This window comes from Taudactylus pleione, unplaced genomic scaffold (genome assembly GCF_031769625.1).
Source record: "Taudactylus pleione unplaced genomic scaffold, aTauple2 ptg001908l, whole genome shotgun sequence".
NCBI lineage: Eukaryota > Metazoa > Chordata > Amphibia > Anura > Myobatrachidae > Taudactylus > Taudactylus pleione.
In genome coordinates, this window is record NW_028286305.1 from 1 (window position 1) to 113,537 (window position 113,537).

At 40.8% G+C, this 113,537-nt stretch overlaps 1 protein-coding gene across 1 annotated transcript; it reads right to left on the minus strand.

Annotated features, from left to right (window-relative positions):
- Positions 1–20,767: 20,767 nt before the first annotated feature.
- LOC148436209 (teneurin-1-like) lies at positions 20,768–93,414 on the minus strand (the record flags this gene model as incomplete). Its single annotated transcript, XM_088465210.1, has 9 exons — positions 20,768–22,200; positions 31,522–31,664; positions 34,957–36,177; positions 39,680–40,067; positions 41,793–42,089; positions 56,167–56,402; positions 61,470–61,642; positions 78,257–78,767; positions 93,048–93,414. Coding segments are annotated over 9 exons (4,095 nt in total), but the record flags the coding sequence as incomplete, so codon positions are not given.
- Between the last annotated feature and the right edge of the window lie 20,123 nt (positions 93,415–113,537).

Below are 113,537 nucleotides of genomic sequence, written 5' to 3' on the forward strand. Positions count from 1 at the left end.
CTTGAGTGGCCATAGCATTAAGAGGTGGAGTCCCCCAGATGTCCTGGTTGTATACTTGGGGTCAATGACTTAGGCTTGATGAAGGGCGTGGAATTTAACTTAGCTATTAAGGCTTACTTGACTTTTTGTCTCGCTGGCCTCAAGTTAAACTGATTTTGTCTGAGATAGTTCCTCGTCGGTTTGGGAGGGTCACCAAGGTGGGGAAACTATGGATGAGGTTCACAAAAGGTCAATAAAGTAATTGCAAAGTTCATCCTTTTGGGCAGTGGTAAGGTTATTCGGCACCCAGGAATCTTGTTTGACCCGGAACATTTGTACCATACAGACAGGTTTCACCTGAGTTCCACTGCCCTAAACATTTTAATCTTGCTGCTATTTTCAGTACTTTAGTTTGTCCCCTTGTCTAGTCGGCTTAGTTCCAATTTTTGTTTTGTGAGGTTATCAGCTGTTTTAGGCTGCGGTTTTGCAGCCTGACTTTAGCAGGAAGGGTCTGCTCACCAGCTGTAAAATAGGGCACAAGGGTGACTAACAGGCATTTACCCTTTGAAATTGGTGAGAATGACATTACCTTAGGGATGGGTCTGATCTCTAACTTGGCGACAGAGCCAGTACTGGCCATGTAAGTGGAGATGGTACCTGTATGGTCCTGGTTGCATCGGGGGCAGGGTTTTGACCCACCATTTTAGTGGTACAGTACATTGATTTTATAGAAACATAGAATTTTATGGCAGATAAGAACCACTTGGCCCATCTAGTCTTCCCCATTTTTAAACATATTGTTACCTCAACCCTTATTGATCCTTACTTCTTCTGAAGGATATCCTTATGTCTATCCAATGTATGTTTAAATTGCTCTACTGTTTTAGTCTCTACCACCTCTGATGGGAGGCTATTCCACTTGTCCACTACCCTTTCTGTGAAGTAATTTTTCCTCAAATTTCCCCTGAAGCTACCACCATCCAGTTTCAGAACATGTCCTCTTATTCTAATACTTCTCTTTCTTTGAAGAATGTCTCCTTCCTTTACCTTGTTAAGACCCTTTATATATTTGAACGTTTCAATCATGTCCCCCCTTTCCCTTCTCTGCTCCAAATTATACATATTAAGATCTGTTAGTCTTTCCTGCTACATTTTGTGGTGTAGACCTTGCACCATTTTAGTTGCCCTTCTTTGTACAGTCTCTAATGTATTAATATCCTTCTGGAGCTATGGCCTCCAGAACTGAACACAGTATTCGAGATGAGGACGTTCAGTGGTATTATCACTTCTTTCTTTCTTCTACTGATTCCTCTCCCTATGCAACCAAGCATCTGACTTGCCTTCCTCGCTGCTTTGTTACAATGTTTGCTTGCCTTTAAGTCACCTGAAATGTGACTCCTAGATCTCTTTCCTCTTCAGTAGTTTCCAGTATAGTGCCATTAATACTATATTTAGCCTTTGGATTTTTGAGACCCAAGTGCATGATCTTGCATTTTTGGGCATTAAACTGTAGTTGCCACGTTCTTGACCATTCCTCTAGTCTACCTAGATCATAAATCATTTGTTTCACCCCTCCTGGTGTGTCTACCCTGTTGCTTACCTATGAGTCATCTGCAAAAAGGCATAGTTTCCCTTCAATATCATTTGCAATGTCACAAATAAAGATATTAAAAGCACTGGTCCAAGTACAGATCCCTGAGGTACTCTACTGATAACATTTCCATCTTGAGACTACACTCCATTTACTACAACTCTCTGTTTCCTATCCTGCAGCCATGATCTTATCCATTCAATTATCTTTGTATCCAATCCCATGCTTTCCAGTTTATATTATTGCTGCTGCAAGTAGGCAGTGCCTTCCTTATAATTGTGAGGATCTAATCAGAAACTCAGTTTCTGGTGTTTCAAAGCCAACCACTATAGGCGGCATAACAACTTTCTCAAAGAATGAGCTATGTAATTTATTTTTGTTAAGCATCATTTACAAGGAAGAAGTACGACACTCATATGTAATTATTTATCAAATTAAAAAACAAAACGCCATCATGTGCCAGGCATTTGTATTGTTTTGGTTGAAGCTATATACCTCTTGCAAATATTTATTCAGTACAAATTTTCCAGACTTTCATTTTGCTTTCTAAGAACATTTTGAACTTCGTATGGCGAAGAGAGTCAAAAAGGATGCAACTACTGAGATGGCCTGTCACCCATTCATTCCAATACTGGTAATTCATGCTGCTTCATTTATACCTGCACTGCATGGACTTTGCTCCATGTGCAGGCAATCCTGTTGTCATGTTTGGACTATAGAGTTCTTGTGCTGAGGGATTAGAAGTCGACTGTTCCAGGTTTGGAAATGAACCGAAGGGCGAATGCCTGGATGTATGTCCTACTCATCCATAAGTACCGGATACTGGTGAGACCTGACCAAAGGCACAGAGTCTAACCTACTGGGAGGTGTTCACCAGTGACCCCTCCAAGAGGGATTTGGGTGCAAGCTGCACCCAGTAAGCAAGTTGTGGCCCTTTGGTCAGGTATCTGGCACAAGTGGTAAACAGAGGAACACAATCCATGTAAATCACTGGAGAAAGGCAGTAGGAGTCAATACTTGGATGACGTACTGAGCACGCACACTGTTGATCCAGACGCAGAGCTGATACAGAAGAATGGCACTTAGGAAAAATACTCAGATGACATCCTGAGTACACAAACTGTGGCTCCAGATGCAGAACTGGCATAGGAAGATGACACTTAGGAGATTGTACTCGTATGATGTACTGAGTACACACACTGACGATAACACTAGGAATAAATCACTAGTAGAAAGGAGCATGGAATCTGGAATGCTGCAACAGCAAGTATTCACTGGAAGAAGCAAAGTTATACAGGCAACTTTCATAACCCAAGGTAGTGGTCCATTGGAGGACAGTATCAGCTGAGAGCAACCAATGCTATCATTGGGTGAAGGGCTATTCAGGTGATGTAGACTGTCATAGCTGTGTCCATGACAGTAACCACAGAAACCAAGTCACGTAACAACACATGGATGTCCTAGCGGACCCCAGGCATAGTCCTCAGCGCGTTACTCGCCACCACACCTAGCATCTGGCGGTTCCAGAGGTCAGGGGAAGTCGGCGCTGAGGTGAGTAATGGCTGATCCTAGCCCGCAATCTGACACCTGTCTACTGAGTCATCCAGGGGTGTTACTTGGTATTTGAAGGCCCCATAGGAAAAGTCTATAAGGGCCCCAATGTACCACCCAACTGTGAAAAATGTATAAACATAATAGAGACTGATTTAGTCAAAAGGGGCTGATCCAAAGTGATCCAGAGAGGTAGTGGTCATGGAGATACATACCTACATTACCCTCCAGGCAGACGGGATCACATGCGAGATAAAACAAATGGAGAGGAGGGAGGGAGGGAGAGGTACTTACATCATACGGAGAGTGTCTGCAGTTTACTAAGGAACCCCTAAACATAGATTTTATTTTAATTGTTAAAGCATTAAAAACCACATAAAGTATTTTAGAAAAGATCTTAACACATGTAGGCTGATTTCTCTTGCACTGCAGGATTCCTAGGACTAATCATGATTTGGGCACTTTTACACCCATCAAAAACATGCAATTACAAATATATGCACAGTTATCATTTAAGCGCAATTGTGTGTGAATATATTAAGTATGATGATAAGCTTTAAGGGTATATCAACATGCTGATGAGAATCTATTTTGATGATGATCAGGGTCTAATTAAGGCTTCCATCTGGCCTAAGACAATACACTCATGGTGCCCTTCTTCCCTACCACCAAGAGATGGGTGAAACTATGGTAGAATTAGAAGCAACAGCATGCCCTGCTTCCAGTACCCTCTGGGACCTGTAATATAACATAAAAAGACTGTTAAAAAACAACATTAACACAGAGAAAAAATACTTTATTTAGCCCTTTCACTTCTAAGGGTTTTCTCAATTTGTCCTGTGGTCATTTTCAGACGTTAGTGCTCGTCACATTCCAACATCAACATAGAATTTTTTTAGTGGCGCCCACACAAATTATACATTGTTTTTTTTTCAAAAGACTTTGTATTTTAAGAAAATTTCCCCAGTCTTTCTACATATGTTACCACATAAATTTTTTTTAACTTAAATGGCCAAAAAAAGGTATTTTCTTATTGAAATTTTATAAAAGCAAACCTAAAGCAAACGTGATTTAGTTGCATCTTATAAACACCACAAGGAAATACTTTCTGGTTCTTGGTTTGCCAATAATCCACCTTTCCAAAATAGTAAAAGCAGGATCCTATGTGTAAGTTTTTACAAATAAAATCTGCACTTGAAATGAAAGCTTTTTTTTAAAAAAAACTACAGAAATTGACTATCTCAATTTAAACGCATTCTACAGTATGTGTAGGAAGAATTTGGTAGCCCAACAAAGCCTACTATTTTATCAACTAGACAAACTACCGCATTAAATGAGGAATCACTTTATTGGGGGAAGATGTGGGTTTAAGATCCCCTTAACTGTGGAAAATTTTATTTTTTGTATACTGTATCAGTTATTGTCTGGTGATCACCAGAAAATAACTGCTAAGGGTAAACATAATTTAAAACAGGAGTCTCTTTCAAGACAGACAGCCCCCATTGTTTCTGAGCCAATATGTGGGAAATAAGGCACAACGTACCCTTCCCCATTTTATGGATGGTATGGCGATATTTTCTGATCATCACATCATTTGAAAGAGAGAATTGCCCTCTTTCTTTTGTGAGCGACCCACATTTACAAGTGTGATTATGGACATGATATGGCACTAAGGGGTCTATTCATGGAGCAGAGAAAAGTCCTGTTTTATGGTAAACAGGTCTTTTCTCTATTTCTACAGTGGCACCCCGGCTCCGTGGCTGAATCGCATCACCATAATTTAGTATGGTGAGTGCGATTCATTAAAGGATGGAAAGCTCTGCTTTCGGCTTCTCCTGTGTGTTCAAAATCGCCATCTCAGGATAGCGTAATCTGAATCTTGATGTACCAGCAGCTACTGCAGTCTCCCCTGAGCTCAGCGCCGGTGCATGGGCAGGAAGGAGCTGCCTTCTCCTCCCAGCTACTCACCCTGAACCACAGCCAAAGACAGGACCGCCGGAGCCCTGGATACCAGATCTCATCGCATCGCTACTTAACAAAACTATATATCGCATCAGTTTGATGTGATATATAGTGAGAAGTAACAATTCAGCTTTCATTTTCTTTATGAATAGACCCCATAGTACCTTCACTGCCTAAAGCTGCTCAATGGAAGCACCGGCCCTGTGGATCGGTGCACCCAAAGTTGTCGATGTCTTTTTGAGGGTGAGAGAGAGAGCACATAATACCCTTCCCCCATATACAGAAAACATATATTTTCTGTAGTGTAGCGTAACCTTGTCTGGTGATAATAGGTGATCACCAGACAATAAGGGATCCATCATTTCAAAGAGGGTAAATGTAGATGATGACCACCACTTGTCCTAAGCAGTGAAGGGGTTAAATAAAGACACTATCATCTACCAATTTATTGTTCACCTAAATCCATAGAGAGGATCCTCTTCTTTCTTAGTTAATTTAATCCATGTGGAATAGAAAAAAAGAACTGTATAGGTGCCGCATGCTGATCCTTGCAGATGCCTGAACACGAGTCGGTCATGATGACTGGCGTCTTGAAAACATTATGATAGGCTTAAAGAACATCATTTACTTTTTACATCTGTGTTGTGGACACAAATACAGTATGTGCAAGATCAGCATCAGCCCCTGTATCTCTATAAACGAACAACTATCTCTATTTGTTTACATCTCAATAGCTGATGCTTGCATTGACATTATGACATCTAATTTCAACAGACTAATAAAACTACAGTAGGAGCACAATACACAAATTTCAAACACCTTGAGCCAAGCCACTGCACATATAGACTACACAATTTGATACTAATAGGTATAAAGAACTAGAAAAAATTTTATGAAAGAAACAAAAAACTGGTGGGACATGAACACGTTCAATAAAAACATTGAAATCAAAATAATATGAAGAATACATTCTATATATGCTACAAATATAATAGAGTATTAATGGACACCTGGTTCACTGAACGAGAAAGCTATAATGAGATTACTACTGAAGCAAAATGAAAAACAAACAAAAAACAAACTAGACCTACATTAGAAAGTAAATAAATCTTCAAAACCTAATGATAAGCAAATACAGATTAACATGAACCAAAAACAATGAGATAGACAAGATAGCTAAACTATTAACCACACACTTAAACGTTTCTAAAAAAATTGTATCAGGAGACGGTGGCAACTATAAAAAGAGGTACACACAGAAAACTAATCATAGACACATCAAATCAAAGTGGAAAAAAAGAAGAAATACTAAAAGCACTTACAGTATTCCACTTATGTGCTACCAACATTACAGGAGAGCACTGCATAATGAAAGACCATACAAGAGACACAAATCTGAACATGAGCCATATAAACCACAACAAGGCAAATATTTTTACCCTTTCCCTCAAAATTACCACCAAGTCCACCATGGTAACTAATACAATTACCAAATTACAATCACTGTCAGTTTCATCCACAATACCTTCACACACTCTAACCAGGGAGAAGGGCCAACTCATTGAACTAAATAAATAAGCTACATTATAAGACCAAAACCTAAGCCAAATACAACAGAAAACATTAGATCAATGTATGCAGAAAGTAAAATAAAGGAAAACCAAAAGAGAAAAACAAATTAAAATAAAGTAAGAGAATTTCAATAATTGTACATGTATCATACTTAAATTAACTTTTAGATTTTTTACAAACAAGTGGATAACTATATAGTAAAAACAGTTGACAGAAAAACTTATGCTAATCAATGCTTAATCAATTCAACATGTTCCGTATTCAATTAGCGGCGAAAATGGGAATTTTCTTCATAAAAACCAATGAAATTTTCACAAAGCAAATTGGCAAAAACGGAAAACATGCGAAAATGGAGAAAAAAAAGAAGAGTTTTCTCCATCCCTGACCAGGGGAAAAAAATACAAAATCCCTATTTTGGGCTAAAAATGTGGGGATTTCTTTAAGAACCCTTTTGAAACCCCCCCCAATGATAAATTGCCCCAAAAATGTATCGTAAATTGCGTACTTCGGCAAAAAACGACTGTGCAAATTTTAATTAAACACAAGATGTCTCAACCATTGTGATTTGACTGGTCGACAGATATCATGTCAACATGCATCAGGTCAACATGAGAATATTGACATGGTTGAACTATCCACATGCAGCATGTTGACATTCATAATGTGTACACGGATTATATGTCAACATGATGAACTGTTCCTGTTGGTCTATATTTTACCTTCTCCCAGCGGCAGTGTCAGCTCTAGCTTCTTCTTCCGGGTCCCGGTGGTCACATTTGTAGCAGTTCTAGTGGAAACATCTCAGCATCGGTGTTCTGGTGAGTATTCTACTCCCTATCCCTAAATCTAATCCCTACAACTAACTCTACCCCTAGTGACTAACCCTAACATCCCAATCCTCACAGCCTAACCCTAACGTCCCCCCCGCATCTTAACCCTAACCCTCCAAACGGTTCCTAACCATGTCCTTCGGCATCCTCAGAATGTTGATATTTCTCATAGCGACATTTCAGATTTTGACATTGTGAACATGTTGACATTCTGACGATATTGACACGTTGAGCCATGTTGACATTGAGATAGTTGGAATGGAAACTTTACTTTAATTTGCTAGGTGCCATGATCTTGTGTGACAAGTGACTGCAGAGGTAATAAGAAGTGTGGCCATAATCTTTGATAGCCATCAGTTAGTGATCTTCAGCAACTTGGTCCATGCTTGATATTTGTACAGGTACTGTGGCAACAACTAATATTCAGACTTCATAATTACAATTAAGGTTGTTTATTTTTGTCCTTTTATTCTCTGCACAGGATGCTAAGAGTCACATTTCTCAGTAGTGTACAGTTCTAGACACATAATGCTAATTATTGTAAACCTATAATATAACCCTTACTTTCTGCACCCAGGAAGCTCTTCATTGGGTTAGCCAAGGTCATCACAGTATAAAAACATACAGGTCTTTGGTATGTAGATCTGTAGGCCAATTAAGTGATTATTTTATTTATTTGTTTTTTTGTTGACTAAATAGCTTTAAATTCAACTTAGGATGTGTTTGTCTGAAACAGATGACCATATCAGGAAATGTAGTAATTAATGCTGTATAGCTGCCAGGGAGTTGGCAAGGTTCACAGTTCTATTCAATGGAATAAGAGATTTTACAAATGCAAACATAGCACAGTTATTATGAGCCCTAATTAGCAGCATAATGAGTGTTACGTTTCCTAATTAGCTGTATGATAAACATTAAATGTAGGTTTGCCCATTGGCTCATTAAAGACTTATTTTTGCAAACAGCACACTAGTTGAAATTTTTCCCTTAAGTATCAAGAGTAGAGATTTGCTAAAACATTGTTAGTTTGTTTCCATAGAATACAATATGCCAGTGATTCTAAATCTGCCCTTACCAATCTTTCACATCTCTCACTCGAGAGGAACAAATCACTTTAATTGTCTTGTGTGCAAAACAAGACTTTAAAGATTATAAAGTCAGTTATTCAGTTAATTATAAAAGACAAACCCATACTGTCTAAACAAATGTTGATTGGAATCTTCTTGTAACAACAACTGGGAAAGGTGGACTTTGATCCACTGAAGTATTACATTTTATAATTAATATAATTGCTACATTTAGAAAGTCCATTAGAATTGAGATGAGTTTGACAATTAATTGAATGAATTAATTTGAAATAAAGATTAGTTTCCTCTATTGGAGAGCACTTGTTGTTTTGGTTTATTTGGAAGCCTTCAAAGTCCATGACTCTCTTGACTCTCATGACTCTCGTTGTTCCCATTAGACTTTGCAACTCAGATTTAGTCAAAGCCAGTCTCTACCAGCATAATATTTTCACATACAGGTTTGTTTGTTGCAGTTTGTTTTATGATAAAGTCTTGCCTCTTGTTATGCTTCCAAAGGTTTATAGATAAAGTTTAAAAATCAGTCGACACAAAGTAGAATATATACCTTGATGGTGTCAAAATAGAAAGTTCACATTAAAGTGCTCCGCTAAGGCTGTTTTATATTCCCTATCAAAAATTAAAAGCAGTGCTCATGTGGTCTAGAAGAATCAAAGAACAAGGAATAGGATGTGGCTTAATGAAACTTCAAGTAAGTAAATCTGGCCTTGACCTGTGACTAAGACATTATGAAGACATCTCTGAGCAATATCTGGATAACATAGGTGGCAAAAAGTGAGAGGTTTGCGCCAGCCAATATTAATTCATCCTGACTTTTAAGAGGAATTTACAACCCAGACTTGAGACAATGGACTTAGGGCCTGATTCATCATGAATCGCAACTGCATCCGCATCCGCAGATCAGTCGATGGTATGTACTGCGCATGTTTATGCTCCGCAGTGTATGTGTGCGAGTTAGCATAGCGATCATACAGCGATCGCTTACACAGATACAAAGCCATCGCAGACAGAGGGACGGGACATCAGCATTTGGGGGTGGTGATAGGGGTGTGGTTGGAAAAATGCAGGCGTAACAGTCTGTTTGAACACCGTTGCATGAGCGTGCATAAATTAGCCATTGCGACAGCATACACAGCTTTAGTACTCACTGCGTGGGACGAGGTTAGCAATTTCTGGGTAAGGTCAGACATGTTGTAATTGTGCATGAGGGGCCGATGTTACTCGATGTTTCTCGTGTATACACAGGACTGCAAGGTATTACGGATGTGCGAAAGCGGTAGTGGGCATCTCTGTGCTGGCTTTGGGCATCTCAATTATAGCTTTGCAATTGCAGTTATTATAATATATTTGCACAACGGACCTGCATGTGTAATCGTAGCTGTGATCACAATAGCAAACCTTAGTGAATCAGGCCCTTAATCCCTACCTTGCTGGTAGAGCAGTGAAGATACATTCTTATTTAAGGTTGCCTCTGGGCAAACCAGCCAGTTGATGTTGCAAAAAAGTCTAATATTTGTTATCCTACTACGATAAGGTAAGATGCAATTAGTGACCAATACATGCTAAACATTTGCTGGGTCAAATAAAAATGAAAAACTCATAAATGGGTAAACATTATGTAGTGCAACATTAGCACAAGTCATTGATCTGAACAACCTCAAAGCTTTAAATCTAGGCTACAACAAACCCACAACCTAATCCAATTATAAATCCTGCCCAGCAATCTAACAGAACTTTTATACTTTGTATAAAAACACTCAAACCAGATGTTGGTAATGACTTCTATATTAACTGGTTTTTGCTACAATGTATAGCCTGGATGCAATGCCAGAATAACAACATCAGAATCTTGTATCTCGTATCCACACACAGCCTCCCCTCCCCACATAGCTACATCATCAGTGGGGGGACACTATGGCATATGTGAACTGGGGTTTCAATGTGGCATAATGTGAACTTGGGGCACTACAATGCATTTATCACATTGGTGGTGATAGGAGTATTTACCCATTATACTTTCTAAAAACATCATCAACATCATATTGACAATTTTATTGGTAGGGACCCCCACAAGTTTGTTGCCCAGGGGCTCCCATAAATCTTAATGCAGCCCTGCCTGGATGATAAAAAGTTCTCTAAAGGAAATGTGCTATAAAAGAGGAATCAAAATTCACCTTTAACTTGGCTTTAGGGTTGTCCTTCTTTGCATTCCATTTTATATAATGTTATTTTGCCATTTTTCCTCCTCTCTTTATACTAATCAGTAAAAAGTGGAAGAAATTCTAAATATATGTTTGCCCTGTGAAAGGTGTAGCAGATGTGTAGTTGAAGTGAGCAAATGCTGTGTTTTATTTGGATGTGTCTTTTTTCTGGACTTTTAACTGTTAGATGATTTCTACAAATAGTCATATTATGTTATATTATTATTATATTATGATTTCTACAAATAGTTATATTATCACTTTTAAAACAAAATAACTATAAGAGGGGTGAGCATATTTCTCTTTGTTTTCTTGGTCCTCTTGTGCCAGGCAATCTCTTTGCCATTCTATGTAGTTTTTTTAATGCTACAATAAAACTTCACTTTTGCAGAAAATAAACTTTTAACTGCATTCCTTGGGACTGCTCCACCCAAAGGGGACATGACCATAACTTGTTGTCTAGCATTTCTGAAGTGCTACACTATCCCAACTTACTCTACAGTACCTAAAATCACCTGGTCAGTACTGTGTAGATGAGTGGAATACACCTCCCAATAGTCTCAAATTGTGGGATAAAAGTTGCTATTGTCTAGATGGTGACACAATGGTCCTCATTCAGACCCGGTCGCAAGCGCTGAGCGCTCGCAACTGGGTCGATGTTTATCTCCTGCGCACGTGCAGCGGCTGCACTGCGCGTGCGCAAGCCCTGGAGCGAGAGAAAACTCTCTCGCTCTGGAGCTCACTACAAAAGGGCTGGCTGTCAACATTGATCAACAGCTCGGCCCGTTTTGTAGGCGGGGCGGGGGGGGGGTGGTTTCACAAACGGAGGTGTTCCTTAAGGAACGTCTGCCGTTTTGTGGGCGGCCGCACTGACATCAGCAGTGATGTCAGTGGGGAGCTTCCTGCTCGATCAGAGCAGGAAGATCCCTGGGGCATGTGGCTGCCGAGACCCAACCTTAGGGTCTCGTCGCAAGCCCCGATGGTCGCGATGGTCTTGACCATCGCGACCATCAACCTGGTTGGTCGCTAAAGCTGTGGATGGTAACCGACAGCTTAGATAGCGACCAGGAGGCCGCACTTAAAAAAAGAAGCGGCCGCCCACATTCAGAACGAGCGCTCGCTTCTTGCGAGCGCCTCTGAATGAAGGCCAATGTCCTAAATTTGTGACTGTCTCACAAAATCGGGACAGTTGGGGTGTATTGTGTCAGAACGCAGATATCTTTTATTTGTAGTGAAAGCCCCATCTTATCTGCTTAGTTGCAAATCTCATAAAAAATATAATACATAAATAAAAACATAAGTAACACAATTTTTTAGTTTGTTACTTTATTTCTTAAAAATGAAATATTCAAAGTACTTTCTCTTTCAAATATCGACACAATATATTAATTTATTTGTATATATTTACAGCATGATGCTTCTGTATAAAAAGCATGCTTCTGGCATAAAGACCAGAGCAGAATGCAACAAGAGCATTTAACTGCAGCCATATCACAAAACCTGTATAGTTTCCAATGGTAGCACATGAATTTAAACAGAATACAAAATTGTGTATGTTGTTCTCTAGCAACACAGCATAGGTCAAAGCAACACAATGGTATACGTGGTCAAAACGACTGTCATACTAAAAAAAAGAGACCTGACAGCATAGCCAAGAAACACTGTTACTGCTGATGATTAAGCAAACATACTACAGAGATTATTTACCAGTAAATATTGGATAGGTTCATCTCACTGATTTACTTTGAACACACTTGTATTATTGTTATTCATTTCACAGTTGCTCATATATCACTAAGAACACGATCTGTAACGCTAACATTTATTAATAATGTCAAGCTCACCATTTGCTCTAAGAATCGGAATCTTATGTGTAAACGGATCAGAGTTGGGGAAAGTAAGTAAACACGAATAATGTTTGTACATCACCATATTATGCTACATTGTATCAGAATTTTCTTGGATTAAGAAGAACATACTAAAAACTAACATTACATATTACCCATAAAACCTGTCTTTTACTATTTTTGACTCATAACAAATGTATAATATGTGTATATGAAATGCCATACTATACATGTTTAACATATTCTCCTGGACTGACAACTATTGAACATATATATGGTGTAATGCATTCCCTCCTATGAGATGGATTTTAGATAGCACCAACTAGGTGCGCTGGTAACCTAAAGAGCTCAGTGCTATAGGCATTGTGCTTTTACATACAGGAGCTAACAGGCCAGACATCCACTGTGACTTTTAATATCCATAATAATTTACAGTAGTGGTGCATTATTCTTTATAATATGCAAGTTTTCCTAATAAACATTGAAAGAATGATATCAGAACTCACCGTTTATACAGATAATATTTAAAGGAGTTTGTAAATGAATCAATGTTACTTGTGTATTATAAGCAAATAACAGAAGAATAGACATTGTCTCATTAGTACTATTTTGATCAGCTAGACCAGGGGTGGGGATCCTTCTTTCTGCCGAGGGCCACTTTGATACATATAACATTATTTGCGGGCCTGGTGCAGGCCATGCCCCCTCAGTGTGATGCCAAACGGGGGCGGAGCCACAATCACCGGTGATTACAGCAATATCCGGAGCATCCTGAGGATACTCTGAGGAGCTGTAAGGGCAGCGGTGTGACCATCTGAAGCATCCTAAGGAAGCTCCAGGTGGCACTGCTGTACAGATTCTGGCTGCAGGGTGTCATTCTAGGCACCCTGCCAGCCAGATGAGGCTAGCAGAAAAAAGCTCAGAGGGCCTGACCAAATGTTTCCAGGGGACTTACATACCTGAGCTAGACTAACCCAAACCCCATCAGCTCTTCTAAATATCATAGAAATTATACCCTATGTTAGAACAGTACTGCTTAAATTGCAGAGTTAATGACTTGTGTTTAGATTGCAATATTTATATACATGATTCACATTTTACATTTTATTTAAAAAAAATGTTAATTGTTGAAATAGACAAGAAACAATGGCAGTATTCCAATTTTACATATTTATGGGCCTATGTGTTAATAATCGCAGAACTTCAGCGATTATGAAAGTTCCATATCGCGGCAGATATTTTCATATCTGAAGATGGTGTAAACTCACAAAGCCAAACTCCGAAAAATGTCACTGTTTGGAGTTTGGTACATTTGGCTGAGATCGTGTCCCCATTGACAATAATGGGGACTGCGATCTGCTGGGCTAATTAGCACTCAACCACAATTATCTGGGAAATCTCCTGCATTGTGCTATTAGCAGATAGCAACAATTCATAAAATTATGCAGAAACTGCATTTTCTACTTAATTTATTTTAAAAAAAAGATTGATACATGGGCCCCTTAGTTTTTTTTATCACGTACTTACTAATACTTTGAAGATAAATATTTTTTTTTTTGTAGAATATACAGTACATTATCAGTTGAGCTCTAGTCTCTGGAAAAGAGGGGCACCAGTGAAAGAGTTCTGTCACCAAATTCACATGACAGAAATCCTGAATGTCTTCTAATAAATATATTATTCATGGTATAGAATGCAAAAGTATGTTTACTTTATATATACCCATCAATAGTGGCAAATAACCATTTATTGGGCTGCTGCCCCATGTTTTAGAACCTACTTCTACATTACTGGCATAAAGATGTTTGCCATGTGTTTTATTTATATTTGATGTCTGCTTCCATTTCAAGCATGTAATTTTAAAGCCTTTAATTGATTAACCAGGTGGTTCTATTGATTGAAGTGTTTCATATTGTGTGTTTTTTTCTACACATTGCACTGCTATTATTCTGCGGTCAAATTCAGTAAAACAGATTTATCTTTTGTACTGTTACTAATTTCGATGCATTACAAGAATAAATTCCATAAAAACCAACATTCTTAGTAAAACAACAGTGGTAAAAATCTGGATTGTCTACTGTCTAGGTAAATTAAGTGCACACGGACTTCCAGGATCTATCTGACTTTTGGGAAAGAACTGTGGACAATTTTAATCTTGAAATTATCAATTTACCAAATATTTAATCTGCAAATCTGTCCCCCCTGCCAAACACTATAGTCCTGTTAGCTAAAGGAGATGATGATGGAAGCTGGATGGGTGATAACCCCACCTAAGTGCTCTATTAGAAGGACCCAAATAGAGGTGGGAAAGATTCTCTCAAGAAAAAGTGCCTCCAATTGCACTAAGTAGCTGAGAATGGATATAAGGAGAACATATAAAACGACCAAACTTGTATATGCTGTTTTAGAATAATACTGTATACTGTATATTTGAAATATATAAAACTATTGTACAAAGCCATGAAACTCAATGCTGTCTTATAGCAATACACACATTATAAGTGTAGGTTTGTGGGCTAGATTCTAAGTACTGTATATATACTTGTCATATATTGGAGGCAATTAAATGTGTCTGTGAAAAGTCATCACTACTTTAGCATTAATGTATAAATGTACCATTTGCAAAGAGCTCTTTATCTTTCTAACAGTTTTTAAATTCTTTTAGTTTGCTGTAAAGCACTGCTAGAAATGACAGCCAGATCCTGATTGGATGCATGGTAGAAAGGTGGAAACCCATGTAATATACGTTACAAAATGTTATTTCACTTCTAGTTGCTTTATCGGTTTTACACTCATTCAGAGAAAATTGCAAATTGCAGAAAATTTAAATTAAATATCAGTATCAGGTTCTAGTAAATCACATATGAATGTCAACAGTTTTCTGGGCATGCAAAGAGCCATTATTCGAATATTACAAATTGCAATGAATATTACAAATTGCCCCAAGTATATACTGTATTTCCTTTATTTTGTAAATAAATCCTTATCTTTACATGTGTGTTTATGAGCAAAATAGCTTTTAGTCAGCAGAAATAGTTTAGTACAATTTCTACGCCCATGTACACACATTTGTCCTTGAAGTTGTTTCCTTAGCCCACAGAGCCTTTACCCTGTTGAAGAGGATTTTTGTTCTTGACAGCTTGTCTTATGTGCGGAGTCTGAACTTGCACCGTTTGATCCTCAACCTACTGAGACTTCGTAAGATAGGAAGATCAAAGTAACTCAGTGGGAAGGAAACAGCCCAGCAGCATAATTTCCTTTTCAAGCATCCCAAATTGGTCAGATGAGTGTATAAGAAAGATATGTAGCTAATTAGGCCTGCAATTATTGTGGTTAAAAAAAAATACTTGTATACTTTTCATTTCAGCATACAATTAAAGAACTGAGATATGCATGTCCTCAGCTAGGTTACATTAGCTCGTTGAAGAAGATCTAGACAGGACAGTTAATCATCCATATTTAGTGGCATTGCCATAGGAAGAATAATTACTTAACAAGAGAACAGGTGGCTTTACAATATTGACACTGGGCAGAAATGGTATAGGTTGCCCCTCAGGGGAAATTATAAAAGATTATTACTGATTAGCAAGCAGGGCCAAGTGCCACAGGTATGCTTTAAAGCGATATTAGAATTAATTCAGTTATTTGTTTAACATGTTGTTCCAGAATATCTACTTTATTTTTGTATTTATATTTAATTCTTGATATTTTTAAGTATATGTTGTGAAAAGCACGTATTAAAGGGGTTATATTGCTGTTTTGAATTATACCTAATGAAGGTTAACTATAAAGATTCCAAAATACTGTACTGCCTGTTTGACCCTCCTTTATGTTTTAAATAACTCATGAGAATAAAGGAAGAGTGTTTTTTTTTGTCTCCTGTGCGCATATAAAATGTTCAAGTTTTTATTAGAATAGTATTTGTGTATATAAAATATTGGTTTCCCAATATAAAGAACATCTGGTTAAAGCATCCTACTGAAAGTATAGACCAGGATCCAATCTCAGGCTGCTCCAAGAGTGTTACTTTGCGGCAGGGGGAGAATAGATGTAGACACATTGATACGCTTCCTATTTCCTCCCCTTGAAGTTTATTTAAATATCTTGCCCTGCAACACAAAATCTTCTTCTTTTGCACATGGGAACATACTGTAGTAATCTTACATTCAGCAACAAGCCACACCTCTCCCCCATTCTGACCACTTCCTCTATTCAAACAGAGCAAAATCTTGCACCCTGTGACAGTGTAATGCATTAAGCCATGCTTTAATCTGCGAAAATATGCAATATAGTGTCACATCATCATCTGTTTAGCCACACTTTTACAACTGTGTAGATGACCATTAATGTATTTATTATTATTCTGTGTTTTGTATTTTTACTGACAATAGCTAGAATTTAATATACCTGTCTAGGTACGGTGACTAGTTTCTAATAACCAATATTGATAAAAATGGCAATTTATTTATGCCCACATAATGCCAACTTGCTGCATAACATCAGTGCAACCAATTAGATATAGCTGATCACTCAGATCAGATGAGGGATGTGGGATGTACTCTCTAAATCAACTGACAGTGAAGAAGCACCGATTGTAAGAGCTATCTGCTCATTCAGCTAAGAATACCCTATGTTCTACTCAGATATACTATGAGCTGGACTGACCATTTCACCATTACTCTCTGAGAACAAAGAGTTTTATGTGTGGTCATTTTATCTAGTGAAGTTACTTTGTTCTAATGTAGGCAAAGAGGAAGACAATGAAATCTAGACTGCATTATATTGCAATGTCTTAACTTCATAATCTAATAGCAGCATAATACATATCACATATAGTGGAAGTACTACAAAAGTACATGACCTCAATCCAGAATGCAAAAACTGACATGAGCCATGTCTACTGGCTTCAATTGTCATTATTAATAATAATGGTATTATACATTCAAATTTCACATGAACACATATTTCTATGACAAATAAAGTGAACAAAGATTTACTATATAAATGTAAACACTGAAAAACATACTGTATTAGCGAGATATTACCGTTATTTAAACAAATAAAAATGAAATCTAATTTTATTTAAATAGGGGTTTTTTAGGCTAATCTAACTAAGCATTGGGTTTCTCTACTAAAGACATGATTTGCACTTCCTGTCTTCTCAATTAGATGCCCATTTCTGTTTGAAATGACAATACGATTTTTGGTGGTAGAGCCTAAGGGAAAAGCTCCCTTTTAAAGGTGAACTATAACAAACATAAAATGATTAATATGTTGTGTACAATCATATATAACTGACCTTTGCAATTCATTTCCTTAGGAAGAATTGCTTAGTTATTATTTTATTTGGTATAGCATGATGTCCATTCTCTCTACTGTATTGCTATTTGTAGAGAATTAAAACACTAATATTTCTTATTAATAGCAACAGTAACATCTGCAGTTATTCTAATCATAATGAAGAAAAAGAGTGATAAAACATCATACAGAATGACATAATCTGCCTATTTTTTTTAATTGTGGTTTAATTATATTTAGGGTTACTGCTATCTGATATATATATATATATAAATATATATATATACATACAATTATACATACAGTATATATATAAATATATATATATATATATATATATTTAAAGTGCAAAAATTGTGTTATTTAAAGTTATTGAATAAATATACCATGAAAATATATATAATATATATATAGATAATATTTCAAACAAGGGTGAGGGAAGGGTCAGAGAACAGGATATTAGAGGAAAGGATAGTGAGCTAGAGGTAAAAGGAAGGTGTCAAACGGCATGAAGAGAATTCATGGGACTGGGTCCCAGATGAGAAAAGAGAGATGGAAAGGATTCTGAGGAGAAAACTGTGCCATCTGAAAGGGAGGGCTGCCAAGGAATAGGAACTTAAAAGCTTGGTGCCAGGGGAGAGGATCAAGTAAAATAAAACATTCCAATGGGAGGAACTCTGTTCGAGTGGACAGAATACTAGGGGAAGGGAAAGAGTAACAGGGGAGAAGGGAAAGTGGCAGGGGATGGGAGAGGTCCAAGTGGACTGGGTGGACAGGAGAGGCTGTTACTAGGCTAGATCCCAGGGTTGGGGATGGGATAGGTACCAGGGATAAATAAATGGTATCAGAGGACAAAGAGAAGATCCAAGCAGACTGGTTGTTGAGAAGAAAGGTGGAAGGGAGACTGGACCTCACGGATAAGGAATGGGTTTCAGGAAATAGAGAGTTTTGAGGGTAAAGGTGGAAGGTGCCAGGGCAGAGGAGTTGAATGTCTGGGTGACAGGTGACAGTGAAACATGTCAAGATGAGGTTTCAAAGAAAAAGAAGAAAGGGAGTCAGAGGAAAAGATCCCTGGGGCAGAAACATGTTGTTAGGAGAAAAGTGGAAGGGGATTGGATCACGTGGAAAAGGAATGCCAGTTCAAAGGGAGTATCGGGGTAAAGGTAGAGGGTCACTGTATCCTGGTGACAGGGAAGAGGAAAGGGTGCCTGGATATGAATCGAGGGTTGGGACTTGGTGTCAGTTGAATGCGAAAGATGCCAAGGTGAGGATCCCAGGGCACTATGGCCCTCATTCAGAGGCGGTCATTAGATGCAAGTGGTCGCACTGAATCAGGACGGCCGCTTGCATCCTGAATCGCCGCCTCCTTGTCGATCGTTAAGCTATGGGTTACCACCCACAGCTTAATGACCGACCAGGTTGATGGTCGCGATGGTGATCACCATCGCGACCATCGGGGCTTACGACCAGACCCTAAGGTTGGGTCTGGGCACTCGTAAGCCCCAGGGAGCTTTCTGCTCTGATGGAGCAGGAAGCTCCCCATTGACATCACTGATGATGTCAGTGCGACCGCCCACAAAACGGTAGGCGTTCGTAAAGGAACGCCTCTGTTTTGGAAACCACCCCCCCGGCCCGCCTACCAAACGGGGCTAGCTGTCGATCAACATCGACAGCATCCCCTTTGGTAACGAGCTTCAGAGCGCACGCACGCGCAGTGCGGCCGCTGCGCGTGCGCAGGCCTAACCATCAAGTTGGTTACGAGCTCATCGGCGCTTGCGACCGACTCTGAATAAGGTCCTATGTCCCTAATACTATCGCAGTGATGATGAATCAGGAAGAGGGATATGCTAAATGACTGTGGATAGTGTGAAAATTCTGCCAAAGGATTATGAGGACCATGACTGGCAATTACATGTTGTTTAACAAGTTTTGTGAAAAAGCTTGACAACACCAGTTACAGTATTGGTTAGTTTGTCTTGCTTTTCTGTTAAAATAAAAAAAACAATATCCCTAGTTATACTTAACTTCACATAATATATTTAAACATATATTTTCCTATTGTTATTCTTGAAATAAAGAGTTAGGTTGTGTTTGTGATGCTAAAAATGCAGAAGAGAAAATGAAAACCATCAGTATGCTGTATGTAATCTAAAATATTATGGGAAGGATATAATAAACACTGTACACCTATACCCTTGGCCATATATCACTACATGCAATCAACTGTTCTGAAATGTTTCAATATTATTTAAACTTCTGGCTCCATGAAAAAGAGTTTTTTTTTCTATATACATAGGATAACCTACTGCCTAGTGTAAAATATATAGAAATTAGAAGTCACCCATGAACTCTGTCACAAGATAAAAGCCCATGGCTGTAAATATCTTTTCTACAGGTCACACATATCCAAAGTGGCATCTAATATTCATAATACTCTGCAGTAAGCTGTGCATTATTCGTAATAATTCACTAGATTCCTACTGAACACTGAAGTTATGACATCAGAACTCACTGATTATAAGTGATGACCTCAGAACTCACAATTTCTACAGATAGCTTTGTAGAGGAGTTTATGAATGTAGTGTTGTACTTGTGTATAATTAACAGATAATAGATGACCAAAACAGTGTGTCATTAGCAATACTGTAGTTTGATGATCAGCTGGAATTACCCAAAACTCATTAGCACTTCTAAGCCTAGGAGTGATATCTAATAATAGAACAGCACTGCTTGAATTGTGGAGATAATGGGTTATGTTTAGAGTCCAATATGAGTATACATGACTCACAACATTTTATTTTTTATTTGAAAGAATGTTAATTTATGAAAAAATAAGAAACAATGACAGGATTTTAGTATTACATATTTAGTTTTTATCATATACTTACTAATACTCTTTAGGATTTTTTTTTTCTTCTAGAAGCTATATCATCACATAAGCTCTAGTTTCCAGAAAACAGTGGCAACTTTGTAGTGGTTAATATGCAAGCGAAAATGCTGAATACTGCCACACAAGATATAAGAAGCTTTACGGTCATTTTAAACCCCATGAGCACTTGAGAGGCCTTAAAATGCGCCTGTCCATTACACAGAGGTGGTAGCCATTTAGTGGGATGTACCGATATTCATGAGAATGCAGCCCATGAATACACTACACACTGTGTATCTCACTTCCTGTTTCTGTGATGTCACTTATTCATAGTGACTCAATAGGCTGCTTTCTCACTATATTGCTTCAGCCCACAAAGTAATTGCCACCACACCACTGTATGCAGGTAACAAGTGTACTTTAAATATCGCTCAGCATTGTGATAAAAGACCTCACTGGTGCTACCAGAATTACATTGTTCAACTAACAATATTAAAATACCATCTTCTGTCACATTTAAAGGCAGTTGGATATGTTTTCTTTATATTTACATATACAGAGATCTGATCTAAAAAATTGTTACAATAAACCATTTTATGTTTTAAAAACAGGCAGTCTTTGGTGACGCAAAGGCAAAGAACGTCTTTTGTTTTTTGTTACCTCCTGCCTACTTCACTCTGTCTCATGAAGTGAATATTGTTGGCACTATCAGAAAGTTCTAGATACTGATCCACTGAATGAACAAAATATCCATCATAGCCTTGGACTTTCCCTGTGCTTAAAAGTTGTTGTTTCTCTCCTTCTGTCCACATTCTTATGCCTTCCTCTCCTTCCTGCAATCTCTTCTGCTCCTTAGTCCAAGCCTGGGCCACCGCTCTTTGCCTTGCCAATTCCAGAACATGATCCCCCTCTTCTTCAATAGTTGTTCCATAGCGAACATTAAAGCACAAGGTGCCATGTTGGAGCTGTATATCAGCAAACCGTCTAGTCCTCCCATTGACCATTGAAGTCATTTGAGACACAGTAACATTGACTCCATTCTCCAGAATACGACCACCACCGCTGTTTCCAATGACAGTAAGGTCTTCTTCCAAGGAACCCAACTTAATGAAGTAGTGAGTATCTTTACCTTCTATAGTAAAATGCAGGTTTTCCAGGTAGTGGGCATTATTCAAAATGGCAGCAATGCGGCGACTGTCTTCATTAGCCACACCGATGACATCTGCAGTCACAACTCCATCTTTGATGGCGAATTTGATGCCTTTCCCAAAAAGTGATGACACAGCTGCAAATCTGGGATATTTTATGGTTTCGTGGCATTTCCGGCCATTTTGTTTTGGAGCCATTGGAAGTTGATCTAAGGAAATGAAGTTTCTCAACTGCTTCTGTAGCTCACACTGAATACCAAGAATTGTCTAAAAAGACATTAATAATTGCAATTAATTTCAATTATTACAATTGTATTAAAAATGTGTATTAATTTACTAAAGTGGAATGATCATTGCATATTTATTTTTTCAAGTACTGCAGTCAGCCATATCCATGAACTACGTTGCTCACAGATATACTGGGTGTACACAACCTCTGATGCACTATCATTCATCAATCAAACAAACAATATATATCGACAAGTGTGTGCCCAGATTTACAATTAGCATACTGAAACGAGTTTCATAATTTTTTTTCTACTTTTGCAGATGAATCTGATTCATCATTGGACTTATAATGAGTTATAATGTTGCAATTGAAGGCAAATGCAACTATCATAAGATACCTACTACTGGTGCCTGTTTGCACCAGTAGCATATGTCTCAGATATCAATTATGCATATTCCACACACTTATACCCATCTTTAGCCATTTTTTATGTTGGCGAATTATGCATTTGCTATTGGGCTTTGATAAAACACAAAACATCTATCTAATACAGCAAGTACAACTCCATCCAATAAAACATGGATACGAACACATAATAAATGAGCAAATGTGTGAGCAAATATATTAGCATCAGAGTGTGTTTGTAATCAGCCAATTACAAGTGCTTTGCTATTGCTGATGACCCCATAATCATCATCATCACCAGTGGCGTAACTAGGGCAGGGCGGGCGGGGTTCGTGCCCTGGGCGCCGTTGGACCGGCGGTGCGGGGAGCGCCGCCGGCCACGGTACCGGCCCGCCCGCCCTAGTTAGCCAGTGTAGCACCAACTGCAATGAGTGCGGTCAGCGCTACACATTTACACAGGACCGGCGCTAGGCTTCCAGCGCCGGTCCTGTGCTGCACGCCTGAGCCCGTTCCCTCCCCCAGGAGGCGGGATCAGGCTGTGCATAACACATGCATCGCCGCCAGCGCTGGCAGCGATGCGTGTGTTAAACAGCAGCCAATGAGAGTCAGATAGACTCTCATTGACTGCTGCAGCACCCACTGCAAGAGCCGGACTCTGCAGTGGGTAATGGGACTGACGTCATGACTTCTGTCCCATAATGCTGAGCGCGCCCGCCCGGGCGGGAGCGGTGTCGCGATCAGGACCAGGAGCAGGAGCAGGAGCAGAGATTCAGGTAAGTATATTTTTATAGATATATATATATTTTTTTTTGTAACCTATCTGCACAACGGGGGAGGGGGGTGGCTACTACCGGGGGACCTCTACTGGGGGAGGGGTGACTACTACTGGGGGGACCTCTACTGGGGGAGGGGTGGCTACTACTGGGGGGACCTCTACTGGGGGAGGGGTGGCTACTACTGGGGGGACCTCTACTGGGGGAGGGGTGGCTACTACTGGGGGCACCATTGGGAGCACCTACTCTACTGGGGACTACTACTTGGGGGGGACCTACCACTGGGGGCATTATGAAAGGGGCCTACTAGAGGCACTGCACTCGGGGGACCACTACTGGGGGCAATAATAGGAAGGGCCACTACAGGGGGCACTGGATAGGGGGGATCACTACAGGGTGCCTGCATAAGGGGACCACTACTGGGAAAACTGCATGGGGGGGACTACTGCTGGGGGCACTATATAAAGGGCACTGCATAGGGGGGGGACTACTACTGGGGGCACCATATAAAGGGCACTGCATAAGGGGATACTGCTACTGGGCGCACTGCATTGTGGGGACTGCTACTGGGGGCACTGCATAAGGGGAACACTACGTGGGGCACTGCATTTGGGGGGGCCACTACTGGGGGTACTGTATAAGGGGCACTACTATGGGCCTGCATAAGAGGGACCACAACTGCATACTGGGGGCACTGTATAAGGGGTACTACTGAGGTTAAGGTGCATATGGATAGGAATGTTCAGCGTGAAAATAAAGGGGTGTGTCATGTTGACACGCCCCATTTTTAAGTGACCACGCCCATTTTTTTCCCGCGCGCGCATATAGGTGTGTTAGGGGGCGCTTCGTTTTCAAATTTGCCCTGGGCTCCAAATACCCTAGTTACGCCACTGATCATCACTAATTACATATTGAATATGAAATATCTCATCCTTAAAAAAAGAAAACAATCTATATTCAATAATAATTTAATGACACTTGAAGTAAAATATATTTTAAAATGGAGATATGTAAATTTTAGTTGTGAACTGTTCGGAGAAAATGGAAATCAGTGAGATATGAAGGTGTCATATATTAAAGTTCTGCTCTACTGTACTTAATGGTGTAACTACCGCACTGACACTGTAATGTTTTATGCTTGCATGATGTGTGTGATATATCAGTATTTGTGTTATGTTATGTTGTGTTGCATGCTTCTCTCTATTTAATCACTCCATGGCAGTAATGATAGGTGTAGGATTAATCCTTGCTGAAGACTAGACAAGTTTGCACTACAAATACAAAAGGTTTTTCTCCTGGGGTTTCTTTCCAGTCTGTCTGTATTCTGCAGCAAGCAGTAGGTGCAGGGCCGGATTAACGTGGGTGGTGACAGGTGGCAGTCATTCCAGGGGCCCCCACAGACCTTAATCTGGCCCTGAGTAGCTGGACAGGATACCTTTCTATTTCTGGCAGGTGGGAATGCCTAGCTAGCAGTACAGCAGCTGGCCAAGATTTATATTGGACAAGTGATGGCTTAGGCTCTATGTACAGACCCAGAGAGCAGGATTGGCAGGATGTGGCAAATACAGTGGGAGGGTGCCATGCTTTTGAGGTTGCATGGCAGGCCAACAAGCTCATCCACCACCCAGCCATTGAAGGAGGACTTGAACACAGCATAGGCCAACATAGGACACCCCACCCACCGGATAGCTCACCAGCTTACCAACAATTATGCCATGACATGGGTATTCCAGATCAGCCTATCATTACCTGGAGCTGGTTGCAGCTTGTGCTGTTTATTCCATCACTTTAGCAGTGATCACCACAGGCTATTAGTACTGGTGCGTAGTTAACCCTTGGCTCTGCATATATTCATGTGATCTAAAGGTATTCTGAAGCAGCCCCATTGTAACACACTTCATCCCAATATACATTGGAAATACAACATAAACATGCAAAAATGCACTTTCATGGCCCACATTAACGTATACATTTGGGCTACACATTGCATCTAATCCTATGTGTGTCCTATGCAGTCTGTAATAGGTGAGTACAGGCTCTGGAGTAGTACTTGCAGGAATCTGATGCAGGAGTTACAGCACAATTAAGATTTTTATTGCTCATTCAGGTTTACATTACATTCTTGTCACTTAATACTGTAAGCACAATTTTTGTATAGAAGAAATGGGATTGGAGTTAAAGTAATATATTTATCTGAATAAACATCTGGGCTAAATCTGATGCATCTCCTGCTGCCAATTATATTAGAAAAAGTGATCCAGTCTTAACCCAATGTTACATTTATAATCCCATAATATTCCATGAATAAGTGTTTGTTACAATGTGCTTTGTATTGTATGTAGATTATGAATGTACATTGTGTTTGTGAAGAATCACAGCTATCAAAACAATGGTGAGGTGAGAAACTACATGAACCAATAGTTTGGAAATCTGTCAAAATGGTCATATTCATATGAGGAATGGGGTAAGTGGTGTGTGGGTGGGGAGTGCTTGGATAAGTGATTCTCAATACAGATTTCTACACCCCAGAGAAGACAAATCTGTCGCTGTTGTGTGCAGTCCCCAGTTTTTAGGTTTCAATAAATATTATTAACTTATAAGGTTTGTTGGCGGGTGCCAAATATTCCAGAATCGGTCTTGTCCTGAAGATTTCAATGGGGAAGTCTTTGGTTCACGGAAACTTCTTTTTAAATATTTATCAGGCCAGGTCACAGGACTGTACGAGTGGGTGTGGCCTTGTCACCAAATTTAAAATCAACTCTGCTTATTTCTACCTACTTTGTAGTAAACACTCAGCAGCCATACTGTAGATAATAAACTGGAGCAGTAGCAGCAATTGAAATGCCACTCAACACCACGACATGGTAAGCCATAAATGTTCTCTTATTTTATCTTATTTATCTTTCATTGTTTTCCTTTTTCTGTTTTGCTCAGAATAGTTTTGTTTTCTCTTTTTATTAGACTTAATCCTGGGTTTGATTTTCAGAAAACTGCCAAAGTTAAAAGATACTGCGTGCTATTCCGTTGGTGGATGAGATCCTCTTAAGAACCCTATGGATTGTAAAATGTAGAGTGGCTTAGAGAAAGTGGAATTTAATGCAGGAGCAAGCAGCAAGAATTCTGAGAGTGTGGTTGCGTATCCTGGAGAGAGATATTCAGGAAGGTGTTGGGCATTCTCTACTGTTAAGAACAACAGAAAAGCAGGGAGTTATAGATATTCATCTGTGATGGTTTGCTAGGCTCTAGTAGCATGTCATCATGGAGAGATTTATGACTTGAGCTATGGGCAGCAGATCCTAAGGGGGGTATCCAATAAGCAGCGTTAAGTAGCACTGCTAATTGAGTGCAACTGAGCTATCCAATTAGCTCCGATGTGCTGCCTGACGCCGGCACTTATTGTGGATATTTTTTAGGACCTGATGTGTCCCGAAAAATAATCCACGATAAGTGCCGTTTTCTTCACCACTTAAATGGCAAATTATAGTAAGCCAGAACTTACAGGCCAGACAGAGCAAAGGAGCCTACAGAATATGAGACAAGTATGATTACAGCAAATTATCAGCAGTGGTTATTCACTACAATTTTTAGTAGTCCCAAACAAGAACCTGAAGAGGAAGAAAAGAAGTCAGCTATATTAGAGGGCATGGAAGTGATCTTGAACAATACAGTACATAACTTCAGAGATGCTTTTAGTGGAAAGAGGGAACAAGTATTTATTCCTGTTGTTCCTAATGAAAAAAGATTACAAAGGGTTTCAGATTGATCTTGGTTGTGCAGTATATCAACAGCTCCAATAAGGCAAAGAAGTTCCAGATGGAGTCACTGAGGTCTTTACTGGCAGTCATAGATCTACTATATGACCTCTATAGATCTAAAAAACGCATAAAAGGCCAACAGAAGTTTCTCATTTTAAGTGTCCTGAATCACCACTTTCAGGGCTTGATTCACTACCGTCTGCAACTGCGATTACGAATGCAATCGGGCGATTTTTGCGTTCTGTGCATGTGTATGCATCACAGTGCGCATGTGCGAACTGTCCGCTGCGATCAGGACTACGATCGCAGTGACTATGCAGATCCATCGCAGAGTGATTGACAGGAAGTGTAGTTTATAGGAGGTGACGGGGTGGTCTGTGACACGCAGGCATCCCAGTGCGTTCGCACTCCATTGCAGGGGCGGCATAAATTAGCCCCTGCTACGCAGTCTGAGGTCTCGTAGCGTGTGTGGAAGTTACCAATTTCTGAGTAAGGTCAGAGCTTGTGCAAGTGTGTGTGAGGCTGCAATTGTACTCAATTGTACTGATGGTTTTGCAGTCTTGTTAAAGAGTACATACGTATGCTAAGTAAAATGGGTGTCCCTGTGTAGTACTGCGACGGGTTAGTGATCGCAATGGATTAGCTTACTATCGCAGATGAACTGCATGCGTAATCGCAATTGCATAAGCAGTTGCGATCCGTAGTGAATCAGGCCCTCAATTCACAGTGGGTGACATCCTTTATTTACAGGGGAGATACCCCTGTTCTCACCACTTAAGCTAGTAGCTAGGGTGTATTAAGAGAGGAGGGGGCCTGTGTGCCCTCTCCATCTGGGCCCCCTCCTCTCTAGCCGGTGGCGCAAGTGAGTAGACTCTGGCGCAGGTGCAAGTCTCTGGTAAAATGGTGGGCCAGACATTTTTTCTGCAATGTTTTTACTGCACATGCACAAATTGCAAGGAAAATGGCTGCCGCATCATTTTCCTGATGGTTTGTGAAATGCTGCCACTACTGAGGCAGGACTCCAGAGAGATAATATTATTGTAGAACTTTAGTGCAAGGTGTACAGTATGTTGTGGGCCCTCCTGGACCCAGGGGCTTGTGTGCACCATACACTCTGCACCCATTATAGATACACCACTGGTAGTAGCTACAGTTTATCTGAGGCTGCAAGGAACCTAACTATACCCTTACCTAGATGACATTCTAGTGAAAGGCAGGTTTCAGCTTCAAGCCCATAGTTTGTTGTAATAACTTCTTAAAAAGTTCATATACTTCATAAAAAGCTACACCCAAGGGAATGGGAACTTCATATGGATATTTTTCAGTTTACAGTGGCAGATACGGGGCCTGTTTCTTCCAGAAGAGAAAGTGGCTAGCAGAGCCCAGGAGTTCAGACTGGGATATGTCTTCTCTTCAGGTCCTCTAAATTCAAAACCATTTAACAAAAAATAAATATAGAAAAGAGACAGTTGCAATATTATCCTTTTGTGGTTGGTACCCCTAAGTTAAGGTCACCCCTTGTTCTTATCTAGCACACTGCAGTTTTTTTGGTGGTGAAAATGCTGCTCCCATTAAGCCCTATAGTAGCTGTCAGGATGAACTTTCAGTGACCCTTCTCTCCTGGCCTGTACTGAGCATGTACAGGAGAGTCTGGCAGATCCCTGGCAGGCCAGTAACAACTATTTCCTGGGAAAAATTCCCTGCACTTGTTGGAAGCCTGAGTTGAGGGGTAGAGGAGCCCTGGGGCAGTCTGTGGCTAGTGGACCTTGACCAATAGTATACAGGGTCTTCAAGCAGCGGAGGCAGTACTACCCAGCAGGAGATGATAAAAGTATGACAGCCAGATAGACAGGGAAGGCACAGATGGGAGAGAGTTGTGCAGCAGCATCAGCCATGTAGCCCAGGGAAGAGTCTATGTGGTCTGGCAGGGGACTTGGAGGATGGCACTAGCTGCGCTCCTGCAGCTGCAGAGCAGGAATTCAGGGATCAGCAGTGGGCACAGTCAAGGGGATGATGTCCAGCGGGTTCTGCTAGGGCCTGGGTCTGGAGACCGGTCAGAGGATTGACAGCGGAGCATATTGCCCAAAGCCCCCTGCTATGGATGGTGTACGCTACTTGTTTCTGCGGGTTCTGTTCTTGCCGCCAGGGAGCCGTGGCTAGAAGAGGTGCGTCCATGGGATGGCCCTTCGCCATTTGCCCCATTCACCAGGGAATTCAGTGCTGCATGGAGGAAGGACTTCTACTGCCATTGTGGGTGAGATCAACTGTGAACCCTCCTTTAGCTGTAGTGGAAGAGGGGGCTGATTATTTCTGGAAGGATAGGGTGGAGAGAGCAAGAGCTAGGGCTAGTGATTAGTTGGACTGTGCATAAAGTTTTTTGTAAAGATAAGCCCTTTTAGTGTGAAAGCATTTAGTCTGTTTAAAGCTTACTATTGCCACAAGTTAAAGCAAAAGAACTATGTGTGCACCTGCTGGCCACTTTGACTTCACATACATCACCTGATTGCAGCTCATATTGTCTTTTCATACTGTGGGACTGGTTGAAACTGTTTATTGTCAGCAGTTAAAGCAATAAGGACTTTGTGTGTGCTCACTTGCCACATTTACTGCTAATTCTCAATTTTATATTTGCCCGTTCTGTCACACTATGCCTTGTTAACCTTTTAGTTGTAAATTTCCCTTGCCAATTTGTCAACTTATTTCTTCATCATTGTTGTATTAATGTGTATTGATCTGGTACATCTGTTATGTCTTTGCATGGCAACTCTCATATTGAATGGCTAATTCTGTGGTTTAAAATAAAATAGCGTTGTACCTGATAATATGTGTCTGTCACTGTGTCTGAACACTTCACATCAGGCTTGCCTCTCTGATCTATTCAAACCTGGTCCTTAGTAAAAATGGGACATTACACTTTTAGCCAGGATGAATATGCTTCTCTCTAAGTTTAGCAGTAAAACTCCTGTCCACAGCCTGTCAGGCCAGACATGTCAGGTAGTGGTTGTATGATGTCACCTTCTCCTGAAGGCCAGGGAACCCACCAATTCAGTATGTTAGGACCTAGGAACAATTTTCTTTCTTGTACATTAAGAAAGGATAAAAACCAATATTAGCACGGACAGTTTTGATTCTTCATTTATTGCAGGATGGGTGAGATAAAGGTCAGCTCTCAGATTGTTTTAAAGTTCAAGGCTCAGCACTAAGCTCCATTTTCAGAGGTAATCCTGACATTTTTTTCAGCTAGGAGGACTAGAGTGCTTCTTGATTGATGGTGCCAGGTCTGGCCCTATTAAAACATATCTGTGTTGTTTTAAGAGCTCATAGTCAGTTATTATCGAAAATGGTTTCTAAATGAACTTGCACTTTTGTCCTTTTACTCCACTCTAAAGAAAGTTTTTGGCATTCTGAATAGGATTAATTCACAGAGGCAGACAACAAAAAATGGTTGTTTTTTCAGAAGGCACTGGTGACAGCCAACCAAGAAAGATGATTTAGTGATTGTATTGTTAAACGGACACAGTCACCAGAGATCCTGAAACTCACTCTCCTAGGACCATAACTTCTTTATGGCATAGAGGGCTCAGGATACATGCTGTAAGTGGAGTTATGTAGAATAGGATGAAGCTCCTTGCATACTTATGCTAAACATTACAGGCTTGACATAGCAGTTTTGAGTTTGAAAAAAAATATATAAAATTTTTTAGATACCCCAACCCAGCAGTGATTTTAGCTGCATGTGTTCTGATCATATAGTTACAACTGCCATGGGGAGATTAAGTGGAAATGCAACAATAATATTCTGTTCCTTCATACCTCATCCCCTTTTTTTTACCGTAGTATTACTCTTTTGTTGTTTTGCATGGTTTGCTATTTTCTCATTATTTATATTGTTTAATGTTGGAGAAAGTCAGTAGACAATGGAGGGAGTGAAGATGTAGCTAAAGATGAAAGTATGAGCCTTAACCCTAATGTTACGGAAGTTATGGACAGACTCAAGGAAATTCCACTAACAGGTAATTGTTGTTATATTTTCTCCAGTTAACTGATTTGTCAACACAAGTATCTGTTTGTTAAAGTGTACCTATTTTATAAAAAATGGTGGAAGCTGGACTTAATCATTAGGCATGAAAACACCGCCTATTAATGCCTTGTGCCACAGTGATGACACCAATTCGTAGTAAATTGATAGGCTACATTCTCATGAGTATTGGTCCAAACAACAAAATGGCAGCTAACTTTGCATGCAGGAGACAGGTGAACTTTGACATATCTTTTTCATAACTATTCAGTTCTTGCTCATGCAAGCTTGATATGAAGTGAGAAATTGACAAAAGTAGGTGTGGCATGCTGAGTAACTGATTAGTTGGAATTGTTCAAATTAATGGGAAGGTCCAGGGACTAGAAATATTTGAGACAAAATACCAACCTTTCCAGGATCCCACTCCTGGGTTTTGGTTTGTAGTTGCAGTAACTCATATGTTGACTCAAAGCCCTTTGCTTCTGGTTTTGGAAATCCAGGGAGTACATTATGTAGTTGAAAACCAAACAGCTCCAACCAACTTCCAATGTCTAAATAAGAGAATAATATATTTTGTTACAATGTATTTATTTTCATTTGCTTAATATCATTTACTTTAATTATCAATTATATTGCACTGTAAGCTCTATCTTACAATATAATTGATGAGTAATTCCCAATGTATTATTATGCCTGCAGTTATTTCTTAATAACTTTTGTGTCTTGCCTAATGAGTATATTTTGTGGCACCATAAAGACTTACACATTAGATTGAGGTTACAGAACTCATTTTAGCAAGATACAAATTCATTAGTTATTGCAGGTGAAGACAGATAAAAATGTAAACCCCTGCTAGACACGTTGATTGTTTTCTTCTTGTATTTGTTATATCTTTATATCCTGCTGTAACAACACTGCTGAGAGTGACATCCTGTGTTAAGAACATTGTTTAGTTGAAGGTAAAACACACACTGATGCTTGTTTGAACATAGGGCCTGATTCAGAGCCACTTGTAAGTGGCAGCTCGTTCGCTCCGAGCGATGTTTGCCCAACTGCGCATGCGTACGGATCGTTATACGCATGCGCGAACCAGTCAGTGCGGCCGAAATTCATGTGCTCGCAAAATAGCGAATGCCTGCTAATTTGAGTGACAGGATGAGGCATATGTGGGTGGTAACAGGGGAAGGTGCTTGAAAACGGGGAGTGGAGATCCGATCGCAGGCGTGCTTAAAGGTCAAAACGGGCATTTTATGGGTGTGCATATTTAAAACAGCAGTGTCATTGACCACGTCACTGGGTTATTTTATAGCCAGAACTGCTCGCAAAATTGTGGTAGCAAAAACCAACCACAAGAATAGCGAGCAGCTCATACCGTTTGATGTACTCGATTAATCTAATAAATAGCGGACATGACGTAGGATGCGAGCGGACAGGGGGCATAGTTTCCCAAAAAACGACCGCAAGTTTTGTTTGCTCGTTCAGACCTAGAGGCGTGAACAGACTGCAAACAGCGAACGGTTCATTTGAATAGCCACCCCTATTTTCTGGACGAGCGAGCGCAAATAGCGACCGGCTCTGAATCAGGCCCATAATTTTGAGTGTTCCTCCCTATTGGACAAAGCACAGACACAATGACACGCACGCACACATTCGCATGTGCGCACTCACACACACCTGTTATGTTACTGTTTTCCTGATTCAGAGATGGACGGTACTGCAGAGACGCACAGAAGCGGCTGTGTAACAAAATGTAAATGCAGCAGGAGGTGTCTGGAGGAAATAGACACCTTCTGTTTGCATCTGAGAGATCTGAGTGCAGCGTCTGTAGACGCTGCCACAGGTGATAACTGCAACCATTGTAATAGTTGCCCCTTTGGCCAGGCTGCATAAGCTGGGACTTACTCAGACTGGACATTTCCTGGCCACTTGCGAGGCCAGCGCATCTGCATCCACAGACACAGACCCAGGCCTCGCCCCTCCCGGAAGACGGAGGCAACAAGACCGTTTCCTAAAATGCGTGCCAGGGACGCCCCCGCTCCACCTCCCATAAATGCCACAGCCTGTCAATCAGAGACACCATGAGTGGACTCGTAGCTGGAGGGCTGCACATGCGCGGTGTACATCCTACACATACCTAGTCCTCCCACCATCGGAGAAGTGTGATAACCATCAGTTCAGCATACATCTCTGAATCAGACCTAGTGTAATTAAATATATAAGAAAAATATTTGCAACCTATGTAGTGTATATAGATAAAATTAATTTAGGTATTTGTTACATAAAGAAATAATCTGTATAATCAAGGAAAAATGTAAAGTAAAGATGTTTTGATGACTAGTTAGGTCATATTAGCCCAATTGGCAGCAGACCACAGCCAGGGGTACCGAGAGGGGGGGGGAGGGGCACTAATTACCCGGGCCCGAGCTTGCTGGAGGGACTTGGCGGGGGCCGGGTCTGACAACACCCCTCCACCTCCCTCTTACCTGTCAGATGAGCAGCACAGCACATGCTGCAGTGTGCTGGGCTGCAAAGGGATCATCCTGATCATGCCCCCCCTGAATTTACGCTGGGATTAGGGGCTCACTGCTCCCCTCTCCCCAACACACAGAGCCGCTTTGCTGTGCTGCAACTAGGTTTTTTCTTTTTATGTTATTAAGGGGCATGGCCATGCCTCCCGCAATTAGGCCACGCCCCCTTCACCCATGTTGGCTCTTAACAGCCCTGACCACTGCACACCTGAGCCTGACAGTTTGCAGGCAATGCTGGGACAAAGAGGAAAAGGCTTAGAAAGTGTGTGCATTTGGAGAATATGGGCAAAATTTACTTTAAAAGGCAGTTTTACCAGGGGTTTGAAACTGTTGCATATCCCTGGCGGTTTTGACTTTCAAACCACTGGATTGACTAATTCGCGATTTGGACAGTCATTATCAACCTGCCAGTGATGTCCAGGCATTTACAAATTGATGAACCACTGTTAAAATCTGCCACAAAACTGCCATAAACCACTGCATCAATCTGGCCAATCAGAAGGAGAGGATTTACAATACTCCTATAATGAGGGCAATCATTATGTATTAAAAAAGGAAACAGATAAAATTATGATTTATCTTAAAGGGGCAATAATATTTTAGGAACAACATTAATTTTAATTGTTAAGTTGTGTTAAAAAATGTTTTTATGACCAGGCAACATTCATTTTTTTCAGTCTATATGAATGGAGCCCACATCATAAAATAATAAATGTTGCCCTGTCATTAAAATACATTTTTACCACCATTTGACTATTAATTACTAATTCCCCTTTAATATAATGAATAATATTGATTTTATAATAAAAGTAAAGAATAATTTTGCTAATACATTAATTAAATAAAATGACCCATATAAAATAATTATTCATCAATCTGCTTCCTTATTCAAGCCATAATGATTGCCTTATTATAAGTACTGTAAACTGTGATTCTTCTTCTGATAGGTCACAGCATGCTTTTGAGCTATCTCACCTGTTTGAAGCTACTCATTTATTTGGGTACTTTTGACAGATGTTTCCGAAACCACCACTTAGTAAGAAGGATGGTTCTTATCTTATCCATTGTAAAAATTGGTGATGTGTAGCAGGTGGAAAATAAAACATGGTGGATTTACAGCAGTTTGGCAGATCACTAAAGCACCAGGAAAACCAGTAAATATAGACGTCTGACCAAACTGACATTTAGTAAATGTCCCCCTACTGTATGTGTTAATGTGAAGTGTTTGCTGTGATTGGATGAAGATGATGTTAGAGAAGTACACAGCCTTTTAGAAATTCATTTTAGGATTTAAAATAATGAAACCATGCTGTACCTGTGGTATACTGTGCCACATCCAGGGTCTTGCCAACTGGATAGTTGTTTTCAAATGCATACAAGTTAAAAGGCCTTGGTTCGGTGTTTAATTTTTTCCAAATATGATGGTTGGGTGTAGTCCATCTTCCAGCAACAACATCATAATCTCTTTGACCAAGGTGTAAAAGTTTAGTTAGGGAATCATACAGTCCTCCATAAAACCCAGTGATAATCTCAAAATCTGGATTGGTGTCTTCATAGATGTCACCATATGGTGTGTATAGAATTTCTTTTATCACTTGGCCCCGACTACTAAATACTGCCAGGGGTGTCCCTGTATTCTCACAGGCAACATAATACTCCTCTCCGCTGCTTAATTCCATGGCTATAAGGTGGCCTTGAAGGTCATAATAGAGTGATGTTATTTCAGAGCTACTGTGATTGTACAAATGAGTAACTCTTATTGGATTGGCTAGATCTGCATAAAAGAACTGCAGGTGAGAGCCTGTACTTAATTTGCTTGCAACACGTCTTCCAAGTCCATCATATCGGTATTGAACATTCCATCCAGCAACCTTATTATATGCCTTGATCAAAAGACCATTGGAATTGTACTCAAATATATCATTGCCTCTCTGCCTTAGGAATCCATCTTCATCCATTCTATACTGAATTTCTCCCAGTCGAGTAATGCGGTCTCCAATGTCATATCTGAGTGGAGTTAGGCGAACACTATTTCCATGGCTTAGCAGGTTGATGTTTCCATTGAGATCATAGCTGTAACGCCACTGAAGTTTATCATTAACAGACACAGCCTGAAGCTGACCATCTGGATCATATTCATAAGAATATCTTGTTAAGTTAGCATCTACACCTACTCGTATGCCACACATAATCATCCGACCCATGTTGTCATACTGAATAGTCATCCAATAAGAAATAGCCTTTAAAATTTCATACTGAACTTCAATGACTTGTCCACTAGAGCTAAATATTTTAGTATGTTTCATCATTGAAGTTGTGATAACTTGATTCAGATCATAATTGATCACACTAAATTTTCCAAATTGTTCAGTCCTCCCGGAGACATCAACATAACGGTACAAGTCTATGGGAAGAGGAATCTCATTTATCATGGCTTGCATACTGGTAACTCGGAAGTTGTTATAACTGTAGTCAAACCTGGCATTAACAAGACCTTCTTCGCTGAACCTAAAGATCTGTCGCCCAATCAGAGGACCTGTTGTGAAGATTAACACATTTTATTAATTACAGTGAAAAAAAAGCTGTTGCTGCAAACACATATTGTTAGAAATGATCTGAAAAGTCACCAATAACTCAAAACAAAACTTTTTTTTGTGAAATATTAAGTTAAATAAATAGAAAGTGTAAATCCAAAGATAATGAAAACATGATTACAAGGTTGACACAACAACCACTACAGTCCTCAACACGTGGTCCATGTATTGGGGATCAATCCTTTTTATACAGTATACAGAATACAGTTTACAGTATCTTTGTTATATCAGAAATGATCTGTATTCTACTGTAAAAGGAATAACCTTCAGGAAACAAAATAGTTATATTCTAAACACATATTCATGTGACCTTTAAATTGAATAATTGACAATTTTCATAATCACCACTCTTATTATCTGGCACTTGTTTTCACTGTCTATATAATAACATATTGCTTCAGTAAAGTATAGTGATTAAGAATATTGCAACTCCTTAATCTTGGTGTCTGACACTTACTTTACTGTCTCTGTAAAATGCTAGATCTATATAATTGATCTAGCTACAAACACATAATATGTATTCCCAAAGGAATTTACTGTTTATTCACTTTGCCTCAATACTACAGTATTTGCAGCATTACTAGTCGTATTATGTGTTAATAATTATTCATGGCCTCTATCGAATTAGCTCAAATGTATTTCCTTCAATAGAGTTATTGGTACATCTATTGTCTCATAAATGTGTCCAATCATAGTTGTTTTAAATTAAAACTTCCAATCTTGCAGTGCAAAAACACATATGAAACATCTTACAAGATATTACTAAATACTTTAGAGTGACCACTGTTAAGATGTGTTTATCCTTCAACTGAATCTTACTCAGTTTCTCTTATCTCATAGGCAATCTGACAATTTCACACAGTTGATTAACACTACATACACTATGATTCCCCACTAGCCCTAAAACAGAGATATTGATATTACTGTCAGCCCCTGTATTTGGCTGTCTTGTGAATCTATGTGAATAAGACAGTATATTGGTAGTCTAACTTATTTTGATCTCTATTTTTGGACAGTGCAACATATCATTTTGACACCTCTGCTGCTGTGTTGTGTTAATACCTAGCACTCACAGAGTTTACTGTCCATCAGCTACGTCCACCTGAGAATATTGTTTTCCCCTTTTTAAACAGTTGTGTAATATCCCCTTTTTACCATACATTTAAATATACACAAACTCACACATATATTACAACAGGTAGGTCCTGGGTGAAAGTCAACACAGTACGCAATGGTCATTGCAACCGACTGCTTTGATGCTTTCTGTGAAAAAAGAACATTTATTTATTGGATGCTGATGTTCATCCTTCCTTTTGCAATATATTGGTGAGTTTGTATTTATTTATTTCCTTATGGATAGTGTATAACTGCAATGAAGCCTATGAGTGCTGCCTTTCTATACATAGACTTCTATATATTCTGATAACAGTGTGGCTGATTATAATTAGCATATAAGTCACAATGCACATGGATATTGTGTATTTCAGCAGAGTGCGCATGCACCAAAGAAAGACATTGGCTTCTGCTTGTGCACTGAATCAGATATCCTCACATATAGATTGTAAGCTTGTGAGCAGGACCCTCTTACCATTATGTATGTACAGTATGTATGTATGTATGTATGTATGTCTTTTACAACCCAGTATAATGTTAATGTTGATTCAAATTGTAAAGCGCAACAGAATTTGCTGCACTATATAAGAAACTGTTAATAAATAATAAATAATGGATGGAGATTGCTAGAGATTATTGATTCATCCGTCCATTGACGGAATACTCTTGCCATGAAATGAGAGTTCTGGGCCATAACTGGGGGCGGCAACTATGTGATTGCAAGGAACTCTCTGTCTCTTCTGTGAGTGTTACTGTAGTGCCATGGGAGCGTTTTGGGTTTGTAAGCCACCTTACTTTCTCCATCATATTGTGCAGATGGAGATGGGATGATTGGATCTTTTCCACCCAGCATTGGACGATAGATCGTACAGTGTGTACCCAGATTAAAAAGGTCAGTTATTAAGAGCACAATAATCAAGTCGCAGTGTACAACTGTCTCTGGTGCTGCCATGTACCTCCATTTGTCCAAGTGTGCGCAGGATTACACCAAAATGCATAGGTTTACAGGGTAAGGCGGCGCATATGTGAAAGAGCATAATGTTGCATTGGCAGACTGGAGGAGTTTTGTATTGTGTTTACAATACAATTATCCTTATGAGGGGCCTTGTTGAAAGCTCCTGCTGTTCCTGGCTGCATTATGAGTCTATCACTAGACTTCACAGGGAATGTAGCGCCAGCCACTTACATCTGTATCTCAAGATAGGAGGAGCTGGTTAGAGTGAAAATGCTCCTTGCAAAGTGCAGTGTAGGAGCATCAGAGCAGTCCAATAATAAGATTGAGCATGATTATTGGAATGAGGGAAAGTGGTGGAGAGCATGTTATATAGGTATTCCTCACTGTGTGGAGGGGCACATGCCCATTTGTACTCCACAGATTAGATCTGTGAACCGGCAGAGACCAGGGACACAATTTGCTTCTTACAACTGCACTGTGGAGTAGTTGTGCATTTGCCCAATATTAAACAAAGCTTTAAATGCACAAAAGTGCAGTCCCAATATCCAATAATGTTCGCTGTCATGATTAATATTGGTAAAACAAACAGTATATTTTGGAGAAAAACGGAAAAGCTAAATTTGCAGTATGGAATAGGATAGTGCCAGGAGGCTGATGTGCTGTATACGCCTAACACAGTGCCATACTTGCCAACTCTCCCTGATTGTTAGGGAGACTCTCTGAAATAGTAGTAATCTCCCTGAAGAGTCTAGCAATCTCCCTGATTGCACTTTACCACTATTATGAAACTGTTTATATATATATATATATATATATATAAACAGAGACATATACATTTATATTGGATCATTAGTATAATTTACCTGCGTTGGTTATAAGGCACAGTGATCCCTATGGCTACATGCATTTTCTGAAAAGTATCAGTGTGTTTTCATCAAAAATAGATCTTACTAACTGCTTTTGGCTCATTTACAATTGGATGTTGGGCAATTTTATGACATACCTCTCAGATGTAGCAGTACACGTCCACTTTACCGCCGCGCTCATAGGTACTGATTTCACAATCTCCCTGCAGACATCAAACTCTCTGCACACCACGGCCTACAGCACTTCTATCTGTGCGACAAGTGCTCTTTGTAAATGACTGCCTAAGTATTTCAATGTCAGGATTATTCAGGATCATTCTAACACTCTTGCAATCTACTGTAAGTGCGTACTCTATATTATTCCTTGCAATATGAAGGCGTTCTGATCATTTCTGATGTTACTGCATTTCTAACTAATGGTTGAAGAGATAAGTTTAACTAGATAATTCAATTTGTTTATTTAAAAAAGCACTTATTATCCATATGTACAATAGGTGCTGTATTACGTACCTGTTTGTCTGTATCTAATAGTACACACAAATCCCTCATGCATTAGGTGAATTGTTTTAATGACTCCGCTGGATTCTTCATAGGTAAATGTAACCTGAGTAGTGTCATATAGAATTTCGGAGAGCCTTGTTTGCTTGGTGTATTTATAAAAAACTCTCCGTCCTGTTCCAAGATGTAATGTCATCAGAAGTCGCCCGTCCCCACTGTAATCTTGAATGAAAGCACCAACGTTGTCTGGCGGGCTATAAATATTTCGGAAATAACCAACAGATAGCATTGTCTGCAGACTATGGCGGACCATGTTAGGCATCGTTACAGAGGCAAGGTAATCTGAATGATCGTATTCAAAGATGTAACGCCGTTGGCTATGCAGAAAGAGGCTTATAGTCTGAAACAAGATAGCATAAACATAAAAGTTATTATTTGCATCATAAACATCATAAACACTAACCGGCTAAATAGAATCTGAAAATGCATTAAAACACTTTTAATTGGTTTTACAATTACTCTAGACTATTTTTTACCTTTTAATTGGGACTTTAAAGCGACAATTTCTCCAGCACTTGTTTTGCTCAAGTACATGCATATCTTGTGTTACTATGCATCTTTATTAATTTTTCTTAGTTTATTAATTCAATTCGTTTTTTTAGTCCTTCTAGTTATATTTATTAGTAAACTGGGAGTTATTGAATTTTAAACTATTGTTCTGATTGTAAGATCTATTAATATTATTATCTGTTTATTCATAAAGTGCTAACAATCACACAGCATTGAAAATTGAGGGGATCATTACGTAATCAGCATGACAAATTAGTCAGCTTACCTTGGCACAATGATTTTTTTTGCGTGAGTTTGATCTCATTTGGTTTACAATGCATAGAGTGAGGGGAGGGCTAAAGGAGACAACAGGATCTGGAGATCAATTTGGCCACGCACAGGGATAATGAATAGATCTGGTCATGTTTTGCAGGAGTTTGATTTAGAATCCAAATTACAGTCAGGGCTGACGTTTCCATTAGGCAGCTTTAGGCATCTGCCTGAGGGTGCCGGGACCTGAGGGGCGGCATGCTGAAGCTGCCTTGCAGAGGGCAGTACAATGCTTCATAAGGCATCTTTACTTCCAGGTCAATTGGCAAATTCACAAATGTGACAAAGGTTATTGGTGTCAAACTGTATTCTGTCATATGCAATCAATTCCAATCTGACCAAATTAGGTTAGGCAAATTCATATGGTATGCTGAAAATCACGTTAACCGAATTGACCAACTAAAATGGCACTATCTGCAAGCATCTTAAAAAATTACCCTTTTATAATGTGCTATGCAAGTGGTTCCCAAACTGTGCGCCGTGGCACCCTGGGGTGCCACGGGACACTTGCAGGGGTGCCTCAGGTTGGTGGTCCAGCACCAAATCAAATTATTTAAGGACAATGTAATGTAAATATGTGGACAAACAGTGGCGCAAACCTGTCCACCACCACATAACTGAACCTAAGGATGACAGGTAAACACAATTTACTTCACTTTACTAGTTTACTACATTATTTCTGAATCTTTCAATAACAAACTTAAACTAAGGGGTGCCGTGAAAACAATGCTGATACTTTAGGGTACCATGATTCAAAACGTTTGGGAACCACTGTGCTATGCACTTATTATCCAAAGAAATTTATTTATTGGTGAGTCAAAAATGTCACTTGCTATTTAAAAACATAATAAAATTCCAGATATTTTTTTTTCACAGATTGTTTTAAGGAGTTTTTTTTATGTCTAAAATGTAACACATGACTTCTGCTTTTCTTTAAATCCCATTAAAGTGTTGTGATAATGTGACTTTCTCAGTCATGCAGAAATAAAAGTGAATCATTCAATCACAAAAGATAGATGAAACTCAATGTAATAGCTTTTCTTTGCTTTCTATTGTGTTAGTAAGGTGATTGGTAATTATTATTGAGTGAAATAATAAATAGGGCTTCAGTCAGTTAAAGTTAGGAACAAGGTATTCCTTCCAACACACTCAGCTATTAATCATTGTTAATGGGATTGTGTAATGACACTGCATTGTAAGGTGTAGCATAAAACAGATGAATCATTTTGAAACTTGAAACATTTACCTTTTCCTCATAAGCATAACTCCATATTTTACCATTGGCCCAAATTCTTGACAACATCTTTCCATTTTCATCATATTCTATTTTCTCAGTCCATGTTCCTCTTTGAATAGAAGTTACTCGCCCAGTAGGGGAATATGTGATGTTTACTTCATGATACTTGCTGTTTGGTGACCATAGGATGGGATTTCCAGTTTTATCATATAGAATTCGAAGAGTAAATTTTCGGTGGTCATCATAGATTTTTCCTGTTCTGGTGATGTGATCAAAATCAATGGATAATAAATTTCTGTTATGAGCCTAAAAAGGAACATAGAACAGTCAGAAGATACAGACTCGGATAAAGTAGTTAACAAATATTCTATGGTCATCATATGCCTGAACTGAATAAGTTTTAATGCAAAGTGAATAGAAATTACATTTTATAAGAGCAGAGATAGGAAATGTGGCTTGAATCTACAGCTACTTATTAACATGGTCTGTCAGATGCTGTGTAAAATGCCATGCTGAGACTTGTACATCCAATTACCACTGTCTGCTCAACAGTGTGAATTGGAAATGTCTGTTTTACTGTAGAATTTGAGATTGTCAGAGTCTAGTACAGTATTTTCATATTGAGGATCCAAGACTCTCATATACTGTAGAAATAAGTAAACTCTTTATATATGCATAGCATACATAATGTATAATATAGACATGAACACACAGCAGATAACAAAAACAATGTCACACGGCATATTAATCAGCTATATTTATTTTTATTCAAATTTATTTAGCAAAGATGTGCAGCAAGCAATTAGCAATCCAAGACTACCAAGCAGGCAGCAGCCCACTAGGTGCACATATATATGTACCCATGTGCATTACATGTCCAACAGTGGGAATGTTGCTGGCAGTCTCTGTAAGTAATGTACATCTTAACATTTACAAAAACATTTTCATGCATATCTTTTGGATGCAGAGAGCACAGCATAAAATAAAGGGACTTTTCATTACATGTTGCAAATATCAATGTGTTGTAAGCTGCAGCAATTAGATATCATCGGATTGTTCTCTGTAGTCTAGCTAATAAAAGCTAGCATCATATTGGCTGCTCTGTTGTATAGTACATCACTACTCCTTGTACCATTTTAATAAATAAGGCCCAAAGATATGGCAGATATGGTACATGACCCTAATAATTTCTTGCTGAACTTCTATTTACTGTAGTCATGGAGCAAAACCTTTAAAATTAAGTTAAATGTCTGTGAAGCACAGATACGAAAAAAGTAGCTGCAATAGATTTCTGGTGTCATCCTGCAATCCTACACACGGAACCCAAAATCTCAGTATTATGGGTATTAAAAAGCATTGTATTTACTCAGTGTGGATTTGATAAAGCATTCTATTTATTTATTGGTAGGTTATTATACTATAGGTGTATTTTGGGTGCTATCCTAGTGTATTTAATATGTGGACAAGGCATATTAATTCAAACTCACTGAAGTAGGTGCAACCTTGACAAGAACTAGTGACCTTGGAGTGACAGTCTTCTAGTATGTTGCTGTAAATATGGGGAGGGCAGGTGTCCTTTTTCTTTGTAGCTAGGAATTCCCTGAGATTTGGTATTCACTATAAATAAGCAAAACACTGTTCCACAACAAGTGTTTAGCATATTATATATTGTACACTGTCATTTCCTTTAAACATAATAAGCTTTCTCTAAGACGAAAAATTATAGACTTGAGTAAACTATATTTTCTAGACGACTGAATTTAGACAAAAAGAATTAGAAAAAATATGGACTCATCATAACTGACCAAAATGAACCTGTCACCTACATTCAGTAGAGACAGGTAGCTGATTGTTTGCTTCAGAGCTCTGTGATGGGACTGGCTCCTAATGAATTTAGTGTTGCAATCATTAACAGTGGGTTCAGCCCAGGAAACATCTGCTTCAACTATGTGTATATGACAAGTCCACTATTTAAACCTAACATTGACTGACATTTTAGGTTAAAGGTTTGCTAGAATTCAGTATTTTAATTGGAAGAAATTCTAAGGCCTGAACTTCATGACACACACCTGAGGAGAAATTCCCACATGCCATTCAGCATAGGTTAATTCGATAATTATGTCTCTGAAAACATTGGAGAGACAGATATTAGTGGCTCTTGAGAGGTTAACCCACAACATTACAATGATTTGACGTTGGACTCTGAGGGATATATTAACCAAGAATCATGTCTGTCCGAGATTACATTTCTGGGCCTGTTTTGCCTGATTTTCTAACACAGAGATTTACCAAAGGCATACACAGGTGTATAAACACATTTCTATCTGCATAACATGGCCAAACACACAAATAGAGGTCAATACACCATCGAACCAACTCAAAAGTACTTTCCATAGACAGGAATACAACAAAGGGATTTACTAAGAATCCTATTGCAAACAAAATCATACATGGAACAAACTCGGGCCAAAATAGAAGTTTGAAATACACCAACATACAGCCCTAGACCTCTGTGCCCATTCTGGGACTGGAAAATCAGGGAAAAAAATGTGTGGGGTTCCCCCTATTTTGCTATAACCAGCAGCTGGCTGAACCAGCTGGGGTGCTAATACCACAGCAGGGAGACACAGAGTATGGGGTCTCCATGCCAAAGCATTCTCCAGCCCCAAACAGATCATCCTAGGGCTAACAGTAAGTCTTCAGATGACAAAATATCAAACTAACCTGAGCAAACAAGCTTCAAAAATGGAGAACAAGAAAGCTATAATATTGTATCTATCTATTACTTTTGTAAGTGTTTGTATATTTTGTAATGGTGGCACTCCAGCAAATTTATGGGTCTTGAAATTTGAACATCTAGCACCCAAGAGAAAAACATTGCCTACACCTGCTTTAAACTACAGCCCTAGCAGTAATATATATTGTAGCATAATGTTACTTTCTTTATGTTTGTCTATTTTTAACCATAATGTAATCAGAACTGAGGGTTTTTATTTTTTGTTATTGTTTTACACAAATAATAATGGTACAGCATTATTTTGTACATCGAACCAAAAAGTACAAAGAGCTAACTGTGTATATATGGAGGGCAGGCCTCAAATCAAAGGTTAGTTATGTAGAGCTGAGGTTTTTTTTTTTATCATATAATTACATTTTTTATTATCATATATAGAATTGGTGAATCCATTTTTTTGGCTTCTCATAATTTTTAAACAATTATTCTGGACATCGTTAATTACATATGCAATAAAATGTGCTCTCTCTAATCATGCTTTCCCCAACAATACAGTGGATTTTATAGAAATTCATTAAACCAGTATGCCGTCACATGTATAAATAAATTCCATTTATACTGATTGTTCTAGTAACATTGATAGAATTTAAAAATTTTACATTCTGAACAAGGGTTATTCAACCGTTAAGGAATAGGAGGCAACCTTTGCCTCAATATAATTACTGTGATCATCTTCCAGCAAAATTGATAATAGATAAAGCTTACAACCAAAGGGAAGTTCACTGCTTGGAAAGAACAGGCAGACCCTTTTGGGGCAAATTAATATTTCAAACAACAACAACAACAACATGACAGAACACATAGCTAAAAGCAGTTATAATATTTTCTATCACTTTTCCATCTAATATCCCGTGCACATATTAGCAGCTTAAAAATCATTCTCAAAAGCTGTGTCCAACAAAGTTCCATATTATAGCAAAACCAGGAAATAATTGCTGGATAAATACACAATATATAGAATCTAGTCAATGCGCAGGAAGCTGCAGGTGGACAATGTAGAGTGTGGATCACCGACCACCCAAAAATCAGATAAACAAAAACAAGAAACACTGTCCTCACTTGCGCTCCAAGAAGAACGATTTCAATAGTTCAAACTGTTCACAAGACCTTTGGGATATGGTTCTTACGTCGCTGGATGTAAATCAAATGGTAATTAATTCTTCTCTAAAATGTGTCCTCACGTTGAGATGTTAAAAATAAAAGGAGAGAAGACAAACGTATTTTCAGAGATGTTGTTCCTATGACGGGTATTCTTGCATGAAGCATAAGAATCCCCGACTAAATTATGTGTATAAATAAATATCGATGTTTCGTACCGTACTCACACTGGTTAAGTATGAGTACTACCTATAAAGGTATCTTTATAGATATTTTTGTATAGAAGGTTTGATAAAACCTGTTATTTTAAGACAGGTGATGTGTTTTCAAATATTTTGACTGTACATTCTACTATATTATAATGTGCTGTTTCTATGACCTTTCTATGCTGGTACTGAAATCAGTGCGAATATTCTTAAAGATGTCCGTAAGATTAATTCTGCTACTGTATCACGCAGATTCCACTTACATCCCTATCATCTGGAATATGGTTATATCATCAAAGTGTAGTTCCACTACTAGAAGCTTGAAATGCATCAAATACTGTAGCACAAAATGGCAGTAAGCAACATATAAGATGGTACAGAAAACATCTGACAATAGCCGATGTAAGACAAGAAAACACACATCAAATGAACGAATTAGGGACTTGCAAAGTAAACAGAAAATAACGCACATGATCTCTGGTACAAACATAATTTTTTGGCTTTTCATCTTTTAAAGCAAAGCCTGAGAAAGGTGAAATGAAACCGTTTGTTTTATCAATAATCGCACATAAGCTAGAAATGTGCCAAGTTCCTGTTCTGCTGCTGAACATGCTGCATTCAGTTTCTAACATACATTTGCATGAATCTTGTTTTTAAAACCTTTTTTTATTAAATCACTCATTTATCCCCACTCCAGTCACAGTTACAATTTATGATCCAATTACACCCAGAGATGTTATGTTTTAAGAAATTCACAACTCAACAGCATGTGCTAATACACAGACACATATATGCATAAGCAGCAGATACAATTTATCACAAATGATAGGTCTGGGCTGCAAAGCACTATAGGGACATAAATCCATCCTTGACACTTGTACTCTTTTATGTTGCAAATAATAAGCTACATCATAAACTGTCTGATCGCTGATATTACGAGCACTGACCTCTGAAAAATACAGAAATACAGGCTATGAATAGTGCAGAAGGCACAAGAAGTGTACTGATAAAATCTGTGATTCAAAATGAAACGCTTATTGGAAAAAAATGTGCCTGCTATTTTCTTATTGTCACAGATGTCAGCAAATGTACGGTTTGTCTGTGTCTCAGATATTCTGTCAGGGTACTGGTAAAATCGTTATATTTTCCAGCAGCTGAATATAAAGCCATGATGTTTGTCAGCCTTGTAGGGGCTGTAGCATTTCGGTTTATTATGGGCTGATTCACACCTATCCACTATCGCTTACATCTGAAAACAACATGTAAATTAGGATGAATTGTTTATTATGTGTTCATTGCTAGTGTTCAAAGATTTTAACTCTGCACTTGTGTTATTATTAATATACTGTAGACTGTATTGGTAAATAGGCAAATTATCATAAGCACATAGAAAACTTGTTAAAAACACATACAAAGCACATTTTCCCTGGGCAACAAGCCCTAAAAAAATTGGCAAAATACACCAGAATTGCTTTAAACTATTTCCCAAAGTCACTTGTTTTGGCAGCCAAAGGGCAAAGAACCTTTTGTTGGGGTGTGGGAGTGTGTTTCGGGGAGTTTGGGAATATGTTTGAGTGGATTGAGGACTGCATGGACCAATACATGTCCTATTTACTGTATGTCCCAGATCTTTCCTCAATGTTTGAGAGTTTTTTGTGTACATCTAGTTGCAAACTGCCAATTTTGGAAATGGAAAATAAAGAGAGCCCTTGGATGATGGTTCCCTTAAGCCAAATAAAGCATTTCACCTAAATCTCTGCAGGCTTAATGGTAACCTGAGTTATATGAACTTATCTAGTCATTTACAGTGACAAAAGTCCACATGGACTTTTAATAAGAGAATGCAGAAATTCTTATCTTGGTTGGTCCCAGCGTCGTGGCTGCCAAAAATGAGAAATTGCAACAAAAAAACGAGTGTCCTGATAGTCAAAAAACACTGCCTTATCCGCACAAAAATGCCCACTGTTTGATGAAACATTCCCCACTTTAGAGGTCTAGAATAGGTTTGTCAAAATCGTAACAGTTGAGGGGTAAAGCCCACTGTGGTTTGGACTTTTCAGTAAGATTTCTGATTCTGGTGGGAGTAAAGGAAAAAAAGAACAAGTAATGCTGGGTACAAACTGCACAATGCAGTGTCATATATATTATGCCTAATAAATGCTGGTTGTGATGTTTATCAGCGATGTAACTGGTTCTTAGGCTGTAATCTAATGAATGTTACTTCTGGCTACAAAACGGCTGTACCTCCTGGACATTGGTAAGTGTGTTCCACTTACCAGTGAAGGTAGGATACACAAATAAGACATACTACATATTAATACTTTAAATCAGTAAAAACTTTACGCCAAGTTCCTACATACAGATAAAATAATTTGAAATGTACCCATCTCCTTGTAACTAATTGGGATGCATGTACAAGGTGTATACAAACTAGTACTATATTGTGGGTTAAATGTAATAGCCTGCAACTTGTAGACATCGGTGAGTTTCTGGCGAGTTTGCCTGATGTTTTGAAGGGGTAATAATTTAATAGGCAAAAACAATTGGTTTTGCCTTTTTAATGATAGCCTCTTTAACCACTTTGCTATGGAAGACAAGTTGGGCTCCTCCTCTGTATATACAGTCAGCCTGCGAAGGACAAGTGGGGCTTGTCCACAGCAGTGAGGAGCTGCACAAATAAAGAGGCCCTAGTCTAGTGATAAAATGTATGTGTTGGTAAGAGGGGTAACTTTAATTTGTCACTGAACAGTAAGAGGACATGGTAAAGAAAGAGAAAGAAATGTGTATATGTATTTGCTGAAGAAACTAACCAAATTTTGTATGTTCTACAGCTAGATCTGCCACCAACAGGGCATTTAAACAGACTTTCAGCATCCAGCTTTGCTTTGTTATTGTTATCTGCTGCAGCCTGGAATGAGGGCCTGATACAGTAAGGGTAGCTATTGCATACGCAGCTGCAAATGCACACGAAACGCAGCTGCAAAAATATGCTAATGCCTGCCACAGCTCAGCTGGCATAGAGACGCCCACTGCTGCTTTCTGACATCCATAATATCTCGCGCTCCTGCATATACATTGGTACCATCGACGCACATCGGCCATCATGCAATATTTACACAAGTTCTGACAAGCCGCAGAAACTGTCTCGTCGCACGCAGTGAGCACTCAAGCTGTGTATGCAATCGCAGTGGCTTTCATGTTAGTCCATGAAACTGAGTTCAAACAAACACACAACCACGCCCCTGTCACCACCCCCAAATGTTCACATCCCATTACTCACTCTGTGATGGATTCCTCAGTGCGTTTGTAATCGCAGTGCACATGCAGTGCAGTGCATACGCATGCGCAGTGGTTAACAATCGCTCGATCTGCGTACGTAATTGCCATTGCATACGCTGCATGAATCAGACCCTCAGTCTGGTCCCAATCTGCTATACATTAAAATTGTTTCTTAAACTTCTGCTGCAATCTTCCCCGTGACCTGCCAGTGTTTCAGCCTATTTTCCAGCTGACCTCTACTACTGTATGTTTCCAGCTCTCTGTCCTTGAAATTGCTGTCTTTATCTTATCTCTACTCTGTCTCATTATTGCCTTATCCTCTGCTATGGACTTTTGATCAGTTCCAGTGACCTTCATCTTTATGCTTTTTATATACCTCACCAGCTATTGGTGTCCACCGACCTGTTATCACTAATGCAGGGAAATAAGATTTGAGGCTTTTCATTACTACTACTCAGTTCCTGTGTTTATGCCTGAGTCACCAACAATTATTCTTTTAAGCAGGGCAGAAGACATAAGCAAAATCAGCAGCTGACTTACAGGTTACTGTTCAAAGAAAACAACATTGCAAAAGTATATGTTGACCTAAAAGTGTTTCTTCTAACATTCATGTAATTGCAAACTACTGTATTAAATTTCAGATCCCTAACTTGTCTTTTACTAGATTTATATAGGGGAAGTCCAGACCACTCGTTATGATTTACTTTTGTGAATCTTTATTTTAATAATATTCATATGATGCTTCATCTTAGTGATGTCCCTATTTCCTAGTGAATTGATAGATAGAACGTTAAAATGCCACCTCCATGATGTAGATGACTGTTCCATTTCAGAAGTGCTCTTTGTACACCATAGACGGCCTGATTTAGGTGGATGCAGTAGCAGCTTTGGCTGCAATTTATTTATTTATTCACCATTGACACTTGCACAAGCTTATGGCTGGCGAACTGTCTCCTTCTGAACTCCAGCTAGACATGGCCTCTGTTGCTGTGGCTCTACGTCTGGGAATGCAGCCGTGTTCACTGCCATGCCCGTGACATGCCCATGAGACAGACTTTTTTTTGCTTTCACTTCAGGCCATCTTCTAGATACCACCATGGAAAGCCCATGGTTTTGCATCACCAGTTCTAATGCCAGTGCCTAAATACACAACAGCAGACTCTGCTTATACTTAGGGGAATGCATGCGCCATTGGGGTTTTCAGGACTTTTTGAGCATGCGCAGCAGCAAACAATTGGTTAACTGCACAAACATCGGTATTACATCCACTTCTGAAATAGGCCCAGATTCTTTGTGTTTAAAATATTAGCAGTCCTACAAATGTGGCAGACTCTACAGGTCAAAGGTGTTAAGTAGATGTTAAAAAAACTGCTAAAAGTTGTTCTTAGCCTGTTCCCCTTGGTACATGTTGATATCTTTGGATTGAAGTGTGGGATGGCCTTCAACATCGACGATTAACAACCAGTGAAAGTTTACCACTAATGGTCGACGGTTTTTGCGATCTATGGTGGAGATCTTATGATTTTCCATCATCGACGGCAATCAGTCAGCAATGCTTTTTGACCCTGTGTAGCGAAGTTCAGCCCCTGCATCATGTCATTAGGCTCAGCTCCCAGACATGATTGACCCGTGGCCCACTGTTCTATCCAGTCAGGATGGCCATCGATGGAGTTGCTAATGCTTTCCAAGAGTGAAAATAATGGACTGTGGGCCTGATTCAGCAAGGTACGCACGGATGCAGACACACACAATTGGCTGCTGTGAGAATATGCTAATGAATGCATACGCACGGCAATCGGAGCACAAAGATGCAGACGCCCAGCACTACATAATGCCGCCCCCTTTATCCTCCGCTAACGTCCATACTGATGCGCAAGGCTGAGAAAACATTGGGAACATCGAGTAACATGGGAGCAGCATGCAGACTAAAGGTAGACCTGACCCTGCCGCAAGAGTTGATAGACTTCCTGCACGCAGCGGGACACCAAGTTTAGTCTGGCATCTCAGTGGCTTATTTAAGCACACCCCTATAACAGGGAGCAAATGCACTGGCATGCCTGCATTCGGCCGGCCACTCCCTGTATCCACCCACAAACGGCACTTCCTGTCAATCACTTTGCCCTGGGTCTGCGTACATTCACTGCGCTCGCTTTTGCAGACGCAGTGAGCGGTTTGCGCACTGCGACCCAGATGCTTGTGCAGACTGTGAAACATTGGCCAATTGCGTGCGTCTGCATCCGTGCGTTCCTTCCTGACTCACGCCCTGTGTGTATAGGGTGTACATATGTAATTGTATTTAATATTATACAGGAAGACATCAGGGATAAATTTTACACCATTTCAATGAAATGAGCACACAAATCTAAATACAACTTATTATATGGCTGATTTTGTGCTAAGATGTTTCTTGAAAGTTTAACCATGTCAAGGTTGATGTCACTAGGATCAAAAATGATAAAACAACTTGTTATAATTTTATCTTATTTATGTTTTTCCTTAGATTGAAAGCATGCACTGCTAAACAACTATAATAATGTATTCAGTCATCATTTATATTTTTATCTAGAAAAAAGAGTAGAGGAAATTACAACACAAATGTTCTTTGGAGAAATTTGGTGATTCTGAGTCTGAAGCAGGGAAAGCATTGGGAGCAAGCAATTATGACGGGTGGCTAACAGACAGGGGTGTGTCACGAGCATGTCACTATCAGCAACTGCATCTAAAGACACAATTCCACTGACACCAGTGGCCACGGATCCTCGTATATTCTACGCCAGCAATAGGCAAGTCTTAACAGGACGCCCATCGCTCACGGCATTAACATAAAGACGCAGTGTAACAGCTTCTATTGCAACTGCATCCACCTCTGATTACCCCCAAAGGCAGAAATTGTGGTGAGAAAGAATGGTCGGGATAGAGTAAGGGAAAAAATTTATCAGAGAGAGAGTTTAAGAGAAAGGGTTCTGACAGCTGAGAAAGAGGGGATAGTCTAAAAGGGCAGAGAGACAGGGAAAGTGGATAGAGATGGAAGGTTATGAGATATTCACTTTATACTGTAGGTTGTAAAGAATTATTGCATCTGAAATGCAGAAACCCTATGCAGAATTCATAAAGATGCATAAGTATTTAATTTCAAAAGGGTCAAAAATATGAAGACCGAGTATCGGGTTTGATGGCATTGATTTATGACTTTACACTTGAGTCATAATTCAGAGTCAAATGCCTAGGGAGGGGAATTTATCTAATCTGCCACATTTGGTGTGCAGTGCTTGGAATTTAAAGCAAACTAATGTTAATGTCTGTTGCCTTCACTTTATATTCCTGCTGAAGCGTCAGTTCAACTATCCCTGTCATAAGTAGTTTAACCAAGCTGATGCTTATGTGTGCTTTAGTAAAAAAAAAAATACTATTATTCTGGGTATCACCTCATTGGAAAAGCATTTACCGCAAGCTAAATAGGACATGTACAGAAGGCACAACTGAAGAAATTGCAGTTTAAAAAAAAACACAAATAACTACTGTATGACCTTATTTTCTCAATATCAAAATAAAAGAGGTTTCTGTTATTCTAGATTCATACACATAATTGTCTAACTATGTATAGCATCCACATCTCTATAGGTCCCTGGAAATCTCAAATCCTGAAATCCTGTTTTATATACTGTGCAGTAATTGTCGTCGCCCCCCCCACACACACACATCTCATGTTCAGTTATCCGAATTTTGTGTCAAATTGCAGCCACTGGCTCTGAGTAAAACAAATTTAAATATACAGTGTAATAAAAATGTAAAACTATCTATACCTCAACATTTTGAAATAGTAATGAGGATATTAAAACATGTTTGTTTGATATACTGTATATGTAACATGCAACCCCATTATCCTATATACACTACATAGCTAAAAATATGTGAACACTCAGACTACACAACCATTTGTGTTTGTTGAACATCTCATTCAGTTAACATGGACATTAATATGGAGTTGAGCTCAAGGCTCTGTGCACACTGAATAAAGCTCTTCCACACCAAACCTGGCAAATCATTTTTGATGGACATCGCTGTGCCAAGGGCTTTGTAATACTGAAACAAGAGAGGGCCTTCCCCAAATTGTTGTCCCAAAGTTGGAAGCATACATAATATCATAATGTGCATAATGTCATAGTATGCCATAGCATTAAAATTTCCCCTAACTGGAAATAGTTGGGTCCATTCATGGGCAGATTGACCATAGGCCATACCAGAACTTTCCGGGTTGGCCGGTGGCTTAATAGAACCACCTGCTGCAATTTATATTGTACCATTTTTTTCTCACTAGGTGGGTAGCAGACTGCTGCTCAGCTGCAACGTTGCCCTGCCCCAGACTCTCCAAAAGGTTGTGACCATGGCAGTGGGAAAGCCGTGACAGGAAACCATTGAGATGAGGTAATCTCTTGAGACTTCAGCACTTTGCAATATCCCAGAATAAAGCTGGGTACACACTGAACAGATATATCTGCTGCTGATGGTTGTTCATACACACTTAACACCATTATCTGTCTTCTGCCGCGGGTCCCGCTGGCTGGGGGCATGTCGCGCCTCTCCCCGCGGCCTCTGCTGCAAGTGTATGGGTGGTCAGTAGGCCCGTACACACTGCACAATGCCCCAATATGTCTGCAGATATATTAGGCATCGGCTGTGCAGCAGAGCCAACACAATAGGTCTGTGAATGACGTTGTTCACAGATATATCCCTGGTACACACAGGCTGACGGGCACCCAATTGATCGGCCAATATATCTGCCATTGTGTACCCAGCATAAAGCAGATAGAAAAACAGCAAGTACCATCTATATAATAAATCCGTGGTGAAGATGGACCAGTAGAGGGCAGAACCATACATGCAGGGACCAACACAAGCTAAGGTGGGTCTGCGTGTCCACAGTACTGGTATCAGAATGAATTAGTTTGCAATGCATGTACAGTGTATGCTTCTGTAGGAGGTTCATATTAACTGTAGAAGAACTGTTAAATTGAACTATTTTCTGGGGTAGCCAAGGAAACAAAGAGCAGCAGGATTTCAAATAAGATTGTTATGTGTAAGCATAGAGAAGTTAACTATATCAGCAGAAAATCATTTGCATTGTAAAACATATATGAATTATTGTGTATACTGTGTATACTATCATCCAATAATTAATATAAAAATGTCGGGCATAAGCAATGTGATTTATTTTTTCTTTTACACTGCTAGTGACAATGTTTTTAGCCCTGCTATTTAGTGTCGCCTACATGAGGCCACTTTGAGAATTTTTTCCATGTCTACTTTAAATTCTCAATCCACCTTTCAGTTCAGGCAAAACCATTAAAAACAGCCCCAGACCACTATTCTTCCTTCACCAACATTACATATGTGGGTATGCAATCAGATAGGAATTGTTCTCCTGGCATGAGCCAAATCCAATTTCAAACAACTTTTATGCTGATGTTGCTTCCAGAGGCAGATTGGAAATTGGTAGTGATTGTTATAAATGAGGAAAGACAATGTTTATGAGCTACATGTTTCAACACTAAAGCAGGGTACACATTTAACGATATGTACCTAGCCGACCTATCGTGCGATGAGACCCGGCAGGGGTCCCGGCATCGGGAAGTGCATACACACTTGCCGATGTCGGGAGCGGCATCGTGACGTGGGGGCCATGCTGCATTCGGCAGCATGAGCCTCGTTGACAATGTTGCCCATCGGACCTGCATGCAGGTCCAATGGGCGACGTCGCTGGTGATGTGCGGGAGGGCGCGTCATCAGTGACATTGAGAGTACACACGAGACGATGTGCCCGATATGTCGGACGACGTATAGTCTAGTGTGTAACTGGCATTAGACACCCTGGGGGAGATGTATGATGTAGCGCTCTCTGCTTGAGCAGGTTATGTGCTGCAGATAGCAATTCCCTGAATGTGTCATGGCCGCAGTGTGTGCCAAATGCCGGAGGTACTATGCGCCCCCATCATTATCAGCACTGCTGTCTACAAGATAGAGCGCCGATGTGCCAGGCAATATATGAACGATCAGTGGCAATGACCGTTCCGAAAGCTATGGCTATCGATTTTCGAAAGCTGCAGTTGTCGTTGCCCGACCACAGCAGTGACTACACTGTCACTGGCTGTGGCGGCTGCTGGTTTCTGGGCTGATGCTTGCAAGATCTCGCGCATGCCTTGCCCAGTGGAGCTGGCCGGGAGGTGAGACAAAGTGCAGCAGCACTAGGCTGATGCACTGTCGGCTCTGGCAGGGTTTTCACTATCCCACACCGGCAGACAATATGTTCATACATCTCATCGGTACTGCTTCCTTCTTCACATTGGTACAGAGGTGTAGCAGGGAGGGTTATAGTGGCACGATCCGTGTCACTATAATACATCCTCCCCCCCTCTGTTCTGTGAGCTTGTGGCCTATAGCTCCATGGTTGAACTGTAGTTTCTCCTAGATGTTTCCACTTCACAATAATAGCATTTACAGTGTGCTGGTAGAGCACTAGAAGGGCAGACACTTGATGAACTCATTTGTTAGAAAGGTGGCACAAAATAACATTGCAATATTAAAGATTGCTGAGCTCTTCAATATGACCCATTCTACTGCTAATGTTTAGCTGAGGAGATTACATGGTTGTATGATTCAGTCTATGCGCCTAATGGCATTGAGTGTGGCTGAAATGTCAAAACACTCTAATAAGAACAGGTATCTATCTACATACCTATGGCCAAGTATTGTACATCAATTTGCTTCAATCAAGCAAGCACCATGTTAAAAAGGGGAAATATGAAAAAATCTGATCCTATGTGCTTATGAAAAGGGCTGTTTCCCTGTAAGCTCTTAAACTGAATTCAGGATGTGAAACTGCTCTAAGATTTCTGCTTTACAATTACAGTACATGAAACGAATTGGCTCTTCCCACACAGCAAGAACGTACAAGAAGCATTGTAATTTATTACAGGAAGGTAGTAATATGACAGTGAAAAAGCCTTACCCTTAAGCGTCTTTCAAAAGAGGAGATATTGCCTTTGTGCTGCTCCTTACGTTGTCGCCACTCAATAAGATTTGGACTGTGCTCCCCAGGTAATGAGATATTACATTTACCCAGAGTTGGACTGACCACTCCTGCTAGTATGTGGGGCTCTGCATTAAGGCTGATTTCCATTCCACTGGCAAAGGTGACCCGAAGAGAGCCATCAGGGTTAACGCGATAGGTGTTAAGAGTGTTTTCTGCCAATAGATAGGGAAAATATCATTAGCTATTGATCATGTTATGATTAGTGTTTTGTATAAGGTCATGCTTATAGAACATACCTTATTTCTTACAGTTACACAGCTTTGCATTAACATTAGGCCAATTCACACAAATAAATAGGGCAAAAATCTATATGATTACAGACATCCTATTTAGCTTGTCCTGTATTATATAAGGCTAATTAATTTCCAGGTCAAACCTCATCACTACATGACTGACACTCAGATAGTTGGCTATGAGAATAACCACAGTAATAATACAAATTTTAAATTTGTTATCTATGTATGTATAGCCAGTTGGTGTCCTTCTGTATGTATAATCAAGGCTTATTGTTATAGTTAAGGATGAAAGCAGTGATAGTAATAACTTTAGCCAGCTACAGTGCTTTAGGAATTTAGGGGTATATTTTGTAAAGTGCAGGTTTTTAGAACTGGAGTTGTTGCCCCTAACAACCAATCAGATTCCACTTATCATTTATCTACCACCTTCTAGAAGATTATAGCTAGAATCTGATCGGTTGCTATGGGCAACAACTCCAATTCTAAAAACCCGCACTTTAGTAAATATAGTGTTGCCTACTAAGGTGTCTACTTCAGATGTCATTAATTAGTTTATAGGGCTGTTAAATTGTTTGTCAGATATATTTATGTGTCTGTTTTGCTCATCTTTTGTCCATCAGTTTTGCCCTGCTGTTTCATCCACACATGTTCTTTCTGACTAGAGCAGACAGTCTGGAGACTACACAATCTCAATTATGCAATTAAGTGCAAGTGCAAGAGTAAAGGCTGCCGGGTGACTTACTTGGATTAACCTTGGGTGTGCAGAGTCTGGGAAGTGGTACTGCTCTTGCAAATAATGCTTTACGAGTGAACTTAGGGCCTAATTCAGCAGTGTACGTTAGTGCACTGCTGAACGCAGATTCCAGATGATCAGAAATTTGCGCAAGTGTCTGACCTGCTCTGTGCATGTGCATAACGGGTCTGCGACCCTGCTCGCAGACTGGGCGCAGATTGTCAGTGATTGACAGTCTGCTGCCATTTGTTTACCAAAATATAGGTGAGACGCCACCGTTGGGAGGGAGGGAAGAAGCCAGGATCTCCGTCGGCATCTCATCTGCAGTGGCCGGCTGCATGACCCCAAGGGTCACCTTAGCCAGCCGATGTTCCGCAGAGTATCCGATAGTGCATTGGACAACGCAGCTCAGATACGTAACACAGCAGGTGGTGTGATGCCTACTGCTGCATTAGCATATCAGCAAAGATGGAAGTGCAAAGCTGTATGCGAGCAGCTTTGCAATTCCGTCTGAAGCTGAATCAGGCCCTCATTTCAGTATATAAATAAGGCCAGTGTGTGTACTTTTCTTCTATTATTTAACAGCTGCTAATTATAGCAAGCGAGTATGCCAGCATATAAGGCTGCAATACTTCAGAACTGATGTTGTGGTAAATTAGGTCTCTGTGAGGCCAGTACTAATAGCATTGCGCAAGAGTCACACTTGACAACCCTACTCTTCATGTCATTGTACTGTATGCACATGACGCCTACTTTTTAGCCAATTAAGTCTTACGTGTTTATACTCAGTTGAAAAGAATCATAGGGTTATTTCCCTCAGCATTATAATAAACATTGTTATATTAAGATCTATGTTAATGAAGAGATATGAAAAGTTTTTCAGTTCATACTTCTTGCTCTTGCTTGTAGGCTCTAATTACTAGTTGAATTTTTAAACACCACACAATGAATACAAGATGACTGAAATGATGATTGCAATTCAAATGTAATTACATGCTACATACTTCTAGATTGGTAAAAGTAGCTAATTGACAGTAATCCTACATTTTATACATCCTAGCAATCCCAATTTTTATCAAGGCAGCCTCATTTTGACAGTCAGTGGGGTGTGGCTTGTCACAAAAGGGGCATGCAGGGTTGGCTGGCCCAAAGGTGCATAGGGGAAATTCCTGGTGGGCCCCACTGCCTGGGGGCTCCACTCCATCCTCTAGGGGTCAGTTACAGGATAATGAATGATCCTGGGTGCTTGGTTTGTTTCTATGGAAACTACACTAAGATTAGCCCTTCTCCCAATCAAAGTGGGTGATCCTGACACACCCCTGCTCCTCCTTTCTAAAGGGCCATGTTTCTTGCATTGTTTTTTCCATGTCCTCTCTAACGGTTGACCAAGTCCCTCTGTGGTTGTTGGCCATACCCCCGCTGGCGGTTGGCCACACCCATTAAGCTTGGGCCCATCCCACTGCATTCCCTGGTGGGCCCTTCATGCTTCAGTCTGACACTGGCGGCATGGTATCACTAGAAGTGAAAGAGGTAGATTCTGCTTAATTTTAGTAGATGAGGGTGTAGCCTATTTTGCCCAGCTTTTTTAATGGAAAATGTTGGGATGGTCCTAAATATTAAATTGCATTGTTCCCTTACAGACAGTAAAGTAGGAGGAGATATTTTTGGTAATGCAAATGCAGTCTGTCTTTTTGCCAGGAACCTATAACATCATTGAGGCACTTCATAACTAATACTCCTGAGACCTTGACACCAAGTGAATTAATAGGCTATATTTCATGAATATTGTTTAACCCTGCAAATCGACTTTATTGACCGTTTATAGGGACTGGTGTTCTTTAATATTTTACTTATAACATATTCCATAGTACTGTACTGTAGTAAGTGTTACATACAGGCCCCTTTTCATTCATCCCATTGTGGCTACACAAGGAGCATGTTTTGCTTTTATTCTAACCAAAATTACCGGAAGGGGGACCCCACATTGAGCGCTGCCCTGTTATTGTGTGACCAGCCCAGCCAAGCTAAACCTCATTGCAGCTTTTGCAGGGGATCCCACCCTATTTGTCCTCCCATATTTCTGGTAACTAGTTTAAAAGCACTGGTGCTGGTTATACCTTTAGGGGACAACCTTTCCAAATGTTTTAGTTATTTACTTTTTACTTAAACACCAGTCATCAACATCAAATGAATAATGATAACATGTGTATCTTTACACTGGCTGTATCATCGTACGATGTAATCGTATCTTCTTGAGACTGCACAATTATACAGTCATTTGATTTGCATATACTGTATCTTAATATATGTACAACTTAAAATACATTTGTTAGGCAGAAATTTTGCCAACATATTACCAAAATCAGGTGGTAAAACTGTTGATTATTATAAATGAGGCCCTAAGTGTTTCAGTGTTATCTCAACCACATCACATAACAGCATGAATTGTTTTTTTTCTCACCCCAGCTCTATTCATAGACAGTAAATGTGACCCTACAAGGGGTATATTTACTAAAGTGAGAGTTTTTAGAAATGGAGATGTTGCCCATAGCAATCAATCAGATTCTAGTTAACATTTATCTAGCACCTTCTAGAAGATAATAGCTAGAATCTAGTAACTAGAAACTCTCACTTTAGTAAATATACCCCTTATAGGGTCAAATTTACCCCTAAGACTCAATTGTGCAGCAAAAGCGAAACATCACATCTCTGAGAAACTGCCTCTCCTGCAGCAAAACTGGATTTATGCAACAAGTCTATTCAAATTTGCTCATCTCTAGTTTTTTTACACACAACACACCAAATATAATATTTCAGGGTTGGTCAGTGTAGGCTATATGAGAATAACATTTTAAATTGTTAGTTTATCCAAACAAGTTTGGAAAAATACAGAAGCTATGAATACAGTTGTTGTAAACGCCCCCTTCTGGGCATCTATCCGAATAGGCGCCTGACGGAGCAATTCATTTGTTTCTCCATTCGGGTCCCTATTAGTATTTATAGCGGCTACAAGCACCGGGTTTAGCCATGCACAGTGGCTAAACCTGTATAAAGAAGTGGTTAGAGCACCCAAAAAACTGTAGCTTGCACACATTTCTCGCACCACAGGAAGCTGCGGGAAGAAATCTGCCCCCCCCCCCCACACAGCTTTAGGCGCCTAAATGGAGCAGCAATGGAATTGCTTCTTTGGGGCCTATTCATATAGATGCCCAGTGGGGACATCTGTATCAATTAAATCGCCCCCAGTGAATATATTTGTTGGACAGTCAAGGCTTTCTTTTGATAACAAATTGGAACAATTATATTTAATTAGTACAAAATGTCTTTAGAGTGCTAGTTTAATGAGAAATGGATGGGGATAGAAGGGAAAAAAATGGAGAAAAGATCATTTTGTTTGTAGATTTGCAGCAACATACACACAATATAGGGCCATATTCAATTAGAAGCGAAAAGTTCCAAAACAAATTCCAAAACTAGCGAAATAGCCTTTGGGGGGCTCTGCAAGTATAGGGGAGGTGGATTTTTGTTTGCAGAAACTGCGTTTTTGACGCTTTTTAATGCTTGACTTTAAAATATGCTTGCACCCATTTTCATGTACCCCAAATGTGATGCGAATACTTATTTTCCCCCAAAAAGTAGCAAAATGCTATTCTTCACCACTTGCTGAAAGACACTAAATATCGCCTATTGAGACCATTTAAAAAATACCTTTAGCAGGGCTATTCGGGGGTACCCATAGTGAGTGATCCCCAATGTCAGTGCATCTTTTGGGGGGTGTCAGGCTGATTTCCCCAAAACTGACAACTTTTCGCCGATTTAAGTTTTTCCGGGTCCCGATTTCGCTGATTTGGAATTGAATACGGGGATAAGTGGGGACGAGCGCGATACTTTTTCACACCCAAAACCAGCGATGACGGTGAAAAGTCTGGCAACAGACTTTTCGCTTCTAATTGAATATGACCCTTAGTGTCTATACATTACTTCATAAGTGAGAGACAACCAAGCAAAATGTGTCTGTCTGGTAAAATGGTGGAGGTAGTCTTTATGGGCAAGGGAAGGAGATGGATAGGTCACAGGGACTATTTTTCCATGTTATTCCTATTTACTTTTCTCTGGGGTCCCATATATGTGCAAAAGGGACTTCATCCAGATTTAGTTCTAACTAAAAAAAATAAAACCTGCCATCTGATAAGGTGACAAATATCTTTACTTGTTAGAATTGACCAGTTTAATCGCTTTGCTTACAGTACCTTGTTTTAAAGCGTATACAATGCTCGTTGCAGATATATTAGTTGTGGTGATAACATTTTCTTTGTTTGAAGTGTCTAGCTCGACTCGAGTGGATTTCTCCATGTCACTGTAGAAACTGCTGACTTCTCCGGTTGGAAAGGTTGCATTTGTTAAATGTCCTTCAAGGTCATACCTTAAAATAGTACAAGAAAACAAACAAATGACATTAGCTTTCTAAAAGTGCCCGAGGTTTAATTTCTACACAGTTTATTATTATTTATTTTTTTTTTTTTTACATGAACTAAATTTACAATGACAAAGCTTTAAGTTACTCATGCTTTTTATTTCAACGACACTGGTTTGATATACTGATTAATTACTGTAGGGTATAGATTTAAAAGTGCTGCTCTATTTATGTAACAGTAACAGTGAAAGAGGAGACTCAAAGATATTGATTTACTTGGAACAATAAAACCAGATGTGTGGCTGCTTAGATGTAGCTTGGCTATATACAACAGTGCACTTCTAGGCATCACATCATACAATTGGGCAGTGCCATACAAGCTCAGATGCCCTTTAGAATATATCCAGGGAATATTTCACTAACCACTCTTGTGATGTCATACGGACAGGAAGTGAATGTCATAACCTTGCTCTGGAATGAGATGTGACTCCTGAATATAAATCACAATAAAATATATTTGTTGTAGCATATGCTGCATATTATTTGTACATTTTTGCATGCTACTGTACCCACTGGATTTGTCTTTGCAAACAAATGTTAGATGTGATCAGGTCCAGTACTATGATGTGAATACTACAACATTCACTGTTTGGTTGGATTCTGAGTATCAAAGACTGAGGACCTATGCAGGCCAATCCTACACCACTTTAATCAGTGTTACAAGGTAATAGGGCTCAATCTCAGGGATGTAGTCTCACCTTACTTTGAGCCATGACATTTACCAGGAAATGCTTTAACACACAAATCTCATATCTTCCTGCGCTTTGAAACACATTTCATAGAAAGGTCTGAATGGCTAGCATTCACTTTAGCTAGTCTAACAAAGGAAATAATCTAACACTGTATCTGACATTCATTTACCAGTTTCTCGGCTTTAGAGTGTTTGATTTATTGAATGCATTGATGAAATAAATAATCTTGAAGGTATAAATATAGGTTGCTGCAATTTGCTTAAGAGATTAGCTGATTAGATGATTAGATGCTGTTGCAATTCTTCAAGTCTACCACTAGATTGCACTGTTTAACCACTGAAGATGGAAAAATCTTTTTTTATGGCACCATGTCACACAGTGAAGATCCTTATGAGAGGTATATACTATATATATCGGCTAGCCAGGGTGCCCTCCTATTAAACATATATATACAATATTTTCCTATAGCGTTGCATAGCAGCCCTGCAAAATTAAGGAATAGAGGTGGCACTACTGTATTCAATAAAAAAGCGTATATTCAAGTAATCAAAAACATAGATACATTAGTCAATGTTTCAAGGTCCTAAGACCTTTTCAACAGGACTACAGTCGTTTGTCTCTTTGTAGTCCTGATGAAAAGGTCTTAGGATCTTGAAACATCGACTAATGTATCTATGTTTTTAATTACTTGAATATACGCTTTCTTATTGAATGCAGTAGTGCCGCCTCTTTTCCCTACTGTTGCGGGTCTGCTACGCAATGCTATAGGTATATATTGTATATATATATATATATATATATATGACAAGTGACCCAATGTGATGTTGTATTTAAATAAGTTAAAGGTAAAAATACTGAAATGTAGTAGGCCAAAACGATATTTGTGATGTGTAACACACAGAAATGACAGTCGGTATAGACGGCTGTGATACATAGGATCTGATTTAGAGATGGACGCTAATGCCACTACAGCTGCGAATTTGTACGCTCGAGTCTGTGTGAAAAAGTGCAAGTGTCGCAGCCCTCAGGATTGAGACGCCCTCCGGCAAACAAAGCGACTGCTTACAAAGACGCAGCATCGGTTGCAGATCAGTTGATAATCAGCCTTCTAAGTGACTGTGTGGTTGCGCAGAATGGCAGCTGGATTGTGACACGCCTGCATTTGAGTCGCCACCTCCCTTCGGTCCCTGCCTGTCAATCACTTTGCAAATAAATCCTCATTGCGAGTGACAATGAAAATAAAACATGACGCATGCGCAGATTACCGATAATCACCGACTGCATAAACATCGGAATTGCGTCCATCTCTGCATCAGTCCCATAGTACACATGTACACATACCCACTACATAGGGATCCTTCAATGATTATCACAATCATGTATACCAAGATAACATAACATACATTAAAGTCATTTTTTTTAATGCCGTTGTAGCAGAATTCTTAGTATGGCAGTGCAAGGTAAGAAGAGCTTTTCTTTCTCCTATAAGCTATTAGGGACATGGCCAGATTAATAATAGGGAGGATGAAACTGCAGCTCCAGGCATCCACCTAAAAATAGGCCTATAATCATGACAGTATAATGATGCCCAGCTGCCCACACGATCTGCCATAAGGCATAAGTAATACAATTGTATTTCCATTTCCCCCACTAAATTATGCAATTTTTATACTGTTATGTAGACATTGGGGATAGGGAGATATTGGGGCTAATAGTCAAGGGGGTGTACACAGGGGTACTGAGAGGGAGGGAGAGCAGGTACTAATTACACAGGCCCAGGCTTGATGGAGGGGTGCGGTGGGGGCCCAGATCCGCCGCCCGCCTCCCCCTCACTTGTCAGCAACAGATAGTGTTTGCTCAGCCCAGAAAACATTGCTGTGTGCTGTGCTGCAGTGGAACCAGGGAGGCTGTGCAGTCTGCTCTGCCTGTACAGGGGGTTGGGTGAGGAAGTGATCACACTGATCGCAACCCCTCCCGGATTTGTCTCAGGGGAGGTCACACTGATAGAGTCCTCCCTGTGGAGCATGCACAGCAAATTCAATTGCCATTTTTTTCAAATGGATTACAAATTTGAAGACAGAAGAGGACACCAATCATGGTGGTAGGTGAGTAATAAATTGGAAAAAAAAAAGCGTGGGGAGAAAATTTCATGGGGATTCATACGTCTTGTCGAAAATCAGAATATTGATGAGCAGTATGTGAACCCCGAGCACAGGCAATGTGAGGTCCACAAGTGCTAAAGCATTTCACGCACGCTCTCTCAATGGACCATACTAAGCTCAGTGACTTTAATGTGGCAGCGTCATAGGAAGCCAACTTTCCAGCAAGAATGTTCATAATTTTTCTGCACTGCTAGAGCTTCCCTGACCAACTGTAAGTGCTGTTATTGTGAAGTGGAAACATCTCGGAACAACAAAAACTAGGCTGTGGAGCTGTAGGCAGCACAAGCTCAGAACAGAACCACCAAGTTCTGAAACATGTACCTTGTAAAAATCATCTCAGCTGCCACACTCACTATATCTGGTAGCAACATCAGCCTATGAACTGTTCATCAGGAGCTCCATGGATTGGCTTTCCATGGTCAATCAGTCACACGGCAAGCCACAGTTCACAATGCTAATCATCAGCTGGAGCACACCATCATTGGACTTTGTTTTCTGGCAGTCTCAGAGACAAATTTGGGATTTGTGGATGCTAGGAAAATGTTTCCTGTTCAAATTAAAGGTCTTGGTCTGTAGATTTGTGGAAAAATATTGGCATTGTAATTGGTTGCTTCGTTTCGGAGTTATGTGGCAATCCATTCACAATGCATCACCATTATGCAATGTGGTTGACTGTTAAATTGGTGGAGGAGGCTATTTTTCATTGTTTGGTCTTGGACAATTGGTTCCAACTTTGTGACAACAGTTTTGCAGACAGCACTTTCCTGTTTTAGCATTACAATGACCCCATGTAAAAGTGAGGTCCACCCAAAAAATGGTTTGACAAGTTTAGTGTGGAACAACTTGACTGGTCTATGCAGATCCCTGACCATAACGCTAGCGAAAACCTTTGGGACGCACTAGAGAACTGGACCTTTTTATTAACATTAGTGATGGCCTCGCTAATCTAGTGGATAGCCTTCCCAGAACAGTGAAAGCTTTTAAAAAGAGGACCAACTCTATATTAATGATAATTGTTTTGAAATAAGATGTTTAATAAGCACATATGGGTGTAATATTCAGGTGTCCACATATTATTTGTCCATTTAATGCAGCCCTATGCTGAACAGAGTAGGGATGTGTAACATAATGACAGGGAGGCACCACACTGTCAAAGCACTATAACTGGTGCAAGGGACACTGTACTGTTCATTGTCACGCATTTGTGCTATTAACCCAGATTAGAAGTACTGGTGCCTAGATCACTTTTGGGGATGTGCATGCTGTTTTATAAAATTATTTATTCATTTATTTAATTGTTTTTCATAGAAATGAAAACACCAGCCATCATCATCAAAGTGCATTACACATTGAAATTATTAAGATGAAGGTAGCATGATTTACAGAGTTGCACATCTTAATATATGTAAGATTTAGAATATACAAGTAACTGCGACTTTAAAAATATTTTATGTCTGCATTTTATACATAAATGCATTAATAAGCACTGCAGTTTGCATGTGTTCTACGTATACATATATGCCTGTACATATATGCAAACACAATTCAACATAAAAAAAGCTTATGCAACAAGTAACAAAAAACAAAAATCACTAGAACATAATATGCTGTAGTAGTGCAGTTTGAAATACAGAACTGAAAGCCATCCCCCACCTTCAATAGTCCTCGATATTTCCATTCTAATGTTGCCATGGCAATCTTGCAAGACAAATAACTGTGCTCTAATATTTTTCTTGTCTCCTGTAGTTGCTCCTTCAGTTCTCTTTTTCTACTGTGATAGTTATGATTCTAAGGCCATCTGAAGCCCCTTGTTTAAAGTACTTATGTCTAAAGGTCCATAAAAAGACATGTAAAAAGACATGTACTTTGTTCTCAAAGTACTGTGTTAAAGTAGGCCATATTTCTACTATCCCATTAACAGCATAATAATAATAATAATAATAATAATAATCTGTATTGCTCCATGTATATAGAGGTAGTATCTATTTATCAAAGCACTGTTTTATGTTTATTTACTTCACCTGTAGTTACTTCAGTGAAATCTGCTTGTGCATTTTATTTACACTTGGGTATTTTTTCCTTTGTGATACTGATATTGTGAAATGTCTGTGCAAGACACAAACACCCACAAAGATGGATTTTTAAGTGTTAATTTGCCTTTGGGAGAGACATTAACCTTTTCAGACCTGGAAGCTAAAAGTATTTTGTATAAAGAGAATCTACTGTCCAGTGGAGGTGAAGAAACTGCAGAACAACTCTTTTTTCAATTATTAAAACTCAAGAAAAGAGAGGGTGACAATTTTTACATGGTGTCACCCTCTCTGATTACTTTTGGGACAAAAAAAATCTCCATGGGATTTAGAATCAAAAATTCCCCCACTATTGGCAAATTCAATCAAGAGTTTAGCAGGAAGTCGGTAGGGAACACAAAATCACAAAAGAGAGAATAACATCCTTTGAACAAGTACACACACAAAAATGGACTACAGACAAAACCAATAGTTGACTTGAAAAATTACAAACACAGGTAGACAATTACTGCATGGAGTTGATACAGTAATGGGACAAGTAACAAACTGTAAACAGGGATTATGGCGAGTGTAAACTATATAACTGGGCCACCTTTTAAGGGGAGGCAGAGGGGCCGCCTCATCTTTACTGAGACAAAATCCTCACGGGGCACTGACAATTCGGCAAGTGACATAAAATGTATAAGAGTAACCCCCTCCACCTCTCATAAACCCCCTTTAGAGGTAAACACCTGGGCGTGGGTCAGCCCTTTTAAAAGACAGTTCACCAGGAAAGGGCACCCAGTGGATGAGGCAGAAAAAGCACCAAAGAGAACCTAGTGTTTATTTTATCTTCCAGAATTCTGACACCAGATGACCTTAAGGTACTCAATAAGGGACAGAGCTGTTTCCCACCAACAGTTTTGAGGATTTCCAGTAGAAAGTAGACAATACCAGACTGAATCACAAACTTCAATTAAAAGAGAACATTTTGATGAGTCTTTACCTAACACATACATTCAATGGGCCAGCCTCTATTTGACACACTTTCAGTTTTGAACCTGTCTCTCAAAATGCCTCCATCAAATGCTTCTCTCGCCTATTAGATACTTCAGTAGACAAACAATGTGAGGACAATCCAGCATTGTATCCAAATATGTCAAAAAGCGAGTTGAAAGCCCTTAAACAGCTTAGTGGACATTCAGATTTTGTTATATGTCACGCAGACAAGGGAGAGGTCATTGGTCCAAGACATACAGGATTATTGTCAGAAGATTTATTCTCAATTGGCAGTCTCCTCAGTATATATAGAGTATAAGAGTTGACAACTGATCCCACTACCATCTTTATAAAAGAATTGGACACAGTGGTCCAGAGAGCTGTAGACTCACAATTAATCCCCCTCTCTGTCATGAAATCACTACAAAAACAGTGCCCCAGAATGCCTATACTCTACACAACCCCCAAAATACATAACAAACCACCACATCACTCAAAAATTTAATCTAGGAGTTTACTATACTATAAAGTGTCCAGGTGGTAAAGGCACAAAATGGACACAACAGATTTTCTAAACAAAACTTAAGGATGTGTCTCCATTGCCTGCAGATTGTTATCTGTGCACATTAGATGTTTCAAGCTTCTACAGCAACATCCCCAATGATGCAGGTCTGGAAGCCATACGTAGAGTCATTACCAACAATAGCCACTATCATGGCCCTAATATCTCCCTGTTCCTTCAGTTGCTGGAATTGACATTCAAAAGGAATTATTTCCTCTTCAAAATTAAATTTTACCTGCAATCACTTGGTTGTGCTATGATATCTTGTATAGCTCCATTGTTTGCTAACATTTTTATGTTTCAAACTGAGCGCAACCTTTTCATTGATAACCCGGATGCGTCCTAATACATCTATTTTTACACACACAACATAGATGATCATTTCATTATCTGGACTGGCATGAAAAGGAATTTTGAATCAGGTTTGGCCATTATAAATACCCTGAACCCTAACATTAAATTCACATGAGAAATTAGTGCCTCTCAAATAAATTACCTTGATGTACTGATCTCTAACAACACTTCAGGGGTTCATACCACGATATACAAAAAAACCTACCGATAGAAATACCATTTTGAGAGTGGATAGACACCATCCATGAGCTCTCAAACAGGGTCTTCCTTTTTCCAACTTTTACATGTCGATAGAATCACGGATGACACAAAAGTTTCATGTTGCGAGATGGACACCATGATCCAACAATTGAGGGATCATGGATATTGTACCAAGATGATGCAGCAAACTATAATGAGTACAGGCTATTTCCAGGACAGAGATGCTATGCAGGAGTTCCAAACAGTATAGTTAAAAATGTCTGAAGTGGGTGAATTATTATAACTCCCTCAGTCTTTCTATCATAAAAATTGGCAAGGATCTCTAGCATATCATAGCCAAGGACCCTGATATGCCAGCACTTGCAGGTACTTCACTGATGTCTTGTTATAAACATCCAAGAAACATCAAAGACTGTTGGAGTAAATGGATATTTCTAATTTGGGGATAGTTACTTTAAGCAAAAAAACTGGTTGCTATTGGTGCATCAGTGGCACTAAATGCAGCTATATGGAAACTTGAAGTTCATTCACACATCCTCACTCTGGTAGGAGATAACAGATCAGAAATATTCTAACATGCACTACAAAGTTTGTAATCTATGTCATCCGCTGTCTGTGCAGGCTTCTATACATGGGTAAAACCACCCAACAATTCAAGCAGAGGATGGCCCTGCACCGCTCAGTGATACGTCAAGCCCTGGAGGGTAAGGAACAATACTAGCCAGTGGCACGGCACTTTAAAGAACATCACCATGGGTTGGATACTTTGCGGTACAAAATCATTGACTGTATTCCTTTATCCCTGAGAGCTGGTGACTGAGCCAATGCACTGCTATGTCTGAAGTCCTGATAGATTCACAGGTTAAACACTGTGGCTCCACATGGATTGAATGAAACTCTACCATTGCTTTGTTACCTATTTATATGTGGCTAGATATCCATATACAAAGCACAGGTTGCTTTCTATTGTTACTTTCCTGTACTACTGTACATGATTTTAGATTGTGCAGACTTTATTCTAGTCAGTGTCATGATGATATATATGTGCTTATACAACACACTGCATAGTCTCAATACATACCCTCTTTACAGGTTTTCTCAGTCTGGCGTTATAGTATCCTACAGATACACTTATAGTGATGGAGGATCACTACTTTGTATGTATAATTCCCATAGGGTATATATATATATATATATATATATATATATATATACCCTATATATATAATGCAGTTTCATTTTTCGTGTTATTTTTTTTTTTTGCACATTTTCCTAGTTCACTTTTTCTCTTGCCTGGCAACATATATTAGGGCCTGACTACTGCATGTGGCACTGCTGTGTGCCTGCGGTCAGCCTTTGTATCTTACTCTGTTTAGGTTGGGTTTCTATGGTTACCTATGGACAGTAGCGCACGCAGGGGAGGTTTCCGAGTACCCAGAAACCCCACTGACAGAGGGGAGAGCAAGCACCACCATGTTATTAAGCCCTGCCCCTTCGCAGCAAAATGCCACGATTCACAGGTCAATGGGGAGGAGGTGGAGCCAATATGATGCAAAAGAATTAGAATTGCATCATTTGGCTCCACCCCCTCCCAATTGACCAGTGAGGGGGTGGGGATTTTTGACATCCTCACGTGCTTCTCCTCCCCCTACTTATAGTATAATTTACTCCTAACTCCCCACAATGGCACCTAACACCTGGTTGCTCATGTCCTGCTGCTTGTGTTTTGCAGCTGAGTTTATAACCTTGTCCTGCATTGTTTTGTATTACTATTAACTGTTTTTCTTGTGTGCTCATTTATGTACTGTGTAAGGCGCTGCGGAACCTTTGTGGCGCCATATAAATAAAGGATAATAATAATAATAATAATAATAATTGTGCCTGGTCCCGTCTCCATCTCCAACGTGCAGTATGGTAAGTGTGTGTACGTGTGTGTGTGCTATGCAGGCTCGGACTGGGCTGGCGGGGATTCGGGGAATTACCCGGTGGGCCTCGGTGATATATAGCCACGCCCTCTATTGACAGAGGGCGGCGCTTAGCGCATGTAACTGGCGCTGTTTACAGAGACTTTGTGCAGCTGCTTGCCGGGCTGTGTCATGCTGATGACTGACCCGATGGCTGTTGCAATCTGTGGGCGTTGGGCAGTTAGCTGCCGGCTCCATCTAGCACCACACTGATTCCATTCCATTTTCAGGAATCAGTGACGTCACGGGGGAGGGGCTAAGCACTTGTTGCTGCAGCACAGGAGCTCTTTTTTTGCGGGCCCAGCGGGCTGTCATCATTAGAAGCTCTGTTGCTGATCCCACTGGGAGGGGGCAGGGGCAGAGCCAGAATAAGGGGGAACATAGTGGCCCCCCATTTGTCAGTCTCCTCCACCCCACCAGGAACCACTCACTAAATATCCCTGGTCTCAGTATATATTTATTTTTTTATGGAAGAGGCGTGGCCACGCCTCCCGAATTTGGCCACGCCCCCAGTACACGGACCTTCTCAACTCTTGCAGCCCAAGATGGAAGCACTCGTTAACAGGCTCTCTGGCTGCTGCTGGGTACTAAGGACACTGGTGAGTGTACAACATAGATTGATAGATAGAACTGCACTGAAAAAAAGGAACAAAATAAAAAAAGGGAAAGTGAGCAGAAGGCAGTCATGTAGCAGGGAGCAGTGACAAGGAGGCAGTAAGTACAGGACAGGTGCTGGGGAATACACACGTAATGGCTTCAGTCACGCTGTATACTGGCTGCTATGGGGCAGAATGCGAGGTAATGTGTGACTAGAAATGTATGCACACTATACTTAGTTTGCACACGTAAGAAAATGTTCACTTTTGAACTTTGTAGCGTGAACACGATGCCGGCCACCAGGGGGACCCCAGGTTGGAGCACACTGCTGCACTGTGCAGTGTCTATACTTGCTGACATGTATTGGTTGCGGCATCCTGGCATTCAGATTTCTGGTGGTCAGAATGCCAGCAGTGGGATCCCGACAATGAAAATGCTTGCGAATTTCAGTAAGTATTTTTAGGCTAACCCTTACCCTAATCCTAACCCACACCTCCCACGTCTTAATCCTAATTCACCCCTCCTCCAGCCTAACCCTAATTCCCCCCCCCCGCAGCCTAATCTTAACCCTCCCCTCCTGCAGCCTAACCCTCATACTTCCCGTTATAGTTGTCTGCATTCTGACCCATCAGGATTCTGAATACCAGGATACCGACTACATCCGGCTGACACAAATTATTGAATTTAATTGCTGTTTTGTTAATCCTTAGTATTATATTTTAGGGACATATACTGTCAGTGTGTCTCTCCAAAATATAATACAACAAAGTATTAACAATACAGCTGTTAAATTCAATAATTTGTGTTGCAAGCATAGACAGGGCCGGATTAAGGCCTTTGTGTGGCAACTAGGTTGTGGGGGCCCCCGCCAATTAAAATGTTTATGCCCACAACCCCCCCTCCTAGCTGCCAAGTAGGTTTACGCCTCTCTGGTTGGATGTCCACACCCCTTTCGCTACTGGCCATGCCCCTTAGTGGGCCTCTGTGGTTGCATTCCCCTGGTGGGCCCTTCATACCCCTGTCCGACACTGGTGCTATGTATGTGTGACATATATGTGTGTGTTATGTATGTGTGACATATGTGTATATGTGTTTAAATATATATATATATATATATATATATATACACATATATGTATATGGTGTTCACTCTAGCTCCGGCGGCAGGCAGGGCGCCGGAGCTAGAGAGGGCAACCATGTGCGCGCGCCGAGCGCGTCCAAAAAGGGGGCATGGTCATGAAAAGGGGGCGTGTCTATAAGACACGTCCCCTTTTCGTCATACTTGGGGGCGTGCCCAGCACTTACGGACACGCCGGGCAGACCCCAAGTGCTGCAGAAAGGGAGAATAGATGCCGGGCGCATGCGCCCGGCGTCTATTCTCCGGCGGTGACTGGGTTACCGCACATTTTTCCACCCGCGGGACACTGCGTCCCGCGGGTGAAGACGGCACCTGCAGGCTGTGAGGGCAGGGCGCTTTTTGCCCTCCTCCTGGAGGGCAGGGTGCTTTTTGCCCTCCAGGAGGAGGGCAGGGTGCCACGCCCCACTAAAACAGCCTAGCGGGAACGCTATATATATATATATATATATATATATATATATACATATATACTATGCTGCACTGAGAGGATACTTTGGCAGGGGCACACCGCACACCCTGCACCCATTTATAGTTATACTTACCTTTCCATAGTCTCCAGAGTGCTGCTCTGCATCGCTGGGTCAGCGCTGCAGACCAACAAAAATCACAGAGAAAATGGCGGTGGACATTTTTCCGGTACTCAGGCATGCACAGAAAATATGTACCTGGGAATAATGTGCGAGCACCATTTTCCTGGCCAGAATCTACTGTACTGCCAGAGAGGAGGGGGTCCAAATGGAGGCTGCACATGGGCCCCCCTTCTCTTAAAATGCCCCTGCTCCTGGGTGTTAACTGGTGGAGGGTATAAGGCAAGGACATATTTTAATGTGTCTGTATATCTTATGATCATTTTAATAATTTAAATAAATACATATCCTTTATTTGTGAAGGCAACGGCTGATATATTAAGAGACGTACAGCTGTGAGTGGCATTTTATTTACATATATATACATGCACACAGATGTGTCCTCATACATCTAGTCGTGCCATTCTGTGGCGTGACTCGGGAGCGCAGAGTGTCTTTTCATGCTTATACCTTCAAATGCATCCACTGTAAGTCGTACAGCAATGTGAATAGGTCGCACAAGCAGCTTCTGCTGATTAAAATTATATGAGGTTATTCTGCATTTGTTGGTAAAAAGACAAAAAAAACCCACTCAGCGCTACCGAGTCAAATGCCGCTCACAAATTATGTGTAACGCAACTTGTAGCGAACGGTGTATAGATGTATGTGGCCACATCTGTATATATATATATATATATATATATATAAAAATATGCAAAAAATGGGGTGCACTCACCAGTCTTCCAATAAAATCCTTTATTTAAATGTTACATAGCAGCAGGTATCATAGTATGTCGACGTTTCGGTCCCAAGTGTGGACCTTTGTCAAGATGTATTACAAAGTACTGACAACCCATTTATACCTTCACAGTACACAGAAACACCACCCACTCTAATTACTAAACCCACCCCTAATTAACAAGTATAATTTAAAGATTGCCCAGTACACCAATCTGTGCCCATACATTAAAGATATTTTTCAGTGATTTGCAGATCACTTTCAGGAAAGACAGATCTGCCAATCTTGAAAGTCTCATTATTTTACTAGCAATGGCCACCAAACCAGCTGTCATAACCATACACTTGCAAACTACAACCCCGATTGGTCGGTGAAATACAACATATTGGACAATCTCATTTACCACTTCTTATCACTTTTTGGTCAGACTCGGCAATTGGTGTACCCCATACATTGCCAATTTTCCCCCCCAATAATCTGCAAAACTGTGAATTGCTCCAATCCATCGCAGATGCATGGGGACCTTATGCCTACTTGTGTAGCTTTATCTACGTATAATTAATGAGGCACCTGAGTCAACTGTTTAGGTTGAAAGCTATTTGGGTTGCAAAATCTCGGGAATACATTAGGAAATACAATTTTTTGATGCTGAATAAGTGTAAAGAGTGATTGCTTATAGCTGTTATAAAGGTTTGTCTTTTTATATTTTACACTATTTGCATACAAATGTTTATAGCAGTTGTTCGGGATGAGAAGGTCACTATTTATATTGCAGCCTTAGGGAGCAGAATGGCTAGACCTGTCACTGCTTCTGTTTTCACCAATGTACATAAAGGACGTGCAAAAACTAAACATTGTTTATTTTGACTTTTGTGCACTGTATAAAAAAAACACAGTCAGAGGGTTATATATATATATATATATATATATATATATATATATATATACATACATATATATATATATATATATATATATATATATACTGATGACGGGGTAGCAGTCCCTGAAACTTTGATGCAATAAAGACACAACTTTATTCACTGTTTCAAGACTTGGAGTGCCGACCTTCTGTTTGATGTGTATGTAATATATATATATATATATATATATATATATAAATTGAGTGAAGGACTGCTGCCATGTGCTATTGCAGGTTTTCCTTGCTACAGAAGTGGCCAAGCCAACAATTCAAGTAGTGACATCTGCTGTGATATGTACAGGCCATAAAAGGTTTTGGACTCCAATATAAAATCATATACAATAGAAGTATCTTAATAAAACACATTTTTTTTTACAAATTTCTAATCTCAGATTTAAAATGCGATGTGTAAATGCTACAAGAAAAATCTTTATGCAACGATAATACAAGTTATTTTTGAAAACAAGTATATAGAGTACTAGTTATTGGCGCTACAAACACTGTGGGACATCCTCTATATGGTGCTAATTTTATCTTTATAAAGCCCATTTTCCATGATACCGTAATAGAATGCTTGGTGTAATCATTACTGGGATACAATGTCTCCCTGCTGCATATGACCATATGTCTTCCATTAGATTGAGAACAAATTCCTATGTGACAGTTTTTACTTCAATTAGACTTCTATACAGACTGACTGAGAGAGACAGCTTAGAAAAAAAGTCAAGTGCCAAATAACATTACATTTGAGTAGAAAAATATCTATCTCCTAAATAAAATGCAGCTGCTTTTAAGTAAGCAGAGAAGATGAATCTCACAAGAAAGGCCTCAGCTGCTGCTATTACACACCCCTAAGGGAAACCACAAACCTAGTTATAAACCAATAAGATATCAAATATTTCTTTTCTTTAAAGGCAACTGTTGAAAACAATATCATCACTAAATGAGCAGTGTAAATTATTCTTTATTTGGCCGATGTACTATCATTTCTCCAACCGTACTCTGAGTCATAATAATTGGCTACTGTTCTGTGCGTCATAATACTGTACAATACAACTGCAAGGCTATAAAATTGAACGCATCTTTTGCTTAATTAAATTACCTTCTTTTTCCCCCAGATAATCTCTTTAGAAGACATGTACACAATGTTCATTGCCCTTGCAGCCTAAGAACCGTTGATGACTTGTTTTAATGGTCTTTGAAGTTACATACAGGCATTTAGCAATGTGGCTACTTAAGTATATATATGGAAAAAATATCGAATCAAACTTCAAAGTTTGATTTTGATGTCAGAGTTCCTCCTCTGACACCAAAATAATTGCTGATGACATAAAACTAATACTGTCATCCTGCTTAGGTTTATTATCGATTTTGTATGAACTAAATCTATTAACCCAATTGTGCCAATTCAATCTATTCAAAATATACAGACAGATAGCATGGTAGTAAGGTTGCTGAAAATCAACATTAACCTTAGCCATTTAGCTACTTAAAACCAAACATTGAGAAAGGATTATTGTATTGCTAAGCTTACTGATATTGGCCAGCAGGCGGGTACTGGCATTAAAAGTAGATGAGAGGTTCACTCTAAATATTGCGTGATAGTTGTTTAAGGCTCCATACACCAACTTCACTCAGGACATCATAAGTTATTAATCCCCTGTCTGAGTATTGCGGAAAGACTCTATTAATATTCCCCACAATTTGCACACACTAGATTTAGCAGTTTCTTCATATATGCAAATAATTTTTCATGATTTAAAATTATCTAATATGTGCACTGTATGTCTACTTAGCTGACATGCAAGATTAAATGAATTGTGAATAGCATATATTATTATAAACTAAAAATATATATTTTGAAAAATGTATATAGTTTTCCTAAACTTAATTGTTGATGATATAAAGTCTCCCTAATCCTAATGTGTTTGATATAACTTGGCCACAATCCAATACTGCCCTTAATGTTTAACTAGTGCCATTGCGTAACCACTGACCATTCCACCTCCCTGCATAAGTGGGGAGAGATGGAGATGCCAACAGCTGAGCCCAAGGTAGCAGATGTGCTGCCCTGCAGTAGCACACAGGGCTCAGGAAGGTGAGTGCCCAACCCGCTCTGTGTAGTGGGTGGCAGTGGCCCTGTGGGGCCCCTATTGGTCTTGCTATTTCCCTGGAAGCAACTATTGTTTATATCTATACATAGTATAAAATAAAGACCCTAGTAGGCATCTGTCTGCTTGTTCAAGCTAATCTCGAGAACCACTGGATGGATTTTGATGGAGTTTTCACAATTCTATAGAGCATTTATCGAGGAAGGTTTAGGTATATGAAACATGTGTATGACAAAAGGAGCCGAGTAGTGACTATTTTAGTTAAGTAAGTAAAAAAAAAAAAAAGGATGTCCGAGCGTTTTATTGGCTTACGCCGCAGATTGGCTTTATTTTATACCATATAGAGATTGATATGTATTATCTGGTTTCTCCAGAGAAATTGATGTAAGCCCTGTTTACTGATACAAAATTTCCCCTTTACCCTTTTGTTTACCATTCCTAATTCATTCATGTGAAAAATGTGATTCTTTCATTTCAAATGAGTCAAATTCCCGGTGAGAGTCTGCTTTGGTATGACAATAAATAAAGACACAGGGACAGACACTTAACATGGCTGGAGTTGACGTAAGTGGAGACTGTTTTTCTCATGGACAACTTTACGTGGCCCTTTTGTGTGTCACGTCAAACCAAAATATTTTTGTGTTGGTGTCAGGAGAAAAAAGTGACTAAAGTCATCTACAAGGCAATCTTATAAGACCTTGGTTAAAAATAACTATCGCTGTAAATTAAAAATTGTTCTCGTGCGAAGCCGGGATGGTGCTCTAGTCGCCTATAATTTGCTTTGAACAGTTTAGCATCAGTACTTTTGTTTCAGTCATTGCTTTTTTTTTAGATTTAAAGCATCTTTCTTTTAATCACTTGGGGGAATAAACAATAACACTGTAATGGAAGAAAAGGGGGCACAAAACCCCATAGGTATTCTGCTTCCTTCAATTACGATATAAATAGGAATGTCAAACAAGTGTGTGAAAAATCTGATGTTGAATCAGCCTAAGGGGTCTATTTACTAAGCAGTGTTAGGAGACAGAGTGAAAAGTGATAAGAAAGTGATAAGGTGCCAGCCAATCAGCCCCCAACTGTCATTTTTCAAACACAGCCTGTGAGATGACAGTTAGGAGCTGATTGGCTGGCACCTTATCACTTTCTTATCGCTTTCACTCTGTCTCCTAACACTGCTTAGTAAATAGACCCCTAATTCAGATATCGCTCTGGTTCCTCTACTAACAAATATTGCAAGTATTTATAAAAGAAAAACATATCCAGTATAGTGCATTAAACTTGATAAAATAAATATTTAATTTCAAACTTGGTAAACATGGAGATATGGGGGCAATTATGTCTGACTTGCATTCAACTCAGTATTGTCACCATTATGCCTGAAAGCATTGATTTAAGGTACAGTAGGTATATCTGGAATTGGCTGTACAAAGCTGGCAGTTACTTACTGATGACTTCTATAGTATGGCTTTCAGCTTTAAACATTTTTTTCCCATTCTAAAAAATGATACATAATTACATGAATAAAGACCAAACTATCTTCAACTTACTCATAGACAGTAGTCCAGCCATTTTCATTGCTTTTCGTTGCCAGAAGTCCTGTATTGCCATGATACGTCATCAGTGCTAGGTTATATCCTTGAGCTGATATCCTTTTCAACACTCCATTGTTGCTGATAGTGAGCCAGTAGACTTGTCCTTCAGGAACCACCAGCCACAGGGGCATGCCGCCGGCATCTCTTCTTATATGCACTGAATTGCCATTACTGCTGGTGATGGATATAATATCCCCATCGCCATTATAGGTGAAATTGTATACATAGTCCCTAGTTATAAGATTTAAAGTGTGTAGATGGGTCCCATTGGTACTGAATTGATACAATTCTTGGTCTGCCGGAGAGGCAACCTCATACATATTCATGTCATTTAAATGAGGTTTGTTTCTGGCGACTGCTCGGATGCGTATGTTGCCAAGATCAGCTATGTACAGTGTGCCATCTGGAGACACAGCTAACGAGGAGGGCGCTTTAAGCCTGGCATCTTTTGCAAATCCACCATCACCTAAGGGACAAATAATAACAAATTCATTAATCTGCAAATTGTACATGTTTTTAATATATGTGGTGGAAAGTCTATAAATACAAATGTAATATACAGTCCATTTTATATATTATTACTTCAATTGGTATAATTTTAGGTGTGAATCAGCAAAGATAAGCATTATTATACATTTATCTCAGCAATAGCAATTTTTGAAGCTCCAAAGCCCTGCTGGTTTAAAAATTGTTTGTTTTTTTCCTGCCTACATATACGGTGCCAGGACATCTGCCGAATTTCCCTACACAGCAATCTCCTCAATGTACTACTGCAATTGCATGTAAATAGAGACTTGTTTATTACTGTTAGCAAAACAGAATGCAGTCTTTGCTTACATATTTTACGTATTTTATTAGAGGGTTAACTGTCATGTAAAACTGAACCTATCAGGTAAAACATGTATTTGAGAGAAGATTCTTTTGGAGTTTAAAGATCTCTGGCTATATTACAGGTGCATGGATTGCCGCTCTTAATAGATAAAATAGCGGATGTTGTCCACTTACCAATTACTAGTTTAACATAGAGGATAACAAAATGAAACCCAGTACACATTTGGGGGGCCAAATCAGAGTGGCACGCTGCTGTGATCATTTCAGTATCTTTTGGCGTAGTCGCTTCTGTGACTTTATGCTAATGCTAGTATCCGCCCTTTCCTGGTGAACAAGTGTGTATATGAATGTGCAAGGACTGTGGCGCCCACTTTGTGCGTCTTTAGTCAAAAGATCCCACTTGGTGTGTCTTTAGAGGCAGCTATTCGTCACACCATCAAAACTTGCACCAGCCCCATGCTAGTAGGTTAGGGCCTGATTCAGTACGTATAGCAACTGCGAATGCAATAGCGATTAAGTACGCAGTCTCACTGCGAAGATATGTTAATTCTCTGCAATCGCTATGCCATCGGAGCACAACATAAGGACGCCCACCTTACCTTACACACATCCGTAATACTTAGCAAGACTGCAAAACCATCGGTAACATCGAGTACAATCGCAGCCTCATGCACACTCGCACAAGGTCTGACCTTACTCAGGAATTGCTAACATCATCGCACGCAGTGAGCACACAAGCTGCATATGGCATTGTAGTGGTTCATTTATGCACGCTATGCAACTGCGTTTTTTAAACACACTGGCACACCTGCATTTCGCCAACCATCCCCCCCGTCAAAACCCCCAAACAATTCTTCCTGTCAATCACTCTGCAATGGGTCTGCGTAGTGACTGCAATTGCCGTCCCGATCACAGTGCAGTGCGCACTGCGATGCATGCGCATGCACAGAACACAACAATCGGCCAATTACGTGCATAATCGCAGTTGCAATCCTTGCTGAGTCAGGCCCTTAGTCTCCATCAGTCTCCGGCAAAACTCCCATAACACACCCATAAGACAGTGCATTTCTGTGTGTCTGAATTGTCACCTCCAAGTGACCACCCAGGAATGCCCAATACATTTCTAATACATGCTCACTGTGCATCTCAATGGCAATGTCATGCATGAGCCATCCAAGGTTTTAGGGATTTTCGTGCAATAGCAAAATATCACTGAAAAATACTATTAAAATGTACCAAAGATGGTACATTGGGCCTGATTCAGAGCCGGACCAATTAGCGCTCGCTCGTCCTGAAAATAGGGGTGGCTATTCAAATGAACCGTTCGCTGTTTGCGGTCTGTTCACGCCTCTAGGTCTGAACGAGCGAACAAAACTTGCGGTCGTTTTTTGGGAAACTACGCCCCCTGGCCGCTCGCATCCTACGTCATGTCCGCTATTTATTAGATTAATCGAGTACATCGACCAGGGTATGAGCTGCTCGCTATTCTTGTGGTTGGTTTTTGCTACCACAATTTTGCGAGCAGTTCTGGCTATAAAATAACCCAGTGACGTGGTCAATGACGCTGCTGTTTTAATTATGCACACCCATAAAACGCCCATTTTGACCTTTAAGCATTCCTGCGATCGGATCTCCACTCCCCGTTTTCAAGCACCTTCCCCTGTTACCACCCACATACGCCTCTTTCGGTCACTCAAATTATCAGGCATTCGCTATTTTGCGAGCACATGAATTTCGGCCGCACTGACTGGTTCGCGCATGCGTATAACGATCCGTACGCATGCACAGTTGGGCAAACATCGCTCGAAGCGAACGAATGGCCGCTTACGAGTGGCTCTGAATCAGGCCCTTTGTCCCTAAAAGGCTACATAAAATTTTCCCGCACTCATTTAACCTCTGTTGGAGGTTATGTGGTCATGAAGGTACCCTCTCCCATATTTGGTGGTAGTGTTCAAAGCTTTGCCTGCCGTTGAAGGTAATTGATTACCTCATCTATAAAATCACGAGCATAGGCATGCCAGCTTCTCTTCCCATAAATGTTACCATGCCACATTCCGGCTACAACTAAACATATCAAAGAGAAGAGAAAAAGGACTCCGTATGTTTGGCACACTCCTATAGAATTACCAAGCTATAAAAAATACCTTTTATTGAAATTCATTAAAAAGCAAAAGAGAAAAAAATGGCCAAAAATACCTATCAGGTTGGACAATACAAACAAACAAACAATTCTCCAATCGTAGGAGATACACTGTAATATTTCTGCAGTTTATGTTGTATATTTTGGTCTATACCTATGGAAAAAATATATCTTGTTTATCTTTCAAAAACTACAAGGCAGGACTTTTAGGTATTAAGATATACAATTTAGATGTAATCGGCAATCACAATTGTTTTTTGTATATATTGAAATATATTCAACAGTCGATAATCACAGTTGTTTCTTATATATACATATACATATAGCAATGTAGGTATTCAGGATTGCCTCTAAGCAGAATCCTGCTATGCAATCATCTCAATTTGGGTTGTGTATTTAGTCAGAAACTATGGAATAAGTATATGTATCTTATGTTAATATCTTTCAAAACCCACAGGACAGGACATTTAGTATTGAGATATACAATTTTAAATGCAATCGGCAATCACAATAGTTTCCCTTTGTATATTGAAATATATATAACAATTGGTGATCACAGTTGTTTCTTATATATATATATATTAGGGGTGTGCACCGGCCACTTTTCGTGTTTTGTGTTTTGGTTTTGGATCTGGATTAGGGGTGTGCACCGGCCACTTTTCGTGTTTTGGGTTTTGGTTTTGGATCTGGATCTTTCTTCGTGTTTTGGATCTGGATTGGTTTTGCCAAAACCACCCTTCCGTGTTTTGGGTTCTGGGTTTTGTGTTTTGGATCTGTATTTTTTTTTAAAAAAAGCATAAAAACAGCTAAAATCACAGAATTTGTGTGTTTTTCTGCTCCTATGCTATTATTAACCTCAATAACCTTAATTTCCACTCATTTCCAGTCTATTCTGAACACCTCACACCTCACAATAGTGTTTTTATGTCCAAAAGGTTGCACCGAGGTAGCTGGATGACTATGCTAAGCGACACGAGTGGGCGGCACAAACACGTGGCTCATCTAGGAGTGACACTGCAGTGGCAGGCAGGATGGCAGTTTGAAAAACTAGGCCCCAAACAGTACATAATGCAAAGAAAAAAAAGAGGTGCAAGATGGAATTGTCCTCCTTCCCACCCTTATGTTGTATAAACAGGACATGCACACTTTAACAAAGCAAACATTTCAGCGCCAGGGTCTGCCACACGACTGTGGCTGAAATGATTGGTTCGTTTGGGCCCCCACAAAACAAGCTGACAATTAATCTGTCCCTGCACAAACTGGCTCTACGAAGGCAAGATGTCGTCCCCATCCTCCGATTCCTCACCCTCTTCAGTGTTGTGTACATCCTCATCCTCACAGAGTATTAATTCGTCCCCGCTGGAATCCACAACCACAGGTCCCTCTGTACATTCTGGAAGCTGGTCTCCTTGGAAGAGTTGATAATTCATTTTATGAACATCATCTTCTCCACATTTTGTGGAAGCAACCTCCTACGCCTTTTGCTGACAAGGTTCCCGGCTGCACTAAACACTCTTTCGGAGTACACACTGGAGGGGGGGTAACTCAGGTAAAATAGAGCCAGTTTGTACAGGGACCTCCAAATTGCTTCTTTTTCCTGTCAGTACAGGTACGGACTGTCTGACATGCCTACTTGGATGCTGTCACCGATGTAATCCTTTAACAGACAGACGCACGCTTGTCGCTGCTGCTTTAAGGATGCAGGTGCGGCTACAGCCCACACATTTCACAAAGACAGAAAAAAAAATAAGAATATTTTTATTGTTTGTGGAGCGCACTTTGAGGGTGTCACCAGCCTTTAACAGACAGACGCACGCTTGTCGCTGCTGCTTTAAGGATGCAGGTGCGGCTACAGCCCACACATTTCACAAAGACAGAAAAAAAATAAGAATTTTTTTATTGTTTGTAGAGCGCACTTTGAGGGTTACACCACCCTTTAACAGACAGACGCATGCTTGTCGCTGCTGCTTTAAGGATGCAGGTGCGGCTACAGCCCACACAATTCACAAAGACAGAAAAAAAAAGAATATTTTTATTGTTTGTGGAGCGCACTTTGAGGGTTACACCATCCTTTAACAGACAGACGCACGCTTGTCGCTGCTGCTTTAAGGATGCAGGTGCGGCTACAGCCCACACATTTCACAAAGACAGAAAAAAAATAAGAATTATTTTATTGTTTGTGGAGCGCACTTTGAGGGTTACACCACCCTTTAACAGACAGACGCACGCTTGTCGCTGCTGCTTTGAGGATGCAGGTGGAATCTAGACGGGATTTGGAACAGGGGACACACTACCTCCATCAATTGTCTAAATCCCACTGCACTAATGGCGGATACCGGACCCACGTCTAACACCAACATAGCAGTCAAGGCCTCAGTTATACGTTTTGCTTCAGGATGACTGCTGTCGTACTTCATCCTCATCGCTAGGGACTTTTGGAGGGTCAATTGTTTAGTAAAAGTGGTGGTGTTCCTACTTCCTCTCTGGGATGATGAACAACTCCCAGCAGCAGCAACAGCACTAGGAGGAAGTGGTTCTTGATCTTTCCCTATTTTATTTTTATCGGAGAAAGTTTGGTCCTCCATTTATGTTATATTGATATATACGTGCGGCTAAAGCGCACACAAACACAGAAAATATTTTTTTATTTTTGCTGGAGAGTAGTGCACTTTGTGGGTTACAGCACCCTTTAAGAAATGAGCCAGCCGGCTCTTTACTTATGGGACACAGGCGCACGCTTGGTGCTGCTCCTTTGTTGATGCACGTGCAGCCACAGTGCACACAATTCACAAACACAGAAATTATTTTTTTTTTTGGTTTGGACTGGAGTGTACTTTGGGGGTTACAGCACCCTTTAACGGTCAAGCCAGCCGGCCCTTTACTTATGACACAGGCACACGCTTGGCACTACTTTGTTGATGCACGTGCGGCTACTGCGCACACAATTCACAAACACAGAAAATATTTTGTTATTTGGTTTAGAGTGTACTTTGGGGGTTACAGCACCCTTTAACGGTCAAGCCAGCCGGCCCTTTACTTATGACACAGGTGCACGCTTGTCACTACTTTGTTGATGCACGTGCGGCTACTGCGCACACAATTCACAAACACAGAAAAAATATTTATTTTTTTTGCACTTTGGGGGGAGCACCCCTGATGGACAGAGCACCCCCTGGACAACACTACAGCACCCCTTTAGGACTGGGACACTGCACAGGACTTTGGAGTGGACACAGCCCCTATGGAGAACTGACTGCACAACACAGTCCAGCCAGCCCCTATGGACTTTGAAGTAGTGGACACAGCCCCTATTAACAACAGCAGCACAGCACAACACAGCCAGCCCCTATGGACTTTGAAGTAGTGGACAACAGCAGCACAGCGCAGCACAGCACAGCACAACACTACTCTGAACTACACTACACTACACAGCCCAGCCAGCCCTAACTCCCACCCTCCCTCTTCACTGTCCACAGCCGAGTGAGAAAATGGCGCCGACGCGGGTACCTGATATAGGATCCAAAACCCGCGAGACCCGGAAGGCGGGATGATGACGTTTTGCCTCGATTTCAGATCCGAGTCAGGCGGGAAAAGTCGAGCCTGACTCGGATCGGCCACGGATCGGGGGGGCTCGGGGGGGTTCGGATTTCAGAAATCCGAACCCGCTCACCCCTAATCTGGATCTTTCTTCGTGTTTTGGATCTGGATTGGTTTTGCCAAAACCACCCTTCCGTGTTTTGGGTTCTGGGTTTTGTGTTTTGGATCTGTATTTTTTTTTAAAAAAGCATAAAAACAGCTAAAATCACAGAATTTGTGTGTTTTTCTGCTCCTATGCTATTATTAACCTCAATAACCTTAATTTCCACTCATTTTCAGTCTATTCTGAACACCTCACACCTCACAATAGTGTTTTTATATCCAAAAGGTTGCAACGAGGTAGCTGGATGACTATGCTAAGAGATACGAGTGGGCGGCACAAACACGTGGTCCATCTAGGAGTGACACTGCAGTGGCAGACAGGATGGCAGTTTGAAAAACTAGGCCCCAAACAGTACATAATTCAAAGAAAAACAAGAGGTGCAAGATGGAATTGTCCTCCCTCCCACCCTTATGTTGTATAACCAGGACATGCACACTTTAACAAAGCAAACATTTCAGCGCCAGGGTCTGCCACACGACTGTGGCTGAAATGATTGGTTCGTTTGGGCCCCCACAAAACAAGCTGGCAATTAATCTGTCCCTGCACAAACTGGCTCTACGGAGGCAAGACGTCGTCCTCATCCTCCTCATCCACCGATTCCTCACCCTCTTCAGTGTTGTGTACATCCTCATCCTCACAGAGTATTAATTCGTCCCCGCTGGAATCCACAACCACAGGTCCCTCTGTACGTTCTGGAGGCTGGTCTCCCTGGAAGAGTTGATAATTCATTTTATGAACATCATCTTCTCCATATTTTGTGGAAGCAACCTCCTACGCCTTTTGCTGACAAGGTTCCCGGCTGCACTAAACACTCTTTCGGAGTACACACTGGAGGGGGGGCAACTCAGGTAAAATAGAGCCAGTTTGTACAGGGACCTCCAAATTGCTTCTTTTTCCTGCCAATACAGGTACGGACTGTCTGACTTGCCTACTTGGATGCTGTCACCGTTGTAATCCTTTAACAGACAGATGCACGCTTGTCGCTGCTGCTTTAAGGATGCAGGTGCGGCTACAGCCCACACATTTCACAAAGACAGAAAAAAAAAGAAATTTTTTTTATTGTTTGTGGAGCGCACTTTGAGGGTTACACCACCCTTTAACAGACAGACGCACGCTTGTCGCTGCTGCTTTAAGGATGCAGGTGCGGCTACAGCCCACACATTTCACAAAGACAGAAAAAAAAAGAAGAATATTTTTATTGTTTGTGGAGCACACTTTGAGGGTGTCACCACCCTTTAACAGACAGACGCATGCTTGTCGCTGCTGCTTTGAGGACAGTATCATAAGCAGTGACAGTAGACTTGTCAGAAATTGTTGGCACGTCCTTCAGTCCGGACCAGATGTCCAAACCGGCCCTTGACTTATGACACAGGCGCACGCTTGGCGCTGCTACTGTGTTGATGCACGTGCGGCTACATCGCACACAATTCACAAAGACAGAAAAAAAAGAATTTTTTTATTGTTTGTGGAGTGCACTTTAAGGGTGTCACCACCCTTTAACAGACAGACGCACGCTTGTCGCTGCTGCTTTAAGGATGCAGGTGCGGCTACAGCCCACACATTTCACAAAGACAGAAAAAAAAAGAATAATTTTTTTATTGTTTGTGGAGCGCACTTTGAGGGTTACACCACCTTTAACAGACAGATGCACGCTTGTCGCTGCTGCTTTAAGGATGCAGGTGCGGCTACAGCCCACACATTTCACAAAGAGAAAAAAAAAGAAGAATTTTTTTATTGTTTGTGGAGCGCACTTTGAGGGTTACACCACCCTTTAACAGACAGACGCACGCTTGTCGCTGCTGCTTTAAGGATGCAGGTGCGGCTACAGCCCACACATTTCACAAAGACAGAAAAAAAAAGAAGAATATTTTTATTGTTTATGGAGCACACTTTGAGGGTGTCACCACCCTTTAACAGACAGACGCACGCTTGTCGCTGCTGCTTTGAGGACAGTATCATAAGCAGTGACAGTAGACTTGTCAGAAATTGTTGGCACGTCCTTCAGTCCGGACCAGATGTCCAAACCGGCCCTTGACTTATGACACAGGCGCACGCTTGGCGCTGCTACTGTGTTGATGCACGTGCGGCTACATCGCACACAATTCACAAAGACAGAAAAAAAAGAAGAATTTTTTTATTGTTTGTGGAGTGCACTTTGAGGTAGTGGACAACAGCAGACAGACGCACGCTTGTCGCTGCTGCTTTAAGGATGCAGGTGCGGCTACAGTCCACACATTTCACAAAGAGAAAAAAAAAGAAGAATTTTTTTATTGTTTGTGGAGCGCACTTTGAGGGTTACACCACCCTTTAACAGACAGACGCACGCTTGTCGCTGCTGCTTTGAGGATGCAGGTGGAATCTAGATGGGATTTGGAACCGGGGACACACTACCTCCATCAATTGTCTAAATCCCACTGCACTAATGGCGGATACCGGACGCACGTCTAACACCAACATAGCAATCAAGGCCTCAGTTATACGTTTTGCTTCAGGATGACTGCTGTCGTACTTCATCCTCATCGCTAGGGACTGTTGGAGGGTCAATTGTTTAGTAAAAGTAGTGGTGTTCCTACTTCCTTTCTGGGATGATGAACAACTCCCAGCAGCAGCAACAGCACTAGGAGGAAGTGGTTCTTGATCTTTCCCTATTTTATTTTTATCGGAGAAAGTTTGGTCCTCCATTTATGTTATATTGATATATACGTGCGGCTAAGGCGCACACAAACACAGAAAATATTTTTTTATTTTTGCTGGAGAGTAGTGCACTTTGTGGGTTACACCACCCTTTAAGAAATGAGCCAGCCGGCTCTTTACTTATGGGACACAGGCGCACGCTTGGCGCTGCTCCTTTGTTGATGCATGTGCGGCTACTGCGCACACAATTCACAATCACAGAAAATATTTTTTTATTTGGTTTGGAGTGTACTTTGGGGGTTACAGCACCCTTTAACGGTCAAGCCAGCCGGCCCTTTACTTATGACACAGGCGCACGCTTGGCACTACTTTGTTGATGCATGTGCGGCTACTGCGCACACAATTCACAAACACAGAAAAAATATATTTTTTTTTTAGCACTTGGGGGGAGCACCCCTGACGGACAGAGCACCCCCTGGACAACACTACAGCACCCCTTTAGGACTGGGACACTGCACAGGACTTTGGAGTGGACACAGCCCCTATGGAGAACTGACTGCACAACACAGTCCAGCCAGCCCCTATGGACTTTGAAGTAGTGGACACAGCCCCTATTAACAACAGCAGCACAGCACAACACAGCCAGCCCCTATGGACTTTGAAGTAGTGGACACAGCCCCTATGGACAACAGCAGCACAGCGCAGCACAGCACAGCACAACACTACTCTGCACTACACTACACTACACAGCCCAGCCAGCCCTAACTCCCACCCTCCCTCTTCACTGTCCACAGCCGAGTGAAAAAATGGCGCCGACGCGGGTACCTTATATAAGATCCAAAACCCTCGAGACCCGGAAGGCGGGATGATGACGTTTTGCCTCGATCTCAGATCTGAGCCAGACGGGAAAAGTCGAGCCTGACTCGGATCGGCCTCGGATTGGGGGGGCTCGGGGGGGTTCGGATTTCAGAAATCCGAACCCGCTCACCCCTAATATATATATATATATATATATATATACTGTATATATAGATATATATATATATATATATATATATAGCATTTAACAATGCAGGTATTCAGGATTGCCTCTGAGCAGATTTCTGCTATGCATCCATTCTCAATAGAGGAATGAGCAGGGAATCTTCCTAAGTGCGGTAGCAGAAATAAAACATACAGTATGCATATTAAAGTGAAATAAGCACACATACATATATATATATATATATATATATATATTTATATATATGCACATACACATAGCACTTAGCAAAGCAAGTATTCGAGATTGCCTCAAAGCAGATTCTTGCTATGCAGTCATCTCAATTTATGTTGTATATTTAGTCAGTGCCTATGGAATAAATATATATATCATGTTCATATCTTTCAAACACCACCAAACAGGACACGGAGTATTGAAATATATAATTTTGAATGAAATCAGCAATCACAATTGTTTGCTGTGTATATTGATATATATATGACAATTGGTAATCACAGTTGTTTCTGATATATATCTATATTTCACTTTAATATGCATATGTTTTATTGCTGCTACAGCACTTAGGAAGATTCCCTGCTCATTCCTCTATTGAGAATGAATGCATAGCAGAAATCTGCTCAGAGGCAATCCTGAATACCTGCATTGTTAAATGCTATATATATATATATATATATATATATATATATGTATATATATATATATATATATATATATATGTATATATATATATATATATATATGTATATATATATATATATATATATGTATATATATATATATATATATATATATATATAAAAATGGGTGGAGGAGTGGCTCCTTCAGTGTACCAGTTTTTTACAGCGGGAGTTTTTAGACCAAGTCCATAAGTTCCAAATAAACAGTATGTCCTTGCAGTGTCTTCGTGTAAATCCCACGATATGAATCTCAAAAGAAACAAAACAAACATAGTGTAGTCTGAAATAATATATATATATATATATATATATATATATATATATATACGTTCAGTATGTGCTGACGTGCAAAAGTAGTGACATTAATAAGATAGTAACCAGGTGTTAGAAACACTCCACTCGTGTTAAGAGACCAAGCTCCAGCACCCAGAATATATAAAATAGCCTTGTACCAGCTGTTACTTGTCTCAAATCAGGGTAACAGGTATCTTTCTTTCAATCCTTCTCTAGGTCCAGGGACTTAGTCCAAATGCACAAGCAAATATAGCAAAAAAAGGAGAGCCTCCAATAGTGTAATACGTTTTTAACGAATACACTTTAATGAAGACAACATAAAAACTTGTACAATATAAAAAAGTCAAAAGGGCTTATCTGTCCAACTGTGTGGAGGTATAACAGGAGATCCTGCTACGCAGTCATCTAAACTATTGTAATTGCCGATTGCATTTAAAATTGTATATCTCAATACTAAATGTCCTGTCCTGTGGGTTTTGAAAGATATTAACATAAGATACAAATACTTATTCCATAGTTTCTGACTAAATACACAACCCAAATTGAGATGATTGCATAGCAGGATTCTGCTTAGAGGCAATCCTGAATACCTACATTGCTATATGTTAGGGATGTGCAGGCTCGGATAGGTTCGAGTTTGCACGTGGAGTTCGGATTTTTCCCTCCAAAAAAACGGAACTCAGAACGAGGCAAAACGTCATCTTACATGGACGAACATCATCATTCCTGGACAAAAGACCAGGAATGATGATGTTCGTCCATGTAAGATGACGTTTTGCCTCGTTCTGAGTTCCGTTTTTTTGGAGGGAAAAATCCGAACTCCACGTGCAAACTCGAACCTATCCGAGCCTGCACATCCCTACTATATGTATATGTATATATAAGAAACAACTGTGATTATTGACTGTTGTATATATTTCAATATATACAAAAAACAATTGTGATTGCGATTACATCCAAATTGTATATCTTAATACCTAAAAGTCCTGCCTTGTGGTTTTTGAAAGATAAACATGATATATTTTTTCCATAGGTATAGACCAAAATATACAACATAAACTGCAGTAATATTACAGTGTATCTCCTACGATTGAAGAATTGTTTGTTTGTTTGTATTGTCCAACCTGATAGGTATTTTTGGCCATTTTTTCTCTTTTGCTTTTTAATGAATTTCAATAAAAGGTATTTTTTATAGCATGGTAATTCTATAGGAGTGTGCCCCACACTTTTTCTCTTCTCTTTGATATGCTCAATTTACTCCGAGGGTGCACCCTCTACCTTTATTACTTTAAATCGATCTTTTTTACCCACCAATATTCCTGTGCAATCAATCCTTCCCTACCTCCCCCTTCCCTTATCTATATATACAACTAAACTTACACAGATACTAATTTGGCATAAATAACTGCAGCTAGATGTCAGAGAAGCAAACAATGTACACTATCTAGGAGAGCATTTAGTTGGTATATGGAATTGTCCATTCTTGTACATATGTGTCCTCATACAATTTTGCCGCAGTGCCGGAAAACAGGCTTTCTTGGAGCTCCAGGTCTGGTGCGACTCGGCTTGAGTAGTGCGTCATTTGTGCTCGAGTATGTCACTTAGTTGCAATGAGTTGCAAAAAAACCCACTTAACGAGGCTGCACTGATTACTTTGATATATGACACTTGTACATCTCTGTATGAAATAATCTGAATCTGTATACGAAGTCCTATGATGCAGCGGTCGTGGCTTTATTCCAGGCCAAGGTCCTTGTGCTTCATTTGCAATTCTGTACATATTTAAAAGTAATTCCTGTGTGGTTAAAATTGCAGTTTATCGACTCTGGTACAGAGCGAGTGGTGTTTTACTGAGTCTATGGTGTGAATGAGATGCAAATTTAAAGTTAAAGTCGCTACACCATTCGGCGTCGCTCACTCGCACCAGACTCAAATTCTACTATACTTATAATCACAAGTGATTATGTAACTACTCACTGATTGCAAATATATAATCTACAATATATTGTCACTTTTATGGTGCATACACACGGTTAGATTTTCTGTCAGATCTGAACGATAACGATTTTAAGAATCGTTCAATCGTTCATATCTGAAAGAAAATCTGACACATGAGCCTGCAACGATGCGCGTTTCCGCTTGTCAAATAACGATATCTGATATCTGATGTGTTTGCAGTCAGATTTGGACGATTCCATTAATTTTAATACAGTCTAAAATTGTTCAATCGTTCATCTGACATATCTGACCGTGTGTATGCACCATTACTGTACATTACTTTTGTAGAGTTCAATGTTTGCATCTTTATTTTGCATATACAGTAATACACATTCTCATAATGTGAATGTCCACAAAAAAGACATGCACTTCTGTCCATATACTGACGTGCCAGTGAGCTTGAATACCATTGCAGGGGCATACATAAATTAGGCACTGCGATGGCATACGTTAGAGTAAGGTCAGACCTTGTGCAAGTGTGCGTAAGGCTGCGATTGTAGTAAATTTAGTGATGGTTTCACAGTCCATAGGCAAATGCAGGGGGGGGGGTTTCTGTCTGCCTGGAAACCCCCCTCCCCAGCCCACACCATGACCACAATAGAAATAGTAATAGAATAGTGCTGCATGTTCTTCTCAGTATCTAAAATGAAATAATTAGCACCACCTGTGGATCTTAAAACATGTATCAGCCAGTAATAAATAACCTGTGCACCAACTAGGAGATCTGGAAAACATGCACTGTTAGGGATGCACTGCTATAGAGCCCAATATGTAGATATATGTCTAGGGCAGTGCTAGGTTCTTCTGTTGCTCCTCCAGGCTCCCGGACTTGCTCCAATAGTCTAGAATGGTGCCCACATCTAAAATAAATACATTCAACTCAGGCAAGATGGCTTACTGATGCATCTAATGGCTTACTGTGATCACTGGTTCTGTATATGCTGGAATTATGACACACAATACACTACTGTATGTATGACGCTTATTAAAGCTGGTTAAATGCTAATTCTACCCTCTTCATGGACTGGCCACACTCGCTCTGATATCAAGTATTACGGATGTGTGTAAGGTAAGGTGGGCGTCCTTATGTTGTGCTGCGAGGGCATAGCGATTGCAGAGGATTAGCATATCTTCGCAGTGAGACTGCGTGTGTAATCCCTATTGCATTCGCAGTTGCTATACATACTGAATCAGGCCCACAGTTTGTTATATTGTGTGCAAAATGGGTAATTTGACTTTAGCAGTATGCTTTCATTACTCCTGGCATAAACCAAGCGCAAATGCTTCTGTTTTTTCCTAGCATAAACATTTTGCATATGCTACTGGTACAGAGCTGGATGCATCTTGGAATGCATCTGACTCTGCATATACACTGTATTACGTCTTCATTACGGATTAATTTTATGCCTGCACCATTTTATTTTTACACAGAAAGAATTTACAAAATATAATGAATTAGTAGAACTGACCTGAAAAGCAATCACAATTTGGGTCAATCTTGCAGTCACAGTCTGTGGGTGCTCCAACTAAAGTGGAGATCTCTCCATTAGAGGTGACTTGCTGTATTCTGTTAATCTTCCTTTCATCTGTTTCAGCAATATAGACAATCCCGCTGTGTGACACAGCAATGGCTCGAGCTGATTCCAGGGTGGAGTGAATGGCTACCTTGCTAACAAGGAAGTAGTCTATACCTGGAACTTGGCAATGTATGGGCCTACCAGCAATAATCCTCACTTGGTCATTGTCAGAAATCTGGAGCACAATGTTATTGTCCAAGACATATAATGAGTTATCCATAGGATTGACAGCTAGGTCAGTCGGCCATTCTAGTCGAACCTGCAAGTACAAAAGAGCAAGAATGGCTCAAATTGGCAATACAATGGCTTTTGATGCACATAGACATTTACAATGTAATAGTCTTTTTATTTACCTTACATTCATTAAAACTGCATTTTTTTCCTCAGAAAACAGAAACATAATAACACTGATGCTGGCAATTCTATAAGCTGGGTACACACTATGCGTTCTGTGTTAAGATATATCGTTCCGACGTGGATCGGCACAATATATATCGTGCGAATCGCATAGTGCAGTGGTTCCCAAACTTTTTTGAATCACGGCGCCCTAGTGCATCAGCATTGTTTTCACGGCACCCCAAAGCAAAAAATGTGTTATTGAGAAATTAAAAGAACATATATAGTGAAGTAATACAATTAAGTAAATTGTGCTTACATGTCATCCTTAGGTTTGGTTATATAGTGGTGGACAGGTTTGTGCTTCTGTTTGTGCACATATTTACATTACATTGACCATAAAGAATTTGATTTGATGCTGGACCACCAACCTGAGGCACCCCTGCAAGTGTCCCGAGGCACCCCAAGGTGCTGCGGCGCACAGGTTGGGAACCACTGGCATAGTGTATATGCAGGTCCTTCATGCATTGTCCTATCTGTTGTGCTGCACAGCAGATGGACGACGCGATGAATGATGTCATGCTGCTAAATGCAGCATGGAACGATACATTGTGCAGTTGTACACCGCATCATGCAACATGTATGGATGGCCCGATGCATCATTCCATCGCGTCCTCCTATCTGCCAGGTACGCAATCACATAGAGGGGTATTCAATATGAAACGTAAACTTCGCTGTCGAAGTTTACGTTTCATATCGGAGCTTTTACCTGCGTTAAAGTATCGGGCACGCGCCCGCTTATCCCCGTATTCAATATGAAATTAACGAAAACGGGAGCCTGCGAAGTTGGATTTGCGTAAAGTTACGAATTTTTCCTTAAAAAAATTGTAGGACCCCCCTAAAGTTGTAAAAACATGGGGGATCACTATGGGTACCCCCGTTTTAGCCTTTAAATGAAAGTCGGGGATTTAAATAGCCGCAGCAGGTGTTTTTTCCCGAGAGAAGTGATGCAGAAGAGCACTTAGGTTATTTTTTTCATTTTTTTAAGTGGTCCCATGAAATTTGGGGTACATGAAAATGGGTACTAGGCTATTTTTAAGTCCCTAAAGTAAGTTTTTAAAAATTCTGCATTTGTGCACCTGCCGCTATAAATCTATTCTAGAAAACACCTGCCGCATACTTGCAGAATAGCCCTGAACCTATTTCCCTATTGTTAAACAATTTTTTCCCATTTTTTTTATTTTCACCCCAATTTTTAAATAAATTTTTTGGGATGTCCCTATTTTTTTTTTAAACTTTTTTTGACACAGTTCTTTTTTAAATGTCATTCCCAGGGGTGCAGGCTATTTTTTTTAAGCCAGCACCCCTAAACCCCAATTCTGCACTTTTTTTCGACACCTATTCAATGGTGAAAAGTTATCCCCGTTTTTTATCAAAGACTTTTCGAACCTGCGAAAAGTCTTTGAAATTGAATACGGTGTAAAACTAAAACCAGCGATAATGACATCATAAGTGCGATATTAACGCAAAAACGGTGTTTTCGCTCCCATATTGAATACCCCTGATAGTGTGTACCTGGCTTTTCTTTTGAAATGGCTACTTTTGAAGGGGTTGTTCTTCTCTGATCAACCCCCACTTTACATAGCGTCCATGCTCCATTTACGACGTCTTTACTGTACTATAGATGGAAAGCATAGGCGTAGCTATAGTAGGTGCAGGGGGTGCGGCTGCTACAGGGCCCAGTCCACTTCTGAGTCCTGGCCCTCCCCTGCACCCAGTTCTGCCAGCCACACCCTCACCTCCTGATCCCCATGGGCAGCTTCTTCTTTCTTAGAAGTGAGTTGCTGGACTGCATGCCCATCTGCTCTCCCTGCCAGCTCCGTCTCTCATCACTAATGCTGGAATACTGGAAGGAGGCGTGGCCGTGCTGAGTCTGCTGGGAAATCCCAGGACCACTGCCACGCCTCCTCCCAGCATCAGTCAGAGAGGAAAGATGGAGGTCACAGAGCCGGCTGGGAGAGTATATGTATTTGCAGCAGTACCGTGCTAAGGAAAAGCTGCCAGTGGGGATCAGGAGGTGAGTGGCAGGTGGAAGGGGCTAGTGAAAATTTTGCTATAGGGTCCCCTAGGTCTAGTTATGCCCCTGATGGAAAGTATATAATGAATGTAGCAACTGGTGTGATTGGCCTCTTCTCAGTTAGGTTTTGCATATATTACACATTATGAGGCCACTTGCTGAAAACTTCCTATTACACGCTTAGGAAATTTGTACCTGGAAGCATTATTTATATGTATAAAAAATGATCAACTGCATCAATCATCTATATGGTATTGTAACTACAATTTCCAGCATGCAGTGATGGATAAGAACTACCATGGATAGTGCTCAAAATATAGACCTCCTCTAAGTAATTTCCTAATTAAAACAATTATAGTTTTAAATATTGAACAGTCTGATTTACACTATTAGTACACACAACATGTCCATCACCCCAAATGTTTTAATATATGCACCTAGACTAATCCACATATTCTGCAATAAACAACACTGTCACCTCTCCAAGTCCATTAGAATATACAGCAAGGTCCACACCACAAGCTAATTTTGTTTTGTAAAGAACATACTTGAAGCACTGAGTTTCAGTGGTAAGAGACTGGGGGCCTAATTCAGCATTGCACGCACTGCTGAACGCAGATTCCCGATGATCGGGAATCTGAGCAGGCGCATGTGCAGAATGGGTCTACGATCCCACACGCAGACTGCCAGCAGACTGTCAGTGATTGACAGTCTGCTGGTGTTTGTGGGCGGGGAGGGGGCGGTGATGACCTCCATTTGCCGAAACGGAGGCGTGTCGCCGCCGTTGGGGGGGAGGGAAAAGGCCAGGATCTCCGTCGGCTGACGGAGTTTTCCTGGCCTCTTAATCTAATCTGCGGTGGCCGGCTGCGGGACCCCATGGGTCCCGCAGCCGGTCAATGGTCCACAGAGTATGCGATGCTGTGTTGGACAATGCAGCTCCGATACATAATGCAGCAGAAGATTTGATGCCTCCTGCTGCATTACCATAATTGCAAGGATCGCAATTGCAAAGCTGCCTGTGTGCATACATCATATATCTGTAGCCTGCATGCATACATCATATATCTATAGCCTGCGTGCATACATCATATATCTGTAGCCTGCGTGCAGTACAAGTGATTTATAAACATTTCCGCCAGTGGTCTTGTCATTGTGTGTGTAGAACCCTAGACCAAGGTATACTGCACAGATTATTTGTAAGTGTAGATAGACCTGTTCTGGTGCAAAGTTGCTGTAAATTCTGTTAAGATAGTGACAACTCTGGGCCTGATTCAGACCCACTCGCGAGCGCATAGCGCTCGCAAGCGGGTCGATGGTCCCTCACTGCGCATTGGCACGCCGGAGCCGGCTCCTGCATGCGCATGCGCGAGACCCGGCCAGCAACGGGTGCTCCGGGTCTCGCACCAAAACGGGGCAGCTGTTGATTTTGATTGACAGCTCGCCCCATTTTGGAGGCCGACAGGGGAGTGGCTGGCCAAACGGAGGCGTTCCCGAAGTAGTGAGCTTCCAGCTCAATTAGAGCCGGAAGCTCACTGGGGCTTGCGATGCACGAGACCCTACCACAAGGGTCTCGTCGCAAGCCCGATGGTCGTGATGGTCGCGACCATCGCGACCATCACCTGGCCACTCGCAAAAGATGTGGGTGGCCACCCACAGCTTAGCGAGTGGCCAGGAGGCCGGCTCATAGAAAAAAAATGCCGCCCTGATTCAGAGCTAGCGCTCTGAAAAAGCGTCCGGCTCTGAATCAGGCCCTCAGTTGCAATACATTTATCACCTCCTCTACAGCAGTGGGTTTGGAGTGGGAAGTAATGGAACTTTGATGGTAAAGAATAGGTATATAGATAAGTGAATGTTGTCTAATGATCTCCCTGTTAATGTGCTGTGAAAATAGCAGTATAGTGTGTTTTTAAAACCACATTTTTAAAAACTGTCTGAAAAGTTTTCAGATGCCCCCCTCCCCTGCAGCGTTCCTGCACCTGTTCTGTCTGCAGGCTATATTATACCCTCACCCCACCCAGGGCTGGTGCAAGGTTTCTGGGCACATAGGCAATATTTCTCCAACCGCCCCTGCTCCCTCCAATTCATAATATGCCACGCGTCAGTCTCCCCAGTTAAATAATATGCCACACAGCAGTGTCCCACATTCATAATATATTATAGAGAATATTGCACACAACAGAGCACCAAACTCATAATGTACCTCATAACACTGCTGCAAATTCATATGCCACACAGCAGTGTCCCAAATTCATAATATATTATAGAGAATAATGCACACAACAGAGCACCAAACTCATAATGTACCTCATAACACTGCTGCAAATTCATATGCCACACAGCAGTGTCCCAAATTCATAATATATTATAGAGAATATTGCACACAACAGAGCACCAAACTCATAATGTACCTCATAGCACTGCTGCAAATTCATATGCCACACAGCTGTGCCACAAATTAATTATATGCCACTCAGCCATGAATTATGCCATTGATTATTTTTTTTTGTGGACTCAGCGGTACCCTTCAGTGGCCGGCACCCTTAGGCGGCTGCCTAAAAATGCCCAATGGTAGCACCGGCCCTGACCCACCCCTATGGAGACGCAATCTTAAAACATGGAGCTTGCTTAATTGACAGATTTCCAAAAGGTTGATGTCACTTCTTAGAAGCAGAGCATGTATACTTCTACCAGTATATGCATGTTCTCACACCTGCCCAGAAGGTAACTAACTTTATCCAGCTTCATTGCACAGTACATTTAACATAAGTAGCAGGTTGTCTTTTCACATACTTGTTGAATGTGTATGCAGTTCATAGGTGCTGTTTAAAAATACCCTTTATATCCCAAGTCTGTGAATACCTCAACCATAGACTGCATTCATGGATATTTCCTTCATCGGTTCTTACTGAATGCAGATTATTTTCATGTGACGTAAATTACTACAACTGTAGAAGTGCACCTGGTTATTATTTTACCAGCCTGGCCAGTAAAAATGGCACTTTTTGGCGCACATCCACTACCCGATTAAACAGAGTGATTGAACGATAACGACATCGTTATCATTCAATAACTTGTTAATTGGGCACAAGTCGGGCAGCATAATGTCAAAAACATTGGTCGTTTTTGACATCTATCATCGCCTGAAGATGCTGGTCAATCTGCCGATAACGACAGATTGACCATGTTTGGGGATAAGGAAGGGTCACTACACTGAACGACTGATCGTTCAGTGTAGGCACAGCACAGACTGTGAAACGGCTGCACTATTTCAATGTCTTAATCGTGCAGTCGTTTCACAGTCTGCTAGTGGACGTGCCCCTTTAGAGCCAATGTTATTAATAGCACAGAAACATAGTATAGATTGGAAAAGATGGCTACAATTGTTGCATCTTTCATTTTTCCTTGCACATATTCTAGACAAAGTCAATTTACTTCACTATAAATACCCATCTGACCTCTACAGTTGGCTGTACATTATTAGACTAAAGTACTGCAAACAACAGGGATCTACTCATTTGACTCTGAGAGTTTGCTTAGCACAAAGAAAACAAAGGCACACCATGTGATTGGAATATATATCAGAAGGGCATCTAACATCAGACTGGTGCAGTGTCCTTGCCAGCTCTAACACCAGCTCCATTATGACTTATGCAATGTGCCCAAAATGATTTGTACAAGTTCACCATTTCTGCACAGTAACAATGTGGTTTACTCAGGATTTCTGTTTATACTATATAAGTCACAAGTCACTTGTGGTTGGTTGTCCATGTTGACAAACACTAAAGTTACAGAAATAACTCCAGACCTGCGCCTGGGCTTTGTAGTTGATCTTGGAGCATCACTGTGTCAGTAAAGTCACATGACAGCAGTCAGGTAGGGGACCTACTGGGGGAGGTCAGTTATGTCTGTAACTGCCACATACATTGCATGCAAAGAATGAAATTATTACTGAGGGGTCATAAAAGGGGTAAGTGGTGGAATTTGATGGCATAAAAGGGACATTATTGGGCATAAAAAGCATTTTGACGAGCCTGGTGGCATAAAAGGGGCATGTGGCTGAATCTGACATAAAAGGGGCATGTGTCTGTCCTAAATAGGGCATGTGGAGCAATCTCTAGGCATAAATTGGGCATATAGAGGCATATGGAAAAAAAAGTGTATATGTCTGGCATGAAAGGGGCATGTGAAAGAGTCTGATGGCATAAAAGGGGCATGTGGTCCAATATGGAATAAAAGGGACATCTGTCTGGCATGAAAGGGGCATGTGAAAGAGTCTGATGGCATAAAAGGGGCATATGGTCCAATACGGAATAAAAGGGGCATGTGTCTGGCATAGATGGGGCATTTTGAGAAGTCTGAAAGCATAAATTGGGCATGTGGAGGAATCTGGAATAAAAGGGACATGTGTCTGGCATACAAGAGGCATGTGGAGCAGACTACTGACATAAAAGGGGCATGTATCTGGCATATAGGAGGCATGTGGAGCAGACTACAGATATAAAAGGGGTATGTGCAGCAATCTGGCATAAAAGGGATATGTTTCTTGCATAACAGGGGCAGGGGCATAACAGGGGCAAGCAAAGCATTTGAATAAACCTGACATACAAATACTAGTTTCCAATCTCCGGGCTCAATGTTCACATTACGTTTGCTAGCACTGCTTTTATTTTGGTTGGTTTTGTAAGTACCACATTATTCATATATGAAGGTCACATATAATTATATGTTCATAAATTCATACCTACATATATCAAATAAACTTTAGGTATCAAAGCTTCATTTTTAGAATTATTTGGAATGCTTTGTTAAATGAATGTGCAATTATTTGTTGCACTGATACTTTTATGCACATTTATCATGTGACCTTGCCGGTTTTGTTAGTGTGTGTTTCCTCTTATATAAGCCAAAAATCCCTCAAATAATACTGGAATATAGGACCATTGTATTAGCTTACAGTGTGTGTACTTCAGAAACGTCTAAATCTATCAGGTCACAGTTCATCCTATCTGCGGAGATATGTCTTGCATAGTTAGTATTTATTTACTGAAATCATGCAGTCTTTTATTTACTTCCCATGATAAACCTTTCTTCCATTATATTTTCCCAGAAAAGGGATAAAACACATTAGGAAATTCTTTTCTTAACAATAATCTCAAGAGCATATCTAATTGAATGTCTGCAACAAAAGGCAGCAGACAGGATGTTTTCATCGATGAGCTTGGCTGTCCATGGTATTTTGAATCCTGGATAAGCAAATCTTTATTCATGCTGTGTGTTCGCCCTTTTGGCTTTGGCTGTTTGTGGGCACTGGGAATATCCAGGTACTGTATATACACCTTTGTCTTATATCAGGTATGAAGTGTTCACAGAAGAACAGGCAGCACTAAGTGGCTTAGGTGAGGCACTTACTCAAATTGCTGTACATCACTTTTAATTAATTGTAACTAAGGTTCTTCTTCTGGACAGTATGTTAGTGAGCAGCAAATAGACACTAATCTAAGAGAACAAATGTAATCTCTGATTTATAGTTTTTGAAACCAATTTAATATTTTCTTTTCCACTTATTACGTTAGATAAACAAAATGATTTGTTAATTTAGACTATTTGTGGAATATTGATGAAGCAGGGTTCTAGAGTTATTTATTTTTTTTGTTCCAAAGCCATGGATTAGCTAAAGACCTCAGGTAACAGCTGAAACACCACCATCACTAATAATATCACACCTACTCTATCCATTAATGTTTCACCAGCACTGTCTTTATGGGGTTTATATGAAATCTAAATCATGTCTCCTCTGCTTCTTTTGTCAGTGTCTTTTACTGTTCCGTCTTATTTACCCTTCTCATGCCTGAACTACACCAGAGCAACCTTTAACCCAGTGGTTCCCAAACTGTGCGCCACGGCACCCTGGGGTGCCTCGGGACACTTCAGGGGTGCCTCAGGTTGGTGGTCCAGAACCAAATCAAATTCTTTATGGTCAATGTAATGTAAATATGTGTACAAACAGAAGCACAAACCTGTCCACCACTATATAACCAAACCTAAGGATGACAGGTAAGCACAATTTACTTCACTGTATTACTTTACTACAATACAAGTATTACTCTTCAGGTTACAGATCCAGTGGCGTATCTATAATTGGTGCAGTGTGTGCGGGGCACACGGGGCCCTGGGTCCAGGGGGGCCCCGCACCGCACACACTGCACCCATATTTTTTTTTAACATACCTGTCCGAGGTCCCGCGTCGGGTGTCACTGCTGCTCAGAACACCGGAAAAATGGCCGCTGCGGCCATTTTCCGGTGCTCTGCGCATGCGCAGTGGACTCCAGGCACACTCTAGTGCCCGGCGTCTACTAATGCTCCGGTGGCTGGCCAGCCGCGTCTGTCGGCTGCCAGCCACCAGGGAGAGAGGAGGGGGCCCCGCACGAGGAGTGCACACGGGCCCCCTCCTCTCTTAAAACGCCCCTGTACAGATCCGTGTGTGGTCTAACATGGTTTGACTCTGAATACTGCTATTTGAATCCCTAAATGAAAATGTAGGAACTCACATGTAATGGGATTAATACACACTCACAGGGATAAGCCACCTTTTACATTTATTAGGAGGCCTTGTATCATTAGGGCCTGAAACCTGATAAATGATGGACTGTGTATAAGAAGCAGTTTAATTTGAAAAAGGTTTGAGAAATGTAACTGAATATGATAAATAAAAATAAAATACAAAATATGAAGAATAACAGCAGCAACAGTAACATGGACAAATTGTAAAGAAACAGGACAGGCACCAAACACGTGGAACACTCTTAGACTTTCCCTGGAACTCTAGGCTTGGTCTGGGCTCACAATTCTCTGGGCTTGTACTAGACTCATTTTGTTCTTCTGGGCTGGTACAGTATTTTGTTCCCTCTTTTTCCTCCAGGCAGCACTGCATGGCCCACTACTGCTGTAACCTTATCCTCCTATGAGAATCAACTTCAGGGACCTGCCCCCCAGGTAAGCACAAGGACAGGGATTACAAATTAAATATACCTAATGGACGGGTTCGTTATGAAATACCGGCAGCTCAATAGTTGCCGGTTCAAATCCCGACACTGGATCCCCGAAGACTGATGATCACAATAGGGGTGTTAAGTATACTCTTTCTACCCTTTTCCCCCTTTAGTGCCTAACCCTAACCTCCCTTCACGCACCCTAAAACTAACCCTCCTGGGGTGATGCCTAACCCTAACCTCCCCCCCGGTGGTACCTAACCTTAACCTTCCCTCCCCGTAGCATAACCCTACCTGGGGGTGTCAAACCCTAATCTCCCCCCAGGGGTGCCTAAACCTAACCCCCCCATCCCCGGGGACAGTGCACTACTCTCTAGACGTTCGGGAACGGCTCTAGACGTTCGGGATGGCGAGGGTTAGGATGCTGACACCAGTATCCTGATCTCCTTCTGGATATCAGCGTTGACATTTTGCCGGGTGACAGGATTCCGGCGTCCATATATCAACGTCCGGGATCCCGTCCGCCAGCAAATTGACTAGTGGACATTTAGAGAAATACAGTACTTGCGTGATTTATAGTAAAAAGCCTCATTTAAAAGCTGCAAAGTTCTAATCCTAAGAAAAATGCTCATTATTATTATAAAATACAAGCCAAAAAGTTAAATAAATTTGAACATTTACAGAATATATAGTAGTCGTGCAGCAGAAATATAAATCAAATATATGCACTGGGTAATTTATACTCCACAGCATGGCAGAAATGTAATTTGCCTTGTAGTTTGCATTAACTTCACTGTTGGCCGCAAATGGTCTCAGATGATATTCAAGAGACTTCTAGATTCTAGATGTGCCTAGTGACCATCCAAATATGTACATCGTACATAGGTATGCTATCAAGTGATGTATTCTTGGTGTACTAACACAAACAAACTTGAAACAGATTGTCACGTGATGGTACGGGACATTTAGCAATAGCAGCTCACCCAGTCAGAGCTCAGAACACATATTTTGACAAGTTGGTCTGGTGTAACGGGTCCTGTGCATTTGAAGCCATTGTCCACAAGAGGAGGGGAAAAAATTGTCAGAGAGCTGTGAGCACAGAAGTTGCTGGGGGAGTTTCCGGACTCAGAGCTCCACCCTCTGATGCTAGAAGAGATCTGTACCTGGCATTTTTTGTTTAGTTATTGGTCTCTGGTTCCTGAGATAGTGCTGCACCTTGCTACTCTGTCTGCAGGTTTACCTTGTCTTTGTCATGCTTGAGGGTTGGAGTTGGTTGGAACAGGCGTGGGAGGCTGAAGGGAAGCCTATGGAGGTGTGATTGATTTTGGGTGGCTTGCGCCAGGACTTTCTCATGCAATATGGGAAGATATGAGGCAGTGGAACTGCAGGAGGTGATGAGCCCAAAGGCAACGACAGTGGAACAACTTTATTAAAATGGAAACTGAATGGGAGCTGTAGTGGTAGAATCAAATAGGAACCGATGTAGTGGCATCAATGATATGGAATTGGTGAAGCATGGTCAGATTGGAAGCAATGCTGTAGAATCGATGGAATAGAATCGGTGATGTGGGATTGATGAAGAAGGATCATATTGGAATCTATGTTTGGAGACAATCGGATTGGAACTGATGTTTGGAGACAATCGGATTGGAACTGATGTTTGGAGACAGTCAAGTTGGAATTGCTGTTTGGAGACAATCAGATTGGAATTGATGTTAATGAATTGAAGAACTAAATTGATATGAGTCCGATGTTGATGAATTGATGAGCTTGATTGGTTGGGACCGATGTTGATGAACTGAAGAACTTAATTGATATGAGTCCGATAATGATGAATTGCTTAACTTATCAGTTGGGCCGATGTTGATGAATTGAAGAACTTAATCGGTTTGAGACCGATATTGATAAATGCAGTACTGGATCGCTTTGGGACCGATAACGATGAACTGCAGTACTGGGTCGGTTTAGAACCGATAATGATGAATTGCAGTACTGGATCAGTTTGGGACTGATGATGATGCATTGCAGTACTGGGTCGGTTTGCAACTGATGATGATGAATTGCAGTACTGGATCAGTTTGGAACCGATGATGGAAGTATTGGATGGGACCAATGGTTGGATGTATCAGCTGGGACCGATGGTTGGACATATTGGCTGGGACCGATGGTTGGAGATATTGGGCCTGATTCAGACTCGCTCGCAAGCGCATAGTGCTTGATGGTCGGGCAGTGCGCACGTGCGGCGTGCACGAGCCGCGGAGCGACTGAGAAATTCACTCGCTCCGGGGCTCGCTACAAATGGGGCGGCTGTCGATGTTGATTGACAGCTCGCCCAGTTTTGTAGGCAGGTCGGGGGGGTGGCTTGCCAAACGGAAGCGTTCCCGAAGGAACGCCTACCATTTGGGGGCGGCCCTACTGACATCACTTGTGATGTCAGTAGTGAGCTTCCTGCTCTATTAGAGCAGGGAGCTCACTGGGGCTTGCGGCAGACGAGACCCTACCACAAGGGTCTAGTCGCAAGCCCGATGGTCAAGATGGTCGCGACCATCACCTGGCCGCTCGCAAAAGCTGTGGGTGACCTAGCGAGCGGCAAGAAGGCTGGACAAAAAAAATAAATGCCCTTCAGACCTGCAAGCTGCCTCTGACAGTGAGCGGGTCTGAATCAGGGCCATTGTCTGGGACCGGTGGTTGTAGTTAGGAACAAGTCTCAGTGGATAACCCAGACTGGAGCAGAGATGGAATGGAGACTTGCAACCAAACTTGGAACTGGAATCACACGGACTAGAACTGTTCAGATACAGAGTACCTGGGAGCTCAGCACACAGCTGTAACCCTCAGCAGAAGCGACATTGTATTGGCAATGGAGGCCAGTCAGAAAATGGAATTTATAAGGGTGGATCCCCAGGGATTGGATGCTGTGATCAGCTTGTCTGGGGGCAGCACTCTGAGTGGTGGAGGGGAGTCAGGTGACTGAATCCAACATGGCTGTGCCCATACTGAGTTTTGGAGGGAACTCAGTGTGTTTACTCAGCATGCTAGCACTCAGGCTGCACACCTGAGTGCACAGAGCAGGAACCATGTGGACAGACCTCATAGCCAGCTGGATGCGATGTGCAATGCAGGAGGACCTCTGCATCATCCATGAGTGATGTGCGGTCACAGCGCGAGGTGGGCCTCAGCGCTAGCGGGAACACCAACGCAGAGGTAAAACAGTAGTATATGGGAAAAATTAGTCAGGATCGTGACAGTCTTCTTTTCTCACTTTGGGGTCTCTCAATAATGGGATTGAGAATACTCTACAATATATCAATGAAACACTAATCATTTATGCCTGTGACAAATAGATAAAGAAATGATCTTGAAGATAATGACCCCCCCACACACACCAAAAAGAAAAAAAATACGCAGAGAACAACCAAAGAGGGCAAAACAAACCCCAGGATGAGCAGAACAACCAAAGAGGGCAAAACAAACCCCAGGATGAGCATCATACTATATTTTTGTAAACATGCACTTTGGGATCTACTACTGAAGACCCTTGGTATTTGAGTCACAAAATATTGTCATTGTTTATCACCACATATAGGCCCTCATTCAGAGCCGTACGCTCTGAGCAGAGCGCACGCTCTGAATGAGGGCCGCCCTCCATAAAAATGGAGCGTCCTCCTGGACGCTCGTATAGCTGTGGGTCACCACCCACAGCCTATACGAGCGTGCAGTTTGATGGCCGCGATGGTCGTGACCATCGCGACCATCGAAACTGCGAGCCGGAGCCTGCGGTTGAGGTTTTCAACCGCAAGCTCCGGAGTGATTTTGGCTCTATCAGAGCCAAAATCACTCCCACTGACATCACTAGTGATGTCAGTGGGCCAGCTTCTGACGGGAGGCGTTCCCTTAGGAACGCCCCCGTCAGGGAGGCACGCCCCCGGCACGCCCACCAAAGGGGGCGTGCTGTCAATCAACATCGACAGCACGCCCCCTTTGATCAGACACAACGAGCGAAGGAAAGTCCTTCGCTCGTCGCGTCTGGTGCATGCGCACGACGGAGCTCCCTCCATCGTGCGCATGCTCAGTGCAGAACATCGACCCACTTGCGAGCGGACAGCCGCTCGCGAGTGGGTCTGAATCAGGGCCATAGTCATTAGAAATGTCTTTTCAGAGTTATTTATGAAAATTCTGTTGTCATGATAGGGGCTCCAGTGAGAATAGCTTTCACTGTCACTTTACTGCTGAGTTCTGACCCAACTTATCTACTACAAATACACGGCCATAATATGAGCTGCTGGGGAAGAAAATTGTAGTCTACTAGCTATTATCTAAGTTTTTCAGAGCTTGGCAAATTACTATAGTTTGCTGATTCCATAGACAATTATAAAAACAGCCATATAGGCTCCTTTATTTCGTGGTCATGGTTATTTTCCCATAACTGTTGAAGAAGTCGAAATAGCCATGATCTGAAGTTATAAAAAGAATTTACTACCAACATTCTTTTCCATGTCTTCCACCTTCTATTTTGATTTAGACATAAAAATACAAGAAGGAGGGGGAAAAAGCAGAATAAAGTGGACACATTTTTCGACAAGGCAATCAGACACAAGTAAGGTTAAAATCTAATAATCTTGTCTATTTTTGTGCAGCTGTCTTGTACATGCAGATGAATAAAATCCAATAATATCTGCAACATGTTATTCTAAATATGAATAGAACATTCTGTCTGTATTCTCCCCTTCACGAAATGAAACTGCCCTCTGGCTCCTCTTGTTGAATAACAGTCTATTGTGCAGTGTCCAAAACTCATAAACAATTTACAAGTCCCCTCAATTTCCTTGGGTTGGTTTGATTGCTACTTGTTTCTATTAAAATATCTTTTGATAAGAGCCCTGCTGTGCAAAAGATAGGGAGTTAAACTCTATTTTCTGCATTGCAGTCCAAAGATCCACTTGTTCATTTTAATCTTTTTCTTTGTCTGCAAAACTAGGACACCCATGCAACCTACAGTTTGCCTAGAACATAAAATCAATCCCACACTTCATTTTAAGTGCCAAATAAGTATACTATTTAGAGGAACCTATTTTTACTGTACTTATACTATTAGGAGCATATAGTATTTACCACAATCCGGTTGTGGTGGGATATTTTCGCCTAAATTTGCATTGCGAATTTAGGAAATATCACTTGGATGTACTAAAATTTATATATGGGAAAGAGCTTGTGAGAAAGCATTGTACCTGCGAATATTCTCCACACAGTTCTCAGGGGGTTTTTTTTTGCAAAAAATATTGTGAGACTGTGCCTGCGCCTCTGCCAGTTACCACTTTACCCCTCCTGGCCCTCCACTTGCACTTACCTATATCATTGCTGATCTGGTGAGCTCCTCTGTGACATCTGATTGCCAGGCCTCTGCTCTGTGACCCCGGTCATCTGATGTGTGCTGTAAACTGAGATGCTGGTTTATAGCACACATCAGATGAGTGGGGTCACAGAGCAGGAGCCTGGCGATCAGCTGACAAGAGTTACAGAGGAGCTCACCGGATCATCGATCACTTGTCCCTATGTGCAGTAAGTGTTTTTGTTTTTTTTACTATGATTAGCCTGTGGTCTATAAAGACACACAAGGCTGATCACAGGCGCTGGCTCCCGACGCTGTTCTGCCTGTCAGAGAAGAGCTGGAGTAAGTGAAATAGGGGGAACCCTAATAATGCCATCTCCAGGTGGCATTATTATTGCAGGGCTCCCCCTCATTATTTTTTCACAATTAGATTTTAGCAAATTTGAGCACATCACATTTGTCATTACAAGTATGGCAAATGCAATTTGCTTACTAAAGAATATGGGCTTGGAGGACAAATTTGTGGTTTCTCCTCAAACTGCACATTGATACATTTAGGGGATACTAGAATAATGTGAAAAGGGTGTGAAAACACTAGTTTTCAGATTGTTTTAGTAGAAAAAATTTTGATAATATGCCCTTTAATGTGGTTTCATCAGAACTAGGGAAACCCGGTGGCAACCGCCTTAGTTATGGTGAATATTATGGATATTAGTTACCAAGGCTATTATGGAGATAATGAGTCTGTAATTTGAGTGTTTTTGTCATAAAGAGTTCTGCTAAATATGGTGGAACAACCACATGGCAGAATGATGATGCATTGTGAATGGTGGGTGGATGTTTTGCCACATAACTCCAAATCGAAGCAACCAATTACAATGCCAATATTTGTCCACAAATCTACGGACCAGGACCTTTAATTTTGGTTTATGATGTGCCCTGCTCAGACAACGGCATCATAGCAATATGTCACTCATAATAGTCGTCCTTCAGCTATTAATATATATATACTACTTATCCAGGCCTGGGCCGGCTGGAGGAGCACGGCGTAGGCCCGGATCAGTGTTACATTGGGAAGGCAGAGGAAGGAGACTGCTGCTGCTCGGCGGCAACAGTCTCTCTCACCAGGCCTGCACATACTGCAGTCTCTAACCAGCAGCAGTCTCCACTCTCTCCCTGCAAGTGTGGCAGGGGGGACAATAGCATTAATTGCCCCCTAAATCTGCCCCTGGCCACCTGGCGCCATGTACTTTTTAAAGAAATGTGTACCCGGGCCTGTCACGGCTGTCAATGGCCCTGGAATACTTGCTGTATTATAAAGAGTTTAAAAAAAAAGATATGTCTGCTGTAAGCCTGGTACAGATTGTACTGATGCTTCCGGCTCAGCAAATCGAGTTGGGTATGCGACCCCGCGCACACAATACTGGAGCTCAGAATCCCGACGCTGAAATCCTGACTCGTTTGAAATACTGACACCTGTAGGTAAGTACTATAATGCTGCCCATACACCTACACGACCAGCATAAGATCCGATTCATATACGATTTCTCTTCGATTCCCCGGAGCTCCCTGGCAGTCCCGGCAGCATGTTTGTTGTTTTTCTTTAGCACAGGATCTGTCGTAAGATCGATCCTGTGTCTCACAGGCTCATTAAAAAACAGTCATTGAAATGAGTTGAATTGCTGCACGATTGATCGCATGAACAAAATAAACGGCATGATCTGCACACGATACGATGGACAAGATGTGCTGCACATCTGATCATGCAATCCGATTATAGGAGCTGCGCATCGGATCGTATCTTACTAAAATAATACACGATTTTCACAAGATCCATCTTATGACTCATTGAAAATCGGGCAATTGGTCCAAAATCGTGTAGGTGTATGGGCACCATAACCCTACTCCTAACATCCCATAAACCTAACCCTCCCCTCCTGCAGCCTTAACCTAAGTCTCCCCCTCTGCAGCCTATCCCTAACCCTCCCCCTGCAGCCTATTCCTTACCCTCCCTCCACAGCCTAACCCTAACTTACCCCTAGTGAATAACCCTAAACCTAACCCTAATACATCCCATTGGGATGTCAGCGGTCGTTATTCTAGAGCCGGGATTCTGACTGCTGTCGTAATTCCGACGCAGCCATTCTGCGCGCCGTCATCCTGACCATTGGGATGCCAACTACATCCCCAGCAAATCACCATAAATAACCTATCTTAATGTGTGTTTGATTTATCCTTTTCTTTTCCCGTGTGTGCGTCCAACTCCAAATCAGCTCCCCTGTCTTTTTGCATAAATATGTCTAAAGGTGCTGTATAAACAAACACGTGTTTTAGTTTAATTGTTTCTGTGTACAGTATATTTTGTTTAAGAATCACACATATAAGCAAGATGACCTATGACACTGATTTAGAATCCTGTTTGTATCTGAAGACTCAGTTATAACAGTAAATTATATAATTTGTTTTTTTACTGAAACCACAAATGTCAATCTTTCTTATCCACACTGCATCTGTAAGAACAGGGACCAAACACTGTTATGCTATCACAGGCAGTGTAAGTTGAAGCATGTCACTAAAGGCAGAAAGGCATGGATAACACTGGCCATAAGTTATCTGGGAAGAGGGATAGACTGATTTAGAGGTTGGTGATAAGGGACTTTCAGTCTACCTAGTTATTCTGCCTTCAGGACCAATATTAATGAAATAGATTACATCTCCTAATAGAGGTAGTCAACTTATCACAATTGCAAGTACTTATTGTATCTGATTAGCATGTATCGTGAGATGACCCGGTATCAGGGGGTGATTCAGCTGTGGACGGAATTGCAAAGCTGCACGCAAGCAGCTTTGCAATTCCATTCTTTCTAATATGCAAATGCAGCAGGAGGTGTATGACACCCACTGCTGCATTTGCGATCCCAGCACTGCAACTGAGGTCACAGGCTGGGATCACCATCAGTCGCGATGATGGACAGTGCCGGGCCTCAGCTTATTCAGGCTGGCCAGCTTGCGAGGCCAGGAAGCTGTGTCCATGGACACAGCCCCTGGCTTTGCCACTCCCAGAAAACGGGGCAGTCACGCTCCATTTCCTGGAAAGTCGGCCGTCCCTGCCCCATCACTGCCCCTTAGATGCCACTGCCTGTCAATCAGGCAGAGGCATACCAGTGGCTGCGTGCAATCATGCAGGACCTGTTCTGCACATTCGCAGAAGCGGCCCTGCACACGCAATCGGGGATCTGTGTTCAGCATTGCACTTATGTGCAATACTGCATCAGCCCCTCGTATAAAGAATTAGCAAAGTTTGTTTAATGGTAAATTGGTGTTCGTTGCTGTAGGCCAGTGTTTCCTAAACTCATTCATCAGGGAGAACAGTGCATGTTTTCCAGGTCTCCTCACAGAAACACAAGTGAAATAATTAGCTCCACCTGTGTCAGCCAGTAATGAATACACCTGTGCACCAACTAGGAAAAATGGAAACCATGCACTGTTAGTGCTCCCTGAGGAATGAGTTTGGGAAACACTGCTGTAGGCACATATGGAGGAAGGTATGGGTGGTGCAGTCAGCAAGGGTGTGACACTCTGGGCATGACACAGCCCCTACCCTAACCTGCCATGTTCAGCCAGCTGCTGCTCATTGCATAAGATAATGGTGCTTAAGCCCATCAGCTCCCAACTGTCATCTGTTTGAAAAAATGACAGTTGGAGATGATTGGCATGAGCAAGTTTTATTATATGCAACGAGTTTTAAAACCCATTGATAAATGGGCCCAAAGTACCAACCCATCCTACTGTAACTGCCATTTCTTAAACACAGCCTGTAAAAAGACAGTTAATAGCTGATTGGTTAGTACTTTATCTCTTTCCACTTTATATCCCTCAAAGCTTTGATAAATCTTCCCCTAAGCATCGCAGCATATGTTTAATAGTAAATACTTGGCATTTTGATGTATGCATTGTTAATTTTTTTTAATATACTGTAGAAGCTGCAAATATGGTAAATTGAATATTACATACAGGTAAATACAATAGATATTTTCTGGAATGAGAAGGGAGTGATTAGCACATTACTACCTTCGGCAATATAAAGCCACATTTGTTATGTTTGATTTTAAGCACAAATAAGAAAACGAGGCAAGTGAGGCAATTCAATCTAATTAAAGCTGGGCATCCACTATACAATTTTCTGTCAGATATCTGTCCAATCTGGCTGTTTGGAATGAAAACCTGGTAATGTATGGGAGCAAATGACAGTCGATTATATGATTTTAAACACTGAAAAAAAGACAAAAAAATTATTAAAATTGGTTAAATTTGTGTGTTTTACTATTAACCAATTTGTCTGAACAACCGTTTTTGGCTATTTTCCAGTGTTTGTGAGCAAATGGATGATTGTCAATAGCTCCCTTAAATACCTGCATTCTCACAAATACTGGCTCAGGCCACAAAACAGCTGCCTTCATAGGGCCTGAGTCAGAGGAGCATGCAGGGTCAATGCCACATGCATTTGGCCAATGCTATAGGTTTGCGCATGCATCTAAATCACACAGCGCATGCGTGACGATATGCGGAGATGCAGCACAGATTTGGATGCAAGAGCTGTGGATTTCAGTGGGTGTTCCTAGTAGGTTATATGAAGGTGGCTAAGCAGACATGGACGTGTTGATGTTGTGACGCTGAAAGCGGCTGCATCCAAATATTCACAGCCGCTCCCACAGGAGTCCATGGTCAGACGGAGAAACTGCATCTGCACTAAGGCTGGGTACAAGTTTGGATGGTGCATCCGATGGTGCGTCTAAAGACACACAAAGATGGAAATGCACCGTCTCAAAGACGCTACAAGTTGGCATCTCAGTTTAGAATAAATTGGCCGTGGCATTAGCATAAGCCGCAGATATGGCAAAAGATGCAACCGGGTCTGCGAGTGATTGACTGATTGAGTGACTGACTGACTGACTGACTGACTGATTGAATCAGGCCCATAGTGTGTAGCAGAAAAAACAAAAAGTAGGTGGCGCTAATACTGTAGATCACAGCAGAGGATTTAATAAATAATTTTAATGATCCATAATCAACAGTACATGTCCAATATTTTATAAAAACTCCCAAAAATGGGATAGTACAATATCAAATGGGAACATATTATCTAACCCAAAAATTAGGGAAAAACACACATAAAGAGCTGATTTAAAAAAATATGTGACATGGGATCAATGTGATATCACCAACCAGACAAAATAGAATGTCGCTGTTTCCCTAAAGTCTCCATAGTGTGTAGCAGACTGCAGGGATTTTATTCACTATGGCAGGGCCCGAAACTAGGATATCTGTCACCCGGTGCAAGGCAGTAATTTTGCGCCCCCTCCCTTCCCGTACCTGGATTTTGGCCTTGCTCCTCCATAAGGCAGTACACTAGTCAGATGTCCCTGGTATAGTGACTAACATTAATCCACACACCGTAATGCCCATTACACATTATGCCACACTGTAATGTCTATTACCAAAGTGCCACTTACATATTTGCCCCTGACACCATTTTATGCCCCACAGTAAGGCTTGTAATTACTTTAAATTACCTGCTCGTTGTCAGGGGTTTTATGCTCATTACCAGGGGTTCCATGCTCGTTGCCAGGAGGTTTCATGCTCCTTGCCAG